Source organism: Uloborus diversus, chromosome 2, assembly GCF_026930045.1.
Source record: "Uloborus diversus isolate 005 chromosome 2, Udiv.v.3.1, whole genome shotgun sequence".
In the NCBI taxonomy this organism is placed as follows: domain Eukaryota; kingdom Metazoa; phylum Arthropoda; class Arachnida; order Araneae; family Uloboridae; genus Uloborus; species Uloborus diversus.
In genome coordinates, this window is record NC_072732.1 from 74,417,859 (window position 1) to 74,562,037 (window position 144,179).

Below are 144,179 nucleotides of genomic sequence, written 5' to 3' on the forward strand. Positions count from 1 at the left end.
TTGTGATGTGTCACAAATTGTGTAATCGATAAGAAAATTAAATTACTTTATGCAACTTAGAAGTACATGAAATACACCGCCAGCTCAGTCATTCCATCCGAGGACTGCAGTTTCGTGCTTATTAGCACTCGTCAGCCCGGAATAGGAAGTGACTGAGCTATAGGTGGAAAAACTCTTTAGGGAGCCAAGATAGCCAAACAAATAGGTAGCTAATATAAAATTAGCACTGACCTGACGAGTGACCGAAACAATGGTTCGGTTCAACTCGAAGATTGAAGGCAAGGCAAGGTCTTACTGAAACCATCTTACTGAAAACAACTTAAAGGTCTCACTCTGAAAACATCTTACTGAAAACAACTTAGAAATGTTTATAGAAAATGCTTAGTTAAACGAGACTAATAGTTAAAATCAGCGTTCCCATTAAAGGAAGAAATGTGGGTGAGAAAATACCCTCCGTGTTGAAGTTAGAGAGAGATTTTTTTTAATCGCGAGATGTATATATTTTTTTAATCTAATTTTTTAATTTAACAGACATGACAAAACCGCGAGAAAACCCCGCATCGAAATATTTTTCGAGTGAGATTTCTTTTGAAAGTGCGCTATCCTCGAGGTCTAACGCACTATTGGGCACCTTGATTAAAATATTTTTGAAAATTTCTCAGATTTTGGCTGGTAAGATTAGATACTTATAAAATCTCTATATGCGTTTCTAACTTTCTTTTAGATGAACGCACCAAATAACGCAATGCATATGAATAAGGCCAACCCCCTATTTTTGTATGTAGGATAGCAAAACATTATCAGAACGTGATTTCATCTTCATGAGAAAGCCTAACTGATGTTAAAGCGTTACAAACAAGCAGATCGCTATAAACAGGCAAAAATGTAGCAATAAATTCCAATAAAAGTGACAGTATTTTTGATTTTTTTAAAAAAAAAGAAAAAAAATATTGTACGTGTGGCTCATAATGTTATTGAAAAACGAATAATGATGGAAATAACTTACAAAATCATCCTAATAAATCTAGTGGAAAAGAAAATATTTTCGTAAAATTTGTACACCAAAATTAGAGGCTCGCAGTTCGTTTCAATTTGTTTTTACTTTCTTCTACATCTAACAAAGAGAAGAAAGTATTGAATTCCCTATTAGTTTTTGGTGCCAGTTCCTCGAAGGGGGGATCAATTGAGGATTTTCTCCGTTATATCTCAGGAAGTACTGCGCGGAATCAAACAAAATTTGGTCCTTAGGTTGACCCTAGAAAGTGAAGGTGCTGATTCAATTTTTGTGCCCATAGCTCAAAAGGGAGTTAAACAATTGAATGTTTTTTGTCGTTACTTGTGAGTGTTAATATCTCAAGAAGTAATGAACGGAATCAAACAAAAATTGATCGACTGGTAGACCTTAGAAGGTAATGTAAGAAGTTTTCTTGTAGGAGCTGATACTTCTACACATGTGAAGTCAGTAATGAAAAAAAATTTACTAAATATCTTTTTAAATAATTTTTTCAGAAGAAAAATAAGTCAAATTAAGAAAAAAAAATGACTCACCCCATTTTTCAACCATGCTCTTTTCTAAAAAAATATTTTTGAAAAATGGGGAAAAAAAAATTCTGCATGTGAAAACACAGAACGTAACACTGATTCGCCAATTTTATTAAAATTTGATCTAAGAAATGTTTATGGAAATAGCAATTGCAGGCATTTTTCGGAACTGTGCTCTTAGAAAGGTGTCTTGATTTTTGATTCGAATCAAAACTAAAAGTCTCCCCCCCCCCCTAAAAAATCAGAAGGGAAATATTTTAAATGCCCGTGGTTATTTACAAGGCCTCAAATATAAAAACGAATGCAATAATTTTATTTCTTAACACGGCAGTAGCCGCTGAAGCCGTGTATGACCAAGCTGAAGTTGCTAGACGCTCAACTGTCCGCGGCTACTTTTTCCCTAACTCGACAATAGAGAAATGCTGAGTTTCTTAAAAAGTCTTTTTATTGATGAATGTTAACACAATTTAAATCGCAACTTAAATAAACTGACGAAAAAAAAAAGTACATAAAATTTTTTTAAGTATTACCTTGGTTAAAAAAAAAGAAACATTTTACTACTAATTTGTATATTAGTAAATATAGGTGCTTGAAAGAATTTTTGATCATTTTGAAGAATAATTTCCTTGAAAGTATACGTTGCCAATCTTCATCACTGAAAATGTTGGCTAGTATGGCATTGTGTTCTACCAGCAGACTTCAGCAGAACGTAAATCCAGCAATTGTAAAAGGGCTTCGCTCACTTTTGTAAAAGGGGAAGCACGGAATGATAAATAAAGCTCACCATTTTCAAAGTACAGTACCTCCCGATCATCCGCAGCCTTTCACAAGCTCAAAAAAACTGTGATGATTAACTGAATGCAAATAAATGCACACATTTTAACTAAAGAAGTGCAAAATCGATTTCTTTCATTCCATTTCCCTTACAATGACATCAAACCAGGGGCGGCTCTAGCACCGGACCACTGTCCCGGGGCGGCATTTAGGTTCGAATGTCTGAAACACATTTTTCATTGGGGACAAACTTGTGCAAAAGTATTTTGCAAATATACTCCCTTTTTTGTTGCTTGGGAATCTGAAAAAAGTACGTGAAGGTTGTAGGCCATTTTGCCTCACCTACGTTTGTTGTACTGCAATTGCTGTTGTCGCCAACGTCAGATGGTTTATGCGTCTAGTTCCGACACGAGACAGAATGGTTGGGGTGCAGTGGCGTAGCTAGTTTATGTCGTTCTTTCATTAAGACATATCTAATACATTAAACCGTCGAAAATTATTAAACAAATTGAAAACTTAATTTAAGGAAAAAAAAAGGGAAACTAATTTAATCTGGATGCTTTCTACAAAAATAAAAGAGAGAGGGGGGAGGGTGGATGGGGATGTTAGACGCCTATCTCGGTGAAATATTCTAATCAAAAATCGCAGTTAAGATTAAAGTTTAGGGGGACGGAGTTCTCTCCCGAATCTTCATCAAAACTGAAGTCAGTTTTAGCTTTTGATGGTGACGTTAGGAAGTCAGGGTCTTTTCTCGAATATTTTCCGAAATTTACGTTTTTAATATTCAATTTAAGTCTGTTTTAGTGGACGTTAAGGGAATGAGGAAAGTTCAGCGGCTCACTAAGGAAATAACTTTGAACACTTAGAAGCGCAGTTGTAGTCACTACAAAACCTTACATTTCGAGGGGGGGGGGGATCTTTGCCTCCAGTAATAGATTTGAAGAGTATGATTCCTTATTATTTTTTTCTACCACATCGAAGGTGCTGAATCGCCACCCCTAAAAATATGCCGCCCGGGTTGAACCGCCCCACCCTTGCTACGCCACTGGTGGGGTGGGGTCCGATTACGATTAGAATCCTCCGCCTGGTTCTGGGTCCAAGGTGAATGTGCTTTACAGCCATACCGCTCTCTTCTCGTCAATTGTTTCGTCGGTTCTGATGCTTTACAAGGGGAGGGGAAAGCGCTATCTTTTGATAGTTGTTTTGGAGGTGTTGTATTACTCTTTTGTACTGGTAAAAAAAGAAATGTGCGTCACTGATACTGCCATCCCTTCCATAAAATGGTATTTTCTCTTTGAGTTGATTACATATTGATATTTAGCTCAAATATTGTTGCCATCAGCGCCATTAAGCAAAAGAAAAATTTTAAGAATATAAATTAAATATATATGCAGTCAGTCTGTACTCAGGGCCTGATCAAGCCAAACCGATGTCCAGGTACGGGTGAAATTTGGAACCTCTTTCAGAAGAAAATGCATGTATTTTCAAATTAGTTGTTTCAGAAAAGGGAAGAAAGAAAGAAATTTACCTTATTTTGAGCCTCTAAAGCTATGATGCTCAGGTACTCTGACGCACGGGACCGCGACTTAATCAGGTAGTGTGTACTTAACCCCATTTTTGACTTAGACTGGAAAACAAAACAAACCAATCGTTCAAAAAGCAAAGCCGTTTCTTTCAATTGCCACATATTACCTGTGGTAATCCGGATTTTGAATCCATGCAGTCACCAAAACTGAAACTGTCTAGATGCTGATCCTAATATTCGAAGCCAACTATCAACAATTAAATCCAATTTATTATATATAAATTTTGCCATAACAACCTCACTTTTCCACTTAATTCGACGATCACTTTTGAATTTTAATCCTTTTGTTACCTATTGATTTCTGTCTGTTCAGCTTGATTTTTGTACTTCAGAATTTGTGAATAAAGTTAAGCATTGTAAACAATCTACCTTTTTAAAAATAGTGATATTTCCCTTTCATTATGAATGGTTAATCTAATTAAATTCAATTTCAACTATCTACAAGTATCTGTAATCTCTTAAAACAGGGATCCGCACTGACCACTGGATCATAAAAGGCGTCCGCAGGTTGAAAAGTTTGGAGAGCCCTATTCTAAACTATTTGTTTCTATTCTATACACTTTCATACTGCATTTCTAAAATAATGTTTCCAACAAATTATGTTTATTTATTGTTCATAAATGCATTCATCATAGTTTTCCTTGAGGAAGGTATGCTTTAAAAAAAGCATTTTGAAAAATATTTTTTCCGCCGATTAATCGGCAAAGTGGCTATTAATCGGTGCATCCCTAGTGTGGACTAGAGATCGAGTTCGGGCTGTAATTTGTAACCGAGCCCAGGTGATCTTGTCTCGGACCAAAATTCGAGCCCGAAGGTATCAAAAACCGAACCTTCTACAATCTGACATGATCTCTCTGTTAATGAAAAATGTTATGTCAAATGTTCTTCATTAACAGAAGTTTCTAAATTTCCCCTAAATGCTTTACTTCAAATGCGTTACTGTATGACAAATTGCAATAATAATCGCAAAAAACACTATAAATAAGCGTTTTTTTTTTTGGGGTATAATTTTCATATTGATTGAATTGATTTAAATGTTCCCTTTCATTTTCTCATAGTAGGAAAATGTTTATTTGCTTTGAATTTGTTTGGAGATTGACGATTGAATATCTTTGCTTGAGTCCGAGCCAGCTCGAACCTATTTTCGGTTCTAGAGCCGAAAGTTCCGAGCCCGGGCTGGGCCCGTCTCATCTATATTGTGCACCCATGCGTTGACTTATCAGATCCAGCATCCAGAACACATTCGGTACACTTTTGAAATACTTTGACGGAGCACATTCAGAACAATGCACTATTCACACATTGGGATCACTTTTCTAAAATAGTGTTTCAAGTGTGTATTTACAGGGCATAAAGTAATGACGTTTCAGAGAGCTGCTGTCAATAAAATGGAGTAAACTAACATTCTCCTTAAAAGCAAGTTATTTTAAGTGTTTTTCTTTCCAATATATTGCAGATAAAATCGAAGCAAAACCGAAAGAAATCACAAGCTGTGAAGCCACAGTATGTACCAGCATTTTATTTTATTTATTTATTTATTTTTGATTTCAACATAAAAGACAGCCAGCAATTTTCTGATTGTTTGGTTGTAATTGATCTTATAAAGAAATGCCTTCAAAGAGGTGGATTTTAACCATTAAGAACACGACGGCTTGAAGTAACATAAGCAGGGTTGGCAAAAACCCGGGTTTTTTAAAAAAAGCCCATGGACCCAATGTTTTTTTAATAAAACCCAACTAAAGTTACGTTTTTTTGTCTTTTTTTAGGGAAAATGTGGGGTACTTGTAGCATAAGTATATAGACAAAGTGCAAAAATTGTCTTGGGGTAAAAAAAGCTAGAAAACTAGTAAAAATTCAGCGATTTCTGAAGAAAAGTATAAAAGACAAAAAAACCCAAGAATGGTGAAGTTTTAGATTTTTTAATTTTCATTATTACCAACAGTTAAGGCAAAGTTACTTCTTGAGTGATAAAATCTATTGTTCGTTTTTAATTACTCCATTTTTTTTTTTTTTTTGCATTTTACTTTATTGTATTTCATTTTGTTATGCAAAACTACTGTAGAACCTCAAGTGGTTTAAAAATCCCTTTTTACTGAATTCCAGCTTAATCAAGACATTTCTTTGAATTTTATGTTGCCTGTTTTTCTATTTCTGTGTACAGAGTAAGAAATATTAAACTTTTTCGTAAGATAATGAAAATACTGTACCTGTCGACCGTTTGAAAAATCTGTTCATTTCTAAAACATGTACCTTGTCTTTATTCGAGATTTGTAATGTGTTGGTTAGCAGAAAATAATTCACATGAGAGCATTTTAACTAGATTAGTTTTCTCTGTACAGTCGACAAATATTGAGAAAATCAGACGTGACAGGACTTGGTCAAGACAATTCGAGTTATTTATTGACCAGTTAAAGAAAAAAGTTAAATATATTTATTTAAAATCTTTGAAGTATTTTTTTAATGACGTTAAGAGTTAAGAAATACTATTAAAGTTCAAAATTCATTTTTTATGTTCATTGCCTGTGGTGAAGAACAAATAAAAAAGAAGTTTAAATTGTAAAAGTATTTAAATGAATTAATTTTTTTAAAAACATCTCAGAAAATTTTAAAAAACCCAAAAGTGGGCTAAATAATGGGTTTTTTCAAAAAAAAACCATTGGGTCCAACCCAATTGGGTCCAATTCGGCCAACCCTGAACATAAAAACAGAGTGGGGTACTCCTTACACCACCCATTTCTTAAAGCGTGACTATCAATTTTAAAGATTTTCTTATTTAATACTATGTCTAGTAATGTTATAGAAGTAGCAGGGGTAGAAGTGGTCGACTTGTAATATATAGGACATTTTCCACGAAAAATATTGGACATGTTTTATGAATGATTTTGATGCGAAAAAATAAACGATACATAGTTTATTTTCTCTAATTATTTTTGCATCAATTATTATCAATGATTTCAATGAATCATACTGCATATAATTTAAAAAACTCAAATAAAAATGATACTTGGAATGAGTTTCCTGTTCCTGAAAGAATAATGTAATAAGAAAATAAGTTTACTTATACGAAAATATTTGAAAACAAATTTAAACAATCTGAAATCTATTTACATTTAATACAAGTATTTACAATCGTCGATTATTTATACTTTTGAAAAGCTTTTGCCTAACATTTTTCTGCATGTCATTTTTTGCCAAGTACATCAAATCCCCATTCCTCAAACATTTTTATATTAATCTCTCTCTTTTTTTAAATCAATAATGGCTGAATCTTCACCACATTTTGTTGTTAGTGAAGATTCATTAACAAAGTGCTTTATCAAAACTTTGGAGAGCTTGTCATCAAATATGGATAACTGAAGCTTTCTCTTAAAACAATTCTTAAATTTTTTCAAAAATACTCGACACTTACAACAAAATTTAAACAGGCGGGTGCCGGCAGATATTTCAAAAAAAAAAATATATATATATATATATATATATATACTTATGTATCTCGTTTTTAAACAGTCTTGAATTATCTTTTGTCAACTTGTGAGAAAAAGTGCAAATCAAGTAACCTAAAGGCTTTTCAATAGTCATTTTCTATAAATCATTGTAACAAACTATGGGAATATAGGACATATAGGACAATTGGCAAAAATATAGGAAATACAGGACACTTTTGATGTTTTTTTTGAAAATATAGGATATATAGGACTACTTCTACCCCCAAAGTAGCAAAGATCTAATTGAATGAACAGACAAACACAATTTAAATAATTAGGATCACAATGCTGTAAAAAATGATGATAATGTTTAATTTTCTAATTTCATGATTATAAAATCGAAAAAAAAAAAAAAAGTATACATATAAACGATATTTTAGTCATTGAGACAATTCGTTGGTATTGGTTGCACAATTATTGCAACTCTCACAATTGTATTTTATCATTTCTATATGCTTTTTGCATACAAAAATGGAATATTCACACGTGGATTCTATAAAAAATAATCAAAATGAAGAAGTAACAAGAAGTTCCGTCTAGAACTAAACGAGCCTACTTTCCCGTATACCCATACTACTTTCTAGTACCTGATCAATATTCTCAAAAATAGCTAAAATCACAAATTGTTTCAAACATATTTTTTTAATATTTTAAGCTGATTTCTAGGAATAAAAGATTCCTTACTCATCTAAAAAAATTAAGATGTGTTTAAAAAAATCAGGAAAACTATAGTTGGGACAAACCTGACCTGATGGCATCATAATGCTGCGATTAGGATCTAAATGCTGCCACGTTAGTTTTGCCCCAACAACAGTTAAATTTTAGCATTTTCTGAAGAAAAGTATGAAAGATGGTGTAACTCAAGAATAGTGATGTCTCACATTGTGTAGTTTCTACAATTACCAACAGTTTAGGCCAAGTTACTTCTCAAGCAATAAAATCTATTACTATTTTTTAATCACATTTTTTTCGCAATTTATTTTAGTATATTTCATTTTGCTAAGCAAAACTACAGTAGAACCTACATAGTCTAAATCTTTTTATCCCAAATTCCATTAGAATCATGATACTTTTTTGAATAAAATGTTACTAGTTTTTCGATTTATTTGTATAGAGTAAGAAACATTAAAAACATTTCTTTAAGATAATAAAAAATGAAGTTCCTTCTATTCTGTTTTCTGTCCCACTGTTACTTTCTAAAAAAATATCTCTTGTTTACATGACATTTGTGACATGAATTGGTTAGAAGAGAATAATAATCATGGAAGATTTTTGGATTGCATAGTTTTCACTATACAATGTACAAACCTGGAGAAAACCAGACATGACAGGACTGAATTATTTCTTGATCAGTTATAGCAAAAAGCAAGTTGTGTTTGTTTAAAATCTTCGAATTTTTTTTTTTCTATTCAGTTGAAAGACTAAGGAAAGTAAGTACATTGGTGCATTTAAATTCCACTAAAAGTAAAGTACACTGCATTTATATTAAAGTAGTACAATCTTACTGCTATTATATATGCAAATGTTACTTTACCACACAAAAACTACCGGATTGAGTTCAACGAAACTTTACAATAATACTAGAGGACCTGACAGACGTTGTTCTGTTCAATTTTTGTAAATTGAAAAGTTAAAAAATTTCAATAAACTATCAAGTCTTTGAACCTTTTTGTTGAAAAAAAAAAGTGAAAAGAAAATGTTTTAAGCTGCTTGGTGTCAGAATGTGTATATTTATTACAACTTGATTTATCTAATGCTCTCTGAGCAGTCATTTTATAAACTATTTTTTCTTGCATACTTGAAAGACCGTCATAGATTGCATGGTTTGTTCCTTCAGCGATATTCAAAGGATGAAAATCGTCCTCAGATATTAAGTGCAAAACTACCATAAAAGAACAAATGGGAAATCCCGCTGCAACGTCCCCTATATGAAAAAGAATAAAACAATCGAAAAGCTATTATTTAAAGAAATGATAAAGGAGTTCCCTGAATAAGCGAAAATCACTCATTCCCCCTCCCGATGTAAAAAAAACATTCTTCAACTAAAATGACTAAACACTCTTTAAAAACCAAAAACAATTCCTTGCAGTTTAAAATATTTTGCCAAGTAAACAAAAAAATACAATAAATTACACTAACAGTAGCTTTAAAATGTAAATGAATAATCCCTCAACTCTGTTGTTTATGACACAAGTCGCCAAGCCACTACGTTACTGTAATCCAGCCGATCAGTGAGCGAAGCGAACTCCGACCGATTAGCGGTCCGATCTTTTGAACGAAAACTTTTAAATCCCGCTCACTCGCTGAGCATTTGTCTCACTATCTTTCCTTGCATACTTAAATGATCTTCACATATACTGCCTAGTTTGTTCTTTCCACCAAAGATAAAAATCTTCCAATGCACTGATCTTTTGTGTACATCTGGACGGAAAAAAAAATGTTTCGTCTTTAAATTCCACCATCTTTTACTTTAATAATGTACTACTTAGTTTGAAAATCTTTAAAGTTTTCTTGGCAAGTTGTTGTACAATGTTGCTAAGTACAGTACTTTCTGACCATTTGGTTTGGAAAACCTGAGGCACCGATCCGATTACATGGTTTAACTACTACGAAAAATATGCGTTTTTCGTGAACCTAGTGAAAGAAACCCGATTTCTTCCAGTACTACTTTACTTTAAAATATATCACTGGATCTAAAATCGTTGCTTTCAAGAAATTAAGGCTTCGCTCTTTCTCTACGTTTTATCTATTCTCAATTGATGTATCACAGTAGGAAATTTCATTACAAAAAGCAGAGCTGGCTTTCTTATTGTCCTTTGGCAACGGGTTAAATATTTAAGTTCTCGCTCAACAATAGGTTAAAATAAATATTAATCATTTGGGCGATATAACCATCCAATGTTTAAATTGATTAATTAATTAACAAAAACGTTTCCGATTCGATCCATCGCGCTTCGAAACCATGCTTGCCACAACTTGATTACACACAAAAAATTTGATCAAAATTGGTCCAGCCGTTTAAAAGCCTTATGGTGACAAACGTCCGCACAGAAGATTTTTATATATTAAGATAGCTTACGCATCAGAATACCACATAGCATACTTTTCATCCCACTATGGGGGAAAACCCGGGGGGGGGGGGGGCAATAAAACACAATTTTCATACAATTTCTTTAATATGGGGGTGAAAAATTTCTTGCATGTATTAATATTATAGGCCCATAGACAGCTCCGGTTTTTCTGCTGAGGATAGCATCTGTTTCAAATTTCCAAGTAGAATAAAAAACGAGTTATAAGCTTTTAACTTCATGTTCCAAGGCCTACCTCAACCCAATTCAGTATTTAGTGCATCACCTGAACTCCATGACGATAGCTACAATTGTTGTAGTGTTGCATATTCTGGCTTTTCATCCAATTGTTCAAGGCTTTTCTTTGTACTTCAATAGCCATACAGAGAAGATATATTTTTAAACAAGTGAAGTTTTATTTCATATTTTCAAAATTCCTCAAATTTGTGTATGATTTAATGTCTTTTTTCGTTTCTAAAAGAATATTATTTTGTTCTTCATACTTATTGCCCTTTTACTTTTATGTGTAAGGAAGAAGCTCTATTTTTATTAAGGTCAAAGCGATGTGTTTTGAGTTCTTTCAGTTAAAACAGAAAACGAATAAAGTTTCTGCTTAATTAATTACTGACCCAGGCAATGCCGAGTATTTTTGCTAGTGCATTTATAAAGGCTTTTAAAGTTCAAAATTCATTTAAATGTTTTTTTGAATGTTGTCTGTTGTGAAGAACAAAATAAATAATGTCTAATATTGCGAATGTATTAAATTGATCATTTTACTTAAAACTATTCAAAATTTTAAAAGGAACCCAAAAGTGGGCTGAATTATGGGTTAAAAAAAACCATAAGGTCAAATCTCGTCAACCCTGCTCAAAAGTGCTTCTCGTTTTTTCTCGAGTCAATTTAGGCACTTAGTGGTTTCTGAATATACATGGGGAAGATGTCTTAGGGGATACTGTTTTTTACATGTTACCTTTTATTGCAGAAAATTACATTTATTTTATTTATTGTTTATGAACTCATTTAGCAGTTTCTAGCTCTGGGCATATTCTATTTAATTTTAGTTAAAAAAATGTTATTGGTCAAAAATAATTCAAATTAAAAGTGATCAATATAAATTTTAAAAAATTACGATTACTGTCCGTAATCGGTTCACCCACAGCACGGGCGCCCATATGGGGGGGGGGGGGGGACAAGGGGTCTCAAGCCTCCCCTTGACCCTTTGAAATTAGAACTCCCTTGCTTTTAGTACTTTTTTCTTTGCAAAAATGTAGAAACATTTCTCCAGCAATTAATGAATAAGTTATTAAAAATGTCAAATTTTAATAACTCTAATCTGTATTGAAATCGGTTTCTATGGAGGAAAATATCCTGCTAAAGAAATGAGGGAAATATCTGAGTCACCTCACTAAAAATTTGCATATGGGCGCCATTGACCCATAGTCCAAAACTCTACTATTCCATGCATTTGTAGTCATTTCAGTTTTTTCTGTTTACACATTGACAGTCCATTAATATAAATTATTGTACCGTTATAAAACATATGAAATGCAAGCATACATTTGGAAAAACTTGTTTTATTTAAAAATATGTCTGCACATGATTGATCTAGTTTTTTTTTTTAAATCAAAAATGAGACTTCAAATTTCCCCACTATGAAGAGAACATAACAAAACTTGCACAGTTCCCAATACAAATATGCATGAAGAGAAAACTTTATAACACACAGATGAAAAAACAAAAACAAATGTAAGATTTGGAAATAATTGATTACAAAAATAAAGGATTTGTAAGCAAAAAGTTTTTAACAAATAAACAGCTTAGAAACAAAACACTAATCTTCTTCAATCACGGGCACCGGAAAGGTTGATGTGCTAGCTTCACAAGCCTCTGAATCTGTTATTTCTTCAATCTGAAAAGAAAAAGAATAATAAAATGAATGAAAATAATACTATTCAAATATTATGAGTAAAAAATTATTTTAGGTAAGTAAAAAAGACCAGATAAAAAGCTGAATGCCTGTTTACAGGGTTGATTCAGGCGTAATTTGGGTTCGCATTGAGGCCCCCATCACAAATTCTGTGCCATTAGAGTGACCATTTCACAACATTTCATATTTCAAAATTAAACCTCTCACAAAATTTCAATTGCAAAAAGTTTCATTTATCACTTTTAAATTCTAATAATTTGTCTGAAAGCAAAACATCAGTAAAAAACCCTCCAGATTCCAAGTCATTTCCAGGAAAGTCCTTTATGCCAAAGGAATTTCAGATTAGATTTGTGACAGCTAAACATGCTGCATACAATACAGTAGGGTTTTTCTCCAAATGTAGTACTGAAAATAAAAACCAGTCTTCATAAGTTACACAATTATTTTTTTATGTTACCAAATTGAAATTAAAATTTCTACATTCACATGATGTTTTGTTTTTTTCAGTATGTATAGAGTATAACCTTGATTTAACAATTGTCAAGGGACTGGAAAAAGTTATCCAAAACCAAGGATATCGTTATATTGAGGAGCATAGACACTTAATACAGACAAATTCAGACTAGTGAACTGTATTATAAAATTGAGGAAATCCTTAAATTGGGTATCGTTAAATCAAAGTTATACTGTAATATTGTGTGTTCCTATTTAACTTGCAAGACCTCTATTTTTGCAACCGTTAGTCCTAGATGTATACTTCCAATTGCAAATTCAGATGCAAAGTTAAGATATTTAAAGTTTGTATTTTTTGACATTTTATTTCTGTTTCAAAGTTTTTATATGGGTCCTAAATCCCTTAATGTATTTGAGGAAATTATCTCCATTGAAAAATAATTCCAACACAAAAAGCTTGACTTTAGTATTAAACTATTCACAGATATGAAACACTGTGTTTTGCGACTTACACCAGTTTACACTGACTGTCAATAGCATCTTTGGGAGGAGGGGGGGGAGGGGGAGGGGCAGTAAGCAACTAACAAGGGCTTAAAGTTATACATGTGCACAGTGCATGCTTTTTCAAACATTACAAGCATTAGTAGGGTGCTTTCTGGTGTCATGGCATAACATTTGCATTATTTCTGAATAGCAATTGAAAAAAATATATTTTTTCTTTGACAACCTGTCATTTTTCTCAAAGGGCATGTTCCAATCTCATCTTGTGCATGGTCTCTTAAAACTTTGATTTTGAATGTCTTTTTGAGTTTTGAAAGCACTAAAGTCAAGTTTTTTGCATTAGTAATATTTTTCAATCGAGATCTTTTCCCTAAACATAAGCATAGCTGCCAACATTTCAACTTTAAAAAAATCTTACAATGTACATGGTGGCTATATTTCTATGCTTTTTGAGTAGTATTAAAATTTAAAGTATTATAATATTTTCAAATCCTTACCTTTACTTGATTTGTGCTTTTGTAAGAAGAAAAAAATAAATTAAAAAATAAGTAAATAAATAAACTTTTATTTCTTTGAACTTAAAAATGTAAAAAGTTGCCGACTTCGCAGCTTTCAAAAATTGCCCATCAAATACTTGTTCAAAATAATAGTTTTTCTGTAAGTTTTAGTTTAAAATGCTCTCTATGCTGGTATCCGATACAGAAATGCGCAGTTCTCGTACAAATCTGCCATAAAATCGTGTAATCATACAAAACGTCCGAAAATTTTACAATGTACAGCTAAATTGTACAAGTTGGCAGCCATGCATAAGTTAGGGACTAAGAGCACGAATTAAAAAGTTAAATTTCGTATTTTTTGACTCTTGTTTTTTTTTTTTTGCTTCAGACTTTGATATCTGAACTCTGCATTTGATTTTGAACATTTTTGGATTGGAAGTATGCTTCTTGGATTAACGGTTGTGAAAATAAGAGGTTTTGCAGTTTAAACAGGAACACAGTGTAAAGTGTATATTATACAAAACATAAGAATGTGATATGATGTTTTCATGCTTTTAATTTCTGTTTTCGCATATGTATTAACTAATTGAATTATACAATTTCTAGCAAACATTTTTTTAAAACAAATGTGACACACAAAACAATACACAGAACATGCGTAATACTTGAATGATTTTGCTTTACAGAGGTCTAAAATTGTCATTTTTTCACTTTGTAAGAGGCTGTAAACTATACAGGTTAGAAAAATGAAATAAGTCACTTTTTCTCAATTGTGATTCTCAGGGATTAGTTTTTGCAGAAGTTCATTTTGTGCATTTGTCCCCTAAAGAGTTAGCAACCATTGAAATTAATAACAATTTAGCATTTGACCTAGAATTTTGGTCAGTTGTGAGTATTTTTATTATTAAGTTACAGCTATATAACTTAGAATGTGATGCTATTATCTTGTGAACTTCCAAAACCAAAATGTAAAGATCTAAAAATCCCACCTTTGACTACAAAAAGGACTGTTGATGATCTCTATTAAAATCAAAGGTATACAGTAGAGGAAAAAAATGGCTTTGAACATCATTTAGGTGTGGCTTTAAGGTTTATGAGCATCAAAAGAAATTAAAATAGTTGAACAGCATTATTCTTAAAATACTCCATAAAATTTACGGATTGACTCAGATTCACGATGATTTTTAGCAAATTCCAACTATACATTGATTTTCCATTTCTAAAATTAATAAATTTTCTTCCTCATGCACTGCTTTTGTTTCCTTCTCTCCTAATTAGGGGGAGCTTTACATAGAAACAAATTAGACAAACAGGAGGCAGAAAGATGGAGAACAGAAATCAGGAAGTTCAGTTAAATCTTCTAATTTTATGGGTTACTCAGGGGTGATAGTAGATTCAAGTAACATTTTTCAGAAACTATGAAGAAGCTCTGCATTTCCTCTATAAATTGTATTTACTTATTTTGCTTATTAAGCTTCACAAAAGGAGGCAATTTGTTTTAAAAAATAAAAATGGTGCAATCTGGTGCAAATTTTCCACCAAAGCAGGTTGTAAACTAATATCATTAGCTTCTTGAGCAAATAGAAGAACACCACCCATCTGAATTTTTTGAAAATTAAATTTAAAAAGAAAAGCGATTTTTCAAGCATTTTTATACATGGCCTGATTGTCATGGAATAATCTGAGGCCTGCTGTTGCTTATGTATCAGCAACTAGACCATTTAGAGACTTCAGGACTACATTAAATGATTTGCTTAATCTTAAGGTATGACTTAAAGCTAAAAAAAATTTGATTCTAAAATAAAATTATTACTTCGGTTAAGATGGAAAACAGCAAATTTTATGCAATTAACCCATTAAATGTTTAAATACAAAACCAATGTTACAAATTTTGTTGCCTTACAAAAGCAATATCAATAGTAATCATAATAAATTTTTGAATCAAGGGTTCGCTGGAGCAAGCATGAAATTTATCCACTATCATTACTTTATCAGGATTTTTATCCTCATCTATGCCAATAATCAAAAACTGGGCTAAGTAAAGACATATATTAGGATCTTTATCACAAGTAATATGTATGTTATGAAATATGAATTAGTTTTGCAAACCTTTTGTATTTAAATGGTTCTAATTCAATTAGCACACAAGCAAATCCTAGAGGGGATCAATTTTTAATGCCAAATGCTTAAAATTTTAGAAATGTATATAGTTTTTTTCTTTTTAGTATGAAGCATTTATATGAAAAAAAGAGGAGAAATTTTGTGATGATAACATTATTCTATTTATGAAATACATTTACACTAAAAAGAATAAAATAACATTTGGGGCGGAGGGGTGGGGGCCACCACATCTTTTTCATCAAAACAATTTAAACTTTAGAGATTTATCCAAGGATTTCCTTGAACCTCTTTCTTTCTTTTTCCATTGAAGGAGGCATTCTAAAATTGCTCTCTGGAACTTCAATTTTGAAATAATTTCAGGGGAATCTTTTAAAATTCCCTTTCTTCCCCTAACACTACCTGAGTTGTTTTTCAAAACATCCTGGGGGAAGACCTTCTAACATCAATAAAGATCATTTGAAATTCCTTTTTTGGATCTTTAATCCCCAAAAAGTTTCAGGAAGGAGGGTCAAGCCCCATTCCATTCCAGAATGTCATCAAGATGGCATGATTTTAATTCAGAAAAATTACCTGTGCAGGGTCCCTCAAAGGAGGGGAGCTCGCCACCCTCCTTGATCAACAATCTAAAGCATTTTATTATCAAAAGTCAAACTTATAAAAAGAATAACTATTACCGTTACAGAATGCCCCGAAAGTAATTTCTTTTTATCACGGCATAAAGGCTGGTGAACTGCACGATGTTTAATCCTACAGTCTTCAGTACAATAGTATGTATTCCAGCAGCAATAGATTTTTCCAACCTCTAGGCATCTTTTACACTGGAAACAAATAAAAAAATCCTTTTAAAACCCAACCTGTACACAGAATAAAATTATATACTATTTACTATATTTCTAAATTTTGGCTAAAATATTTAAAAGTGAGGACAACTAATCGTTAATTTTGAATGTGCTAAATTTGGATTTTATTATTCAAAAAAACTTTTGTGACTTTTGAATGTTCAACCAAACTATGGAAAAGCACAACAAAAACTCCTAGCTTAAGAATAAAGCATTTCAATCTTTATTGCCTGTTAAACATGTCTTCCTTTTTATTTACTTGCAGGGTTCGCCAAACCGGGCCACGGCCATTCTCCCTTCGTTTTGGGCCAGGATTGGCTGACGAACTGTCACTATTTATGTGGGAAGAGCTAGCTCTTCTTTTTTTTTGGGCCAGGATTGGCTGACAAACTGTTTCAGTCAATCCTAGCCCAAAACGAAGGGAGAGCTAGCTTGTCCCACATAAATAGTGATGACACTTCGAAATCTGCATCAGTAGCTAGGAAGTTGCTTCCCTGGAAGCTTTGACCACGTAAACACTGAAGATGATCGCCGCAGATGGCGTCGAAACCTTTGGGGAAACAACACTCAGAACACGGCACAACAGCGCGGAATCTCACAATATTATTAATAATAATTGTTAATTTTGATGCTGTTTTAATTATTATTTTTAACTTCTCGAGTCAATGAATTAAAAAATAACTTCTTCATGTTTACTGCTTATGCTGCCTCTTTATAACTTAGTCATAGGTTGTGAGAACAAACTGCAAAAAATACATTACAGTAGAACCTCGATTATCTGAAGTAATTGGGACCGAACCTACTTCGGATAATCGAAAACTTCAGATATTCGAGAATTCATCTATAATCATCTAGTTTAATATGTAGAGTCGTCGTTCAACTGTTATGGCTATATTTTTACTGTTAAAGAAATTAAAATTATAAATGAAAATTAATTTATTTCTGGAACAAAATTTACAATGGTTTAAATGGAAGTTTCATCTGGTGCAATTTCGCCGTCCTTTGCCGTGCAGCTCTATCCCGAAGTTTTCTTAAAATCATGAGTTCAGAGGAATCATTGTTCCTGTTGTTCCAACCAAGCAAGACCTTTTGCAAAACTCTCAAATGCATCATTGTTACTTATCTTATTTGTTCCAGAATCATTCTCATCTTCATCATCATCATCTTCTTTTGGAGAATTCCGGACTTCTGCTATTAAGTCCTCATCATTGAGCAACTGGAAGCCTGTATCTTCCATGTCACAATTCAACCAATCTGTAATTTCTCTATCACCACAATTTTCAAAGCCTTTCATTGTGCTGAAAACGCTTGAAAACTCAGTAACAATATCTTTCGCAATGTCAGTAGCATTTTCATCTGTGCCACTTGAAAAATTCGGCAAAAGTTTTCTCCAACTTCGTCTTAGTGTCGATTGCGGCAAAGATTCCCACGCGTCACTAATCATATAAATGCAGTCTTTGATGTTAATAGTTTTCCAAAACTCAACTATTGAAACTGCACCAGATTCAGAATCTCCTTCAAAAAGTAATTTTCTGATAAACTGCTTTCGGTAACGTCGTTTTAAAGATTCTAAGACTCCCTGATCCATAGGCTGCAGCAGAGATGTTGTATTGGGGGGCAAAAATAAACACCGGATGTTACCAGATTTTAAAGAGTTATGTTCCGGATGAGCTGGACAGTTGTCGAATAACAGAAGCGCTCCATTCAAATGTTTTTTTTCTTGCCAAGATTTCACTGCAGGCACGAAAATATCAAAAAACCACTTGGAAAACAAATTGGAATCCATCCAAGCATTTTTTTGATTTAAATAGTGTACAGGAAGAGCAGATCTGTTTACATTCTTAAAACATCTCGGATTCTTACTTTTCCCAACAACAGCTAGTTCAAGCTTGTGGGAACCCAATGCGTTGGAGCAGGCTAAAACAGTGACCCTATCTTTAATTCGTTTCCTTCCGGGAGCAGAAGTTTCATTTATCGCAGCTAAAGTTTTTTCAGGAAGGGCCTTCCAATACAGTCCGGTTTCATCGCAGTTGTAAATTTGATCTGGGGATAAATTCTCATCTCTTATCAAATCTTCAATCTTTGCAACAAATGAATCAACTGCTGCGACATTTCCAGACAATTTTTCCCCCTCGATATTGAGTTGCCTTATACCATGGCGAATTTTGAATTTCTCTAACCAGCCACTACTGGCTTTGAAGTCATCAGAACCACCAAGCTTCCAGTTGAGAATCAAAGCTTTTTCTTGAATCATTGGTCCAGATAGGGGTATTCCTTCACATCTTTTCTGCACAAACCATTTGTACAAAGTCGCATCTAAATCTGTATGATCGGCTAATTTCATCGTTTTTCGGAATTTGGCACCTTTCGTGATATCAAACTCAGCAAAACACTTTTTAATTTTTTCCGAGTTTCTTTTCATTTCGCTCACGGTTGACACACCAACGTGAAACTCTTTCGCAAGTTTTGTAACAGCTTCACCAAATTCTAGTCTCGTTACAATATCATATTTTTCCTGTATGGTTAATACGATTCTTTTTCTCTTAATGGAAGCCATCATAAAGAAGAAAACATGAGTTTCAAAAATAAGAAAAACAATGCGTTAGTTCTATCAGATCCCCCGGCAGGTCAAAACTACCAACTTCACTGATAGCACTCAAGAAAATTCTGATCGAAAATGTAGGAGCAGAAAAAGATAACCCACAGATTAGCACGAAATTTCCGGGAAATTTCGAATTCTGGCCAGCTGCCCAGCCCAACGCGACAGAGAACAGCAAACGGGTTTTCCTTCTTTTCCCTTTTCCTGGAATAGGTTCACAAAGGATAAGTGACACAGAGTGACCTCCTCCTTTTCAAATTCTGCTGCGAAGAAAACTTCTCTGCTCTTGAGATTACAAAAGAGGTGATTCTTTGCACTTGCTTACAATCAGACGGTGCAAAAACATTTGATTGTTCTGGGCCTCGGCAGTATGACCTTCCAAATTTCGAAATGACATGTGTTTTTGTTTAGAACAGGAACGCTTGAAAGTAGGGGAGAGTATACTCATACCAAGAATTGAGCTAGTGAGAAGGAATTCCAAACTATTTATCTGCACTCGTAGTTTGGAAAAAACGGCTGACATGCAAAAGAAATGTGGGGAGAAAAATTTAAAAATGGATGTTCGTTTAGAGAAAATTTTAGATCATAATAGGGAAAAAAAAAGAGAATTGAAACCGACTTCGGTTAACGGAGAGTTTCGGTTAATAGAGGTTCGGATAAGAGAGGTTCTACTGTACTACATATTGTATTTTAGGATCATAAATAGCCTTTTTTTCACAATGCTACTCACACAACTTGTGTCTGAGGAGAGATAAATATTTCTTTCCTATTTGGTCCTGTTTAAGAAAAAAATTTTTGATAACATTTCATATAATAATTAAACGGTTTTCAAATTCATATATTTTTTTACTTTAATTTTGACATTGTTACAGTATATGTAAATAAAAATACTTGCATGATTTAAAATTATATTTTGCTCAATCAAAAGTAAAATTATAAGAGCAGCAGTCTGACACAATGATTAAATAGAGATTGAGATTAAAATTACACTTGAATAATCCCAGGTTTTAACATCAAAAATTAAAAAAGTCCAGGTGGGCTGGGCATTTTTAAAAAACTCCAGGTTTTTTAAACCTGTAGTGCTTTTATGCATGATTTCATGTTTTGCATATTTATACACATTACACATATCTTTTTACATACACAACAGCACAGAGTGACAAGTTGCCCGATTGTTATTTTATGATGCCTAGACAAGCTTGTAGCACTTAACAGAGAAATGTTGTCCAAAATTAGAAAATAAAAAAAAAAGTTCTGTACATCAACCTGATTGTAAAATTTTTTCACTTTGAAGCACTTAACATGTATTTACTAATAAGAGAACAACATTTTTTTTTTTTTGACAATTTAAAATTGTATGCAATTCCAATTTTTTAACTTCTACATCAGCATAGATTTTTAATTACCAAACCCTTTCACTTCAAAACACAGCTGCCAAATCACATGGTTTATCTTACTTTTATTTCTTCCTAATATATTTGGAGACAAAAGGTAAAGATTTTCTGCATTCAATTAAATATAATATTTTTCACATCTGAAAATTCCATATTGTTTTATTTCATACAGTAAACATTTCTGAAATTAAAAAAAGAAATTGAAAATAAAACTTTGAATTTAATTGCACACTTTTTGAAAGAGCACAGAATAAGTTGTCACTAAATGACAATCAACATGTGTATATTATTGTGCAATTTAAATAAACACTTATGAATCTGTTTACTTAATCTGTTACTTTTCCAAGTCTAAAACTTTAAAGTATAAAATTGAGATGCAGATTTACCTAATCCATTTTTCACAAATTTGACATTTTTATGTTTGTATTTGTAATTCATACCCAGAATTTAAAGCTTTGTCTTAAAATTTCGATACATTCAAATAAAAAAACCATTAAACGTATATAATATACAAAGTACTTACTTTCTAAAAAAAGTTTTTGTGTTTAAAAGGTAATGATTTGAGCATATTAGACGTACACAAACAATATGTAAAAATCTTTATTTTTCAAGTTCAAATTTTTTTTTTTTTAGAAAGTTCATATCATATTATCATACACAATACATTTGCTCTTTGTTATCAAGGGCAAATATATGCACAAAAATGTCACACCTGTGCAAATGGATTGAGCAAGGTTTTTTATTAAATAAGAACTATTTTCAGATGATCTTTGTCCTTCGTTAACATTAGGAAATATTAATTACTTCATGAAAAATAGTTAAAATCGTTGTTGAAATAAAATATCACGAAATTTTAATGATCTTTGTTGCATCAATTTAGAAAGATATTCATTCTGGATTAAGAAAGATTCTCTCCTTGGCGAGCACTTGTTGGCCAACTCTCCACTCTTTGTTCACCCGCTCATTTCTAACAATACGAATAATACACACAGGGACGCCCTCTGATCTCTCCCCCCCCCCTTTCTCTTTCCTTGACAACACTCACTGCCATCTCGAGTACAAGCACTGGCCATCACTTCAGGCACACACACGGAAAGCCCCAATTTTTCGCAAAAATCTAGTTCCTCCTACAAAACTGATAGCGATATCTGTCCAGAGGGATCCCCACGTGATCACAAACAATTGGTTTCAGAGAAAAAAAAATTCTAGACTGCTATATGATGAATACGAAGGAATGAAACTTGTTACAGAAAGTTTATAGTCCATATAGAATCATTTATTAGCATAAAAGTGAGAAAAAAGCCGAGCGATTAATAAAATAGACATTAATTTCACGTATCCTAACTTATTCGAGTTTTTGACGCCATCTATTAGCACTTTAAGCAACTATAAGATTAGTTGACAGAAATCAAGTAAGTTTCAGAACAGGTGAGCATTAAAAATTTTTTTAATGATATTTACAAAATATTTCAATGCAATGCGTCTACACTGTTTCCATGGTTCAGGAAAAAAAATCTCAAATCTCTGTGTTTAGCTGATTTCTCATGAATGGAGTGTAAGAGAAATATTTCATATTTGACAAAAAGTACTTTTTAATATCATTTTGTGATAAATGTAGGTAACTCAGCACCAATTTACTTCATGCACGTATTTCTCTACACATTCATCTGATGTAGTAAACAGTTTCATTGCAATCCGGAGATTAGATTTTTTTTGTCGCTGTTTCCAAAGAGTCAAGTTTAGCATGGTTTTCTACTGGAACAGCCTTAACACATGCTAAAGAAATGTAAACATCAGCAGCAATGCTATTGCTGCGAAGCATTGGATCAAGTTTGCTCCAAAATGGTGGATGTATTGGCTCCTCCACTATAGGGGCCTTATTGAAATATAATTCGATTTCTTAATGGTAATTTTTCGAAAAACAGGCACAAAGCGAAATGTTATTTTTCGCCGGTTTAAAAGAAAATGAACTGCCTTACTTTCATAGTTTTATGAAGTATGAAAAACACAACGAGCAAGCTCCATTGAGAAATATTATTCATACTAAATTACCATGGTTCCACTTTTCGTCAATAGCCGACACGATAAGCTTTAAAATGATGGGTAAACCATGGAATTTGATAAAGAAATAAGGAAGTAATTGTGTGGGGGTAACCGAAAATACATTACAGAAATAATATTATTAGATTGATTGATATGACAATTAATAAAGCTGTTGGATATGATGATACAGGGTTCAAAAACAAATACTAGAGTCTCTAATGGATCAATTGTATTGTTTGAAAATGCTTTTAAACAGCATGCACTAGTGATTTGCATGTTTTATTTAAGCGAATTGCCTCTCAGGACAGCTGTGACAACCAGCTCAACCAAAAACTTGGGTTTGTGGCTGAGAAAGAGGAGTACAATTGTGGTGTTCAACTTCCTCTCTAAAAATAAATCATCAAGATAAATAAAAACGAAATCAAAAGTTGTTTTGAGTAACATTTTTCAAATTCACTGTTTAACAAAATAAACTGCTGTATTTGTAACATTTTTTATCCAAATGCTATTGGTTGAACTTTTTTTTTTTGTTACTAGGAAAATTTTTCTGACATCATGACCTCCCCCCCCTCCCTCCAAAAAAAGAGACTAATAAACTAATTTAAAATTGAGATAGGATTTATTTGCATGTTTTCTAGAAGTTTACTGATGACCTGGAAAAAGGTAAAACTGTCAATCAAAGGAAATGATAGTTATGGATATTCAATAGAGTAATAAGGTTTCTTAATTGGGTTTGGGGAGATGTTTATAGTTAATGACAAAGATGATTTTTTTTTTAACATTAGGTGCCTTTCTAAAATTTACATTTTAGAAGTTTAAAATAAACATTTTGTCTATAGTCACATAAAATGTTTACTCTATTACTTATTTATAGATTTATTTATTTAAACCCTAACAATCACCACTACTCTGTTTTGTAATAAACTAGTGTTAAATATTACATTGAAATATCAGTGTAATATTTAACATGTATCCTGCCATATATGAATATATAACAGGACATTGTTAATAAACATCGTTAAGTCTAAAACTCCACTTTGAGACACTCGCGATTTAAACTTTCAAATTGCATTGAAAAATAGCAAAAATCATACACCCCTAATTCTTACAGTAAGTTCATTCGTGAAACTTTAAAATTGTATACAGTGAACTTTCTCTATTCTGAACACTCATGGGACCGAACAAAAGTGTCCAGATTATGGGAGTGTTCATTATAGAGGAAGACTGAAGAATGCATATACAGTCGACTCCTGCTAGAAAGCGATCCGACTTACGTGAAATAGCTATGACCCGAGTTTTTCAGGATCAACGAATTTTAGAGCTAAAGTGAATTTTTCGCTCTCAACACGAAAATATTTGGAAAGGAATCGTGATGCTAAGTTTCGGCATTGTTATTGACTACTAAACATTAATTTGTGAATGTACTTTCATCCTTTCAGTATCACTGACTGCGCAAGTTCCCACACACCACACTATAAACATAGCATTGTTAGTGCATATGTATCACCACTCCTTATTTTTCATTTATTTGTTCTAATTATGAAAGGTGATGAAATATTGTGGCACCTAGGCACGCTGTTTGATCTAAAGTTTTAAGACGGAAGCAAGAAGCAAAATTTTGTGATATTTTAAGAAAAGGTAAAGATTCTTGATAAGCTTGAACAACTAGAAAGTAGGTGGAAGGTAGCAGGACAATTAAATATGAGTGAATCTTTCATACGTATAATCAAAAGTCAAGAGAAGGCAATCCGTATAAGTCCAGGGGGGTCCCAGAGGGATGATACCATAGCTGTATATGTTAGAAAAGTAAATGCAAAGCTACTGTATTAAAACATATATTAGAGTGATGATCAGATTTCGCAGGATAAATTGTCATCTTCAATTTTTAAGCTATAAATGTAACTTATTGTATCTACTGTAGAGTACTCTTACAGTGCAGTGCTTTATAATTACTACATACTGTATGCACAGTACTGTTTTATTTTTATGTCTCTCTCTCCCAATGTTCATTGATTTTGTGCATCTTAACAGTATTTTATGCTGAATAATGCAACTTTTTAAAAAATACTGTAAAAATTCAGCTCTTTATGTAAGAAACGGTAATACATAGTTAAAATATGGTCAAAAACAGTTTAAAAGGTTTTTAAATGTCTAAAATGACTGGGTATGTTAATACAAAAATCATATACACAACACTTTTCCACAAAGCGAAATTTTGACTTACGCGAGGAGTCTTGGAACGCATCGCTCTCGTAAGTGGGGATCTGACTGTATATGTATTCTATTGTGTTAGTAGACTATGTTCAGTTCAGTACTTTGCTCGTGTGAGCTATACAAGTCACTGAGACAGAGATGCTGAATTTTGGATTGGTGGCTAGTGTAATGTCTAATTCAACTCTAGAACCCAGGGGCGACAGTAGAATCGGGTAAAATTTTCTAAGGACTGAAATTTTTTGAAACTCTGACAAAGCTTGACCGCCCCCCTCTCCCATTTCATTAAAGTATTTAAAAAAAAAACCTCTTAAATGTTTTTTTCAAACTAATTTTTCAGTTTTATAATGTGTTGTCAGCCCAAAATTTCGGAAACGGCAACCGAAAATGTTCGGGTCACAAACACCCCTGGTAGGACCTAAACTCTTGAATTTATTCATTTCCTTTTTAATTTAAAATGTGTAACGTAACATTCAATAATGAAATATTATAACACAGCTTTCTGTACAATACTTAAAAAAAAAAGTGTTTTTAATCTATTTTTGTATTGTGTGTTCTCAGGCAAGGTACGTGTTGTCATTCATGTGAAAATGTTTCCTTGTGATTTTCAGCCGCATTTTGCTTGAAGGTAATAGACTTTAAAGGTCTTGAATACAACTTGATATTATGGTTGGATTCTAGAAATATAGTTCAGTGGCAGAATTTTCAGGTTCTGCATGTGATGCAGTAATACCTGGGAAAATACTTTTTCTTCTTCCTCTCTCCAATTTTTAATGCCATTCAATCATATTGATAGAATCGTGAATATATTTCAGACTTTCCAATTTGATTCATAGGAATTCTTAGAATACCGATTGTTAACATGTTCATTATATGGAGAGGTAGTAACTTAATGGGGTTAAGAATAGTGTTCATAATACTGGTGTGCTATAGGGTGTAGACAGAGAGGTCAACCTATGTTAAGTCTATTTAGTTTCGCCAGGACCATCAAAATGTGTTCAGAATATCGGGGCACTCACATTAGAGTGTTTAGATAGAGGGAGGGGGGGGGGATAATGAGTTTACATGATGAAATAACCAACTGTTAAGTAATTCATTTCATTGACTTGTCAATATTTTGTAGTGCACTTTTGTGGTTTTTCCCAAAAGATTAACAAAATAATCACTGAAAATAAAATACATTTAAAATACTACTAATATTTAAAGGAATAAAAATTTCAATAATAAATATTTGTAATAAACACTAAGGCACCTAAGGCAGCCCTATTAAAAAGAGAAGAGAAAAAAACATTTCATAAATTGGCATGAAATTGATGTTCAAAAAATGTATACACTTACCCACACTTGAGATTTAATTTCTAAAATTTTATCATTATATTCTTGTTCTAGTTTTATTCGTTCTAAGATTGCTTTTTCTTCATATTTTTTACAATTTTCTTTCGTAAGCCCATCAGTGTTAGTCTTCGTGCTTCTGAGATTTTTATTTAAAGTTCTAATATAATTTGAATGCTCTTTATTGTGAAACAGTAGCACATTTTGCAAATTTTTTATTTCTGTATCCAAACGTTTTTTCTCTCTGTTAAATTTTTCTGCTGTTTTGTCTTCTGCCATCTTCCTTGTTCCTCTAATGATTTGTGCTGAAATTACAAGATAAAACAAAATGTACAAAAAACAGTAACCTACAAAACTCCTCAGTCAGGAGCGTTAACAAGATCAATACATACCATATGTAGGATTAAACCATTCACTTGCTTTTTCCCTTAGTTCTTCTTTTTCCCTTTCTAAATCCCTTATGTCAGAATCAATGCTTTTTATCTTCTTCAAGAATGAACAAATAATTTTATGGCCATTAGCATAGCTTGTAAAATACTGTAGAATTTGATCGCTTGACTGTTTAATGTAACGTCCACCCTTGGAGAAATAAGTGAAACTACAGTAAATAAAACTTGAGACACTATGCAAATTTAGGCACTGAAACATATTTCATTATTAATGCAGAGACAATAATTACCTAGTAAAAATAAAAATTATTAAAGAATACTAATGTCAATGCTTTTGAAAGTTTTAAAAGGCCTTTTTTTAAAGTTTTCTTTAAAAAATTGAATGCTACATATTTACGAGACAAAAAACAATGCTTGCTTATTCACAGAAGAGAAAACAAAAACACTTAATACAAGTGCGATGACCAGCCACAGGTTCTGGGCATATCCTAATCCATTTCTTAGTCCGCAATGAAGATCAATTGCCCTCTTAAAGCGTTATACTCCTTTGCTCATTACAGCCTCGTCTGATGAGCTGTTCCAAGTCTCCACAACCCGGAAGTAGCAATTTTTCCTACTTTCCAGATTATCCTGAGATTGGAATAGCTTATAATAGTGACTCATTCTGCTTAAAGTAAATTTTGTTGAAAAAAAAATTATATGCATATATATATATATATATATATATATATATATATATATATATATATATATATATATATATATATACATATATATATATATATATATAGCTTATAAAAGATTTGAAGATTGAAATAAAATATCTGATCACTAAGAATTACAGGGAGAACAGGAAATTAATTAATAAATAATAGTACTCATCAGAAGTGGAAATTCCATTTATGGTTGAAAAACCAAAAATATTTTAAAATAAACTGAGAGAGGAATGTATAAGTTCCGAATATAGTAACCCTTCATTATATTTCACTTTTTTGGGGACAAAGAAAAAGCGCAATATAACCAAGGTCATTAAAAATAGTTATCCATCCAACATATAAGGGACGTTCAAAAAGTAAGTTACATGTCACAAAACATTAGGTCAAAAAACACTTTATTGAGAAGTATGCTGCAATACAATATGATACAGACACATCACTCTATTTTACTACAAAATCAAAACGACTGGGAAGTCGTTGCAGACATTCATCGAACCGTAGCACTAATCGTTCAATGCCCTGACGACAGAAATCCGCTCCCTGGTTCTTGAGTCAGCTTAGAACAGCTGTCTTAACCTGGTGACTGCTGGTAAATTCTCTTCCACCCAAATGTTCTTTGAGTTTGCCGAACACATAAAAGTCGCAGGGCGCCAGATCGGGACCAGAGTAAGGAACCCATCGTGAACACAATTTGCGATAATTCAGTTGGGGACGGCAATGCAATGAGCACTGTCAACAGATATTCCCAACTCCTGTGCAATGTGTGCTATGCTCACTCTGCAATTGCTGAGAATTATGTCTTCCACCCACTGCACCAAGTCAGACGTGCTCACCGCTGTTGGCCTTCCTTGCCTTTCTGCATTGGTTACGTCTGTGTGACCATCTTCAAACTGTGGGCACCACTTCACAATGGCTGGACGTGACAGTGCACGTGGCCCATACATTGCCGATAAATATTCATTGGTTTTTTATCTTGGATGTTCATTTGATGCATAACTGATTTAACTTTTAGTACCATCTAATGCTTTTGCCAAAAAGTCAACTTACAAAGCGGTTTTTTACAATACTCCAAACCAAAGCTGGTGTATATTAGTGGTCAAAATAGACAGGTGGTCAAGTTACAGAGATTTTCCTTCATTTATATAAGATAGGACTAATTCCGTTCCTGACAAAAGTGGTCAACTTAGACAGGTAGTCAACTTTACAGGTTTTACTGTATACATATATATATATATATATACATATATATATATATATATATATATATATATATATATATATATATATATATATATATATATATATATATCGATTGAATAAAACTACATCAACCTCAGCGAAGCCGCAGGTAAAATCTAGTTTTGAAATAATTTTGGACTAAATTTAAACTAAGACTAAACCGCTAAAAAACTAAGCGGTAGGATAATTGCTACAAGAATAGCAAGTAATCATAAATATTAAGACATATTTACATAAGACAAATTGAAACCTTTTCCCATCCATTCATATAGAGCTATTCTCTTATAAAGAATTCATGTTTTAATGAATGAATGCAGCATTTTAACTATTAAAAGTAATTAAAAAAAATACTTATGTACACAAAGTAACTCAATTTCAAATATTTTCATTATTTAGAGGAAAAAAATCCTAGATTATGTGCGTAACTTAAAACTTTCAAATGAAAAACAAATGTTAATAGGGGGATAAAACATCCTAGGGCGGGGTAACTTACTGCAAAATACCATGCTTTGCCACCAATCTTTGAGTTGAACCGTTCTACTAATGTGGTCACTCATCTGGTGTGCTAATTCTACATTACCCACCAGTTTGTTTGGCTCTCTTGGCTCCCTTAAGAGGTTTTTCGCCTCCAGCTGAGTTACTTCCTATTCCGGTCTGATGACTGCTAAAAAGCATGAAACTGCAGTCCTTGGATGGAATGATTGAGCTGGTGGTGCATTTTATGAATTTCTAACCTAATTTAAAACTTTACATCTTACTCCTATATGGGCTAGTTGGTTGGGTGACTAGAGCAACATGCAGTACCTCATTGAAAGCTTTTTGAAAATCAGTATGAATAATATCTACACAAAAAGAGCATCCATGAATCTTACACAAAAAGAACTTAAAATTATCCTAGACAGTTATGTTTTTTAAGAACAATGTTTATAAAATATCATAAAATGAAAACTTTCATACAATTTTACTTACTTCTAAAAGCATTTTACATATTTCTGGATCCGTCGTCTCAATATTTCCTTTTAAGCCCACTAAAAAATATTTTACAATATAAATTCAAGATTTAGAACACAACAAACATATAAGCTATAAAAAATCTATTACATAATGTGTTATTGTTATTATAACATAAAGTCACATAAAAACCAAAAAAAATGGCTTCCATCCTTACTGACAGTTAAGATAACTAGTCAGCTGTGAATTATTCAACTTTGTCTTCTCTTAAATATCATATACAAAGCTGCCAACTGCTACGAAAAAATTGTAGTTTCTACGAATTACAGCTTTAAACTACAAAGCTATGAAAGTGGGTCCAGAAAATACGATTTTCTGTTTTTTTAATTTATAATCCAAAGAACGCAAAAAGAAAATTTAAAAGTCATAAACTGCATGAAAATCAAATTTCTATACTTGTGCTGCCGGTTTAGTTTTTATGCAGTTTATGGGTTCTTCAGCAAAAAAGCGGGAAAACTACCAAAAGCATTATGATGAACATAAAAGCACTTGGCCATTTCTTATTTCATCTTTAAAGACAGGTTATGCAAGATGTGCTATTTGCAATATCGATTTTTCAGTTGAACACGGTGGTCGAGATGATTGCCGTAAGCGTGTTACTTCAAAAAGACATGCCGAGTGGGTGAAAGGTACAGCTAATTATAATCAAGAATTTATCATCTTAAAATATACTGTATAAAATCTTTTATTCCATATTAATATTTATTATACTACATTTGAAATTTATTAAGTATCATTATTTTGTTCTTTATACTGTTGACAATTCATCATTGTTTGATACTGAAGCAACCCCCCCCCCCCCCTGCAGAATGCTGCTACCATTTTGGATTTTCAAAAGTTGGCAGCTCTGGTTTTATACACATACATACACATCTGCTTTACAGTGGTGGACAAAATTATAAGAAACCTATCTTAATTTTTGACAGATAGTAAAAGAAAAGAATCAGAGTGGGGAATGATGTAAAATAAAACTGCTGTTTCCATTTTTTTTGCTTTTGAAATGTGGCAGCTATTTAGAGAGTATTTGCTACATTTCAAGTTTTTAAATCCATGACTTTCCATGACTTCTGCTATTAATTTCCATGACTTAGGGGATGCAGTATTTTTAGGAAAGATATTTTTCAAAAGAATGGTATAAAATAATATGCACCATATAACTGGCATATTCTATTGTCATCTTAAATGTCTTAACCTTTTTTTTAGCATTATATAAATTCACTCCTGCACATAAATGAGGATTTTTAAGAGGGATATAAGCTTAAATTGATACTTGCAAATGCATTAAAATTTTGAGGTGAACGTGGCAAAAAGACAAGTGCGTAAGTCTTTAATAACAAAATAAACAAACGAGAAAAGCTAAAAATAATGGTAAACCCAAATTCATTAATGTCCATGAGTTAGAATCACATAATGGACATTAAAAAAAGCAGCTAAAATGCTCATATTTTACATTTGTTGGGTAAAATTTGATACTTATGTATGATTTAGCACTTAAATTTCATCATTAATTCCGAGTTTCCATGTTTTTTGAGCATTGTTTGCTGAAAATCTAACTTTCGATGACCCATTTTGATGAGGGTCAAAATTCATAACTTTCTATGATTCCCCAGGCGCAAATAGTGTAAAAAATTACTTTTTGGGCATAAATTTGACAGAATCAAAAAAAAAAAAAAGTTTAGAACAATAAATAAGCTGATGCAGAAGGGAATAAATCAAAAATTAGTTATACATGTTTTTAGAGCCATAATTCAAAAAATGCTAGAAATTTATCAAATATTTGTGATTTGGTTCAAAATTTAAAGTTATTTTATTTCCTCTAATTAGAGAATAACAGGAATAATGAAAAAAATTGAAACATGTAGTAATCAAAAGAGCATATTAAGACACAATTATTTGACCTTGTCCGCAAGTTATCAAATACGTTATGGACCTTAAAGTCTGCCGAAATTTTAAGAAAAGAGCCAAATTCAAAGACTTGGTGAAAACTTATCAAGCAATTTCACAGTCGGCATCCATCGATAAATTGCGAGAAAACATGTCTTTCATTACTTAGTGAAACTGGCTTAACTTGGTGACAATTCTTAAAATTTCGGCAGACTCGAATATCTCATATTTCGATAACAGGGGACGCGAGCAAATAATTTATGAGTGGCAGAAACATGTTTTACAATGTTCTTCTGGTGCTATTGTTTAATTTTTTTGTGGTTCCCTGGTGGGAAGTAATAAACATTGAGAGTTTCAGATACATGTTCCTCTGACAGAAACAATGAATGTATTTTATTGATTTTGAATTTCAGATTCATTATGAAACAAGAAGTTCTGTCTAGAACTAAACGAGCCTACTTTCCTGTATACCCATACTACTTTCTAGTACCTGATCAGTATTCTCAAAAATAGCTAAAATCGCAAATTGTTTCAAACATATTTTTTAAATATTTTAAGCTAATTTCTAGGAATAAAATATTCCTCACTCATCTAAAATATTAGTTGCGTAAAAAAAAGGAACGAATAAAGTAGCAGCACCTTTTAAACAAATCAGCTAATACACTTTTTTCCCATCAAAATTTTTTTTAACAGCTTTCAAAACGGAAGAATAAGAATTAAAATTAATAAGCTCATTAAAATAAATACATCATATCAAAAAAAAAAACTATTTTTCCCTTGTTGACAAAAATAAATTTTTAAATGAATTAATTAATGCACTTACCAAAATCAATAAAAACAATAAAATGTTAACTTTAAGAAATACTTTTCATTGTAAAAAAAATCGTCTGCGCATATCTTTATGTAGAAACATAAATGACTTCGAGTTTATTCGCCAAAAACTGAATACCTAAATTAAAACTTTAGCGTGAAAATAAAAACAAGTCATATTAATAATAAGTATTCCACAGTTAAAACCATAGCTACGGAGTTGGAGTCGGAGTCAATCTCATTTTGAGATAAAGGAGTCGGAGACGAATATCCAAGAATCGGAGTCAGTCATTTGTCCTCCCTGTATAAATTTTTGCCAAAGCTAAGAAATCAGAGTAGAAGTCGGGGAGTCGGAGTCCGATTAATTGTCGGGCATAGGAGTCGGATTCGGAGTCAGGCGCCCCTAAATTCTCGGAGATGGAGTCTGGAGTTTGGCGTCAAGAGCTATTTCCAACAAAATTTGTTTGGAAAAAATCTGCCTTCAAGTACAGAATCTACATTGACTTCAGTTTCCCTGTAGGCACTAATGTTAAGGGATTTGAACTGTTCAAAATTGAATGGAAAATTGTTCAAATCAAAAAGATCTTTTATATACACTTTTTTTATCAAAAGCTTTTTCCTACAAAGTTTGTTTGAAGCAAATTCGCCTCACAGTTCGGAATTGCCTTGAATTTCCCCGTAGGCGCTAATGTTAAGTTTTTCGGAACTGAAAAAGTGAAATATGGGAATGAGGTGTCCTCGCCGAGATCTTTCGAACAAAAATAAGTTTCTCCAAATCGGACTATTTATTCAAAAGTTATTGGGGGGAGGGGGGGGGGGACAGACAGACAGACCGACAGACATTTTTTCCCATCTCAATACCCTACTTCCCAATTTTTAATTTTTCAATATTATTTAATTATTTTACTTATTTTTGACTTTTTTTTGTTTTTCATGAAATTTTTAAGATGCATTAAGCCTTCTTTCATGCTTTTTTCTTCTTTTTCTGACTATTACTGGGAAAGTAGGCTAAAAAAGGAGGGAGGGGAAAGATAAATTACCTGTTATTCCTAAATAATAGAAGAACATAGTTAAAAGCCATATAAAAAGTTCATTTTTACTGCTACTAGGCTGGGTTAAACCATTGGTATTTCTTTTTTCATTAAAAAAAATGTAAAAGATTAAAAAAAAAAAAGGAATCAAGGAGACATCCTCAGCCGACTTAATGAAGTCATTTTGATGCCAGAAAGCAGGAGAGAGCTATTATATTGGCAGTTATCGCTTATTCATATTCCTTTCCTTCTAAGCTATTAGTTATTGAATGTGAATACTGATTTAAAAAAATAAATAAATAAATAAATAAATAAACAAATAAATACCCTATTTGCAATGAAGACTTATTTATTTATTTATTATTTGAACTAAATTCAATTAGCATTTTTTAAAAATATCCATTCAAATTTCAAAAACAAATTATTTTAACATTTATAGGCAATACTAATGTACTTCAGGAAATAAACTAATTCCATTAAAACATAAAATTACATTCTAAAATCACAACATAAAACACACTTACATAATTCTTTTATACTTTCCACCTCATTTCCGAAGAAGTCATTGGCACTCCTCGCACTAAATGGTTCGTCAGCAGAATTTTCATTCACATTGGATGAAAATCCTGAAATGTCATTGATGCGCTCAGAATTAGTGAGTGTTTGCCTTCTTCCACATGAAGTTGGCAGTGTAAATGATTCTGGATGACTTTGCACATTGCTCTGTAGTCCTGAACTACATGCTGGTTGATCACTTAGTTCCTCATGGGATTGTTCTAGCGTACCCACTGACTTGCGAACATTGCCTCTTGCTCCACTGCAAGACTGCAAATTAGCAATGACTGGCTGAGAAGTTGAAAATTTTATCGATGGATTGGCTTGATAATTCATTTTCTGCTGATATTGCAATGTTACGGAATCATCAAGACGATGAAGAGACACCCAAGGACTATATGATATGGAATTAGACACAATATGCCAAGGGTAAGATGACCATGAATTACCAACAGTTTGATAATTGCAAAAACTTTCATTTTGATCAGAATTTGGAGCAGTTTGTGGTTCACAGTTATCCTGAAATGCATCTTCATTGGAAATTCCTGCAATGAAAGAGAAAAACAAAAAATAAAATATTTTATGATATAACTATCTTTAAAATAAAAATCACTTTCCAAGCTTTTTGCAGGGTTTTCACAGTCAAGGAAGTGAAAAGAATAAAATACATAAAACCGAATTAAACACAAGTTATATTGCAAAGAGAAACATGAATTCAACACTTTCAGGGATGTGTTAACTGAAACTCACTTTCAGAGCAATCTTTCAAGCAGGAAAATGGTGAATTTGGAGCAGCAAAATGATGAGTTTGGAGCAGATTGGAGAAGTAGAATTGTGAAAATACAGCAGATTACAGCACTAAAGATCTCAATTTTTGTATCAAGTTGGAGCAACAATATATCTCACACATAAACACCCATATGGGTCATTCTCCAGAATGTAACTTTTGAACAAAAATCTTTTTCAATTTCGAAACTTTGTATACTTTTTCTTTTCTTTTAATTCTTACACAAAAGTGTTACTTACTAGAAGTAACCATAACTAATGGCCCAGCTAACTTCCAATTATTTTACTAAAAAATAAAAAAAAATTAAAAAATGCCTTGTTCACGGAAATTAAAAAAAAAAAAGAAAGAAAAACTTTTAGTGTTTGGAAATTGAGGCCAACTTAATATCAAAGTAGTAATTTTGTTAATTGTGCAGACAATGAGCTATTTTAATGATTAGTGTGAATTGAATATTAAGCTCTCTTAATTAAACCATGGCTTGATTTTTAATTATCCTTTCAGTTCAAATGGGTGTTAAAAATGGTATAATATTAATATATTTCAAAATTAGTAAATTTAAGAAAAATTATTTTTGAATAAAAAACAAACAACTTCAAAAAACTAAGACAAACTAAAAAGTGAAAAATAATTGACTTACATACGATTTCCTACCCAAACCCATAAATCAAATTTATTTTACAATTCCAGTACAAAAATCAACTAAACTAAGCACCCAATTATAAAATAAGCACTGTTTATAATTACTATACTAAAAATTATTTTAATACCTAATTAATTATATTTGATCTCTTATTTTTTAATAACCTTTTGAAGTCAGGGCCCCCTATAAGCTACTTCCTAACGTAACTGAGTAAGTTTAGCTTTAAAAGTTTAGTTAAATTAGTGTTTAACTCAGGATCCAGTGGGTTGTCAGTTACATTAAGTAGTACATAGTTTAGTAATACATAGCAAAAGCTACGAAGAATTTTTGAAAAAGCTATTTATACATTTTTAAACTATCACACGTCATATTATGACTCACACCATTTGCATTGGAGGCAAACATCTCAACAATTCCTGATCAACAATTCATGGAACTTGCTATTTGTTTTTTCGGAAAAGCGTAGCCAAAAACATCTCAACCATCAGGTGCAGTGGTTGGAAAAACTACATTTTTTTGTAGCGAACTACAACTACTTTAAGAAAAATGTAGTTAACTACAACTACTTTTTTCAAAATGTAGCAACTACAAACTACTTTTGAAATGTAGTCGCTACTTCGCTACTTTTAAAAAAATAAATAAATAAAAACATACACATACACACAGTTTGAGGATTGAACAAAAAGAATTCAAAAAGTGGTTTAGACTAATAAATTGGCTCATTTGAACGTGGAATTTACTAAGAATTATTTATTCCTTCCTTCCTAAAATTAGCTAATTTGTTATTCGAAGCATTTTTTACGAATACAGTGAAACCTGTGTAAGTTGGCCACTCGCGGTGCGCTACTTTAGTGGTCAACTTAGAGAGGTTGATTTATATGATAAGGGCTAATTCCGTGCTGAAAAAGAGCGGTGTACTTGAACAGGTGGTCAACTTACAAAGGTGGTCAACTTCACAGGTTTTACTGTATTCGCTTTAGGAAAGGATTAAAAGTTGAAAGAATGGGGTCGTTTCCAAAATTTTAAAAGTATTTTTTTTTTTCTGAAAGAGCTGCTTTTAAACATAGGCTCTGACCTTTTTTTTATAAATTTGTTTACGGTTAACAATTTAAAAAAATTACTTAAATCGCAGCCTTTCATTTTTTACGGCTTCTGCCGATGACATCACAAATGATGAAATGCCATTCACTGTTGCCATTCACAGTGCAAAATATTTAATTCGCATCTGAATTGGCAATGATATGGTTGATAGCAAGCGTAGAGCACAATTTTAATTCACTGCTTGATTATCATAACGTGGTAACGTAGTAGAAAGATGCGGCAAAATGCATCATTTGTGACGTCATCAAGACCATGCCTTGTTTGAAAAATCGGACATTTAAAAAAAATAATTGAAAAAACTGTTGGGAAAATGAAAGTATTTTCTGGGTCCATGTTATTTTTTTTTTGCTCATTCTATCCATTTCAATGGCTTAAAGTAGTACTTTTGACTGAAGGAAACCACCCCATTCAAACTTTAAATTTTTAATCCATTCCTACAGTGAATATTTAATTCAAGAAGTGCAACTTGGCTACTTGAAAATATAAATAGATGCAGTCATAATTTAATTTTAATTTTACACAGACATACATATTCATAAAATTGATTTCAGATGATGAAAACATTTCTTAAACAAAATTTAATTATCATTATAGGAGTTAATTTTATAGGGAACTTATATTTTTTCATTGATTTTGAGCATCAAGTTAGTGGTCCGGGCCTGGACACTATCTCCCTTTTTTTGCCACTGATAAAATGAAATAAAAGCATTTTTCAATTTTACCAAAAGCCTCAAAAACTAAAATATTTAATAATTGACTTTTATTAGGTTAATGTATCAACACACTCAATCAGTAAAAAAAAAAGAAAAAAGAAAGAAATAGAAAAATATCGAAAACGGTACTAGTCTTTATAATCAAAAATTAATAAATATTCGAAATATGAAATGAAAGCTTACTTCTCTTCAACGTATAATTTTAAACTACAGTGAACTCGCGTGGCAACGTGATTCGATTTATGCGGAGTTTTTCTCGAGTAACGAATTTCGGAACTAACGCGAATTTCTTACCCGCAACACACTTAATATTAGTTTCGTGAATAAACTTTCCCTTTAGCAATCACTGCAAGCGGAAGTTCCCCACCCCATACTAGTCGAAACATTGCTTTGTCAGTGTACAAGACGCTCCGCTTCTTTTTCATCCTAAATATGAAGTTAATGATATTAATTCCCATAAGTTTATCTGAAGTTCAAAAATTGAAGGAAAAATAGAAAGTTTCTGACAACTAATGAAATGTTAAGATTTTCTATATGCTTGAACAACTAAAGAGTGTGTAGAATATAATTACTGTATCCACTGTACAGTATTATTGTAATGTTGCATTTTATTATAGCTACATACATGTACAGTACTGTTTCACTTTATGCCATTCTCCTCCATTGAATTTGTGCATCCTAATAGTGCTTTTATTCAATAACACAGCTTATTATTATTATTATTATTTAATACAGCAAGATTTTAGTTTTCTATATTCGGTAATATGAAGTTAAGAAATGGGTTAAAACAGTTTGAGGGACGTTTTTAAATGTCAAAAATTACAGGTATGTTCATGAAATTCGTATAGATACCTTTTTGACCCCCCCCCCCCCCTCCTGTCAGAAAACACAAACGCGGTACTAAATTGGCAGTTATCGCTTTTTCTTTTCTTTCTAATCCATGCTCTATTCAAGGCGAATATTTGGGAAAAGTGAAAATTCCGATGCCAAACAAACTAACAGCGTCAATTGATGGAACGTATGGCACCAAAATAATATGTCTGAGGTCAGCTCGAATTTTTCAGAGTCTTACAAATTTGATTGGTGCAAGTTACACTTGCGTAAAACTTGCACCCGTCAGATTCGCTAGAGATACCGCTTTACTTTACTTTTTTTTTTGAAAATTTATTTAAAAGCAGTTTCCAGAAATCGCTACAAACTACTTTTTTTTGTATTGAACTACTCGCTACTCTACTTTTTTAAGAAAGTAGTGCGCTACACTACAAACTACTAAAAAATGTAGCTATTACAGTAGCGTCACTACTTGTAGCACGCTACTTCCAACCACTGATCAGGTGTGACATCATACCATGACTTTGAAGTTGTCTAAATGTGTAGGAATCAATGTTTGGCTACCCGCTGCCAAGAAACAGGTCATTGAGTGGCAAAAACGTAAAGAAGATAAGTTTCAAAATACAATTCCACATTGCTTGAAACGTGAAATCTTAATGAAACGGACTCCAAGATATCATATAAAGGCTTTTAAGCCCAACACAAACTACAACTTTTAAGAGGTAATGCAAATCCGAAATAAAAAAATCAAATTTTTCAAACTACCCTAATTCACATGTTTTGATTTGTGCTGAATTAACTTACCATTGATGAAAAATATCTCTGTGTGTGTGCATCTATATTTGTGTGACAAACGCTCAGAAATTACTGCATGACATTAAATGAATTTTGGTATGCATTTTCTCAATTAAAAGTATTTTAATTTACTTTTAATTAATGTAGAAGATTTCCAAGAGTCCCAATTGTCCCCTTATAATAATGAAGATTTTCAAGAGTCCCAATTGTCCCCTTTGCAATTCAAACGAAGAAATGGACATTCGTCACCTGCACACTTGCATCCTGCTTTCCAGACGTAGCCTGTGTGACCGTTATTGGGAAGCAAGAGAGCGCATCGGCAGCTAAATATTTCACTCTGTTGTTCCTGTATTGTTCCTTGTTCTGTGTATTGTGTTTGTTTTTGCTATTTTGTTCTTTGTAACCTTTTCTTGCTGCCAGCCATTAGAAATAAAAAAAAAAAAAACTTTCAATTTATGTCTTAATTAAAAGTAACTAAAAAAGCAACAAGGATGGATGATATGTGTGTAGGAATATGCTCAAACTGGTCAGTCTCTCCTGTCACATGGTGGATCAAGATTTTTAGTAGAAAGTGATTTTTTGTTAAGTTTCACCATTCTATAAGGGCATGAGAGCATCAACACAATTTTATTAAACACAAGAAGTTCTGGGAATCCTTGTTGCAATGTTCATTCTGTCAGCAGTACCCTTTGTTTTGTTAAATGAGGCAGTGAGAAGGAAAGGGATGTAGGTGATAAAATTAAAAATTTGGAGACAACCTGTACAAATGGTAGGAAACCTTTCCTCTCTCTTGGGGCATGATATAGCACCAGTAGCTCTGGTAGGTGCTGCTACACAGCATTATTTAGAAAAATACTTTAATGAAAGCCTACCTAGAACCTTATCTTTAAACGTGTTTTGCTCAAAACTTGAAAATGTCTATAGTGCAGCTCTGGTTAGTTGAGCTGAGACCTTGACTATGTTTACCTGTTTCAGAAGAGTTTAGTGAAAAATAGACATGTTATTGGCTGGGATTTCAGTTGGAATATTTTTGAAGAAATACTAAGAAAGTTTCTCAACTCAATTTACCGCCAATTATCCCTCCCTATTTTCCGAAGGTAAACATTGTCAGAGTCAGAGTTCAACTTCTCAAAGCCTCACAATACTTACATCCCTTTGCTTCTCATTGCCTCAAATATGCTTGCATATTTATTTTAGAGTCATCTGGAATGGTATTTGAAGCAGATTTCACTGACTTGACCAATGACAATCCTTTGTTGCAATTAAGATTAAAAAATTACATATGTATTGAAAGAGAAAGCCATCCAGAACACTTTTTAAATTTTAAGGTTTAAATGAAACTATAATGTAAAAATAGATAGTGCTTGGGCTTCTTGGTGCTCTTGAACACTGCAAGCGCTACTTATCTCATCCAGAGGGCATAGGAATTCCGGCCAAATTTCTACAAAATATAGAATCCCGTCATGTATTGTATCTTATATATACTCTCTTTCACAAAAGTGATAGCAAAAGTAAACACAAGAGATTGCTGTTTTATATCTAACATTTGCCACAGCCCTTCATGCTACAAAAAAACAATACATGCAATAAAAAAAACTTTGTTTTTCATTAATCTTTCTGATATAAAAATTCAAAATTAGGTAAGTTTGGAAATTACTTGTTGAAAAAACTACCTTCAGTTCAGTTTTTTTTAAAAAGGTTTTTCGATGCCACAATGTTATGCGTTCCACTGAGGTTGTGCAGTAATCTTTTAACATCCTCTTTCTGTTAACAATACAGTAAAGCACTGTTTATATGTTTTTATCATTTATAAGTTTTTTAAATTGGGCTATGCAGAGACCAATACACATTAACGCATATCTATCATACGTTTTTTCCTTCACACGCTTGTTACATACAGTCCCTTCAAAAACATATAAACGGTGCTTGACTATAATTATTTTTTCTTCTTATAAGTATGCAGTACAAAGCCAACTGAACAAAAGTATAAAATTATTTTTTGTAAAATTATGTATTATTTATATATAATATTATTATTATTTTTTTCATTGGTATTATTTATTTTCGCACATTGCATAACATTAAAAAGCAACATTCGTGGATTATAAGGCACTGCAAATTATCCCCGACTTTTGTTTTAGCATAATAAAGTATACAGTAGACGCTGGTTAATTGAATCAGCTGCTTTATGGAATCAAAACTATTTAGAACAAACGTTATCCATATAAGGGGCAGCCACTGTACTTTCATTCAGATTAATCAAAAATAAAAGAAAATTAGAGCGAACCTTAGCGACACCAGGAAAAATGTGAAACACTGTAAGACTGGAAAGTTTTCACTAATTTTAGTGTGAGTCATAATCTAAAGTCCGTAAAATTCCAAATCTTGGAAAGGTTGTGGTCCCGAGAATTCCAGATTTAGGGTCTCATTACATAAAAACAATTCTGTAACATTTTAAAAAAAAAATTTATGTTTCAAAGAAAAATTATAAAATTGTTAACAACAAATGAAATTTCTACTCACCTCTTATGGATGATATAACAATATTCATTCCAGAATCACCTGAAAGAGTTTTAAAAAACTAAAGTAAAATAATTGTTAACTATAAGACAAATTTCAAATTTGCTTCTTTGCATTGAAATTTACTGATTTTTAAAAACTGAAAAACAAATACAACAAACAAAAAATTAAAAGTTTGATCTCCAGCCCCCCCTGCCAACCTACGAGAAAAAAAATCCGGAAGATATTTTTATCCAGAAGATTTTAATGCAAAATAAAATCAGACCGGACACCTACTCCTTTTACATTTAACAATATATTAGTTACGAATTTCATATCAATTGAACTTACTTTCGTTTAGTAAATATTACTTGTATTGCGTTTTTAAAAGTCTGGAAATAACGTTTTTTCTCGTACTAGTTTAAATCTCGTACTAGTTTACTAATTTTGAAAAAAAAAAAAACGGTACTCTTGTGATGCTCCTGTCCTGCAAGTGATAAATAACTATTACCGCCAAATAAATATGATGCTTGTTTGTTTCTTTGACAGAAATAAAACAGTTGAAAGTTAGTTTGGTTTACAATTTTGCTTATTTGTTTTATGCAGTGGTGTTGTTGTAAACTTCTCTGAAAAAGCGTCAACCTTCTCAGAAAAGGCGTCGTAAACACTTTTCTCCCCACTCATCTATACATATAATAATGATTTATTAAACAATAACATACAGTGAAATGAACTAAGACCAGCATAGGATAGTAGGGGTGGGGGAAAAATTTGATCGCTTCAGATAGGGTTAACAACCTCAAACTTTTCGCCACTTAGTGTCTGGCGGTGCAATGTTTAACTGTCATTTTAGGAGAAAGTTATATGGGCTTGATTTTTCGATGCTAGAAAGGATAAATAACTTTAAATAAACTCTTTTTTAAACAGTTTTTTTCTTTAGATGCCTAAATTTTGAAAGATGCTATCTTTTTACATCCGATATTATGATCATATTTTATTCCTTTTTGAAACTAACTTTGATTTATTAGGATGCAAATCAGGGTTGGCTTTTCAGGGTTCATACACTTGTGGTTAAAAAAAATTCCCTGACTTTTCCAGGTTTTCCAGGTTGTTTTTTAAAAATTTCCAGGTTACTTGCTCCATTCAAAATTAAGTTTAAATAGCAATATTTTCAAAATAATTAAAATTGTTTAAAGTAGCAATGCGGAAGAACTGAAACTTTTCTCCATAGATTTAAAAAAAAAATATTTTTTTTTCTTTCCCAAATTTTAAGTTTTTTTAAACACTTTCAAAATTGTGTTAATTGATTTACTAATCGTTGAAAACAAAGTGCTTCCAACTTATTTTAGCGTTTTCTCGATGTCATGTGTCATGAGCAGTGTCGTTTTGCTGTAGTGGAGCAGCAATCTTTTAGCATTTGCTTTTGATCTTTTGGTTCACAATACTCCTTTTTATTTTCTTATTAGTATGTACCACAAAACATATTGAGCAAAATACAAAGCTAATTTTCAGTATAAATATGATTAACTTGTTGCATCGATCGCCATACCAGAAAATGGGCCAATGCCAATAATCTTTTTTTTCTCTTTAGCTTATTAAAGAATGCTTCCATTCAAATTTTTCTTTTCTAGAAAATAATTAATTTTTAAAAATTCATAATTTGTTGCACATTTTATGTTATTTTAAATAGTTTACATAGAGATAAACATCCAATTCTGTTTTTGGAAGTTTACGTCTACTTCCATCATGCAAACGACCAAATATGGCGACTAAGTGAAAAACTTAAGATAATAAGTAGATTTTTGAATTCGTAGCATAAAAGTAGTTATAAATAATTAATAATCCTTAAAAAACTACAGTTAAGTCAAAATAGTCAGTTTTTAGCACATAAGGGTCTAAAGCAATTAGAATTAAAAAAAATTGTTCTGAAGATAAATTTTCGCATTTTTCAAGAAAATAATTATGAATTATCCGAAAAATAAGGCACATTTTGCGTTGTTTTCAATAGTTTTCATAGCAATTAACATCCAATGCTTTTTTCGGGAACTTCGGCACTTAAAAAAAGTCTTGTGTACTTCCATCTTGGGAATGACCAAATATGGCGGCTGCGCCCAAAACTAAGAAGTAATTTTTTGAATTTATAGCATGAAAACAATTTAAAAATAATAAAACTTCATGAAACTAGAATTCAGTTGAAAAGTTTTTAGCACAAATTGCATCCAATGAAATGAAGATAAAATTAAGTTTTAAGAACAAAATTTTTCATTTCTCAAGAAAATTATTTAAAATAATAATAATAATAAAACAATTTTCAGCACATTTTGTGATACTTTCATTTTTGCAGTTAAAGAAAAAATTCCAATTATGCTTTGTTTTTGGAAACTTTAACATTTAAGGATCGTGTCTACTTCTATCATGTGAGTGACCAAAAATGGCGACTACGTTTCACACGTAGCTTAAAAGACTTTCCGATTTAAAAAAAAAACGATTTTCCCAGATCCCCCCCCCCCACCTCCATTTTTCAGGCTTGTGCTTCCGAAGCAGTAAATTGTCCTCTTCCCTGTTGAGTTTGTGCATAATTCTTATTCACCCCAGGAATTATTTTCTTGAGAACTATTGAGGGTCAAAAATGGCGGCTGCGAAAGTTCTTTTGGGTCGCCACTTTTTTAATTGCCAGTTTCATTTTGCCTCAAAATTTTTACAATTTAGGAAAAATAGATAAAAAGGGAGATTAGATCTCATGAAACAAAGTTCCTGGGAAAAAATTGGAAAAAAAAATTTGGGGGGCAAATTTGATAAATTCCCTGACATTTCCCTGACATTTTTAACTGTTTCATTTTCCCTGACAATTCCAGGTTTTCCCGGTTTTCCCGGAGCGTTCGAACCCTGCTTTTTGCCGGCAGAAACTGGTTTTTGCCCTGCCGGTGGCAGAAACTGGTTATAACCGGTAAAAATCGGTAGAAACTGGCAAAAACTAGAAAACGTTTTTAATAGCTCTAGTAATTACTTAATGACAGGCAATTAAGTAAAATAAAATATATAACTCATTTCGTCATTGCAAAACTTAATATAATAGTTATTTAATAATTAGTGTAAAAATATGTTAAATAACAAGACTGACATTTCTAAAGCAAAGTAAAATTTATCGTAGTTGAAATTGCTATGTGTTAGAAATTTTAGCCTTGTAATGTTGTAAGTAACAAATTTTTCAGTTTGTTTATAATTATTTTGTTTGCTTTTAATATAAAGTGTGATATATCAAATATTTAAATAAATACAGATTTTTTTTATTTCATTAAATTCTAAAATTCAGAAACTTGTCATTTTACACTTAATATAACTGAATAAAGCTATTCTCAAAGAACAAAGAGCTCTCCCCCCCCCCCATTTTGATTTCTATGGAAAGCTAATAATCCAATTATATAAGTACTAACACAGCCTTCAACTTTGCTGTATGTAAGAAACAATATAATTGGTTAGATTCACTGACTCATAAATGTAAAGAGTTTTATTTGTTGAAACTAGGGGTGCAACATGGATGTCGATGTTTTGGAAACATTGATTTTTTTGTTAAAACATCCATGTTTTTAACATCGATGTTTTACTTTCAATGTTTTTGGACTATCAATGTTTTGGTTTTGATGTTTTTTCGATGCTGATGTTTTTGCATTTTAATTGAAAATTATCATAAAATTTTGCTCCAATCTTCTCGCTAGGTAAGTAAGTTTACTTATGGAGTTGCCAAAAAAAAATCATTTTTTGCACCCGTTTTATAAGAACAATTTTTCTGCGTAGAGGATGATTTTTGGGAAGATCACTACAAGATAGTAAAAGATTAACTAGAGAGTAAAAAAGAGATCAAAGCTATTGGAAGAACCTGACACTGGTAGTCTGGTGCCAGAACTTGCAGTCTATTTCAAGGCTCCAGTCCTTAAACTAAAGGAAAATCCTGTACGCATTTGATAGTGATGGAAACTTCTGTTCCATCGAAAGAGATGTTTCTCAGACTGGTGGGATAGTCTGCGAAAAGAGAAATGCCCTTCTGGGGGGACAAAGTAAGGAAACTTCTTTTTCTCCAAACTGTCAACACCAATATTCGGGCTTACTTATCCATTTCCTCCAACAAGTCCTCCGTCTATTACCTTAAATTTGTGTTTAATTATTAACTAACAGTACAACACATATTTCTTACTCTTAAAAATTATTGTTAGAGGTAATTTTGTATTTTTAAAATAATTATCACAACTTTTTCTCATCATTCAACTGACGGTAAGTGCATGATGCATTTTTTCTTAGATTCTTGTTTGATGTAAATTTACTTTTAGTTTAATTCAGTTTGAAAATATTTCCTTATTACTATAACTAGATTGTATTAACCGGTGCTTGTCTTATTATCAATTTTTGCCCAACTATAATACCAAGCTGTTGCGAAATTATTCTTATTAAATTATATTCATGATTTGAGGTTCAGTATTTTCAATATATTCGTCGGATACGTATTCTTTTGTATAGCTTAAATTAGTGTAGTATATTCAAAAATGTATGTTATACATTGATAAAAAGATCGATGTTTTAATTTCTAACATCGATGTTTTGATGGGTTTGAAAGAATCTTCTCAAATTCTTCCTTTGTGCACAACAAATTAAAAAATTGTTTAGGTTTGGAAACAGCGTCAAAACTTGTATTTTGTTACAGGCTGCTGCAGTGTGAAAACAATGTAAAATTTGATTTTGAATGGTGATAGTGTTGTAAATAAATTGTATTTGGGTTAATATTTAATTATTTTTCTTATACATTTTCTATTGTATGTCAGGAATTGCATTTATGTCATTTTTTGAGTTTCTGCCAGTTTCTGCCATAAATGTGGCAGAAAGGGGTTTTTGCCATGCCGGTTTTAACCGGTTTCTACCAGTGGTTTTTACCGCCTTGGCAGAAACCTGCCAACCCTGATGCAAATAGATGAAAAGTCTCTTTATTTTTGTAACAACACCTATTTCAAGTTTTTAAAACAAAATTCAATTTTCTTTTATGAGTCAAAAATTAAGTGCTGAATCGATGGTTTATTTATTTATTCTTATTTTGTTTCAACTGTGTGCAGATATAAATGATATGTTTATCATAGGACTCCAAAATAGTTTTATCAAAAATATTCCTTTTACAAGCCGTTTTTATACTTTTCATGCCTTCATATTGAGGATTGCAATCTCTTTGCATCTGCTATGGGTATCAGATTTTTCGAATTTCCAATAATTAGTATGCTTTGTTAAGAGACAGGGTCCGTAATCTATTTCAGAAATAAAATGAAGGAGTTTCGGAGGAGTTTTGAAAGAGTAAAATGAGATTTTGAAGGAGTACTAATATAGGCTGTCATTAAATGATGTTGCACTTTTTTCAACATATTTGACCGCCTCCTCCCTTTATCACAAAGCCTCAGACTTCACCTAACTCCTCATCTTGTCACATGTCATATTCTTTTTATAAACAGTATTGTTACAATAAATGTGTGATGTCACTTTATGACACCCTCCTCACAATTTCATGAACCCATCTCCCCCTCAAGACATGACATCACTTGTGGATGACCCTTTTTACTACATCATAACTGCGATTTAAGGTTCTCAAGTTGGGTGCCGCGAAGTATCCGGGTTTTTGTGGAAATTCCCTCCAGAGCTAACAGGGCTTGTTAAAGAAAATATTACCAATACAGCATCAACAATGACTTCACTAGAGAAACTATACAAGTTTTATTTCCCAAACATTCAATATGTGAAGCTTTTGCAATGCAGCAGATATCAAAAGTCTTACGGCTAATTCTTCTCTCACTCACTATAACATGTTACGATCAATGGTCGTTCAGTTTCCAATAAGAGGCATCCCCATTATTTACATTTCGGAAACAAAACTTCTACAATTTCATTCTTCAGTAAAATCAGCATTGTTGCTGTATAGGTACTCTATTTGTTTCAAAAAAAAGGCTTCCAAACCCCGGAAAGAATTTTGATATGTGTATATGTTTATAACAGAGATCGACTAGGGTGCCATGAGTGGAGAAAAGTTTGAGAACCTCTCTACAAAACAATTGTTTTTTTAACACAATCACTTATGTATTTTTAAATATTAAGACAACCTGAGGTTTGCTGCTGTGGTGGAAGGAAAAACAATTGTCATAAAACTTGAAAAAATAGCCAAGCACCAGTTAAGCATGCTTTACTTTACTTATGAAATGTCTTAGTCGTCTAATAATATTTTTACCTTCAACTTTTAAGACTTATCTGTGATCAATTTGTAAATCACATCATTAAGAAAAAAATAAATGTACAAAATTTACTACATTGCAATTGCCTTTTTGACGAAGTTAGTTGTTGATCGAAGTATTTTAAGTTACTGTCATAGGGGAAGATTATGTGGTCTTGAACTAAAAAAGAAAGAGTTTTGAAGGAGTTAAAACCAAAATGAAGGAGTTCGAAGGGCCCTTCCAAAAAATTTTCTAAATGAAGGAGTATTGGAGGAGTTTTGAAGGATCGTATGAACCCTGAGAGATAAACAAATAAAATCTTTTATTTTTGTGAAAATCACAAGTTTATAAGTTTTAAACGAAATTCTGTGCTCTATAACAATGTCTTGGGTCAAAAAGTTAGATGAACCCCTGCTTGATTTTTTTTTGTACAATTATTTTAAATACTATACATGTAACATTTCTAGTATAATTTAACAGTTTAGAATGGTAGATAAACATTGATACTTAAGGGGGGGGGCCATCTCTCAGAGAGCGATGCCCCTCCCCCAATACGAGAAAAACACTCAAGAATGATATTCTCAACAGAAAAAAATGGGAAAAAAACGCAACTTTAAGTGTCAATGATACAGTATGCACCATCTCAACATTCTAAAATTTTGTTTTTACAATTTTTTTTCCCCAAAATTATTTTAATTTTTACAAAATTAAAACATTTTTTACAAAATTATTTGATTTTTCACAAAAAACGGACCTTGTGAAAAATTTTGGACAGACCCCTGCTTTATTAGTACCACCATATATTGCAAGGGTTCTCAAACTTTTTGATTTGTGGCACCCTTTGAAGAATTAGAATGTTCTCATGGCACCCCACTCATCTCCACAATGTAAGTAAGTGAGCCAAATAAAGCCCTTGTAAGGTTCATAACCAAAGATCTCACATATTTAAATTGAATTGGCTCCAGTTTTGCATATTCATCAAACCACTTATAAAAAATGAGAAAATGAAATAAAACCAAGTGAGTACAGTTGACTGTTTAACGACTCTCAAGGGACCACAAAAAATCGTTCTTAAGTAGAATGCATCCTTAAATAGAATGCTTCTAAAAATAAAGCGGAGCATCTATGTCGGTGAAATTAAATAGAGAAAATTGTTAAATAGAGCGTCGTTAAACAGAGAGACAACTGTATTTAAGTTTCAACTAACGTTTTTCAGCAATTTTGACAATGAAAGGCGACTTGATCTTATTAGAAACATGGGTCCATAATAAGGCCAACCCTGGGGAAGGATTTCTTCATGCAGAGTTGAAGAGGAAAACGCTAAAAAATTCTATCAAATAAAAAAAATATATAGAGAGAAATTCTTTAATATCAATATAAAACCACATTTAATTGTTTGTATTGTTTTTGTTTGTTTTGATAACCGAAAAATTCCATGTTTACTTCCATGGAAAAGAGAAAGATCAATCATCACATTTGGGGCAACTGAAACTTTGTAATTTTCTGGGAGTTTTTTTTTGTTTTTGAAGCTCCTGCGCATGGTACATGCACATATGTACAGCACTGTATCATATTCTCCATCTGATACTCCAGTGTCAGGGATAAGGACACTGTTGTTGGAGAAAAAATGACGGTACACAGCAACATTTTTCTTTTTCAACTCCTCAACATGATGCATTAGGCTTCAAGAAAAATTAACAACTTTTTTTATACCATTAAACTAACATTGAATTATGAAGGAACAAAATTTACTGTAAAATATGATTCAGGTAATTTCAACATCATTCTTCTGGATAACTTTTGCTTTATTCAGGGTTGCCACGGAAGTTCAAAAATGAAATTCCCTGACATTTCCAGGTTTTCCAGGTGGTTTTGAGAAAAATTCCAGGTTATCGATCTCCACCTTCATTTTGCAACATTAATATATGCATCTCAAACTTTGATAAAACTTACCTCATTTTCAAACTTTACAAACAATGGTTACCAAATTTAATTTACTCAAGCTGAAATAATCAAAAATATGTACCAAGGGTGGTTCAATTTTTTTTTTCTCAGCTCGAGTACAAGACACCCGTTATCTTTTTTAAACTTACTAATAGTTTTGTGCTGTAAAAATTTTAGCTTCTTACTCAAATTTTAAGAGGTTGCTCAATGACCCCTTAATTTAACATTAGCCATAGAATAGAAAAGTCACAAATTTAGAAACATTTAATTTCCCCAGCTGTGTTTTTTTTTTAAATGTAAGTAATTATTTTATTGCAATGTATATGCATATAACTCGTGTATATAATAGTAACATTGTTTTTTCAGTTCAATGTATTTTTTTAGCCCCCTCCCCATACTTATGAAGTTTGGAGAGGGGGTCGAGCACCCTCTTTCAGTTGGAATAGGAAGTTAAAATTCTTCCAGTATTTTACTATCCACAAGTTTAAAAACATTGAGTGGTGTCCTGTTTTCTAGGAGAAGCCTTTTTTTTAAGTGTATTTTTGAACTACCCTAATGTACTAACACATGTGAAGCAAATCACTAATAGAGAATTAATGTAAATGTAGCATAATCTAATTTTCAATAGCGAGGAGCCACTGCTTTACATCAAGTGAAAGAACTGCGAAATTAACAATTGTGACATCTGTATCACAAAAATAAAGTTAATTTCTAATATAATCTGAACTAAAAACTTATGAAACCTAAACTTTTTCAATTATTGCCTTCCATCCCTCCAATCCATTGAATTCACAGCGCTTTTAGACTTTGGCCTGTAAAAAAATCATGCATCTTTTAGATCCACATATTTCCCCTGTTTGTTGTTCATAAAGCAGGGGTGCTCCCCCCCAATATTTCTGAACGCCTAAGCACATTTTTTTATTTTTAACCCTCTTTTTTTATTGTTATTTTTTACCTATTTATTTATTTTTAATAATTATTGTTTTGAAAGAAAAATGTGCTTGCTCCGCAATAAAATACACACACACAGATGAAAATAATAAAGTAAAATAAAATAAATAATTTTAATAAAAATAAAGTAAAATAATTTTAAAAAATCCCCCCCCCCCCCCAATTTTGATGGAGCAACTTGCACCATAATCTTCTGTGCATGAGCGCCCATATGCAAAATTGTAAGGGGGGGGGAGGTCTGATATTTTAACCATGATTTAGCAGGATATTTTCCCCGTGGAAACTGATTTCAGGACAGATTAGAGTCGGTAGAATTTGACATTTTTAACACCTTATTCATTAATGACTGGAGAAGAAATGTTTTTACATTTTTGCAAAGAAAGAAGTACTAAAAGCAAGGAAGTTTTAATTTCAAAGGGAGGGGTGCTCAAGCCCCCCCCCCCCCTTGCTCCCCTATATGGGCACCCTGTCATAAAGTTAAATTTTAAGCAATGATCAGAAACTTCTCTGATGTGCAGATTTTTTTTTTAATCGGATTACTTTTATTTTGAAAGAAAGAAGAGCATTGAAAGTCTTTAAAGATCACTACCAAAATACTAAAAGATTAGCGATACTTCTGTAAAAAAGAAACTTTCTAAGTTCAAAATTGTCTAATGAACTAAATTTACAGAACAAAATTGTCTAGAAGAATACGATTTCAGAAAATAATTTAAAGAAATAATACAAAATTTGAAAAGATTATTGCAGCTCATTAAGTACGTCAGTCGCACTCGCAGACAAAACAATGTGCTGTGTATCATAACAACTTCAGAATTGCTGATGTAAACAAGCAGCATTTAAACAGAGCTCGCTCAAACTAGGAAGAAAAGAAGTACCTTCTGCGCATGTGCGCCAATGGCAGAGTTGATAAAAAGAACAGCAGGGGGAAGAAAGAGGGGACAAAAGGACAATGGGAATGGTGCGAATGGTGCCGGGGGGGGGGGAAACAAGGCTGAAAGTTTTTTTTTTTTTTTTTTGAGGTCATAGACTGCGGGACTGCGCAAAGAACAATCAAGAACGATCCCAAAATAAAAGAAATTCCCCAGACATTTCGAGAAAAATATGCAGTTTTTCATTTTCCCTGACATTTTCCTGATTTTCGGCCATTTTCATTTTCCCTGACAATTCCAGGTTTTCCTGATTTTCCCGGTGCGTGGCAACCCTGTTTATTGCTGTCTGAATTAAAACTTTTTGATGATGCTTTATCATCAATTAGGCTTTCTGATGAAGTCTCAATCTAGCGAATTTTTTCATGTTACATCAAAAAAATAGGCACCGGATGGTCTTCCTGGTCTAGATAGCCTTATTTGGCGCACAAAGATTTCTTGTATATTAATATCATAACAACTTAGTGGCACCCCTCACCTCTTTTTACGGCATCCAGTTTGAGCACCCATGAGAGATTAAATACATGTTATAAGAATTGAGCTTTTGATAATTATGTGGAGGCAGGAGAAAGTTTCTCTTTTTTTTCACTCGGATCAATAACAACATGTTTAAACGAAGCTCACTATTCTCAGCTATTTAAATTTTGAAAATGAAAAAAAGTCAGTGTGGGGGAGAAGTGGAAGCTCGTACTTATGTACGATGTGCATCAGAAAACATCTATGGCAGCAGAAAGGGCAACTTGTTTAACAGTACAAATTTACTCATTTTTGGGCCAAAAGAAAAACAATTTCAAAGACAAAAAAAGGGCACAAAACAATCCCAGTAGTTCAGTAGGCAATTAAAATTTATAATTTTCAAAAAAAAAAAAAAAGAATTGGGCAACAATCTATTCCAACAAGCAATAAAATTGAAAAACTTGAACACAAACCTCCAGTATTATGATCAGTCTCTCCATTTACAGTAGCTCTTTTTCCATGGGTAGATTTTCTAACATGTTTTCGTTTTGGAGAGGGTGACTGAAACTATTTGAAATTTCTTTGTATACTTGAAAGCCACAAAACATTTTATGAACTCAAAACTTTAAATTGGAAACAGGAACATGCTTATTTGTAAGAGAAAATTTAACTTCGTCATAGATGTAATTTGATAAAACAAAACAATAACTAATTTTTAAAAATGATATTCCTCACTGTATGACTAAAAAAATAACAAGTGCAAACAAAATGATATTTAAGTTACTAACACAATATGATTTCCAAAAAAAAAAAAAACATTTATTTCACTAGTTAACTGCATTCAAATTATTTTCATTATGAAAATTTTATGAAAACTAGAATAAACAACAATCAATTCTAATGCTGAAAGAAAAACAAATAAGACCTCTTAATGTAGCCTATTTAAGCCATTAAAAGCGCAATATGCATTATCAAGTTTACTATACACCCAAACCTGTTTTTATGCGGTGGATAGGGACCACATACAAAAAAATTGTTTGCAACTTCATGAGTAGCTTTAAAATGTTATTTTCGCAACAGAGTTTAAAAGAAAAAAAAAGTCTTACATAGTCTTACAAGTTGCATAAAAAGTCTTACATAGAAAATAACCCAAAAACTTACAAAATTCCAATATTTAAAAATAAAAAAAAAAACAAGTGATGACAATTTTTTCCAAGTAGTTGGAGAAAATTTCCCGAATAAAGAAATTTTTGGGAGGTCACAGTAACATCCCCTCAGGGTGCCTATGTCGTCACTTGAAAATACAACCTTACACTCGTTTTAAAAATAATTTTGTCAATTGAATCCCAATCTGATTGAAATTTCAATATACCACACAGAAAAAAAATGCATTAAAAAATCGCAAAAAAAAAAAAAAAAAGCATAAAAAAGACAGCATAAAAACAGGTTTGGGTGTATAGCAAAGAGTATATGGACACTTTCAATTAGCAACTATTCTCTTTTCCAGTTTCTAGAGTTTTCCTGACAAGTTGTTCCGTAACTTTTGTCATGCTAAGAACACGTTCTTTCCTGTAGAAATTCGAACCGGCATGCATTTAGAGTTCCAACAACAAATTTTAAAGTTAAAAGTTCTTCTGCTCAACCTGCATTATTAAAAGGTAGGAATAAGCTGTAAATTTCTAACTAGTTTCATTTGCTAAGTGCAAAAAGTTTATAAATTTTTATAAAATATCACTTATATTCATGAGAATACAAAAGCAACATAACGAAATTTAAAATAAAATACTAATATCTTCATAAAAAAATCTATAACATCTTAAGGAGTTATTTTTTTACTATGAGTGCATGAAAAATAGCAAATCACAAATTTTACAATTTCATAGCCAGATATGTGCGCCAAACGTAAAAATCATGTCATCACAAATAGGTTAAAAATATAAAAGATATTAATGATCCAGTGAGTTGTATGTCAATGATTCCCAGATGGGCAATGAATCCTAAAGGATTGTTTAACTCTTCACAAGTCAGTAGGGTAACGGCGCCAGTAACAGACATGCTCAAGACATCACTCTCAGGTTAACTCTATTTTCTGAGCCTTTTAAAATGTATTCTTTTTAAACTATTTTTCTCTCATGCAACTGCATCTCATCTAAAGTTTGACTGCTTCTGGATCCTTAGATTTAGTTCTATTTTTATTTACTCAAGGTACAACTACGAGCCACCTCATTTTAATCTAGAAAACACACTGAAAACTAGATCTGGCCTATTGTTGTCTGAGGCTACAAGTTGCCCTCTGGTTGAAAATTTTTTGTAGCACTGTATAATTCAAGAGAGGAAGCAAGCATGGCAATAGTCAACTTAATCTTTCTCAAATTTTAGCAACAATGTTTAAATTACTATTTAGTTCAACAATCATAAGCGTGCACACGGGGATCACCAGGGGTACCGTGGTACCCCCGTTAGCACATAGAAATGAAAGTTAATGTAAAAGTGGTTAAAATTTTATATTTTTAGGCACATTAATTTCTTGCCTCATACGCTTTAAAAATGCTTTTTTACTCAAAATATTTAAAATTTTTCCTTAAGCGAACAAGTGTGGAAGCTTTTACAAATGCAATTTCAACTTCTTGGTACAGTGGTACCCCCATTTCTGAAGCCCTCCGCACGCCTATGTCAACAATACTTAGTCTTATCCAGCATGTCCCCCCCAATAATTGCATTATTACGAGTAGGGGACTGCAACGCTCTAGAAACCAAATCTGTCTTTTCTAATTAGTAAGCATAATCCAAGGTTTTTTATTTCATGTTTAAAAAAAGTAACTGCAGCACTATTTCTTTAAAGATACCATTAAGGAAACTTGAATTTAATTTTTAACCCGAGATGAAGCACACTGAGGCATATAAAAAGATATGAGAATGTGTAACATTTTAGCATTTTGCAAAAACTTTTCTCTCAATTTTAGCTTTTATGTTAAAAAACTTTTGAATGCCCACCTTAAACACTGAAAACTAGCTGTGACTCAACAGTTCATTAACGACAGAAAAACAAAATAATAAAATTGAAGAATGGTAATAATAGTTTGTTGGATATTGTGGGAAAAATTTAAATGAATTATTCTTTAAAAGTCACTTTTGTAAGGAAAAAAAATCCCAGAACAATTTTTTCAGCTTTTTTAAGAAACTTCTTAGGAAAAACCTAAAGTTATAGGTTTTTTGAAAAAGTCCTAATGCCATGGGTACAACTCAGTCAGTCCTGGGTGGAAGTGTCTGGTTTGAGGAACGTACAAAAATGAATTTAAGGGCCAGAATACTGTTGTGAAAACTAAAATTTTCAACTTTAGAAATAATGCATTAATACCTGAGGCTTTTCCTTTACCCAATGCCATTTATCAGTTGGAAGAAATTGTACTTTATCCTCAGCATAACAATATGGTCCATACTTTCGTGCATAGTTTTGGGTATAAAAATCTAAGTCAGTAATGGAAGAATAATATGTCTTTTGTCCAACATATTTAGGATTTGGATGGTTTCTAGACAGCAAATAGCAGGTATTAGCTTCAACGCAGTTCCTGAAATAAAGATTTTTTATTGGTAAATTGAGATGATTGGGAAAAACAAGAGATTAAAAGACAAACTGTGAAAAAAATACTAACACATTTCTTTCTTTTTTCGATTATTTTAATTCACTTACTGTTAAAACTTGCATTAAAAACAAGCTCTCTATTTAACCTCTCTATTGAATATCTTCCTGTTGTCTTGAATTAATAATTTAAATATAGATGATTATTTCTGAACTGACAAGTTCTTTACAAAACTTTCTAAAAATCATTCAACAATTTTTAAGAGCAAAGACTTTATTTATTTCTACTTGAATATCCACATAGTTTTTGAGTTCACATGCTTATGTTGAAGCAATTTTGACGAAATTTGGAAGCTGAAAAGCGTAAGCTTAATGGTTTCTGTTAAAAAAAATGGCTGACAACTAGATTTTTCAAGTCAACAAATTATTACATGCAGAGTTCATAATTATGGAAACTTAATCATTGTTATGTTTTTATTAACTTGCTTAGGTATAGATCTTTTCGGGAGGAGTCTTGCAATAGATTTGTAACTGAAATCCTGATGAGCTGACTTGAAATTTTGAAATAGTTCAGAATCAGATTACAATGCATGAAAATGAGTTAGGAATTTTATTTTCAAGCCATAAAATTGCATAAAAACCTTAGTCTTTATGAATAAAATACTGTATTGTTTCGTGTTTGAAATCATTGGAAAGCTCGTAAAAAATTACTCCAGATGATGTTAATTCAAAATACATAAAACAGAACGTGGAGTAGCTATTTTAAAGTTATTCTTAAGTAAAATTATTTGAAGACTATACTTCGTTCAATACAATATATTGTACTGAGTAATTGTCACCAACAAGGAGTTTTTAATTAAGCAAAAGTATCACTTATTTTAAAGAAAGATTTCTTCATTTTATTTGGCGAAGTAAATCTGTTTTAACGAGCTTGGCACTAAGGGGCAAGCTTGGCAGTCCAAGGAAAAAAATGTCGAAAACCAATTTGAAACAATATCAAATTAGCATATGAAAGACATATTACAGATTGGCGAACTTTTAATGTAAATGCTGTATCATAACAAAATGTAAATAAAAGGCTAGGTTGAGTTGCATCTTTTTTCGCAGACATGTGTTTTTATTTTTGGAAGGTTCATCTCTGGTATATTTTCATAATCAGCTATACTTGCTTGCAACTTAAGTTGACAATGATGTGACGACATGAGGAAGAATAACCGAGTTAACAGACAAAACGTCACATTTATTAGCTACACCTAACCTATCTACTTTGTGAATAATAGGAGATCGCTATCTGTCTATGAGCTGCTATTGGCTGACGCGTTTGATTCAAATGGATAAAATTCTCAGAGGATGAATTTACTGCATCGCTCGTAAAATAGAAAATATTTAATGATTGACAGAAATTATGACAAAAAAAGTTACACATGCTCAGGTTTAACTAATCCGATTTCTAAAGTGAAGAGCATAATTTCACCAGAATATCGGACAAGGCGCTAGGAACTATTTCCTTCGCTTGGCCTCAACATATTTGTCCATTTTCAAGTAAACTAGCATTCGAGTATACACTGGTGTGCAAAAATTAAGGACGAGACGGTTTTTTCAATATAACTTTGTACAAAACCTTTCCAAATCAACACATTTAATACCATAAGATTCCTAATACGTAAGGACATGTGTAACGTAAGCAACACTTACTAAAAAAGAAATCAGAGGGATAAAAAGAAGCTTTATTGAAAAAGTAGCATAGAGCGCAATGCGACTGAAGGCTGAAACATCCCTGTGATGGGTGTCCAGCAAGAAACATCCGGACTTTAGTAGGGGATATGATCTCCCCCAACTGCTAGGCAGGTTTCACAGCGTCTGCCCATGCTGAGAATGAGGGTGCAGAGTGGCGACAGGAACTAGAAAAAAAGTTCCCTGACTTTTCCTTGATTTCCCTGGTTAAGTTCACCGAATTTCCCTGATTTACGTTACCAATGATAATGGTTTTCTTTCTTTGCCCTACCTGAAAAGCATTGCATATTAAATAAAATGCAGTGTTTAAAACGGTTTAAGCAGTAAATTAACATATATATGTATTGAAAAGATGCTCCTTTTTTTGGTAAAAACAGTACATTAAATTTTCAACACAGAAATCTTAAAGGAAACCTAAAGCAAATACTTTACTTCCAGGAACCAGTTAACATAAGAATTTTAAGAAATTATCAAAACCACTCTTACAGACATATATCTAATCATGATGCAACTAAAAAAATTAAATGAAAATAATCTTGAACTGATTTTTTAAGCAGTATAATTGTTGCTGCAAGAATGATAAGTGATAGTTAAAGTATAGAAGTAATGTAGTTTTACTTAGGTAAATCATTAATAGACATATTTATGTAAACACATAATCTTACAACAACTAGTCATATTGAGCTATTCTCTAATCAAGAACTTAGGTTTTAAAGATTGAATAGGGCATTTTAACTGTTAAAAAAATAAAAATATTTATTTAATTTACACAACTCAATTTCAAATGGTTTTATTAGTTGTCGAAAAAAAAACTTAGATTAATTTAGTGATGAACAACATTGAAATGCAAAAACAATAATTAATTTCAAAATATATATGTATATGGTTTTAAAATAAGAGTTTTAAAGTCTGAAAAAAAAACCTTCGTGTAATCTGAAGTGACAGCGAATAATGCCATAGCAAAAAAAAAAAAAAAAATTCATTTTCAGTCAAAATTTAATTTTAGCTACCAAATTAAAATGCTAAGTGATAGCATTTAAGATTTTATCAGCCCTTTTTAAAAAATAAACATTTGATCTTGAAATTGTGATAACAGTATGCTAAATACTTCAAGACAATGAGTAAAGGCAAGGGAGCAAAGTCAAAAATGACGGCTTCCTCTTTGCCTGTTGGGTTGTTTATTTTACATAGCATGGAATGCCGAGAAGGAAAATTCAAGCTAGCTAAAATGAACAACTTTACAGACACAGAAGCAATCTTAGGAAGCTCATCCTGATTGAATACTTTGACCTTGAGGAAAAAAGATGCACAAATACGGGGCAGGTTATAATCATACCGCATTAATTTTACTTTTTTAAAACAAATAATTAGTGAAAAACTCGTAGGGAATAAAAATACTGCATTTTGAAAAGAATATTTTTTTTTCTTCTTTTCATCAATTGTCCCTGAATTTTTGTTATTTTTTCAAAATTCCCTGATATTTCCCTGAGTGATAAAGTTCCCTGACTTTTCCCTGATCTCCCTGATCTGTCGCCACCCTGAGGGTGTCAATGAGTTGTTGAGGCACTGCTGCCCATTGGTCTTGCAGCGCCAATCGAAGCTCCCGAATCGTTACTAGTGGTAAGGTACGAGCTGCCAAGCGTCTGCCCAGAAAATCCCATACATGCTCGATGGGATTGAGATTCGGAGATCGTGCCGGCCAATCCAAACGTTCAATATCCTCACTCTCTAAGAGCTGTTCGGTAGCTACTGTGCGATGACATGGTGCATTATCGTCCATGAAAAGGAACTGCGGACCCATAGCGCCTCTAAAAAGATGCACATATGGAAGAAGAATCTCGTTACAATAACGGGTCCCGTTGACTGAACCTGAGTCGAAGATGTGAAGGTCTGTACGACAACCAAGCATGATGCCTCCCCAAACGAGAACACCGCGACCTCCATACCTGTCCCTTTCAATGATGTTCGAGGGATGATTGCGGCTTCCCCGCTCACTCCAGATGAGTATGCGATGAGAGTCGCCACTCAGACTGAATCTGCTCTCATCTGTAAAGAGTACTAGTCCCCCTTTATTGTCTCTCCAATTCCGGTGTTCCCGGCACCAGAGAACGCCTTCTCCGATGGGCAGGCGTTAAAGGTACACACCGTATAGTGCATTGTGCAAACAGACCACCACCGTGCAGTCTTCTGGCCACGGTAAAACGTGATATCGGTCGTCCAGTCGCGTGTCTAGCGATTTCTCCCGCTGTCTGCCGCCTGTTTCTTCTTTCCTGTCAGACAATATACCGGTCATCTGCGGGTGTGGTTCCTCGTGAACGACCACTACTGAACCCCCGGATAGCTGTTCCTGTAGTTTGAAATTGTCTCCAAAGTCGTGAAACGATGCTGTGAGCAATTTCGAACTCTGCAGCCACACTTGTCACATTGCGGCCTTCCTCCAACTTCCCAATGATTCGACCTCGGGTAAAAGCATCCAGATGTCGTCTAACAGATTGATTATTCACCATTTCTCACTGAGGCAGCAACTCGGTGTGATTTTAACTGCTATACGGCGTGCAATCTCTTTGCCAGAAATACTGATCTTACACTGACAACATGTTTTATACTACTCAGATACTCCCCCATTACGTCTGCCTGCATATCTGCACATGTGCTACCGTACATCACCTTACTTAATCTCCTGATTGGTCTTTCTGTCCGCTCTGCTTCTTCGTTCAGCTGATATGCTAATTTTTCGACTTCGTCCTTAATTTTTGCACACCAGTGTATGTGTTTCCAGTTTGTTTGCAGAGAAAAATATGTATTACCACATTGAAAATATTCTGCTTGCATTCAACTAATGCTGTACATAGAAATGTAAATGAAGCTAAATGTTTTTCAGTGTTACAATGTTATTTATTATGCAGTTTATTGTTTATTGTGCAAGCTAATTTTATTGATTAAATACATTTACCAAACTCTGTCATTGTCTGATATAAGCAATTAAAATTGATTGAATCATTTCAAACACACAAACCTAAAAAGCAGAAAATAATTAATGAAATAAAAAAAGTACCATGTTTTTAAAATGAACAAAAAAGTATACAATATTTTCTCTAAGCTGCATGTAGATTTAAAGCCCCATACAGTTTCAGAATTTCTTACAGATAGTCTTGATAATTTGTGATTGTGAATTTTTAATAGCTATCAGAACACATGTAAGAGTTTAAAAGGAAAACATTCTCAAAACATCTAACAAAAGGGAAACCATAAAAGTGGAATTCCGTGAATCTGTGATTAAAAGTCACGGAATTCCGCCAATTAGCGGAAAAACCACATGCCTGGGTACATATATAAATCAGTGTAATAACATTAGCATACTAAGTGCTTGGATGTAAAGTTAGAGGGAATTATATTTAGATTTTAAAGGAACAACATTTTGAAGCAAGAATTACAAAACCACCTACTTGTCATGTGTTCCGAAAAACTGGATTTGCGCCTTACCATCGATAACTTTTAAACACTAAAATATACAGACATGTAATGAAATTAAGTTAGTATCAAAAACATTAAAAGATATCAATAGAGGAAATTTCATAACTTAATAAAATGAAGCAATAAACATTTCGGAAAAACTTCAAGAGTTATTTTTTATTGAACTGAAAGAGATGCAAATCATATTCTAAATTTTGCTTCTGACATTATTGTTCGTGGATGTTGGGTGCACGTATGCAGGGTTCGCCGATATATATCATGATATATATCTGATATTTATTTTTTCAACTACCGTATCTTCAATATAAAAATTATATTAATCAAAGTAATATTGCTCATTTATAATTAAAAACAACCAAAAAGTTATGTACTATGTTTTTATAATGTATTAATACATCATTAATATAACAAAGTAATATAATATTCCTTTTCTATTTGCATTTTATATTTATAAAATTATGAGTAATGTTACAATTTTAATTTACATTAAAAGTGCCTAATTAAATATTAAATGTTGGTCAGATCTAAAGAAAATGTCTTATGACTGTGTACCGACTAATGTATATGTTTTATTTCTGAATCATATAACTGTAAAAGTAGCTAACAGAAGAAAAATGAGTCAAACAGCAAATGCTAAATTAACTCCATTAAAATTGATCAAAATGTAAAATGAAATATTAGATGTAAATAATAAAAGAAACTTTTATTTTAAGTTCATACATTGTACTATTATAAGAAAATAAAGAGTGAGATTTGAGGATGTATTTACTATTTTGAAGGCTAGTTTGTGCTGATTGAACAGGGGTCTGTTCAGGATTTTTCACAGGCTCCGTTTTTTGTGAAAAATCAAATAATTTTGTAAAAAATCAATTTTGAGAAAAATTAATTAATTTTGCAAATTTTTTTTAAACGAAATTTTAGAATCTTGAGATGGTGGAAACTGCATCATTGACACTTAAAGTTGAGTATTTTCCCTCTTTTCTGTTGAAAATATCATTCTTGAGTGCTTTTCTAGTATTCGGTGGGGAGGGGGGGGGGAGGCATCGCTCACTGGGAGATGGGCACCCCTCAAGTATCAATATTTGCCTACCATTCTACATCATGTTAAACTATATTAGAAATGTTATTTGTATAGTATTTAAAATAACTGTAAGAAATAAAAATTAACATTTTGATCCAAGACACTGTTTGAGAGGACAGAGTTTCGTTTATAACTTAAAAAATCCGTTATTTTTACAAAAATAAAAAAAGATTTTATTTGTTTACCTCTTAAAGCGTACTAAACATCGAAAATTCAAAAAATCCGATTCCCATAACGGATGCATGGAGACTGCAATCCTGGAAGTCAAGGTATCAAAAATAGAAAAATGGCTTGTAAAAGAAATATTTTTGATAAAATTATTTTTGAATTGCATTTCAGAGTCCTATGTTTTAAATTATTTTAGATTTGCTTTTTAGAGTCCTATGTTTAAAATTATTTTAGAATTGCATTTTAGAGTCTTATGATAAACATATCATTAATATCTGGATACAGTTGAAGCCAAAAAAACAACCCCATCAATTCAGCATTTTAATTTTTGACTCATAAAAAAGGAAAATAGAATTTCGCATTTAAACAGTTGAAAAAAGCCTTGTTACAAAAATAAAGGAACTTTTAATTTATTTGCATCCTAATAAAGCAAGTAAGCTTGAAAAAAGAATAAAATATGATTCTCATATTGGATGTAAAAAGATTGCATCTTTCAAAATGTAGGCATCTAAAGAAAAAAAACTGTAAATAAAAGTTTATTTAAAGTTATTTATCCTTTTTAGCATCGCAAATTCAAACCCATATAACTTTCTCCCAAAATAACAGTTAAACATAGCACTCCTAGACGCTAAAAGGCCATAAGTTTGAAGTTGGTAACTCTATCTGAAGCGATCACACCCCCCCCCCCCCTTCTACTATCATTTGCAGTTCTAAGTTCATTTCGCTGTACATTACTGTTTATTAAATCATGAGCGGGAAGAAAATTGCTTATGACGCTTTTCAGAGAAGGTTGACACTTTTTCAGAGAAGTTTATAACAATACCGCTACATAAAACAAACAAGCAAAATTATAAATTAAACTGACTTTTAGCTGTTAATTTCTTTCAAAGAAACGAACAACAAGCATTATATTTATTTGGCCAAAGTAGTTATTTATCGCTTATAAGAGTGCCGATTTTTTTTGCAAAATTAGCAGGTTTTGTATAAGCTGATATTAACTTTATAAAAGGTTCCAAAAATGATCGTTTTTATACATGGAAATATACGTTATTTTGATTTGAGATTTGCTCTTTCAATAAACAATTTGTGAAAGATCCGTTTTTGTTTATCAGAATTTTGTGAAGGGTCCATTTTGGTTTGATTGGGATTTTGTGAAAGGTCCGTTTCGATTGATCGGATTTTTGTGAAGGTTCCGTTAACGAACCTAAATTTCCTCTGGCCAGACCCCTGTTGAAAATACTGGATATATATCAAAATAACATATTTTCGAACCCTGAATACAGGTACCCCATACTAGAAGATACTGCTATATTGAGTGACATTATCCTATGTCGTATGTTACAGTAATATAAATACACTCAATAACAGAGGGGAAATTATTCTGAACAAACAACTTTCTTTGTTTTTTTAAAAATTGGCTGTGATTAAAGACAGAAATTAGAACTAATTAATAGTCTGAATCATTTGTAAAATATAAAATAAAGCTTATTACATTGTCATCTACAAATTCTCAAACCTAACAAACCTGCTGAAAATATGAAGTATAATCATCCAACCTCTCCAACAAACATGATTTGTAAATTAACTGAGACTGATTGCTAATCGATTGCCGTTTGCTCTAGACAAATTAACAGGGGTAATTTCTGGCGGAGATAAGGGAAGGGTCATGGGGTTCATGACCCCCCCCCCCCAAACTGTCGACAAAATAATCACTCCATATCAGGGTTTGCCGATTTTATATCACGATATATTAATATTTTTGATATTTATTTTTTTAACAACAATTCATATATTTTCAATATAAAAATTATATTAATCATAATAATATTGCTCATTTATTATTAAAAATACCCAAAATGTTATGCACTATATTTTTACAATGTATTACTACATCATTTATATAATGAAGTAAGATATTATTCCTTTTTCATTTTATATTCATAAAATTATTGGTAAGAATTTTAATTCATATTGAAAGTTCCTCATTAAGTATTAAACGTTGATCAGGAAAAAAAAACGTCTCATGACTAAGCACCAACTGCTGCATATTTTTTTACTTCTGAATCATAAAACTGTGCAAAAGTAGCTAATAGAAGGAAAATGAGTAAAATAGCTAATTCTGAATTAACTCCATTGAAATTGATAGAAATATAAAATGAAATATAACACAAAAAATAATGAAAGAAACCTTAATTTTGAGTCTACATATTGTAATAATAATATAAGGGTCATTCTTCAAAAAGTGTAACTTTTCTGTCACACACCTTTTACAGTAAAAACTTTGAGGAACAATTCATTTAACAATGGTTTTTAATTTCATCAAAAATATATCGACTCAAACCTGTCAACAATTTTTTAATAATAATTTTTATTTCAGTATATGTTTGGTTCACAACATGTGGATTCTCACCTCCGTGGCATGTCACACACCTTATGTGGCTGTTTATGTTGCTTAATAACTTGTTTAATTAAAAGTATATTCTTATTTATTTATTATTCCTTTCACAAGTGTCTCATACTAATTCTTTAAGTATATTTAATTTTTTAATATTGTGCTTTAGTTCCTTTTAGAGGGACAAGGAGTCATGTCACATGATAAATTCTCACCTCTGTTACCTTAACACAAAATGCCATTTCCCTCATTCACATGTGGCAGAATTGACATCGAATTTTATTTTTCATGAAACAATGGAGCCCCCTTGTTTATATTCAGCCATAGTTGAAGTTGTGCGAGGTTTATAAAAAAACAAGATAGATTTTGCTTTCAACTGAGTTTGGTTATTCTGACTTCTAACCTCCATGAACTTGAATTTCAGGGATATAAATTAATGTAAAAAAAGAAGTGAACTTGTTTCCATATGCTTAACATGTGCAGATTGTAGCAACGAAGAAAAAACAAATTTTCCATGAAAATTGTATCTATTAGGCCTATATTAATGGAAAGATCCTCACCTCCATGACAGACCTTATCAATGTCATTATTTCTGAGGTGAAAATAACTGACCGAAGGGAAATACATCAATAATAGGCATTCTACCAAAATTATAAATTGCCTATATGTCCTCAAATTTACTAAATACTAGTCTTTAACATGCATTTAAAATTACTAACTAAGCAGTACTTTAATTAAGAGCAGGGGCGGCATTTCAGCATTTCATTTGGGGGGTCGAGTTTCTTAAATATGTATTACCACAGTGCGGTAACAAACACACATTAGCTAACAGTAGGCTTGTCAGACGTCCCGGTTTGACCGGGATAGTCCCGGTTTTCAGACAAAATTCCGGCGTCCTGACCGGTTTACTTCACGTCCCGTAAAAAGACAAATTTTTAAAAATTTTATTTTTATAATTTATTTTTAAAAATAATTAACTGTGAAGGAATATTTAGGATAATTACTTTATCATTTGTAACAGTCACTTGAAAATTGATACCGGATTAGCTTGTGAGGATTTTTACAAGATTGAAACCAGAAAAGACTAAAAAAGCCCTATAAAATGAAAAGTATATCTAAATATAGTTCATTTTTTTTGTTCCTCATTCAAAGTGTTTTTAAATTGAAATAAAATGTAAATATTTACATCTTATTTCAGTTTTAAAAAAATATTTACATTAAATATTTACATCTTAGAAAGTGAAATATTCAAATCTTATCCACTTATGTCATTTTTCATAACTCCTGTTTTAAGTTTATAATTAGTAACCATTTATTCATAACATTAAAAATAAACTGCCCTTTAAAACACCAAAAATCAGCCACAGGTGGGTACCTTTTGAACACTAGCGACGTTTGTGGGGGGGGGGGGATACATCCTGGTGTCCCGGTTGAACATTTCAGAAGTCTGGCAAGCCTAGCTGACAGGAAGTGGTCATGAAATCGATTTAATATAAATAAAAATTAGTGCTTAGAAGCAATTAAAATTTTGATTCATTTTCTAATAAGTTTTCATGTAAAAAATTTCGATACTGAAGTTTTTATACCTTTTGGAAATGTTTTAATGCATGATTTTTGGAATTTGGAAGAACAGGGAAGTGTTACTATCAGTGCCCATTGTCATGCTGTTTTGTTAGTACAGCTAAAGAGAAAAGGTTTTTTCGTTTTTTTTTTTGCCCATTGTGCTTCGAAAATCTTTCTCTAACCTAACAAAAATCTTTCTCTACCAGCTGAGCTGATTGGAATAGTTAAAAAATAATTGAAGATTGAAGTAGCAAAGTTATGTATGAAAACACTTTTTATATCTTGCTCTTCAAAATCACACCGGCAACTTCAAAAATTGTGAGGGGCTTAATTTTTCATCATTGAATAATCTAGTCTCGTCAGCGCTCTCAGCTTCAATGAGATGTCATCTGCCACCAGCTCTGTTATTCACTATTCCAGGCTGAAGAGTCCATAACAAGGACAGAACTGCAGTCTCTGGATGTGATAACCGGTCTGACGGTATATTGCTTGTAATTTTTCTTGCCTAGTGCTAAAAACTTTACTCATAATTGAAACATTTTATTTTTCGTTTTCAGAAAATCCATTCCAGGTAATATAGAGCCAACCATGCAGAAAAATAATTATCATCAAATCTTGTGTTAATTTTATTCGAAAAACAATCTATTACTTCATACAAAGTATTAAAAAATCAGTGTTTGACTTCACATCGTCATGTGGAATTTTTTATTTTTTTCAGCTCCTTTTTAAAATTGGCTCGGAGGAAGAATTTTTTTGAAAAAGTTTCACGATTGATTGAAATATACATCTATGTAAAATCTATTTTCAATTTCAATTGCAGATTCAACTATGATAGTATGAACACACAGATCAATTGTAGATTGAACTGTGGCTTGAATAGTCCGAAAATTAAGGGTAACCGATTGAAGATGTTTTGATGGAGTAAAGCATTTTTAAAACACTTTCCTCAATACAAACAAATTGAATACAAATTCAAACGAAGTCATACATACTGAAAAGCATGAGCTTTTTCACCATTGAAAGAATCGTTTTGCAATGATTCTCACAGTCGTGAAATCACTGATTTGAAGTTATAGAGAAAGATTTTTATGGTTTTAACTCTTGAAGACCATCTTGTGTCACTCTGAGATTGCATGACTATAGACCATATAAAAGGTATTTGTTGATATGTTTTTTTTTAATTCAATAAGCACATGCATTTTTAAGAAGTTTCTATGAAAGCAGATAATGCATTTAGCAGCTGAAACGTGTTTCTAGCAAAAGAAAGAGATGAACACTCGTCAAATAAATATACACTTGAAAAATGAGCGTAGAAGTGAATGTAAAATATCAATGAATTTTCTTGAGAAAACCATGTAGCCACACCACTTTGCACAAGCCTCTCATATTGGACATACCATCGTTACACTGGGCACACAAGTATGAAATATTTAGTCATGAATTTCCAAGTCATCATTCAAATAACGAAAAACACTTTTTCTAGTCTGGGAATGTGTCCAGTTTCATCAAATAGTTACTGAGAACCAGCGAGATTTTTTTAATGAACATTGATTTCCGGCTTACATAAATTGAATTCACCCATTTTCTATCATTCTGCTCAAAAAATTTGGGGGTACGAACGCCCCCTCTTGACCCCCCTTTTTGCCGCCCCTGATTAAGAGAGCTTAATATTATATTCCCACTAATCATTAAAATAGCTGATTGTTTGCACAATTAACAAAATTACTACTTTGATATTAAATTGACTTCGCTTTTTAAATATTAAAGGTTTTTTCTTTTTTTTTATTTCTGTGAACAAGGCATTATTTTATTTTTTTAATTTATGAGTAAAATAATTGGAACTTAGCTGGGTCATTGTTTGTGTTTACTTCTAATAAAAAACACTTTTATTGTAAGAATACAAAAAAAGAAAACAAAAGGTTTTGAAATTGAAAAATATTTGCGTTCATGTTCAAAAGTTACGTTTTTTGGAGAATGACCCATAAGAAAATAAAGAATGATTTGAGGATGCATTTATTATTTTGAAGACTTCAGTTTATGCTGATTGAAAACATCGGATATATATCAAAATATCCGATATTTTTAATATTTTCAAACCCTGGTCCACATTGTGTTCAAGCACTTGATGAATAAAATATGAACAATTTCAAATCATTACTTTTTTTAAGTACATTTTTGAAATACTGCTTCTGAAATTAAGTAGAAACGTCTAATGCTCTACTAAGTGCCTTATTCTGATTTGATGCTTTTTATTGACACCCAAGCAGTTTCAGAAATTTTTTATTACCAAAACTGTAGTACTTACATAAGGGTGGGAGTTCTTCAGTACGAACCCCCCCCCCCCCCCCCAATGGTAGTCTGTATCTGCCCATCCAATAGATGCACTGCTGAACGAATTGTTAACTTATCTAAAGAGATAAATGTGATTTTCTTGACTTAGAGAGTGTACTTTAACAGGCCTTAAATGCCCTTAGTACCTGAACTTATCAAAACAATATGGTCCTAAATACTAATAAGACAATTGTTTTTCCTCTACAAAAAACTGCTGGAGTATTCAAGTTCTTTCAGTATTAGCTGTTCTGTTAGGAAACATTGCAACAATTTTGATGGAGGGATAGTGGCTATTTCAATCGTAATTGATTAACTAAAAACCAGTCCTGAGGACAATAATAGGTTTCTTGTCGATATACAAGCATCTACTTAGTTGCTTACAAATTCAAAGTACAATGAAACTGCATTTGTCCATTCCTGTAGAATGAAACTTTTTGAAAAGAAAACTAGGCAAAACCTTGCCATCCAAAGGGACCAACTTTTGGTAATGAGCATGCAAATTAAACTTCTTAAGACTAGATCTCTTGTTACACTACCTGATTCTCCTCTGCTTCCATATAATATTAAAAGAAATGTTTATAATAAATTTAAAAATACATATCCCCTAATCAGCAAAACTTATAACACCCCTAGTAGCTTGCCTAGGTCTGTTGGAGTGGCTTCCTTTAGTTTACTCATAGGAAACAACTATCTAAAAAAAAACATTTGCACCAAATTTGACTGAGAGGTATTCAGCTTGGAGCTCTCTGTGTTGCCTGGCTGATATGGATGGTGATCATCTCATGAACTGCAATGTCATTTTTAAATTTTTGAACAACTTCTACAGATGCCAAAATGTATTCTCTCTTTTATGCATTTTCATTTTCCTACTGGATTGCTCATCAATTAATGGCGGAAGTACTGCAGATGGGCATGGGAATAATAATGGGCCATTCCACAAAAAAAGTAGTCACTTTGTCCTGCATGTGACTGAGGCAGTGGTGTAGCTAGGGAGGGGCGGAGGGGCGGTCCGCCCCGGGCGGCACTTTTTGGGGGGGGCGGCAATTTTACACCTTTATTGCGAAAAAATTTAACACGTTTTCCCAATAAGGAAATCATGCTTTTGATCTATTACTGGAAGCAAAGAAAAAAAGAACACCGAACTGTAAGGACGACTATGGGACGATTTAGTACGACTATGATAATACAATTACTTTAATGCAAAACATGTGTTTTTATTGTGGACATCTCAGCACTGTTGTTTGTTTTTTCTCTTCCTTCGTCCGAACTTTCAGACTGAGGGAGGTGGTAGTGTGAAGTCAAGGGACCATGTTTTTTTTTTTTTTTTTTTGCTGTTAACTTTAATTGCTGGAAGAAATAATAAATTTCATAACCTTTCGTTACATGAGAAGCAATCACTTGATTTTAAGTAAGTTAAGAGGAAACCACCGTATTAAAGAAGAAAAAAAGCAATTTTTTTTATAGGAAAGTGACAACAAGAGTAAAAGGATAGAGTTCTCAAATGTTGGGGGATTTCCTGCTCATTTTCAGGACAGCACTATCTGTTTCAACAATTGCTTTGATTGGTCATTGATTACAAAATTTTCACTAAGACATAATGAATTTTATGTTCATTTTACAAAAACAATTATTCAAAACTCGAATAATAATTGCTTGTATTACTGCATTATATCAACTAATTCCTTTATTAAATGCATTTCACATTTAGTTACTCATTTTAAGGAAATATTTTTAATTAGTAAAATGATCTCTGGGCAAGGCCTTTCATATTTCGACCTCTATTAGTGAAAAAGAATCATCCCAAATTTGATCACGAAACATTTCTAAGGGATAACGCCCACCCTATCTCTTCACATCTCATCTTTTAGATTAATACTGATTATTGAGTTTTTACAACTTCAATATAAACAAATTGCTGAGGGCGGTCAAGCCCTGACCCTTCCAATATAATGATTAAAGACAGTTTAAAGTGTGTATTTATGACATTAACTTCAAACTTTAAAATCCCCATCTCACCCTATGTCTCATAAAATGATTTAAAGTTGGGTTTTTGAAACTTAAATTTCAGAAAAACTCTAAGGTTGGGAACCCAGATGTGTACGAAATCACATAACGTCATCACAGTTGGCACAAAACTTCGTCTTTAGAAATTTCTGAGGGAAGACCGCAAATGCTTTTTTTCTCAGTGGTGAAGAGCTTAAAATGAGCAAACAGTTTCAATAAAGATTTCGGGCAAGAAACCCCCCTCCGAGTTGGATGCTCCTCTCTTCATGATATTCATAATTGTGATGATTTCCAGGCCCTAACACAATTTGAAGCCACTTCATTGTTATACTGGACAGCAAGACGCCTTATGTTTGAAAGAACGATGGTGGGCGTAATTTAAAAAAAAAAAAAACTTTATAAATACTGTTTAAAAAGTAAGATAATTCATAATCATCTAAGTTTAAATGAGTCAGTCCTTGTCATTATTGAAATCTAAATAATTGAGTCATCAAAAGTTTTGGAAAATATTGCTGAAATTTTATAAAAGTCTATAAAAACCTAACAAAGATTGGTAAAATAGTAAAAATCCTTTAACCATAAAAACTGACGAATTTTCGTAAAAATTACAAAAAAAAAAAATCGAGCAAAAATCTGCGAGAGTGAATTACAAACGGGGCCGAATTTGCCTATAAGATAAACAAGCTATTGCTTAGGGCCTCTGCTTTTCCCTAACTCCCTAAAAAATTCGTGATTCGTTCCTTAAAAAATGAAAATTGTTCGAAAAAACAAATTCCATTTTTAAGTGCTTGAAAACCTTGAATATTTGGAAACGTGTGGCTACAAACCTTAAATTTAAAAATTTTTAACAAATGGTAGAGGGAGAGGAATGCCAGAATATGTCAAATTCAGCTCCTTGCCACATCCTCTATTAAAAATGTAAAAATCATGGTTCTCTCGTTGTTAACATATTATTTGAAATAAATTTTTGTGACTCACATATTTCGTATCTTGCTATTTATTCAATCCCGAATGCAGTATTTTGGAAATTCTTTTGTATTGATTGCTTTTATCTTACTTCTTCTGCATATTGTCTATCTGTTTAGCACGGAAAAAAATACACACTACTTCTATTTCTATTCATTTTCTGCTCCACTTGCAACTGAAGAAAAGTTGTTGTCATGAGAAATCTAGGGTTTCTTTTTTCTTTTAAATTTAAAATAGCTATTTCTCACTAAGTTAGAACTGGACTGTAAAAATTTACAATCAAGTACTAAAATATCAGAGACTGGGAAGTACAAATGAAGTGCGTTAAATAATTTAATTTATTCTAGAGTCCTTGTAAATAATTAGATAAGTCTTTGAAAATCCTAAGCAAAGTGGGCTCCAATGACTTCTACTGCATACAGGGGCGGCATTTCACCATTTCATTTGCGGGGTCGAGTTTCTTAAATATGTATAACCTTAAAGCGAAACCAAACACACATTAGCTAACAAGAAATTGTCATAAAATCGTTTTAATATGAATAAAATTAGTGTTTAGAGACAATTAAAATTTTGATTCATTGACTAAAAAGTTGTCATACAAAACATCTCGCTACTAAAGTTTTTATACTTTTTGGAAAAGTTATAATGCATTATTTTTGGAATTCGGAAGAGCAGGGAATCGTGTTGGTAATCTATCAGTGCTCAATGTGGTGCTGTTTTGCCAGTTCAGCTAAATGGAAAAGTTTTCTTTCCCCCCCTTTGTGTGCTTCGAAACTATTTCTCTAACCTCCTGAGACATAAAAAAAATCTTTCTCTACTAGCTGAGCTGATTGTAATAGTTAAAAAATAATTGAAGTAACAGAAAGTTATATATGAAAACACTTTTTATATCTTGCTCTTCGAAATCACCCTGGCTACTTCAAAAACTGTGAGGGGCTTAAACTTTTCCTCATTGAATAATCTAGTCCTGTCGGCGCTCTCAGCTTCAATGAGCTATCATCTGCCTCCAGTTCACCATTGATTGAAATATACATCTATAAAAAATCTATTTCCAGTTTCAATTGTAGATTAAACTGCGGTAATATGGTGCACAGATCAATTGTAGATTGAACTCTGGTTTGAATAGTCGAGTAGCGGATTGAAGATATAAATTTTGATAGAGTAAAGCATTTTTAAAAAACCTATTCCCGATGCAAACAAATTTGGATAAAAATTCAAACGAAGTCATACATGCTAAAGGGCATGAGTTTTTTCACCATTGAAAGAATCGTTTTGCAATAATTCTTCCAGTCGTCAAATCACTGTTTTGTTGTTATAGAGAAATGTTTTTATCGTTTTAACTCTTGAAGATTATCTTGTGTCACTTCGCGATTGCATAATTATAGAGCCCTATAAAAAGTTATTTGATTGATATATATTTTTTTTATTCAATAATCACATGCATTTTTAAGAAGTTTCTATGAAAGCATTATAATGTATTGAGCAGCTAAAACGTGTTTCTATCAGAAGAAAGCGATGAACACTCATTAAATAAATATACATTTAACTAGTATGCTGTGGCCATCACGAAACTTTCTTCTATATTTTTCTTTTTTTTTTCTGATCCCTCCCCATGCTTGACGAGGAAGCAATATTCCCAACAAAAACAAAATTACACATGCAAAAACTTGACGACCATCCCAATGTCTGAATTATTGCAAAAGCAAAGCAAAGAGCGAAAATTGAAAGTTATTTTAAAAGCCTTGCTTGAATTAATTACAAATATTTTATTTGTTAACAGACATAAGATGGCAACAGTTAAAAATTTTAAATCATTAAGATAATATTTCCGATCATTTCCATACAATTAAAATCACGAGAAATACGCAGACGACAATCTATTACGATTTATATTTCTTATTGTTGCATTAATAAAGCTATTTCTATTCGCAAAAAAAAAAAAAAAATCAACACCTCTTGGAGCGATTGGCGTCAAAATTAAACCAAAGCCTGTTTACGTATGGATTCACATATATTCCAAATTTCAACCAGAACGTAGCATTACTTCTTGAGATAGGGTACTCACAATGGAAAAAAAGAACGGGCGATTGCGCTACCCCCCTTTTTAGCTGTTGACACCAAAATAAAATCAGCTCTTATACCCACTAAGGGCTACTTGCCGATAAATTTTTCTTTCATTCCGTTCATTATTTCTTGAGATACAGCAGTCACAATTGACGACGAAAAAACGTTCTATAGCTCAACCCCCGTTTGAGTTATTGACACCAAAATTGAATCAGCACCTGTTCCTGTAAATGGCAACATATGGACCAAATTTTGTTTGATTCCGCCAGTTACTTCCTGAGGAATAGCAAGCACGCGTAACTCAAAAAACGTCCCATTGCTCCACCCCCCTTCGAGGAATTCGCGCCAAAAACCAATGGGCACAAGTTCACATACGGGCACATATGTGTACCAAATTTCGTTCGATTTCATGCGGTAGTTTTTGCTGTAGAGCGGCCACAAAAAACTGGTCACACACAGACGTGACACACATACATACACACACACACACATACATACATACACACACATACATACACACACACACACAGACAGACAGACATTTTCCAAAAATAGTCGAAATGAACTCAGCACACCTCAAAACGTTCGAATCCTTCAAAATTCTAAAATTTGCACGAATCCAATACTTTCTTCTATATATTAGATATAGAAGAAAGTAAAAAATGAGTGTAAAAGTGAATGTAAAATATCAAGGAATTTTCTTGTGAAAACCATGCAGATACACCACTTTTCACGAGCCTCTCATATTGAACATACCATCGTTACACTGGGCACACAAGTGTGAAATATTTAGCATATATGAGGCAATGTCTTCTTTAGTTAAAATTAACCATGGTTCTCTATCAGTTTTTTATGTTTTGAAAAAGTCGAAAATGCTTCATGAATTTCTGAGTCATCATCCAAATAACGAAAAACACTTTTTCTAGTCTGAGAATGTGTCCTTTAATGAACATTGATTTCCGACTTACATAAATTGAATTCACCCATTTTCTATCTTTCTGCTCAAAAAATTTGGGGGTGCGACCGCCCCCTCTTGACCCCCCCCTATTTGCCGCCCCTGACTGCATATTGTTAAGCTGATTAGCCAGGAAAAAAATGATACACTACCTCTATTCCTTTTCGTTTTCTGCACTACTTATAATTAAAAAAAAAGGTTGTTGTAATGAGAAATCTATAGTTTTTTTTTTTCCAAACATAAAATGGCTGTTTCTTACAAAGTTTGAACAATACTGTACAACTGTATAATGTAGTTATCAATTTCTATGTCTATCCAATTAACCTTTATAAGGCTTCAAAATGCAGAATTTTATATCCATTTTACAAAATTTTCTCCGGGGGAGAAACCCCCGCCCCCCTAAAATTGTTGATATTCTATTTCCTACGTAAAAGTGAGCCCTGCGTCACCCTTTTGATACTAGCTCCCTCTCTTAAGGTCAATTCAAAAAGGACAGCATGAAAACACACATTAATGAAAACGACACACAAAAAAGTAAAGCCTGAACTTATGCATCACAGGAAACAGACAAAAATATGGGAGTGGGGGGCAATAAAAATGTTGCAAAAAAAAAAAAAAAATCCTGCCCCCCAGGAACTCAGTCCTAAATCCGCCTATGCAGAAACTTTCTCCCCCCCCCCCCCCATCTTCATACTTTAGATGAAACAGCGCACAAAGGTGCCATTATATTTGATCAACTTTAATGTTTAGAAAGAAACAAAAGCAAATAAGATGCTGAGCGGTTATTTCATGCATTAACAACGCTATCCGTAGACTAGTTTGAAGAGGGAACTTTTGCTGTCAGTGATGCTAAAGGGATGTAAAACCATTCACGAAATCAATATTTATTTGTAAATAATGAAGCCGATACTTAATTTCGAAAAAATTTGTGTTGTGGACAATTTGCGTCAGCTCTAAAATTTGTTACTCATGAAAAATTCGCGTTATAGCCATTTTGCATAAGTTGAATTGCGTTGTAGCAGGAGTCTACTGTAATGTAGTTATTCTTATATATCTAATTGACATATTTATGCAAAACAGATGAAAAAATTTGGCATCCATTCATAGTGAGCTTTTTCCTAATCAAGCACATAGTTTTTAATGAATGAATCCAGCATTTTAACAATAAAAAAATAAAGATATATACCTAAGTACACAAATTAACTCCATTTCAAATGATTTCAGAATGTAACAAAAAAAATCTTAGATTGCTTTTGTAATAAACTTTAAAATGCAAGAAAAAAAACCCAGAAAAAAAGCAATTAGTTAATTTTAAAATATTTAAAAGAAGAATACAACTTGGTTATAAAATAAAAGAATCATTTAAGTCTGATGAAAAGCAAACCTTTATAATCTGCGGCGACAGCAAATAGTATAACGGCCAAAAAAACAATGTTTTTTTAAAATTAAAAGTTCAATTTTAGCAATTAAATTAAAAATGCAAAGAAGTAATAACTTTTAAGCTTTTATCAGTATTAATTCAAAAACCGAAGATTTCTTCTTGAAATTGTGATTACAGTACGCTAACATAGCTGCCAACATATCAACTTTAAAAATCTCACAAGGCATGTTGTGGGTGTATTTGTATACTTTTTTAACCAACACACAACAAACAATTAAAACTAAAAGCATTATATTTTCAAATCTTTACTGGTAATTAATCAGCACAGAAAAAAAAAACGAAAAAAAAAACTGGATTCACAAAAGAGAAACAAAGGATTACAACAAGCAGTTACTTTCAAAAAGGCAGGCCTGTAAATTTAAAAATTTAAGAACAAGTGTGCACTTTTAAAATACTGTCTAATATTTTTTGGTAAGATGTATCATTTAATATTCATCTTTAAAATAAAAAAATTTCATTTCAATAATTTATTTGAAACAATAGTTTTTTTTTTTTTTTTTGTAAGTTTGTAGTGATTAAAATGTTATCCAGGTTATTATCAGACAGAACTGCACAGCTCTGTCCTCGCCTTTCTGACACTACTGAATATCCTTTCACACACTGCATTGCTATGAGGTAGGGCTAGAATGGAAAGCATAGAAAAGGAGAGCCTCTCATATTTCAATGAACAACTAACAACGAATTTCTTCAAAGCAGCCTATTTTTTATCCATCCTCTCCCTTTTTAGCACAACATCGGGCAAATCATCTATTTGTACAGAGCGAAATTCACTTTGGAGCTTATCTTAGGCTCTTCATATGCAATTTCTCTATTCTTCTGAAGCAACATAACAGGAAACTCAAAAAAAAAAGCAATACCAGATATCTAAAACCTAATTATCTTACAATTATGCCATAAGAACTTACAAACTTACAATACCTCCAAAAATCTTACAATGTAAGGCTAAATATTACAAGTTGGCAGCCATGCGCTAATCACTTCGAGACAATAGAATAAAGGCAAAGGAGCTAAGGCATTAATGAAGACTTCTTCTTTGCCTGTACGGTTGTTAATTTTACGTCACATTGAAAGCGTGAAAGGAAATTTCAAGTTAGGTAAAATAAACAACCTAACAGACACAGAAGCAATCTTAGGAAGTTCATCTTGTGGTTAATAAGTAAGATTCAATACTTTGAAGTTGAGGAAAAAAATATGCACAAATATGCGGCAGTGTATGATCATACCTCGTTAATTTTACTTTATTTTTGAACAGATAATTGCGGAAAATGCGCAGGGAATTAGAATACTTAATTTTGTAAAGCAAAAAAAAAAATTCTTCGTAAAATCAATTTTCCCTGATTTTGTGTTATTTTTTCGAAATTCCCTGATATTTCCCCTGATCAATAAAGTTCCTTGACTTTTCCCTGATTTCCCTGATCTGTTGCTATCCTGTCAGGGAATGACCCAGTAATAATAACAATAATAAAGCAATGTCATATCAGTTTCATATTGTGAAAGTTACTAAAAGCAAATCTTTGTTATGACAGAAATGCTGTTATATTCACTACACATATCAATACACATTAGCCATAACTAACATAAAACAAAACATTATACACTGTTATGCATTTTATTGTATTAAGCACAGGAATAACAATGATCCAGTAAATATTAAGAATTTCAAAATTTTTACCTTAGATGGCCAAAAAGGATGACCTTTTAATTTTGCCCATATTAGTACATGAGGGTCAGTCTGAAAAAAAAAAAAAAAAAAAAAAAACAGACAATCAACTACATAGCTAAATCAGTATTTTAACTTGATAATTTTCAACTTTTTGAATAACGGTTTTTGGCTATTAGAAAAGATCACAAAGTTCTTCATAATAACAGAAATTTAAAAAAATAAAATAAATAAATAAACAAATAAAACTCTTTAACTTAAACGTTTTTTTATTATTTCTTTAATTCCATTTTGGAGATAAATACGCTAAAGCTACATTAAAAACATATTAACCCCTTAACATATAATAAAGTCTCAGAGACATCAAAAAGTTTTTAATGGCACATAAAATGAATGACATCGCAGAGGACATCTGTACCATGGCACGTAGAATGAATGACATCTCCCTTATGCCATCACATGTCAAGAGGTTAGCGCTACTGTTAGGTTGTCGTAACAGCAAGTGATTTTATTGGATTGAAAGTGTTTTAGTGAAGTATTACTTGAAATATTATGTTATGTAATTTTTGAAGACATGAAGTTCACATTCATAAACCTAAATTAACAACTGAAGTTTTTCCAAGTCTCTTTTTAAAAATCCATAAAATTTGATTTAAATGATAAAATCTGATTTTTTCCACACTTCCAAAAGATATCATTTTCACATCCTGACTATATTTAATTTCTTAAAATTTCCTGTCCCAGTGTTAGTGTTTGAACTCTTCCAAAACGGCTCAACTGATTTTCATGAATTTTTTTTATGTGTATGGTAGGCATGAAAATAGGGACATAAAGTATATTTCATATCGCTTGGTAATCAGGGTGTCCTATTCGGAATTTTTTCTTTTTCTTTTCGAAAATCATTGTAAAAAACCATTGTTGAAAATCATTGACAAAACCATTGTTCAAAATCATTGTAAAAAACTATTGTTGAAAATCATCATAAAATCTTGCTTAAATTAATCATAAACATTTCATTTGTAGACAAACCGAAGATGGCAACAAAATTTTTTTTTAATCTTATACAATTAAAAACTGAGCGTGTGTATCTATGTATGTATGTATCTTTGTCCTACTTCCCCCGAACACCAATGAACTGACCATTGAACCAGGTATCCATCAATTCGTATTTTTCCCATCTTTATGTTTGGCTATTTAAAATCATCCTCTGATAATAATTAGTGGATTATTATATATAATAATTAGTGGTTTACTCTACAGTCACTTTTGCTTTATGCGAGGGATATACGGCCCAATCTGATTCGAGAGTTTGAGCACATGCAGTTCTTTAAAATTAACATTATCACTGAACAAAAGATAATGAATGAAGATAATTCATAATCTACTTATTCTAGGACTATTTTAGGTAAAACTGATTACTTAAAATTTTTTTGAACAACTGCCCTTAGAATTTCAGTTTCAGGTTTTCTTCATACTTGGATTATTGTTAGCAGTACTCAACTCCAAGCTACATCTTGCCATGCTTAAAGAATAATTAAAGCACATTAAAATTAAAAATAGGATGCTTACACATATCATCGAAAATGGGTCACAATCATAGGCCTCAATCTCATTATAATTCCTATAGTAGCACTCGTAGCAAGCTTCTATATCCAGAAGTTCATTCTTCACAGCTTTCACTATTTTATTAGCTGCTTTTGTGATTTCAGACTGAGCTAAAAGATCAAGAAGTAGAAATAATTTTAATCTTAAAATATAAATTCAGTTAAAAGAGCTACAAAATAATGAACGATGGAAGTAACAGAAAAAGTTAATGCAAATGCTAACCCGAGGGAAGAAACAAGCCTACATGGTGATATTGTTACAGAACAAGAGAACTTTGTGCAGAAAGATTTTGTTGCGATTGGGAGAATAAAAACTCAAGGAAAAAAATTGATAAAAAGCCAGCAATAAAACCAATCAGCAAAACAGTACTGTATGAAAGATTATTGCATTATGGAACAATCCTCCCTCTTTTGGCCAATCAGGCTGCCAGCACACGTAAAGGGCATAAAGTAGGATAGGCAGTCAAAGATGACAAATTTTCTGTGGAAATTCTGCTGAATTCATGTAGATTACTTCAGATTAGCAAATTACACTAATTCAGGTCAAACCTTGACATTTTATGACAAAAACAATTATTTGATATGCATACAAAGTTGCTCATACTTCAAGTTTTGGCAATATCCTTGAATTATAAGCAATTTCGTATAACCATCACATAATTTTTTTCGAACAAAAATGTTGAATTTTGTAAGCCTTTTTTTCTTTCAGTGATAAAATAATAATGCATTTTCAGAAATCAACAAATAACATACAGCATGTTAGCACTACTACTTCAAACCTGGCAGTTGGATCAAATAGGAATCATAACTTGAAATTTTTGTTAGAATGAAGCTAAAATTGATCAATGAAGAAAAACACCATAAGTTTTTAATGCATCAAAAGATGTACGTGAATTTTTTTCAATGGAAAATTTTCTGCAAAAATGTAGAACGTATTTCTCTACAAGTTTTTTCCGGCTCACATCACTAATCAAGTCTCACAATTCTGAAATTTGCAACAAACATAAATAGGTTTAAAAAAAAATATTACTTCTTCTCCAAAATGATTCTGAAAGAAAATATTCAATTGCAGTATAAGTAATTCATTGGCAGCAATCAGGGCTAGAAAAATCTTTAAAATTTTACATGCCCTGCCGGGCATGTTTGTCTAAGAACATGTCCAATTACAATTTTCGCATGCCTGTTTTTTATTGTATAATAATAAAAATATTTGAACTTGTCCTAAAGCATTAAGCAGAAGAAAAAATTAATTTAACACTTTGTTATCTGAATCAAGAATCATTTCAAAAAAAAAATTAAATAAATAGTATATAATGAGTTGTCATTAAAAGTACCAATACTTAATTTAAAAACTATACTAATTTCATGCCCAGCCGGGCATGCAAGGGTAAAAGATTCATGCCCCGCAATATAATTTTCGAGCCCTAACATCCATGTCTTGTCAGAAAGGTTTTGAAGAAAGCAGTTCTGAGAAAGGTTCTTGCCACTTATTGTTCAAATATACAACACTATATGATATTTAACATTATTTTCATTGCTATAAATATTAGATTTAAACATATTTTTGCTTAACCAACCTAAATTTGTCAAGCTAGGTCCAAATAAGGAAACCAGTGAAAAATATGGGATCAAAGAACATATGAAAACAAAATGCATCCTTATGACACAATGTTAGCATTCATCACCTACTATTTTTTTCAATCTCTAAGGAAAAATGCACATATCAATTATGTGATCTCTCCTCCAAAAAGCTTTGTGCTGTCATCAAGTGAGAAGCTGCTTTTAATATGTGAGTAATAATGGCTGAAGACTGTTAGTCAGAGGCCAATTCAGAATTTATTTCTCATTGCCTATTTTTGAAAGTGTTGTATCAACATTTTATTTTTTGAAAAAGTTTTTTTATCAGTATTGTTTTTGTGATTTTTTAGAGGCACATTCTAAATTTTGCAAAAGAAAACTAGAGTAACTTAAATTCTAGTTCAAAAAGTGCAAATGTCATCTACTAATATTTCTAGCGAGGTTATTTTTGGAAGTGGGAAGAGGGTTAAAAAGCAAAAAGGTATGAAAAATACTATCTCACCATATTTCAACTCAGTAGGATTTTTACTGTGTACAATTCAGAAAATTATTAGAACCCCCCTTCCCCCTTCTTTAAAAAAAAGTTTGATTCCGCTCATACAATTGTTGATGGAAACAAACATAGTTGTTCTGCCCTCGCAAAACATTCAATTTTGCCAAAATACTCTCATAAGCAGGTTCTTACTCCACCAACCAAGTTTTAGTTGTTTAAGTCCAAGCAAACAAAAAAGAGGATGGGAGTGGGCATTTAATGTTGATCATTGAAACATAGGATGAAAGCAAAGTGCAACAATATATATTAAAACTGAAGACAGTTGATAGCAAAAGTATTTATAATAAATCTTAAACTCTTCATAAAAACTGGTAATTTTACACATACCTCCAAAGAATTTGTAAGAATTGTGGTAAATCCACTGCACATCAGAAAATAATTCTACAGTTCTGGAGTAGGAACCACCATTTTTAATAGCCTAAAAATATCATAAAACTTAGGACAGAAAAAATTTAAAATATTTTGGCTCAAATTTTAATAACATTATTTATTTATTTATTTTAAAGACTTGATTAGAGCACAAAATTTTTTTTTTTTTTTTTTACATCTATAGGGAAGGGCAGGGCTAAAAGTTCCGCAGGTAAGTTGTTCCCTTTGAAATAACTCAATGAAGAAAAAAAAGATGAATGTATTGTGTAAGTACCTGGTAAAATGGAATGTTTCAGCGCACCGATGGCAGCCATATTAGCCAGGCTAGTGGCCTCCGGTATATTACAAGCTGAGCAATATATGAATCAAAATACCTTTCATACTTTCACATGAAAACATGAAATTCTCAAAATTTGTTGATTGCACCACCTTGCAGTGATTTAAAAAAATTAGCCAAAGAGGTAAAACATAACAAAATTGCTCAAACAAGGCAGATGTCTCATTAAACAGATCATATCCTATGCAAGTGGATCTGTCTAGGCTTTACTTGTTTGGCCGTCATGATAGCCAAAGACTGCAGCTGCTTTTTTGTGAGTTTAGCCTAATCAAATTTGTGTAGGACTCTCATTATCAGGGGCGTAAATTTAAAAAAAAGTAAGTGTAAAGCAGTAGAATTTTTTCTAGCAAAACTGGCTCGGTCACTCATTTACAGGCATATGGAGTGTAAATGAAAAAAATCGGGTTTCAACTAGTCAGGTTTCGGTGACCGAGGAGAGTTTGATCTCTTTGGGGAAAAGGGGAAAAAAGAAATCGGAATGTCTAAAAATAGATCATGCACATGTTAAGTTAAAATGAGTATTTTCTATATTCAGAAATTTATAAACACAAAAATAAATAAATAAATAAAAAAAACATAAATAAATACATCCACAATAACAATATTCACATGCAAGTAATTAGTTCATTGTTATTATTTGCACTAACCTTGTTTATCGATCGTCTGCAAAGTATCATAAAAATTGAACAGAAAACCATTCCCCTCCTCCCTCATCACAGTTACAACTGCCCTCTTGCACCACTTTCAAGGTTGGCAACATCCAAATTCGTTTTCTTTACGCAAATACCTTTCAGAAAAACTTACTTTCATAATTGTATCACAAAAATCGCACGGGAAAGCATTTTCTCCCAGACTAACTTGTGCAGCGCATCAGCGCTTTAATGGTGGCACATGAAAGACTGATGCCTTGCTGGGGAGCACACTAGGTCTGATAAAGGCCAAATGGCTTTTTAGACAGTCCCACTGGCCACAAAGTGCATATACACTTAGCATAAAATTGTGAAAAACATGGCAACATAACAAGTATGTTTTTTTCCCTTCTTTCTGACATTTCTAATACCAGTATTCCGGTATCACATTTTGAAAAACACCAAATACAGTAAAACCTGTCTACAACGATACTGTTGGGACCTAAAAAAAAATATTGTAATAGACAGATTATCATTATAGACAGTGTGATTACTCATGCTGACATTTTGCTGGGGCCAAAAAAAAATATTGTTATAGACAGGTTATTGTTATAGACAGTATCGTTATACACAGGTTTCACTGTATTGATATTGCATTATTGCTCTAATATTACAATTACAACTGGTAGTCGCAGTAAGATATAAAAGTATTTTTGCACATAGTTCAAAACTATCTGCAGGAATGAAAATCAACATGCAGTTGGTAGGTAAAATATGTAGTAAGAAAATGCCTTTTGCTTTCAACCATGTATTGGCGAAAGCAATAATGAACATTTTTCATTAATTTATCTCCAAATTTTGAAGATAATCAATGTTGAATATGAATAGCATTAACAATTTTCAGCCAATGCACATATCTAAAGCAAATGCATCTATACAGTATCAAATGTATGCATGCACGTGTGCTTCTATATTATTGGAGTGGGTAGGTAACCTATCAGCAGAAAGTAAATCCCAGAAAATGCTAAACACAAACTTGAGCCAAAAAAGAAACACTTTCATTCTTCTTAATGGAGAATTTTTTGCTTCCTCATCTACCAAGAAACACATTGATGAAAAAAAAAATTGCAAGCAAACTGTAATTGAAAATTAATAGTTAGAATATAAATTATATTAGAGTCAATTTTCACATAATCCAAAATGATGGAAAATATTTTTAAAAAATTTACAAGTCCATCAAAATTATGTAATCTTACCAGAATATTAGAATTCTCAGACCTAGTTTTTGAGTTGTTTCTGTTACCAGACTAACTCCTTTCTATCCTTTTTGACTACTCACATGGATAAAATTGATTTTGAACTGCAAATCTAACATCAAATTCTTGATGTGACTCTGACAAAAACAATATCAAGGTTATCAAGGTATCTACAAGGTTATCAAGGTTAATCTGAGACACATACAAGATTTGAGCGAATTGTCACTACTTATTTACATCAAACCTATGAATACACCCATGTACTCAGATAATAAACTTTTGAGAAACTTACTTCTATTAGCAGTCCTAGATCCACAGGTTTACATGTTTTATACTTTTGTTGTGGCCACTTCATGAGTTCCTGTAACATGAAAATAAAAATAATAATGAAATACAATAGTTTTGATATCAGGGGTAATTCAGTCAAAATTTGCAGCAGTTTTTGGAACAGGATTTAAAAATTACACCCCCGCCCCTCCTTTTGACAGAGGGGAGATGTTAAGGGAAAAGTTACAAAAATTAAGAAACAAAAAAGAAATCTGAAGAAGTTACAGTTTGATACAGATTGAAACTCAACTCTGGAGAAAAAATTCTCCATGTCCCCCCTGTATAAATATGAAGCGTTATAAACAGCGAGCAAACACTAATAGTGGTATAAGAACATTAATATTTTGATAGTTTTATTGCAGAAAAATAAATTAAAATAAGAGGAAGTAAAAAATTCATTCAAACTGAAATAATAGTATGGTGATGAAATACTTTCTTTGTGTTTGTTTGTACCTTAACGCTTTCTTTTTACTTGTGTTTAATTTCTGAAAAGATACATTAAATCAAATATGCAAAAGTAGGGCAGAACCAAAAATATGACTAGTCTCACGCTCTATAAATTAAATTTTCAAATATTTAAAGAAGCATGTCATGTAAAATATTAAATAATCGTTCTTTTATGATTGACATTTTGATGTTTACTAACAAAAAAAAAAAAAAAAACTCTAGAGTAAAATTAACACATTATTTTCTTTTCTTTTTGGTAGTTTGTATTATTTGTAGGGATGCACCGGATATCCAGTAACTATACGGTATCCGGTCTATCCGGCAGATTTTTTAACTATCCGGAACTATTGAGGTATCCGATCCGGCAAGCCACTCTGGATCCGGATATCCGACAGTTTTTTGCAGGATATCCGGGCAGTTATCCGGTAAAAATGTGAGAGATATCTGGGGGTGATGAGGGGTTATCCGGTACGAAATGAGGGTTTAATTTTGAATTTACTTTTGCAAAAATTCCAGTTAAAGCTTTCACTGTTTCATAAACTTTTTGATGATGCTCTCTTTTAATTGCTGCTTCAAAAACGACCATTCCTCTTCAAACCTAGCTTCTGGCATTCCCCCACGTCCCCCCCCCCTCTCCTTCGCGAATCTGCTGACGGTATGTTGCCAATAATTTCTCCCTCCCTCTCTCACTCTCTCTCCTTTAACAGGCTGAAGTGAAAAGTCGACCATGAAATGGTTCATATTAAAGCGCTTGAAGTTGGAGGAGCGGCCGTGTTGAAAATTAAAATACGGTCAAGTTCCGACTTGCGGGAGGAATGCATTCCACTACTCCTCTCGTGTAAGTTGAAATTTAGCATAGTAGAAAAATGTATGAATTCAGATTTTTAGAAACACACTAAAAAAATTTAGGCATTTGTAAACACCTCTCACACTATTTGAACCATTTCTTAACTATATATTACCGTTTCTTGCATAAAAAAAGCTCTATTATTCAACATAAAACTCTGTTACGATGTACAAAATTAATGGTCAATGGGAGAGAGACATGTAAATAAAACAATAATATAGTTAGTGTATTAATAATTAATGCACGCTTTGGTGCCATTATATCTCATGAACATTAAAACAAAGAATGAATGAAACTAATGAAAAATGTGGAATAGTTGCACTGAAACAAAGCAATGTTTAGAGTACTACGGTGTGGAAACTTCCGTTTTCAGTGATACTAAAAGGATGAAGAATCATCAAGAAACCAATATGTAGTGACCAATGAAGTAGTCGGTGCTTGCACCCAGCGCGCGCAGTTGTACAAACGAACTATTTTCAAAATTATATTTGCTTGTATATTTCTACACATGCTAAAATCCTTTCATTGCATTCATTTATATCCAAAATTTTGTGTTGAGTTTTTTCCATTTTTAGTTATCCATAAAAGTTTTCTCCCGAGAGTTTGCGGAAAGTTTGTCTCTTTTGAAAAAATCTGTCGAAATAAAACAATATTTTAATGTTTCATTTTATATATAGCACAATTCCTAAATTAAAATATAGAGGCTCTAAAAAAGTACATTTGAATGTGCTTAACATGTTTTTAAAGAAATGATATGTGGAACAAGTTTGATTTATTGTTTTGAAACGGCGTTGTAGAAAAATATGCGAACATGCAATGCAATCAAAATGCCGGATATCCGTCGGATAGCCGGCCCAGATATCCGAATCCGGCAGGTAAGGGGTATCAGATATCCAGTATCCGGCAAAATCACTATCCGGTGCATCCCTAATTATTTGTGCTAAAAGCATCAATAATTTTTTAACTTTACAGTGAGAAGTTTCCTTTTTTTTTTTTTTTTTTGCATCAAATGGATTACAAATAATGTTCAATGCTGATTAAAAGGTCCTTATGTCATTGATATCTTTTACATTAAAGACACCACACATCTTCTTCTGAACCAACAAAACTTGTACATTATTAAATTTTGATTTAATGATATTACAATAGTAAATTTAAATTATCTGAGAAAACATTTGCTCACATTTTGATAAAGTAACTTAACTCTCAGTAATTAAGTAAAATTACTGTTCAAAAGATTTTTTTTTAAACAACCAATAATACCGCCTGCCTCCTCTTCCATCTTCTACCAAAGACTTTTTTAATTTTTCCATTTTCTACCCCCCCCCCTTCCGCCCCTATTGCCATGTCTACCAATGCACAATATAAATTAGAGCAACAGGTGTGTGTGTGAATTTTTTGTCAACAAACTTTCTTCATAATGACCCCCCCCCCCCTCCAAATCTTGGCTGTCAAAATCCTGGCTATATATAGCCTTGAGGTTAAGCAAAGAATTAGAAATACTTTTGGCCAGTTCTCAAAAGGTGGGAGCAAACACAGACCTCAACTTTGAAGCTTCAACACCAAATAACTTTCATTTTAATTAACTCAAATAATTTTTGAGTTAAACTATAATACTGTATAGAGACAAGAATTGACATAAATTATGGAAAAAATGCTCTTCAAATGTCCTTAAAAAAATATTTTCTTTGCTAAAAAGCACAATTTTGGGCATACCAAAACGTTAACTGAACAAATGTACAATTAAAAAAAAATTTTTTTTAATTATTTCCATACGTTTGAAAAAAAAAAATTAATGGTACGAATCTTACACTGAATAACTTTTTGTTAATATTTTACACAAATAACAAAAGTGAAGATAGATTACTTACTTTGTAAACGATTTTAAAAAAACGTAAGTTTGAAATTTGATGTATGTCCAAAAGTTACGATCTTTACAATGTTATTATTTGAGAACTAAGTATATGATGTTTTCGTTTCAAAGGTATTTATCGATCCTCAGAATCAATTTTTAATTGTTTAAAAGTGTTTTCATAAGCTTTTATGCAGTATCTTAGAAGAAAAATGATTTTTCTTAAACATACATGTGAGATGTCCAAATGGCGTTACGATCTTGACGCCGATAATTCTGTCCCTTTATTCATAATTTTTGATGATCCACTGTCTTCTAACCTCAATAAAAAAGGTTATTATAATGTTACCTTCTTTAATCCATTGGTATTTTGCATAATTAATACGTTACACATTGAACAATACATAAATTACAGTAGAAACATGGCTGGTTATGTTTGTAACAAAAGCCATTTTGCGCTAAAATCGCCAAGCAAACTTCCATTGGCGACAACACAGTATACGATAAGCTAAAGGTTACCAGAGGGGAATTCCACTTTGACAAATGTAGTTTATCGTCAGCTGCACCAGTTTTGGCGACATTAACACCTGTGCTAGCAATTTTTTATTTTTAATTTTTTAGAGTTAAAAATAAATCGTCTGCAGTTGATTTGTAAACAAATATCAGTTGGTAATTTTCATTCTATCTTGAGATTTGAGAGATAGTAAGCCTTTTGAATTAACAACTTGTTTTGAAAAAGTGCTTTAAACAATTTAATTAAGTTCTTTTATGGAATTTGTGTTGTATTTATATGCTTTTTGAAGTCATTATTGATATTTAATACCTATTTGCAAAAGGATTTATTGCAAAGTTTAATGCTCACACGAGATTATGTCTCCTAGAAGTAGAACAAAAAGTGAGGTTCTGGTAGAAGTACATTCTAAGTTTGGAATATATCTGCAGAAATGAAAGTTAATAATCCAGAGAAATACAAATGTTATTTAATAAAAGAAGCTACGAGTTTGTATAGTTATCTCCATGAAGCTTTTTTTTTACCTTTCATCAACTTCTTCAAAATCATTCCAAAACTTTATTATATGTAAAGAGCAGTATGTATAGCCATTCAAGTACTTTATTAATATCCTCTTTATTATTAAATTTCAAAATTCAAAAAGGAGTAAATAAAATTTTCATTGGAAAAGTTAAAAATCAGATTAACAATTGTCAAAAATGGTGAAACTTACATTATTTTGATGTCCAAAATCCGTTACCTACAGGACAACAATGTACAAAATCTGTTACCTACAGACTGCTGATTTGATTTGCTAATTAACAATTTTTACAAATACCTGCTGTCTTTTCATGTTCATATATTGTGTTCTAGGTATGCATGCTGTAGAATAAAAGCAACATTGATGTCAAATTTGAAAATTTTTGAAATTGCTCAAAGTTAACTTTTTTGTTCCCACCTTTTGAGAACTGCCCTTTTTCTCTAATAACGTAAACCTATTCTCCTCAGCTGCATTGTTATGTAACACCACTTCCCAAAGTTCTTGATACTCTTTCGACGTCTAAACTTTATGGATAAAAGTTGTTCTTTGAATTCGGTCTGAAATTTCACAAGAGCACTTCAAATTGAACTTTTGTGTGCATTTCCAATATGAGAAGAGATAAGCGGGTACTTCCACATCAAATGAACCAATGGCCAAAACCTCACGTCTTTGGATTTTGCTAATTTTCGGCTTAAATGGAGTATTAGCACAACAGGGAAAATATACAACCAAGTTTTCGATTTTTTCAACCATTCGTTGGTGAGTTATAAATTTTTTAAGTTTTGACGAAGTAACAAATTTTGCATTACTGAGTAATCTTAAAAAGGTCATAATTATAAATCTGTTTGACTTAAAGAGCTGAAACTGGTACTGTTTTGTTCATTATTTAATGAGTTTTATAAAATATGTCATATGACCTAGCTACTCTTCCTTTTTTTTTTAATTTTTTTTACAAAATATTTTAAAATTTCAAAAAAACTCAAACTTTTTATTTAGTCTTATATTAGCAACATTTATGCAAAATTTCATGATGGCATTCTTGTGGTATCATACAGGAAAAAAATATTTCCTCATTTAACCTCTTCATTCACATAACAATTCATACTAGCTTTCCCAGATTGATCACCCAAGTGGGCGGGGGGGGGGGGGGGCATGGTGAATAATGTGCCATGAAGATATTTAAGCGAGGCATTTTTTTTAATGGAGTCTTTTGTTCTCTGTGAATGGGGCTTCATTACGTGGAGGGGGAAATGGGATCGGCACCCCAGAGTAACTTTATGTATTATTATTAATTTTGTAATTTGTAAAGTTTATTCATTCATTTTTTAAGCAGTTGAGAATTATCAGAATTAAGACATGATTAACTGTAGTTGACCAGGAATGAAAAATTGTGAAATATTTTTTTCATTCTTAAGCATAATTTGTGTACATGGAAATGATTTTGCAGTATCTACAAATGAATTGCAAGTCAGATAGATATTAAATACCATAAAACCAAAAGATGAAGAAATATTTTGTTAAAGGCTAAATTAAGTTGCAGATCATGTAATAATTACGTTAGGTATCAATGACAACACTCATACTAATAGGAAGAATAGGTTTTAAGAAAATCATTATGTGGTTCATTGCAGACATTATTTCTCCTGGTTTCATACATTTGGCAAAATAATTTCTTTTTTAAACTATTTAAAAAATATTTTGGTGAAAGTCTCAAACGAAAAGAGTTGGAAAAGTTCTAAAGTCTTTTCCAACACTAATTTTTTTCCTTCTTTCCTTTTTTTTTGACTGGCACAGTAGCGTAGGAGCCAGGAGAGCTAGGGGAGCTTGAGCTCCCCCTGAAATATTTCAGACCGGCTCAACTCCCCCGGAAAAATTCTTGCGCTTCAGTCTTTTGCCGCACATTGTCTTCCTCATATCCGATTTCAAAAATGTGATCTGCCTTTTCTAGGAATTTTCACCCAAAAGCAGGGGACAAACGGAGTGATCAGTGCACTTGAGTTCGCCTCCACCCTTTTTCTCATTTTGTTTACACTTTTCTCGATTCTCAAAAGAAAGAGAAAATATTTTAAGAAAAGTTATCCTGTTGGCTGCAGTAAAGCAGAATCATAGAAGAGCTGGTCCTGGCAGTAAAGTGGGCTCTGCCCGCGACTTGCGAAAATCAGTACCAATATCCATAGGGAGTGTTTCCGCCCTCCCCACCTTGAGCTCGTCTTTCGGGAGCAGCATCGCAATTCGGTTCACATTCTTACTAGTTTTGCATGTCGTTCTTATGTTGCGCGATCACAGAAAGAAGATAATAGTGAGTCAGTTCAGCATTTAAATATGAATAATATGGAACTGGTTGATTAAAATGAACTTACGATTTTTAAAACCTGTCACAAATGACATTACGCCCCCCCTCCATATTGTTTACCCCTATGTCTCTACATATATTTCGCCCCTCATTTTTATAATTTCGTGCCCACTTCAAGATGGATCTGGGCCATGAGTGCCCATGTACAATATTTTAAGAAGGGAGGGGGGGGGGGGCTCAGATATTTTCAAATGGTTTAGCGGGATATTTTCCCCATAGAAACCAATTTCAGCACAGCTAAAAATAATCTTCAGAAAATCTGCAGAAAAAAAATTTTTTTTGAAGTATTTTTCAAGATTTCTGCAGATTTTTAAACGACAAGCAAAATCTGCTTTTTGTCTTCAAAATAATCTGCAGAAAATCCACACAAAAAAGTTTTCTTTTTAGTCTTCTTTTAATATTCTGCAGATTTTTTAAAGGTAAAAAAAATCTGCAAATTTTCTTCAATTAGATCTACAGAAAATCTACACAAAAAATTATCTTACAGTTTTCTCTAAATAGTTCGCACGTTTGTAGATATTTTATGGTCACCAGAAAGAAATCTGTATTTCAATTCAAATTATTTCTTAAAGTTTTATTACAGCATAAAAGTTTTTCACACTTTAAATTTTTTTATATATTTTTTTCAGTTTTTAGAAAATTAAGCACATTTCTTTGTTTCTCTTATTAAAATCAGTAATAAATTACTTAAACTTTTCCCCCAAGAACTTTGATTTATATTTTGATAACTTAAATTGAAATTTAAAAGCATTTCAACACGTTTGAAACATTTACCAAATAAAAAATGTCTGTTTATTGTATTAATCAAACAAAATTAATATCATTTAATTATCAAACCAAATAAAAGTGAAATTACAATACATCATTTTTTTTTTGAAAACAAAACGATATTGAATAACGCAAGTTATTACATGGTTTGAAAGGGCTTTCGAAAATGTCATTTTCAAGAAGGATACGGATTAGAACAGAGTCAAATTTGTCTCACTTGGAGAAAAATTAGGAAATTGAAATTAAATAAGAACAAATATGACTTGAAATAATGTTCTCGAACGGCGCGCCGTTCGAGTACAAACGCACCGAACGCCAAGCCTCTTACCGTCCACGGAGGCCTCGCTCCGTCCCGCAATATTCAGGTGCCACAAGCACAAGGCTACGAGAGTAGATTACCCCTCGACCAGGTGACGCGTATTGTTTTTTTGCTCCGTCACGGAAACAAATAATTAGGGAAATTTTAAGTTCCATCATTGGAAACCCATGAAAACACATTGGATTCATGCCACGGTTCACAAAAAGGTAAGACACTTTAATATTCACCAATTATTATTTGATTAAATTAACTTTTATTTAATAAGTGTATAGTATATTAGGGTTAGTTTGAAATGTTATACCTAATCGGAGGTTCTTAATTTTTGAAATTTTTTCTTTTTCACCGATTGACATAAAATTTTGAGCGAACATTTACGTTGTCAATATTTATTAATAAAAAATAATGTGTTACGATGTCTCAATAATAACCAGCCTAATTAACTTAATTACTTTCCACCACGTGGTCGATTTGGAGGAATTTTTCGAAATTTTTAATTTTTACAAATTGTTCTATTTATTATTTCGTCTTGAAACTTTATACTAATTTTACAATCATAGCGATGTATTTTTGTGACAAATTTGGTTCAATTATTTCAATTTGCATAAGCTTCAATTCAATAAAATTTAAAATTTCATTTTGGATGCGTAGTTCAAGTTTTAATTATATGTTTTGTTAAACGAACATAAAACACCACTCTGCAGTGAATTTACTCATTTTTATTAAAGAAATGTCGAAACTTAAAATTAAAAATGTTTTCGGATTTTTATTGCATTAATTTCATTTGTTATTAATTGTTATCTACTATTTTTAATTTGCTGGGTACATTTTTTGCAGTTTATCTACAGATTTTCTGCAGAATATTTAAGTATATTTGAAACATGCTTTCTTCACAAAATCTGCAGAAAAAAATCCGCAGAAAAAATCTGCAGAAAATTTGAGCATATTTGGAACACGCTTTCTGCAAAAAATCTACAGATAAAATCTGCAGATTTTCTTTAGAAAGCATGTTCCAAATATGCTTAAATTTTCTGCAGATTTTTTTAAAAGATTTTCTGCAGATTTTTTTAGCTGGGAGTACAGATTAGAGTTATTAAAATTTGACATTTTTAATAACTTATTCATTAACGGGTGGGGTAGAAATGGTTTTACATTTTTGCAAAGAAAAAAGAACTAAAAGCAAGGAAGTGCTTATTTCTACGGGGGGGGGGGGGACTGGCATTAGTCCCCATATGGGTGCCCTTGATCTGGACCAACATGTGTCCCTTCTCGCCCTTGTGCTCACCCCTGTAGGGAGGGGGAGGGGGAGCCCCATTTACAAACAAATTTATTTTGCTTTTTCTACACATAATTTCTTTCTCTCTTTTATCATTTTCATTTCTTCACAAAAAATTCTTTAGAGATTTCCCAAAAGTTTAGTAATGTAACAACAAATAGTCCTTAACTAATTTTCGAGGAATTGTGAACATATGTTTTGAGTTTTAAAATTTATGCTTCCATCAAAACGTACGACTAGGTCGAGAAATGATCACTGTTTGATGATTTGTCGAAACCGAAAGTAGTCTGGTGCCAGGTAGAGAGCTTGAACAATTTTTTAGAGCTCTAGAAAACTTAAATTTGTTATTTTAGATGATAAAAGTTGTCAAAAGAAACAACTTGAATCAGTAGCATACCCAGAAATTACTTTTGGGAGCGTATATCATCCCAAGGTGAAAATTAAAGAAAAAAACTTTGTATCCATTATTTTGTTCTATTTTAAACCATCAGGGATAGATATATTTTTATATGAAGTTATAAAACTGCAAAGATAAATATTATTCATAGAATACTAAAGGTACTACTAGAACAAAAAAAATCATATTAATCAAAATCGGTGAAATATTCATTAGAATATTCATTAAAGTCTTTCAATAATTGTAAAAACAGCTACCATTTTTAAAAGGTGCGAATTTATTGAAATGAAAATTTTTTAACATATACTTTACGAAGTTATATTTAATATTCCTGTTTTTTTGCTTTCTCAAAATTAAGATTTTTTTTTTTTTTTTTTGTCACTTACAGATAGATGCTAGAATAGAATTGTTACTTTTTATTTACTACTGCAAAAAAAAAAAAAAAAAAAAGCTCCAACAATATTAAGTACTCTATCAAGTACTTTTACTAAAATAACCAAATTTACCTGAGCAATATAATACAGAACAAACTTTTTCATCAATTCCCTTTTTTCTAGTTCTCAGAAAAAAAGAAAAGCTTCTAAATGCTTACGCTGCCGAAGCCCTCCTTTCCTTCAAAATTATTACAGAGTGCCTCAAATTTGTTTTCAGGGCTCGATTTTTCGAAAGTTTCCGGAAGAGAGTCCCTGATGAATGCCCCTCCAGCAACATGGGAGATCAAATATTCCGCTTTTGGGGATTCAATTTCAAAAAATTGCTAGGGCTCTTAAAGTTCACAAATATGATCCACAATCGATTTTTTTAGACTACAATTTCAAAAAATTGAAGGGGAAGGAATCTCTGAACCTCTACTGATAACTTCATTGCAGACGCTCTTTGAAAATTTTTCAGAGGAAAGCCCTAAACATACTCCCCCCTCCCCCCATCCTTCTTCTCATAACATCAGTGAAAATTGTATACGCGTTTATGGAACTTCAAATTCAGAAAAAAATAATTCCTCCTTCCGAAATATTCGGAAAGAGATGTAAATCGATTCAAAAAATCGTTCGAGGACAATCCCTGAAGTCATAACGTTTTCACTAACGTCAGCAACTATGGTATATAATCGCATTTTTAAGACATCACAATTTAAAAAATTTTCAAGGAGGATACTCGAACCTTTTCTCCCCTTAACGATACTAAATATCGGCTAAAACTACGTTTAAGAACTGGAATTTCAAAAAATTTCCCCGGACCCCCTATCTCTACGTGCTTATCAGCGAATATTGACCAAACCCCTACTTTTCTCATCTTATTTCCTCCATATACAATGTATGTATTAAATATGATTTAAAAAATTTCTGGGAAAGAAAGAGAGAGAGAGAGAGAGATGAGGAGGGGGGGCATGAGCACCAAAGCTAATTTCATCGGAGAAAAGATGTGACCCAGCTCCCTCTACTTTTAAAAAGTTCCTACGCCTCTGGACTGGCATTAAATTTTACTTTTAAGCGCACAGAGTTTCATGCATATTTTATGCTTCAAAATTTGAGGCTTCTTTTTTTCCCTTGTTCTGATTGTATTGTTGATGAAGCATAGTAATGCCGACAAGTGTGAGGGTGTTAGAGCCATTTAAGCCTTCAAAGTACTCTTGGGCTTTAGTTTTTTTTTTTTTTTTCTCATTGTTTAGAAATTATTTAGAGTTAAAGTTCATATACACTAACAATCCGTGATGCATGATGTATCTCTATAAATTTTAAGTAACCAAACAAGCAAATTAAGTAGTAAGATGAAGTTTTGGCTGAAATATGCTTTTGGGGCTATTTTTAAATGTAAAAGAGGGGGGAGGGGGAATAATGACAGTGATCTAGTTGGGTTTTGCTCCATGTAATTTTTAAAAACTTAGTTTGTCTGCTTTGTGCATTTATGTGCCTAAGTTGCATTAATTGGAAACATGAGGAGGGGAGGGAATTGGAATACTTACAGCACATTAAAAAAATAATAGTTTTGCATTTTTTTTTTAAATCTGGTCTTTATCTCTAAAGCTTTGCTGGTAACTTTGCATGAATTGAATTTTATATTTTACAATAAAATGAAAACATTTGGGGGGGAGGGGGGCTGCACAAAAAAACAGCATTTTGGTTTAAACCAAATAACCCTGTGTATGTATAATATATATATTGGATAAGAGCACAGTAAATTTTCTACTAAAATAGTGCTTCAGTAAATTATTTTTTTAAATAAAAAATTTCAAATTTAATTATTTTTTCAATTGTAAATTTTTTACCAAAAAAAAATTGCTTGTACTTGTTGTTGTAAATGCTTGTAATTGCTAAGTACTTGTTTTTTCATGCAATAGCTATGGTTTATACTTGAATTACTCTTTAACAGATAAGGTGTTTTTTACAACTAGAATTAAAGCAGCTGTTGAAAGAGGAAATATTTTTTTTTCCATGATACCAAAAGAATGCCATCTTGAAATTTTGAATTGACAAAAAACTAAGTAACATTTTTTTTTTCAAGAAAATTAAAAATTTCAATTTTGAATTTTTAAATTAAAAAATAACTTTTTTATTAAAAAAATTAAATTTTTTTTAGCAACTAGGCTTTGTTCTATATTTTTGAAAACCTCATAAAGGAATGAACAAAACAGCACCAATTGTAGACTTCTAAGTCAAATAGTACTCTAATAACAGCTCTCTTAAGATTTTAATCAAATGCAAAATTTAGGATTCCTTCAATATTTAAAAAACGCATAACTTTGCAAAGAAAGAATTGTTGAAAAAATTCAAAACTTCAGCTTTTTCATCCTGAAGGTAAGTATGATAAACAGTCAAAAAATCATGACAATCCAAAACATTGACCTTCAAAATTTTTTATTGGTTGATTTGATATGGAATGACCCAAGAATCTTCAGTAAAAGTTGCAAATAACATTGTTTCATTTTCAGAGCTGTGACTTTGATCTTCTTTCAAAGCCAAAAAAGCCCCCTCCCACCCTTTTCCCCCCTCCAAAATAGGCAGTAACCTGCTTTAGATCTCGCAATAAGTAACACGAAGCAGTAAGCAATTATTAATTAGAACTTGAACAGTTGCTGAATATGACCAATTTAATTTTAAAAAGTTTTAACTGCGTGAGCTACATTCAAGTTTGAAAAATTTATACTAAATATACACTTAATATACAAAAATTTAAAAAAAAGAATATATTGAAAAAAGCAAACTTACTGGCAGCTTTGTAGGTACTTTGTCATTCAGCTTGCTGAATCTCCCCTTTGACTGAGTATTAATACCAAATGATTTCTATAAGAATAAAACACAAAAATCAGCTCAGTCAAAAATAAAACAAAATAATTAATCAAAACTTTATATAAATTTTAAAGCAGCCAAAATATTTGTAAATACTACTAAAGTGAAAAATAGACTTATAGACTTAATGTAAACTTAAGCATGCTTTTACTTTTTTAAGTTATTAAGTATGTTAAGACAATAATTGTGCAGGTTCAGATTCACTGAGCTGTATTTCAAGATTGAAAATACTCATATAAGAAGAAGGAAAACATTATGATGAAAGTGTATAATTTGGAAGCAAATGCAGTCAAACCTTGATACCTCGAATCTCCTGTGTTTTTTCCGTAGTTACTTTCAAAAACCTTGATGTGTCGAAATTTTTGCACAGAAGTTAGCTTCAACTATTGATTTTCCTAGCCAAACTTTGTTGTAAAACCAGTTCCAGAGACCATTGCTGGAATTTTTTTTATTCCTTTTCTTAGAAATTTTGAGAATAGAGGATTAATGCCAGATAATAGGAAAGTGTGGAAATGAGGGGGGGGAGATAATTTTTATCTCAGAGTTTTACCCAGAGTTTAGATTGTTTGTGCATTTGTTTGGAACATGGTTTAAATTTTGAAGATAGGAGGATTTTTTGTTAGTTTTCTAACAAAAGCAGAAATTGCATTCCTTATCATTCTGCACTCTTACAAGATGGGGAAGGAAAAGTTTTTGAATGTGGGGTTTATAGGTTAAAGATAAACTTAGAATTTTAAAGTTTTCAGATGAAAAAACAAAATTGAAATTGCTGTTCAATTCAAAATCTTTTTCCTTACACTTTCAATTGATTATTTCAGAAAGGGCATAAGTCCAACCAAAGAGACAAAAATAATAAGTAAAGTTCATCTTCATAAATTCATTAACTTAAGAAAATACATTGTGTATTTTCCTCTTTCTCTCGTCTTGTTTTAGTGAAATAATAAAGTTTGGTGTAAAAAAATGAAAAAAAAAAAAAAAAAAATTTGAATTTTGACCTCTTGAATTCAAAATTATGTTTTTCGCAATCACGAGTGTGTGTGTATGTAGGCGTGTGGGGGGTATGTGTGTTTGTGTGTAGGGGGTATGCATATGTGTGTACGCATGTGTGTTTATGTCTGTGTACAGGTATGAGTGTGTGTGTAGTGTATATGAGTGTTTGCGTGTGGGGGGGGGGAATGTGTATGTGTGTGTAGGCATATGTGTTTGTGTCTGTGTGCAGGCATGATTGTGTGGGTAGTTGTGTGTGTATGTGTAGCTGTCTGTATGTATGCGTGTGCAGGGTTCGCGTTTACGCGCTATAGCGGGTTTTTTACGCAAATTCGCGGGAAAGGGACGCAACTTCCGCGAAAATTCAGGTCCTAGGGACCCAGAACACCCAAAAGATAAAAACCAGAAAAAAATTGTGGAAAATGCTGAAGATCTATCTAGTGAATGCTTTTAAGCTTCAATGACCAGGAGAATCAACAGAAATGGATTAAAATGACCCTATCTCTTTATCAGCTATTCAAACACACCCCTACTGTTGACCAGTCAATGGAATTTTAGTGATAAGACTGGAGCTTACAGTGACCTCCTGGGCAGAGCTCAAGGAGCAAAATATTGCAAGTTCATAAATAGCCCATTGTACTGTATTCTAAGAATAAGTTCTCCCTCAACTTTTACCTTGGGGAAATTCCTGAAAACAACAATAAAGATCAAAAGTAAGAGTGGTTTCAATGCAATCTTCAGGATTGATACAGGACAACTGAGTAGTAAAAGCTTATCTATTTTGCATTCACCTAACCAGAATTACTTTTGAAAATTATTATCTTGCATCCTCAATAAAAGGATGGGTGAAAAAAAAATGGCGAACATTTTCCCGATCGCGCAAAACACAAAGTTCTGAACTTAACATTTTTCTTGTTAAATTACTTATGAATATGAATTTTATACAAAAGCACTTTAACCTTGTTCATTTTCTAGTAATTCACCTATTTCTGAGGGGCTATTTTTATTTGGACTTGCAAAAGTCACGTATTAATCGATCGCGCCATTTTGAAAATGGCAAAATTTTTAAAGTAGCACCAAAGCCAACACAGATATTTTAAAAGAGTCAAAATGAAGTCAAATTTTCTAATTTAAGATTGCAAATGAGCAATTTTCATACTCATGTGAGAAAATGTTTCGTTTTTGCGATCGCGATTTTTGCGTTGGATTAATTCGCTTGCGATTTTTTTCCATTTCTATGAAATTGCCATTGATAATTGATGGAGGGGGGGGGGGCTGTTTGCTTTTTTTCACCTAGAAAAATGTTCATGAAAGCAAAGGTTAAGGGAGTGCTTTCTGCTTGATCAATCAAAGGCATTTATTTTTTATTCCATGGTAAAATCCAACTTTAAAGTAAATTTTGAGTTTACCTCATTGTAACTGACTAAATAGTTTCTCAAATAACTAAATCTTGCAAGTGTATTATTTGAACATATGATAATCACAGAAAAAAGGGCAAAATTAACCAATTTAGTTTATTTCATACCTTTTTCAAATAACTATGTGGATAGTTTCTTTTCCCTAAGTATAAATAGTTGTATATTATTCAATTATGTGCTAAGATTTTCTGTTTAAAATTTAAGGGACTCATTTTTTCCGCCAAAGGACCCAAATCTATTTCATTAATGGGTCCTAGGGACCCAAGTTACGGATAATTGAGCGCGAACACTGGTGTGTATGGGTTTGTGTATGTGTTTGTGTCTGTAGGTGTATGTGTTTGTGTGTACGTGCGTGTATGTATGCGTGTAAGTGTAGGATATTGACGCAACCTGGAGACGGTTTTCGCTAAAGGAGCAGCATCGTGAGGAGCCGGTCGACAGTGATGTTGCAGAGGGTGCTGGCGGGAAAATAAAATGATAGGATGCCAAAAACAGTCAAATGGTCAAATGAAATCAATAAGCAATCGTGATTGCTCAGAAAATACAAAAACTAACAAACTGAGATAAAAAGCAAAAGTTTTACATGAGTATAAAACTATATTCATACTCATATTCATCAAATGCATCCCCCTTGGAAATCTTTTTTTCTATCCTTCTCTTGTCTAGTTTTGTGTTCCAAGTTCGATGTACATATTAGTATGACTATGTTCAAATTGAAATGAATAATCAACTTGATATTTGTTATTTCTTCCAACAATATGAAATTTTTCCTTTTATATTCAATATTGGCAAAGGTAGTTCAGCCGACAAGCATTACTTTGCAATATTCTCTCGAAAACTGTCTATAAAATGCTAGACTGAAACCGTTTCTTTGATGTTCTATCGAATATTTAAACATGAATGTTGATAATTGAAAACATTTGTCACCCAGTAGAATCTTTTTCCAAAATCTCAATTTGAGAGATAAGTCCTCTTAAAAAATGAAGGGCACCTGTTTTAGCAGTTACAGATTTTATTGTTTTCAACAGATTTGACAGTGAATCTTGATGTAATTTCAGGATTTCCCTTTAATAAGAGACTGAATTTCACATGGTTATAATCTGTCATATCTGTTTAACATTCGTATTGCTGTTCCATAATCCCCAGACAAACGAATGTCCTCTCAGAAGAAAGTCGTAAGTAATCTTGTTAAATTTCTTCAGTGTTATTTCTAATAAAAGTGTCCTGCAGTGTTCTTATTTTGACCAGTGTGTATCACACTGAAAGCATAGTTTTTTCATAGTTCCTATAGTGATGTTAATAAAACTCCTGAGGAATTAGCAAATTTTATTCCGATTCCACGATTTCAAATCCCCTTTAACCCCTGAACTGACAAACCTGCCATTACCAAAATTATGCTAAGTCAAAGGAGTTATTTGTTTTAACTTCATTACATCAAAAAATCTAGTTCTTCTATGATCTTACCGTTGCGTCTTACTACTTCTTCCCTTGCATTTAGTTCAGAAAGGGCATAAGAATGGGGCTTATGCCCTTTCTGCACTAAATGAAAAATGTGACCCCAAAATAAAGTGCTTTGTTGTACAAAGATCGATTCCCCTGCTACACCAGTCGATGTCTCTACATACAAATATGGGAAAACTACAGCTAACTCAATTTTGAAAAAAATTAGACCTATGCCCTTTCTGCAATAATCGATTCAATTATAAAAAACCATCAGGTTAATAAGAAAAACTATGATTTAAGAAATTGTTAAAAAATGAAAGTTCAGAGGTCTGCTTATTCAGAAGCAGCTAACAATGCAACTGAACAATAACTAATAACAATATCTCGGAGCCAGTTAAAATTTGAATACTAGATACTGTTACATCGAAACAGAGAAGTAAGTAAATTTTGCATGAAGTAAAATGTTGAATAATTGTTAATCGTAATTCAACGTGGTCCCATAGTTATATATATAAATGTATATAGTGGATGTGTGTGCAATTGTGAGAGTGACTCGTGTAATTTTTTCACAATCTTAATAACTCAGAAACTCGATATCCCAAATTTTTTTGTCCCGAGGGATTCCAGATATTGAGGTTGTACTGTATAGTCTTTTGAATATTTGAATTAGACTTTAAAATTATGAAAGACAATCTCCCCTCCATCCCCCCCCCCAAAAAAAAAGAAATTACCTTGTTGCATACATAGCTCTATTGATCATGATGCATATTAATTGCAAACATTAAAAAATATGTATATAAACAAAAAGCAAAAATTAGTTATTAAAATTAAAATTAAATACACAGGTCAAAAAAACTTCCTCTTATTAAACAAGATGCAAAAGGATTGAAATCAGCACAGGTAGGACTTTTATACGTATGTGTTAATTGTTGCCATGTTTCCAAAAATCAAGTTATGTTTAATTAAAAAATGAAGCATAAAATAGGCTAATCTAAGGTAGTTTTTGTCAAAACAACTGCCAATTGTAAAAAATATTAAAATACAGTCAATTCGCCATAACTTGAATATTACTATAACTCAAAGTTTTTATCAAGTCCCGATCCCTTTGTCTTTGATTTAATGCTAATTATGCTCAATATCTTGAAGTTAACTTCCTTTAACTTGAAGTTTTTTCAAAGATGACTTGAAATTTATTTCAAAAGACCAAAAAAAAAAAAAAAAAAAGAAAATATAAAATTCAAGAGACTATTAGAGAAAATTCATCCACTTTCAATTCCTGCCCATTAGACCTCTAAATCAAGGAAAACACCTGTTGAGCTAACGTGCTATAAAGAAGTTACACGTGTGGAAATGAGTATAGCTTGTTTTCTTTTGTTGTACTGTACACTTAAAACATGTTGCTGGATCACGAATCTGCTTTCAAGCTGTCAAGTCAACTGATTGTACCTTTATTCAAAGGCTGACCTAAGTTAAGATGTATCGATCATTTGCTGATAAGTTCAGAAGAGAGAGTTTTTTTTACTATTAAAAATGTCTAAGCGAAAGCTAAAAACATTTGATTTAGAAAATAAAATAAATCTTATTTATGACACTAAAAGGAATCCAAAAAGAAAGATATTGCATTGAAATATAGAATAAATCCATACTCTGTCAACAATATTAAAAGAAAAAGAGAATCTTCAAAAGTGGTATGAATCGATGAATCCGAATTTGAAATGAATGAAGATGTGCACCTTTCCTGAAATAGAATTAGCTCTTCAAAAGTGGTTTCATTAATATTGAAATCAAGACCATGCCTTTCCTATAGTAGGTCTTCGCTGTGTGAGGAAGCAACAAATTTTGCTATGTTACTGAACATAGAAAATTAAGAAGCCAGTGCTGGATGGCTGGAGAAGTTCAAGACCAGACACAACTTCATCTTTAGAACTCTTCTAAGAGAAACTGCAAACAGGGTGAAAAACTTTTAAGTTATTTAATTTTGCCTGTTATGTGTACATATTAATTAAAATATCAATGGCTTTTAATATTAAAATGTCAAAAACCGAAACTAACGGTAAGTCGAATTTCTGATAAGTCAAAGTTTTTCGTTGGTCCCTTTAGATTCAAACTATCCAGAATTGACTGTGTTCACAAGACACAAAAGAACTGAAACCCCAAACACTGGTCATTTACTGAACATAAGGGGTAAATTACTAACAGAATTTCCTCTAACTATTATTGATAATAATTTCAATTATAGTAAACAGAAAAATAATACACATAGAAAAAATTATATGACTTTATTGTGAAAATTAAATAGAAGTTGTTGAAATTTGGCAAATTACTGGCAGTTCATCCTACATAAATGGAAAACAAAATTAAAAAGCACTTTATGCAATGTTATTACTTTACTAGAAAAATACATAATGCCTTACTGATGTTGTGGCAGGCAATAGCCGTCGTATTAGACACACTAATACTTTGTCCATCATATCTGCAGTTAAACCTTCAGAAGGCTTTGTCCCATCCACACTTGGTAATTGGCATTCAGGACAAACATCTTGTTCAGTGAATTTACCAGCTTTAATTAAGCAGGTATTATGGTAAACTCTGGGACAAGTTGAACATATTTTATCATATCCTTGTTTGTGACATTTCCAGCAAAAGGTATCTACCTGTTAAGAAAAGTTTATGTAAGAAATTGCACATACAATACAAAATTTTAATAAACATATCATAGTGAAATGAAAAGAACTGCTCTCTTAAAATCTAAATCATTAAAAAATATCTACTCTACTTTAAAACAAAAAAAATAGCTGAAGTAACTACTTTAAATGCCTTGAAAAGTAAAATTTGTAAAAATATTGGCAATAGGTATTCAAAGAATTTGATATGTACCGGGCTGTCACTGAGTTTGGTCCCCAAAGTAATCCTTTCAGTAGCTTCTTAAATGAAAAATAGTTGCCAAATAAGGAAAATAGTATGTAAAATAATCTCCCCTTATTTTTTTTAATAGTATTAAAAGTAATGCTGCATACTTTGATGAAAAGACGTTTCTCAACTAGATGGTATATAAGCAGGATCACTTGGACAAGCAGAACTCTCTTCAGTTACACACAAATGTGGTTTCCGACATGGTTTCCTACCAATCTTATTTCCACGAAAATAACGTGAAACTTATACATATATTAGAGATATGTATAAAACAATGAAAACATTACAGCGGGTAGTTACTTTTTGCAGTGTTGCAAAACATAAAAGTTGGAAAAAAAGTCCTTTAAGTACTAATCGACCACTTTTCTGTCTTAGATGAAGTAACTTAGCCTGCTTACTATTTTGTATACCCATTAAATAATAATCTGTTAAGAAACCATCTGTTGTCAACCCTATGTCAATTGCAGTTAAACACTTTTCTGTTTTAAAGCATTGCCAACTTGCATTAGTTATTTTATAATGTACAACAGACTTTTAAATTAAAAAAAAAAAAAATCACTAAACAGTGTTATTAAATTCAGTCACTTACGCACACAAAGCAATCAAAAGCTTTTATTTATATTTACACATTAAAGTTTTATTTAGATTCAGTGAAATGAAAATAATACTGAATGGTGTAAGTTTTATTAAATAACACAAGGAAGGTTAAAATATTAGCACTCATATATGGGTGCTACAATGGTTATTGTAGCCATGTTGTTGAAAAAATTTAACAATTTATCCCCCAAAACTTTTCATTGTAAATATGGTTTAAATGTACTTACAAAACTGAAACAGGTTAGATATTACAGAAGTATTGATAACACACTGTAGTATTTTATATGGCACATCAAGTTTTTGAATCACAAACAAACGCTTAACAGTGTTGTTAAATTCACTATCACTTTTGCAGATAAAACAATCATAAGCTTTTTTATGTTTACATATCTCAGTTACATTTACAGAAAAATGCAAAAAATTAATAATAAAAAGGCAAAATGCTCTATGTTTACTAAATAACATTGTCAGAATATTGCAGCTGCAGAGAACATCAGGCAGAGAAAAATGGCAGAGTTGCCAGAAGTTCCAGAATAGAGAGTAACCAAAAATGCCTAAAAAAGTCCCTTTGTCACCCCTTAAACTTTGCTTTGCTATCGAACCAGCACTTTTTGAAATGAAATTAAGGCATTTGTTTGTGAAATTAAAACTACTCATTTCCATACCAGGAAGTAAAGGTACAAGACTGTTTTACTTATGCTTGATGGTAAATAAGGCCATGCTAGCCTATTTGATGATTTTAAGCTGAATTTTTTTTTTTTCATTTCCATTTTTTTTTTCATCTATTATGTTTTTTTACATTTTAGTTGCTTTTTAACTGAAATAGCAATTTTTACAAAATAGTTGTTTTTGTCTTAATTTAGACTAAAATAGTTATCATAGTTGCAAAATTTTCCAAATAGTTTCTTTTTTAGTCGCCAGTGGCAGCCTTGTATGCATCACGAATGTTCTCATTCAAATTAGCCTTAAATTATTCTTATAAATCTGGCTGTGCAAGTCATAATCCTATCGAATGTGCTAATTATTTATTAAACAACATTTATTAAGTTCAAATCTAATATTCATAAACAAAAATCTCAATATAGCAAGAATTTTTCAAAGGTATGCATAAGAGATGAGTTCGGGCTCATTTTTGGAAGCCCGAGCCCGGGGACATAGTCTTGTGTCAAAATCCGAGCCCGCCCGAGCCCGAGTAAAAAACTCTCAAAACCAAACCCACTACAGTCAAACATGGTTTCTCGGCTGTTGTTTAAGGTAGACTAAACGTATTGGATTTGGCAGTTGCGCTGATGGATATGGATTCCTAGAACAAGAGGTGAGATGGGGCAGTATTCTCCCCCTCCCACTATTCTGCAAGAGTTTCCCAAACGAGGTGTGGGATTAAAGCTGCCGCATAGTGGAAATAAAACACTTGCAACCACTTGATTTTATACCAGCAACTGTAATCTTGCCCTGCAGCTCAGGGGGTCGCTAAGGGAAAGGAAATTCATTAAAATACTGCTGCTTGCCCTTCACAGTTTGGGTGATGATGGGAGCCGAAAGTGCTCTATTAGAAAAACAATAATCTGACAGTTTTCGTGCTCAACTATATGTAACCTGGGTCCCAGGGACCCATTAATGAAACAGATTTGGGTCCTTTGGTGGAAAAAATGAGTCCCATAAATTTTAAACAGAAAATCTTACTGTATAAATAAATAATATAAAAATATTTATACTTGGGGGGAAAAACTATCTACGAGTACATAGTGACTGAAAAAAATTATAAAATAAACATTTAGTATTTTTCATAACTTTTTTAAATCACTAGTCATTGATTAATTTTGCCATTATTTTTTCTGATTATCATTGTAAAATTATTTTCAAATAATACACTTGCAAGACTTAGTTATGTGAGAAACTATTTGGTCAGTTACAATGAGATTATAACACTTAAAATTTACTTTTATATATAGGTTATATTTCACCATACTAAACAAGTGCCTCTGATTGATAAGCAGAAAGACCCTTAACCTTTGTTTTCCTAGAATTTTTTCTAGGTAAAAACACGGACCCCCCCCCCCCCCCCAATCTACCATGAATTATAAATTATCATTGGCAATTACATAGAATAGAAGAAAGAAATCACACGCAAATGAACCCAACGCAAAATTCGCGATTGCAAAAACGAAACAATTCTCTCACATCGGTGTGAAAATTTCTCGTTTGCAACAAGGTTAAAGTGCTTTCGTATAAATTTCAAGTATTTGTAAGCAATTTAACAAGAAAAATATGTGAAGTTAGCATTATCCCGAAAATATTCCCCATTTTTTTCTCCCATTCTTTAATTGCAGATGCCAAATAATGATTTTCAAAAGTAATTACATGAATGCAAAATAGATATTCTTTTACTGTACAGTTGTCTTGTATTGATTCTGAAAGTTGCATTGAAACCATTCTTTATTGCTGTTTTCAGGAATTCCCCCCCAAGATAAAAGTTGAGCTTATTCTTAGAAAATAGTACAATGGGCTTTTTATACTGCAATAGTTTGCTCCTTGAGCTCTGCCCAGGAGATCACTGTAAACTCTAGTCTTATCACTAAAACTCCATTGACTAGTCAACAATAGGGGTACCTTTGAATAGCTGGTAAAAAGATTAAGTCATTTTAATTCCTTTCTGTTGGTTCTCCTGGTCATTGAAGCTTAAAAGCAATTACTATAGATATTCAGCACTTTTCCCATTTTTTTTTCTGGTTCTTATCTTTTAGGTTTTCTGGGTCCTCAATACCCAAATTTTCACGGAAGTTGCGTCCCCATCCTGCGAATTTGCGTAAAGTAGCACTGTAAATGTGAACCCTGTCCGATTTTTTAAAAATAATGGTAGAGTAAAAATAAGGACTTATAAGGACTTGGGTCATTAAAAGAAGGACATTTAAACACTTATAAAGCAAAATATAAAAGTAAGGACTTGTAAGGTCGCGTATGAACCCTGTCAAGCATTTTATTTCGTACACACTTGGAATTGCTGGCTGTTTCATTCCCAAAAAAAAAAGGGGGGGGGGGGTTACAATGTGAAAAGGCTTGGGAACCAATGATTTAAACAGAAAGTATAATAAGAGCACATTTACCACTCTGCCATCTTTGGTCTTCTTTGTAGATCTTCTTGCTCCAGAACCCTGTTCTTCTTTTGACACTGATCGTTTTCTTTTCTCTAGTTAAAATGAAAATTCAAAACAATTTAAAAAGCAATTCATACATGGTACAAACAAATTTATTATTAGAGAAGTAATTGATATCTCACGATGAAAATTAATTCAGAATTTTATTATTACAAGCAACAGAATTAGTGCAAACTATAAAATGAAACCACCTTCTACAAGCAATGTTCGTTAAAAGCTAAAAATTTGGATGTTAAGAAACGCCATTTCATTGAAAGTTTCTGTAAAAACTAGATAAGGACACCTTAATGTTTCCAGACTAAAAATTTTGACAATCATCATTCACACAGTAGCACTCATCTCCCAAGAGCAGTTTTATAGTCTCTCCCAAATACTATAAAGATCACCAAAAAGAAAAATACCCCTAAAAAACCATCTAACAAAAAAAATCAGCAGATGGATTTTATCACATTAGTTTAGTACAGCCTGCATCGGGCCCTGTAGTTAATAGATGATTTTTGGATAAACGTTAGTTACGACATACCAAATTATCACAAAAAGATTCCAGAAAGGGAACGGACCTCTGTTGCGGCTTGAGCTATAATTTAACATTCAATTTCAGCACAGTATACTAAAATACAGAGCTTACCCTAGGATTAAAAAAGGGCAGGGTGCTGTTTTTTAAAAAAGGGCATTTCCTTGAAACTAAAAGGCATGTTATCGCTTCAAAGCATTAGTGGATATAGTCGTATACTGTTTACCAGGGTTCAAATGTCGTACTGCCGCAACATTAAAAACCTCTAAACATTCATGAATTACTTTAAATTAAAACACATGTCAATTGGACAAAGAAACACTTTCCTTGTCATGAAGTGATAAGGAGGAAGGATGACAGCCAGTATTTTTCACTGAAAATTAGTGTAAACAGGACCCTACTATTGAATAAAAGAGGATGCAAGAAATGAGGTAATTAGTACGGAAGTGATTTCTGGAATTCAGCAGTGGCTAATCAGTAGTGTTCCCAACGTGAAAGGCTTTTGGAAGAACATTGTTTAGTCTCTACAATGCCTAGGTCACTTTTTATCCCTTGTGGTAACTGATAATATAAGGCATGCTTTCCTCACAGTCAGCTCAATGGCAATCCAAGACGGGAGGAGAGGGGGAGGGACGGATATTTCCTATTTTCTCTTAGAAGATAGATATTGAAGAAAAAAAGGGGGAGAGGACACTGGCTCCCTTCCTTTTCCTAGTACGAATCTTAAATCGAAAAGGTGCCAGTTCATGAACAAAAAGGCAATCAGGGAGCCGTTTTACTGATAAAATGACAAGTTGGGCACGTTCTAAGAATCAAATGGCAAGTTGGGCACGGCGCCCTCCTGCACAAGCTCGGGGGAGAGTGAAAATATATAGTTCATGTTTTCAAATGATAGATAAAGTTAAATATTTTGCAGGGTTTAAGCTGAGTTCAAAAGTTCTTTAGCATGAAATGTATGATTGTGGGAAAAGTTTTAGCAAAATGCTGAAAGGTTACATGTTGTTTATCTCTCTAAAGGCCTTAGTGTGCTTAATCTCCAGTTGAAAATTAAATTCAAGTTTCCTTTATAATATCTATAAATAAGTAAAAATAGTAGCTGTTTTTATTAAATGTAAAATAAAAAATCTTGGATTATGCTTACCATTAAGGAAACACATGCTTGATTTTCAAGACGTTGCAAGCCCCCTCCTCCCAATAACACACTTAAGAGGGACATACTGTCGGCCCCTCTTAATCAAATATCGGCGGTTAATTGATCAAGGGGGGAATTCTTATGTACCTTTCTAAATTGACAACATTTGTCTTAAAACGTAATACTAATAATAAACTGATAGAGCTATATAAAGGAAATAATTCATGTTATTGCTAAAAAGATTTTGAAATAAGCTAAATAAACAACAAAATAGTTCAATAATTAGTAATACATTACAAGTAGGAAGTATAGAAATTATGAAAAGTAACCAGGGGTCTGTCCAGGATTTTTCACAGGGTCCGTTTTTTGTGAAAAATAAAATAATTTTGTGAAAAATCAATTATTTTTGTGAAAAATCAAATAATTTAAAAAAAAAAAATTTCTTGTAAAAACGAAAGTTTCGACTCTTGAGATGGTGGAAACTGCATCATTGACACTTAAAGTTGAGTGTTTTCTCTCTTTTCTGTTGAGAATATCATTCTTGAGTGTTTTTCTAGTATTTGAAGAGAGGGGGGAGGCATCGCTCCCTGGGAGATGGGAACCCCTCAAGTATCAATATTTATCTACTATTCTACATCATGTTAAATTATACTAGAAATGTTTTTTGTATAGTATTTAAAATAACTGTAAGAAAAAAAATAGGCAGGGGTTCAGCATTTAACTTTTTAACCCAAGACACTGCTTAAGAGCACAGAGTTTCGTTCAAACCTTATAAACTCCGTGATTTTCACAAAAATAAAAAAATATTTTATTTGTTTACCTCTTAACTAAGCGTACTAAACATCGAAAATTCAAAAAATCAGATTTCCACAGCGGATGCAAAGAGATTGCAATCCTCAAAGTGAAGGAATCAAAAGTATAAAAACGGCTTGTAAAATAAATATTTTTGATAAAATTACTTTTGAATTGCATTTTAGAGTCCTATGATAAACATATCATTAATAACTGGACAGAGTTGAAGCAAAAATAAATAAATAAATAAATAAAAAAAAATAAACCATCGATTCAGCATTTTAATTATTGACTCATAAAAGAAAATGGAATTCCCCTTTAAAAACTTGAAATAAGCTTTGTTACAAAAATAAAGAGACTTTTCATTTCTTTGCATCCTAATAAAGTGAAGTTAGCTTGAAAAAAAGAATAAAATATGATTCTCTATTGGATGTAAAAAGATTGCGTTTTTCAAAATGTAGACATCTATAGAAAAAAATAACAGTAAATAAAAGTTTATTTAAAGTTAATTATCCTTTTAAGTATCGAAAAACCAAACCCATATAACTTTCTCCCAAAATAACAGTTTAACATCGCACCACCAGACACTAAGTGGCGATAAGTTTACATTTTGTAACCCTATCTGAAGCGATCACATCCGTCCCACCCAAACTATCCTTTGCAGTTCTAAATTCATTTTCGCTGTATATTATTGATGATTAAATCATGAGGGGGGGGAGGAAAAGTGCTTACTACGCCTATTCAGAGAATGTTGCACGCTTTTCCAAAGAAGTTTACAACAACACAGCTTGCATAAAACAAACAAGCAAAATTATAAACCAAACTGACTTTCAGCTGTTAATTTCTTTCAAAGAAACCAATAACAGGCATTATATTTATTTGGCGGGTAGTAGTTATTTATGGCTTGCAGGAGCATCACAAGAGTGCCGAATTTTTTTTCTTTTGCGAAATTAGCTGATTTTGTATAAGTTGATTCCTCTAATTTAACTTTAAATATGCTGTATTATTTTTAATTTGAGATTTGCTCTTTTAATAAACAATTTGTGAAAGATCCGTTTTTGTTTACCAGAATTTTGTGAAGGGTCCGTTTTGGTTGATCGGATTTTTGTGAAGGGTCCGTTAACGGACCCAAATTTGCTCTGGCCAGACCCCTGGTAACCTACAACTTGAGTTATGAAATCTTTGTTTTGGCACTGTTTTTCAGTACGTTATTTTTTGAAAAATTCCATAATAGGGAATTGCTTGCTCAAGGTCTCTTGGGAACACTTTTCCGACTCCCTTTTTCCCCTCCTCGTCTACCGTACCTTACATTTAATATTTTATCAATTTCTCATCGTCTAAAATGTGTATTTGTAATGACAGATGCAAAAGAAATTTAAAAGAACAGTGGAAATGTTTTGATGGAATATGAAATGTTTTTTCTCGCTTTCAACGACAATAACTGTTCTTACTTAATTTCTTTTTGAATTTATTCAAAAATTTTCTCAACAAAAATATTTGCTGAAGCTGATTAATATTATTCAATTATCCAGGGAAATTATTTGATTAAGCAGGGATCTTTAAAAATTGCGTCAATGAGGAAAATATTCGGTTCCAAGAGGTTTTATTTGTATAAGCGGGGTATTCGTATTACCCCGACCAAGCGGGGCTGACAGTAATGTCCATTGAGACTATGAGGCATTGTTTAGCCTTAATAGTAATTTAAACATCTTTTAAACTTTAAAAAGGTAACATTGACTATTGTCATGCTTGCTTCCTATCTTGGATCACGCAGTGTTTCTTTTTTTATTATTAATTTACTTTTTATTTTCAGCAAAAAAACGAAAATGCTTTACTTTACTTTCATAATTAAGATAATATTTTTGCATTTTGAGAAAAATAGGACCCTAGAAGAAACTCTGGTATTTTGTTAATTTTGAAGTTCAAGTTGGCATATTGATGGAATTGCCTTACCTCAATTTCAGAGGAAAACTTAATAAATCTTTAAAATATTAATGTTCTTTTTTTTTTTAATCTTTTAATTTTGCTGACTTTTTCCAAGACATTTGAACTAAATTATGGTTTAAACGAAATTCAAATGGTAAATTAATGGTAATTAAAAAATTCAAATAAAGAAAATAAACTTTTTTTTTTTCAAAAACCAATTAAGTATATAAAAATTACCATTTTCATTATCAGTAGCATTTTCATCTTTTTTTCTCCTTGTCTGCCCCTGAAAAGTGTGAAAGCAAAAAATTTATCTCCATGTACATAAATCAAAGAAAGCACATCCATTAAAAAATGACATTTTAAAACACTTTATAATGTATAAAAATGTTGCATAAAAAACATTGCACCATTTAAAAAAAACATACAGCAGCACAACATCTAGCAGCAACATTAATTTGAATTTCAACATTTTTAAATTCAAATCATGGCCTTTGCAATCACGAACTGCTCAATAAGACCCTACTTGTTGGGTTTCTTGTTTTTACAAACGGCTCCAATCGCAATCACAAGAAACAATTTGAATTTAAGACAATGAACAAAGCAATGTCAAGGGATGGATATTTTTAGGATCATCGCTTCTTCCAGATCTACATACTCAAAATTGTATCATAAAAAACTGTTTTTGCTTTGAATTCATTTGAAATATGTGTCTCACTGTTAGTTTATTAACTTGAGGACTGCTTGCTCGATTCAAGGTCAAGCACATTTACATATAACAAAGATGCCCCAACTTTTTTCACCAGAAGGTCACATATCATATTAAAATGAATTTTGCATGCCAGAACCCATGTAATAATTAAAAGATATTTTGTTAAATTTCTATATAACATTGGAAAACATAGAAAAAGTTAACTAAATTACGAACTAAGAATTGTTCATGTCACTATTTAATGCTTATTGTCTAGATAAGGAGCTTAAAATCAATTTTCAGAAACCAAATTCAGAATATTTGGGCTCCAGATTTGTAACGTTGTGACTATCGGCCGGCATCTCGGAACAAGGAAAGTTCAGTATTAAAGAGAAGTCATTTGTTTGTTGAGCTTGGTGGAGGCATCTTGGATGGTTTTAGCGTAGTTTCTAACTCGAAACGTTAAAAAGAAGCCTCTTCGGTCAGTTTTTAGGGCCTGATAGGGTCCACAGGCCGTAGGTTGGGGCACCATTTACAAATAATATTTAATTTTACTAAAAACTTTAAAAACATACCTTGATAAACGATTACTTTTGCGAGTGAGCATTTTTTCTTGTATGAAAATTGTTTCAGTGAAGAAACCAACTCTCTAAAAGGAGAAAAAAAAAACTTAGCATTTATTACTTTTGATTAACAGATTTTTTCTTTGACAATTATTTCAAAAATACAAATGTTCTTTTACTAAATTAGGTATGGGCTTCAATAGCTAGTTTGTAACAAGATGGCTAGAGCTTTTTCTTTGATCTACCAGAAAATCTTTGGAAAATTTCACCTTGGAGGGGGAGGGGGGTCAGGGTTCATAATTAATTTTTAACTTGAAAGGCACAAGGGGGCTTTAAAACTCTTTTCAGGAATCGTTTCAAAAAAAAAAAAAAAATCAAGCACCAACAAAAAGTGCATAACGAGTTGAAAAATAGAAATTATATTTAAAACTCTGCAACGTTGCATGCTTTGAACTAGTGGTAGTTTTAATGTAATCATTTAAAAACACTAAAAATCTGCAGCTTAAAACCACAATGGGAAGAAAATGATTGAAATCAAATAACATTTTTTTTTTTCTGAAATTTTTCTGTTAAAACCTACCTTTTTATGCTGTTTCCAAATATTTCAGTGAGATTAGCAGTCATTAGGCTTGTGATCAAAAATTTTATTTTCATGACCCAAATTTAGAACCATAGGTGCCAAATTTGACACTCAATGATTTGGATTGCATGGAACCCTTTTCGTCCCCTCACGCAGTCTATTCAAATGGTGCAACAAATAGTAACAAAATAAATAGAAGTATTTTTGCAATCTTAACTATCTATTTAACAGATTTTTTATAACCCCACTTGCTTGTTTAGTTCATCAAAAATGATTTAGTTTAATCACTTTGACGAGCAGAACTTGTAAATCAGAAGCCATTCTGACACCTAGTGCTCATTTCTAACCCTGCTTTAATGTTAACTTTATTGCAGATTAGACACTTTAAATTTACAAATCCAGAGTTTCCAAACCTTAGAGAAATACTTTGAGGAGCATCTGAGCTGATTTGAGCAATTTTGAATTTTGAAGAGCAAGCCCAGTATATTATATAAAAAGCAATAAAAAAAAACTAAACCCATTTATCTAAAATTGTTTTTGAGCTTTGATTATCATTTTAAGCACTAGCAGAAAAATAAAAAAATTAAATTAGTAAAACAGCTTTAAACACTATGTCATGCCTTTGAATATTAGTATCTTTACTTTCCCTACCAGTCTGTCATAATAAAATAGCAATATAAAATTGAAATAAATTTCATTTTATTAAAATCTTCATGAAGTATATCTTTGGCAACCCAGATCAGAATAATGACTAAATTTGACAAATGGTGATGACTTAAATTAACTCGGATGGAGCTGAATTTAATATCTTTGAATGGGTATGGCAGTCTTCAGCAAAAAATTAAACATAAAAAAGGGTTAAAAATAATGATCTAGAAAAACGTATGAGTGTCTAAGCTGTAGAATGGCCACAGCAAACAAAAATCAGAGAGTGTTACAGAAGCGGATGTAATTGGAACCCCCCGAACTTCCTATATATGAGAGAACTATTACACTTATGCAATCTTGTAATTACACCCTTCTAAACCAGAAGCAGAAATCTTTCGCTCTCTCTCACTCTCTGTTAAAATTTGAGAGGCTGACAGACATATTTTCCCCAAGTTCTTGACCTTACGACGGGACTGCATTTGTTTTATTTCTCCCTCCATTGAAAAAAAAAACCCTTAAGTTTGCAAAATTGTGTACATGGGGAGGGGGTGGGGTGAGGATTTATCCCATGAGCTAAGGGCCGGTTTTGTGTAATCACCTGGGCTGTTTTAACAGCCCAGTCTGGCCCTGATCAGATTAAAATTATGAGAGCTAAAAATGGCCAAAAAAATTATCACACGAAAAATAGTAACAAAAATACATAAGATAAATGCATGAATTAATGATAAAATACTTAAATAACTGAAAAATACCCAAAAGTTTTCTATGAAATTTCATCCGAGAAAAACTACCCATGATTTTTTATCCAAAAGCTCATAATAACTTGTCTGCAGTAATCTGCTAATTTTATGAGAAAAAATTTTGTTTCTTATTGAACTTTTCAAGTATCATCAAGTTATGTTCAAATCTTGAAACAAACTACAGTTGAGGCAGTGAGAAGCAAAGGGATGTAAGTGGCAAAATTAAAAATTTGGAGAAAACCAGTACAAATGGAAGGTGAACCTCTCTTCTGTCTTGGGACAAGAGATAGTTACTAGTAGCCCTGGTATGTGCTACTGAACAGCATGATTTAGAAGAAAAAAAAATCAATGGACGCCTACCTAGGAAGTTGTCTTTATACGCGTTTTGCTCAAAACTTGAAGATGTCCACTTACATCCCTTTGCTTCTCACTGTCTCAGTTAGACACTACAAAATTGAAAAGAGAAATTTCAAGTTGCACATTAAAAGGAAATAGAAACACATTGGACTATTAATGCAATTTCTATGTTGCCATGAAACTGCAGACACGTTTTCCGGCTGCAGTTTGCAGCAAATTTATGCACATTAATGACTAATGCCTTTTAATATCCGCGCATTTTACACCACTAGTCACAAAATACTAAGAGCCATTTATTACTTCAATACAGGTAAGGAGACTCTCAGAAAACAAAAGAATACAGACACAGAATGAATACTTACGGCTTTTTACAAAAATGTAAGCATCAAGCATAAAAAATCCACAAAAAGGCAACGAAACAAAGACAAACCAAATCAATTAAATTAAAAAAACAAACATTATTATTACTTCACTTCATAAAATCGGATTCATAAAAGTTTAAATTTTAAATACTCTTCTTTACTTCATTTCACTTCAAAAATAATCATTCAGAAATATAGGCATGTTAAACCCTACAAAGTTCAATAACATTCCAAAACTATTGAGGAATAATATATTCTATCGGAAACACTATCGTTTCGAATTTCGTGTCTAAAAGGATGCTTATCCCTATAGAATTGCTATATGAAAACGTCGTAGGGACTTCAGTTCCCGTTTGCCTCTAACTTTTTAAAAAAATGCTTGATAAACATTGTGTTTTTACAATATTTTTCAAAATTTCAGCATTCCAGGGTTAATTAATTAAATGATATTTGCTTTTTTTACGACCACTTTTTTTTACATTTGTTATATCTGTTTGAATTGTATTGTACTGCTAATGTCCCAAACATGAAAAAGTAGTACTTAAACAATTCCTTTTAAACATATTTAATTTTGTGCATGTTTAAATTTCCAAAGCAGTACTAACTATGTTTTTCTACATTTTATCCTTCCATGAACGCGCGAATCTAAAAGTAAACGGGCAAAAACGGAACCACTGAGAGCAACGCTGTTTGGTGCGATGTTACTATCCCTACTAGCAAAATTTCTTGCATCAACCTTGACAGATCTTGATATTATACTGACGGCGTCAATATTGACGTGTTTCATACTGCATAAAGCTTGCATAAAGATTAAAAAGCAATATTACTATAACAACACGTATGCAACATTGCATTCATCTTAAAATATCAATATTGATATTACCTTAAAATAACAACATTGCATACATGTTGATGCCGTCAAGATGATATTGATTTCATGCTGTCGCCGTCAAGGTAATTAGTACACAATAGAGCAGGTGGACCTTCGTTGATACTTGCGCATGCGCACAGTTCTTTCTACCCAGCGTCCCTCGCATTGCTGGCACATTGATTCAGTCGGTTCAGAGGAGTTGCACGTGGCTTTGCATTTTTTAGGCTTTGTTAAGTTGGTTGCTTAGTTATTAGTGTGGAATAGTATTGTTTTAGGAATAACTTATGAATAACTGATATTTGCATTTGTTTATTAATATAGTACTAAACAAGTCATATCGCAGACGATGTGCGATCAATGTTAGAAATGGCCGAAAATAACAAAGGACATGAAGTCCAGAATTTCGTATTATCACTTCAATCTTACAAGTAAGATTAATTTTATTCAATGGTTATTTATGTTATTCTTTGAGATAAATTCATATGTTTTGTCCATGGGATATTTTCAATGCTGACATCCATTTGAAAATGTACTTAATTGTATTTATTTATTATTTTGCTACCTTTACTCTTAAATGTGCTATAAAAACTTCCGCAATTATTTCTAAATAGGCATTTTATGTCTTTATAATACAATTAGAAGCAAGAATTTAAAAAATAAGTCAAGTATTACGCAAAACGAAGAAACTTTCATTTTTTTAAATTAAATTGCGAGTACTATTAATATCTTTATATGAATTTCCGATCAGATGTCAGCTTTAAAAAAATATTCTCAGACTAGAAAACTATCTTGAAGAATAACAGAAATAATTAAAAGAATGAAATTTAATTCTCGAGTTTGAAGTGAAAATAATACAAATAAATAAATGGATGAAACACCTTGCAAACGTGCTGATTTCATACTGTCATGTCAATGTATCCTGATATTTTCCTGTCATACCAATACGTATGCAATATTACAAAAGCAAGATCATCTTGCCTAGACCTTGATTTCATGCTGTCATGACAACATCTTGATATTATCCTGTCATATCAATACGTATGCAAGATTACAAAAGCAAGATCATCTTGCCTAGACCTTGATTTCATGCTGTTATGACAACATCTTGATATTATCCTGTCATATCAATACGCATGCAATGTTACAAAAGCAGCCTACCTTGATATTTTCCTGATATTATGCTGCATACACCTTGTCAGTCAATATTGTGGCAGCCTGCTGACAGCATAAAGGGAGTAACATAACAACATTGAGGCAGTATTAATGCAAGATGATTTTTCTTGCATGTCAACCTTTATGCAATACTGAGGCAAGATATTTTGCTTACTGGGATAGTGCCTAGAAGGCCTAGTTCTAGGCACTATAATGTTACGTAAAAAGGTCCCGAAGGGAGGGGGGTGAGAAAATCTCTCCCATTCTTACGTAATATTTCCAAAGAATGAACAGTGTCGCATACAATAAAATAATCGCACTTTGAAAGGAATGTTTTATTTTTAATTAGAATCTCATATCATGTACAAAAAAAAAAAAAAAAAAAAAAGTCGAAAAAACATTCAATCTAGATAATCTGAATTTGGTTGTTTCCTTTAGTCAAAAATACTACTTTTAGTCACTGAAATTGATAGAATAAGCAAATAAAAAAAAAATAAATAAATAGCATGGAGCGAGAAAAACTTTCCTTTTCCCAACGCTTAATTTTTAATTATTTTTTAGATGACCAATTTGGAAAATAGGCCAGGTCTTTATGACATCACAGTGATGTACTTTCCGTATCGAATTAAATATTGCGCTCTACGCTTACAATCAAGCATATCCTTGCCAGTATACGTGAGTAACGTTGAGAATTAAATATTCCGCTCTGCGCTAATGGCATCAGTAACTGGCATTTCATCATTTGTGATGTCATGTACAGATGCATAAAAAATGAAATTGCACCGTTTGAAATAATTGTTAAAAAAAATTCAAACTTTGTCAGAATATTTACAAAATAGTAAAATCCTATGTTTTTAAGCATGCACTTTCAACTGTTGAAATTTCGAAAACAACCCCATTGATCTTGTTTTAACTGTTTTAATTTATTTTCTCTGAAATTAATTAAAAACTAGTCGATCGTTACTTTAAAATTGTTATTATAGTTTGTAAATTCTTTAACTGATTTATGTTTAAGATTACTTAAAAACTTTCTTTTAACAACTAATAAAGGGTATTCCAAAGCCTATATATTTATCTAATCTTACATACTTAAAAACTGAGCGTATGAACCTATCTACTTATCTATCGATATATTCTATGCCAGAGTTACTTCTCCCGAACGCCAATGAACCAATGACCATCGAACCAGGTATCGATAGACTCGTAATCTTCCCGTTATGTTTGTCTGTTTAACATAATCCTTCGATAATAATTAGCGGAGAGATCAGTTAAAACCTATTAATTATAATACTTAGGTTTCGACTGAAAATCCGTATTTTTCTAAGACTTTCCTCCATTCAAATTGTTATTCAGTGCTTCAAACTCAACTTTCCGTAACAATCTTCCATAATTAAAAACTGAGCGCATGTACCTATTTACGTATCTATCTATATATGTCCGAGTTACTTCTTCCGAACGCCATTGAACTGACCATCGAACCAGATATCGATAGATTCGTAATTTTCCCGGCTTGATGTTTGGCTTTTTAACATAATCCTCCGTTAATAATTAGCGGAAATATTAATTAAAAACTATTAATTACGATACTCGGATTTCGACATCAAATCCCTATTTTTCGAAGGCGAAATCCGCTCAAATTAAAATGCTTCATCTCAACTTTCCCGCAATTTGCCTTAAAGTTGTACTGTTTTTTTTTTTTTTTTTTTTTTTTTTTTTTTTTTTTTTTTTTTTTAAATCTCGGGACAAAAATAGGCAAACATACTCTTTTGCAAATTACGATAATACACAGTAAAAATTGTTTTGGGGTCGACAAATCAATGACAACAGTCCTCACTGAGAAAAAGCAAGGGAGAACAGATGATTATGCATAGTTATTTGCTTACAACGGCTGTCAGTACAATTCAATTAGTTTTTGATCACTCTTCCAACCCACCCATAAATACAACAATGAATTAAATCCAAAATGATAAATAGTAAAAAGTGCTGTAAATGAAATTGTGTACAGATTTCGAAAATATGTAACAAAAGAGTAACATGCTGCCCATTTGGACAATTCATAATTCTTATCAAGTAATTATCACTTGATAAGAAGTAAAAAATGCGTTTTAATTTTCGAATCTTTAATTAGCGATATTCACATGTTTAGCCATCATATTGAAGAAAATTCGTCATGTCGGTAGCAACGAAGTAGAAACTATTTGTTACCAAACTGATTTTAATTAAATTTTGTTGATTTTAAGATGTTTGCAATACATTTCTAGGATTCTAGGCCCTTCTATGAATAATTATGAGTTGTTTTGAATGTCGACTCTTGAATTATGCATATTATTTCTGAATTAACCTTTGTTAATTTTCAGATTTGGTGTATAGTTTTTTAAATATTTTTTTCTGTACTTAAATATGTTTGACTGTAACGCGAACAATTTGTTCCTTTCTGTTTAGCTTTAAGGATTCGAATACTCTTTCATCTTTATCTTATTACCCAGTTTTCGGATTATACGAAAGGATTTTTTGTCTCTCTCAATTCAGTTTTCAAGCAGCCTATCAATCAATTTTCTAGCCTAATAAAAATATGTATAAATAATTTAAACTTCTTTTCAGTATTTCTTTTTGCACTCCCCCTCCTCTCCCGCTTTTTTTTCCTGTACAAAGTTTGTTTTATCATTATTGTTTCCTCATTCCTCAAAAAGATAAAATCTTTTTTCTTTACTTATTGCTGCAGAATATTAATTACAATTGCTAAAACTGAGATTTAAGATATATAGAAACAACTTTTAACAAAAGAAAAATGAAACCAAAAATACATTTAAAAAATGATTGGACTGCTTCATTTTATGTAATTACTTGCCTGAAGTACCGAAAAGTATTAAACTAAAAATTGAATTGAAATAGTATTACTGAATTTCAAATGAAGAAATTAATCTGATAAAAAATACTTTTTCAGCACTGCTTGTGATGTAACTCAATAGTTGGGGTAAACTTAATCTCATCAAAAACAACCCTGTTTTTAAAATTTCCCCGCCAAGAAAACCTTCAACTTTTCCGCCCAGAAAAGAAAGCCTTCATCCTAAACCCAAAAACCCTCAGCCTTAAAAAGTTATGATATCTGGTGTGTCCGTCAAGTATATGCCAAACTATCATCCTCCCTCTTCTCCTCTTTCATCACACCTACTTCCATTAGAACCTCCTCCAACCTTCAACTCTTCAGAAATACGGATAGATCCTTTAAATTGTTTATCCTCTTTGGCGGGTAGCTTTTAAAAGTGAAGTGGCTTCTTGGTGAGCAAAAAGCTTCCCGCCAACAAGATAAACAATTTAAAGGATATTTCTGAGCAGCATTGTGAAGGCTAAGTAGATACTTTCTATCCGTAGCATTATGATGCTGCTAGGTTAGGTTTGCCCCAACTACAGTTAGTGTGTCAACGTGTCAAAACCTTTTGTGATCAAAGTATATTTTCGTTTTCTTAACTTCAAGTTTTAGACCTCGTGTCACTTTTTATTACAGCATTTTGAATCTCTTTCTTTTTTTCTTCAATATGAAATTCAAATATCTGTGAACCAACCACATGTTTTTTACATTCAATATTGCTGCGGTTTTTGAAATAGCATCGAATAGATTATTTATTCTTTTGCAAATGCTAGCAATCTTTTCAAAGTATTAAATTTATTTTAACGGTTATTATTTTTGAATAGTAAAGATTCTAATAGCTTCGTGTAATGTATTCAAAGTTTGTTTTCCTTCTTTATAAGCCTGTTTAAAATGCACATCTTGGTGACTCCAAGTGCGGAAAATTATTATTTATTTAAAATTCGCTATTCTCAGATGATATTTTTGAGTGTCTGATTTTCCTTATATTTTTGCTGAAATATAACAAACATATTTTCACATTAAATATTTTGAGTGTGTTAGTTTGAAAAAAGTTTTTTCAATTTCATTAGCACGCACAATGGTGTTTGCCAGTATACAGATCCCGGCCTGGTCTAGTGATTACCGTTTCTGTTTTAAATCGTGTGTTACAGTTTTGATCTTTTTAAATTCATTTAAAATGAAAAAAAATCACAGGTTCTTTGGTTTTCCTAACTTTTCAATGAAAAGAACTATAACATCGTAAGATAAATAAATACCTTTGTACTGAACAGTATAGTAAGAAAAAACAACGTCAGAAAAGAACAAATTCACAGATTACCGCAAACACGTGTTTCGGCGATACAGGGAACGCCTTTTTCAATGCAAAAAGTAATGAGCTTATGGATGAAAAGACATCCGACAAAAGCCAAGAGCAGATAAGCATACAGCTTAAAAGATAAAAATAGCGGATTAGCCAAACACCAATGAGAAAATTTTAAATCAATAAGGAACCAATAGGAATGCAGACAAAGGTCAAGAGCTCTCTCTGAGGTATAGTAAAACCGAAAGAAAGAATCCAATTGGACAAAAATTAAGCCAAAGCTTAAACAAATAGAAAATGTCTATAACCCTGAACCGCAAGAAAGGAAAAGCTGAATGGAAGAGAAAAAAACCAAGAAATTAAAGAAACAAAAACAAAAAGTTTCGGAAAAGGGAAAAAAAAAGATAAATAGAAAAAAAGGGGGAGGGGAGGGAATGTCAACCAAGACAAAAAATTTAAAAATAAACAAAGCAAGATAAATAAAAATGAATGGAAAAAAATGGACGGGGAAAGGACAATTATAAAGATATGGGAGCCAGACATTGGAAAAATACGGAACAGCTTTAAGATCATTAACTGAGTTAGAACCGTTCCTCAAAATATGGAAAGATTCCCAAAAGTCAAGAGCTGATGAATCGGGGCATTTTTGGATAATCTGATAAAAGTTAAAATCAAAAGTGATTCGAATCCCAACAATGTTGAGCAATACTAGGCTTATTTAATTGTTGTTTTTTCACATAATTTTGATGCTCTTTCAAGCGAAATTTTAAAGCACGCTGAGTCTGTCAAATATAGGCAAGTTTACAACTACATTTACTTTTATAAATTCCACAAAAATTAAGAGGGTGAATAGGATCTTTAAGAGAAGAGAATTAAAGTTTATTAATAGGAGAGAACACCACCTGGTATTGGAAAAGTTTCAGAATCTTAGCAACCTTTTAGCTTACAGATGGAAAGAATGGCAAAACAAACAAATTCTTTCGGTTCGGTTACGAACATTAGTTTGGGATTTATTTGAAAATTTTTTATAAATGGAATCAATCAAAGTTGGCGGATAGTCTCTATCAATTGCCACAGCTTTAAAATAATTAAGTTCCACTTTAAGAAGTTCCGATGAGGAACAAATATTAATTGCGCGATACACAAAAAACTTGAAAGCAGAATATTTTTGATTTGGAGGATGAGACGATAGTCTATAAGGAGGTAAAGAAACAGCAAAAGGTTTGCGATAAACAGTAGTTTCAAAACCAATTTTAGTACGAGAAACAAGTACATCAAGAAATGAAATGCAATAATTCCGTTCTTTCTCACAAGAAAATTGAATATGAGGATCAATGGCGTTTGAAATAGATAAAATCTCATCACTCTCAAACTGGTTCTGGTGCATTAGAACAAAACAATCAGCAACATACTGAACATAAAATTGAAACTGCAGTTTTTGGAACAGCTTAACCTCAAAATAATGCATGTTAATATCACTAAGAATGGCGCTAAGTGGGTTTCCCATAGCTAGATCATCTAACGTAATATAAAATTTCCCATCAAAAACAAAAGAACATTGCTTAAGACAGGTACGAGTCAGGAAAATTAAATCCTCCATTTCCGTATTTTTGAAATGAAATTCAGAAAGTCTTCTACGAAGGCATAACAATGAACCCTCGACGGGAACGTTCGTAAATAAAGAGTTAAACGTCAAAGGAAGTCATAAAAGAATTATTTGGAACGAAACTATGAATTTTTTTAAAAAATCAACAGAATTTTAAGTAGTAAATAAAATGTCACCCCTAACAGGAGAAAACACAGAGACTAAATATTTTGCAAGTTTATACGAAGAAGTACCAATATTGGAAACAATCGACCTGAAAGCAATACTAGCTTTATACACCTTAGGTAAAGCATAAAATCTAGCATAATTAGCAATAGATGGAACATGAGAGCGTTAACATTTAAAGAAATAGACTGAACAGACTTCACAGCAGATGAAATAGTTTTTAACTCTTTATCACTAGGATCTTTAGAAATTTCGACGCATGAACCAGAAGAAATCAAATCATTATCGACATAAGATGATTTATCAAGAACAACAATTTGGCTACCCTTGTCAGCTTTGGTAACAACCAGATCAGAATTAGAAACTAAGTCTTTAACAGAACGGCCAACAGTATTAACAAATACAGGTTTAGAAATTTTCGAGTTAAAGTCAATATTAGAAGCTATAAGATGCCGAACCGAATCTTTTTGAGAGGAAGTTAAGGCACTAAATTTAAAAGCTTTTCCAACAGAGCAATAAGTTTTGAAAAAGAAGGTTTAACATTCACAGCAAAATTATCATTGCATTTTAGAGCCTTAATTTGAGAATTGAATCAGCTCTTGAGTTTTGGGAATCTTTCCATATTCTGAGGAACAGTTCTAACTTAGTTAATGATCTAAAGCAGTTCCGTATTTTTCCAATGTCTGGCTCCCATATCTTTAACATTGTCCATTCCCCATCCATTTTTTACCATTCATTTTTTATTTATCTTGCTTTGTTTATTTCTAACTTTTTTGTCTTGGTTGGCATTCCCCCCTCTTTTCTTTTATTTTTCTTTTTTTTTTCCTTTTTCGAAAGTTTTTGTTTTTGTTTATTTCTTTTCTTGGTGTTTTTTCTTCCATTCAGCTTTTCCTTTCTTGCGGTTCACGGTTATTGACATTTTCTTTTTGTTTAAGATTTGGCTTAATCTTTGTCCAATTGTATTCTTTCTTTCGGTTTTACTGTACCTCAGAGAGAGCTCTTGGCCTTTGTCTGGATTCCTATCTGTCCCTTGTCGGTTTATAAGTTCCTCATTGGTGTTTGGCTAGTTCGCTATTTTTATCTTTTAAGCTGTATGCTTATTAGGGTGGAACGAAAAAAACGAAGTTTTAATTTTCGAATCGTAATAGTGCGGAAAAGTTGCGATTGGTGAAGACTTACAAAACAAAACAAAGATTTTTAAAATCGGATAATATCTTCCGATCCCGCAACGAGCCTGAATATTTGAAAAAATGGAAAATTTCGTGTTTTCTTAGTGATTTTTCAAAAATTTTGTTTTATGTTTCTTTTTAAGGCTCTAATATGGAAAAGTTACGATTGGTGAAACCTTCAGAAATAAAAAAAAAATTTGAAATCGAATAATACCTTCAGATCCAGAACCAAGCCTAAAAAATCGAAAAAGTTGAGAATTTCAGGATTTTTCCGAATTTTTAACATTTTTGGATCAATGTACTTTTTCAGGCTACAGAACGGAGAAGTTACGTTTAGTGAAGACTTCAAAGTGGAAAAAAAAAATCTTTTTGAAATAAAACAATATCTTCCGATCGCGCAACGAACCTACACGTTTGAAAAAATGTAAACTTTAAGCCCTTTTTTCAGCTTTTTTTTTTCTTTTAGTTTAACGATCCTCATAAGTTCGGTATAAAATACTAATAGAAGAACGTTTGTTTATAAAACAAATGTGATATTTTAGTACTAGAGCCTGCCTGTAAATTGTCCACATGGCCCTTTAATCCCGCGATACTCATATTTGTTTATGCCGCTTAGTACAGTGTATGCATCTAATACGCCCCATTAGCGAAATAAAGAACCACAAAAATTTCACAGACGGTGCCATTCATGTTTACAAAACAATTCAAACCTGTCGATATTTACCTGAGAATCTAAAACAAGTTGTTTACTAGGGTGGAACGAAAAAAACAAAGTTTTTGTTTTCGAATTGTAATAGAGCAGAAAAGTTGCGATTGGTGAAGACTTACAAAACAAAACAAAAATTTTTAAAATTGGATAATATCTTCCGATCCCACAACAAGCCTAAAAATTTGAAAAAAATGGAAAATTTCATGTGTTCTTAGAGATTTTTTAAAAAATTTTGCTCCAACGTTTCTTTTTAATACTCTAAGACGGAAAAGTTACGATGGTGAAGCCTTCAGAAATTAAAAAAAAACATATTGAAATCAAATAATACCTTCTGATCCAGGAACAAGCATGAAAAGTAAAAAAATTGAGAATTTTATCTTTTCTTAGTGATTAAAAATAAAATTGTTCTTGTTGTTTTTTTCCCCGGTGTTATAGGGAAAAGCCTTTAAAAAAAACCCTATATTACACATAAACATTAATTTATTTCTTGACTTTTAAGGTATCTTCGAAACATGCGAAACAACCATTCTTTACAACAATGAAACATTTTCAAATAATAAAAAGTTATAAAATATTTACCAAATTTACAATCCAGTATACAATTCTTATTGTTTTAAGTGTTAGTTGTTGAAGTTAATTTATAATCAGATTTTTTGGAAAATTCGGGCATAATTGATCTGGATTTCAATGTTGCTCTTATGTAGCCATCTTTTGATTTAAATCCACACACTTTGAGTGAAGCCTCCGTCATAAGCTTCACACATCTTTCGACAGCTTGCGTATGGCAGGGGAATAGTTTCATATCCCAGTCGGGTATAGTGCCTGTTGCAATAAGATTTTCAATGTCTTTGTTAGGAACTTTACGAAGAAAAGGTGGAGAAGATAGCTTTGTCGTGTTCCAATTAATAATCTCTGTGTAACCTTCTGCTTTGAAATTTAGAGATGGAATGAAAAAGTTTCTAATCTTTTGCCTTTAGAAACAGATTCTCTGGCTTTTAAGACGTTTTTAAATGCTAGTTCTCTTATGTGCCCCCTTTCATTAAACACCATTGCCATTAATAAGTTTTCGGGATGCGCAAAGAAAGAGTTTCTTACAATGACAGGGTAATCAACTTGTTTTAGATTGTCAGGTAAGTATCGACAGATTTGAATTGTTCAGTAACTATGAATGGCATCGTCTGTGAAATTTTTGCGGTTCTTTATTTCGCTAATGGGGCTTATTAGATGCATACACTGTACTGAGCGGCATAAACAAATATAAGTATCGCGGGATTAAAGGGCCATGTGGACAATTTACAGGCAGGCTCTAGTACTGAAATATCACATTTGTTTTATAAACAAACGTTCTTCCTTTAGTATTTCATACCGAACTTATGAGGATCGTTAAACTAAAAGAAAAAAAAAGCTGAAAAAAGGGCTTAAAGTTTACATTTTTTCAAACATGTAGGTTCGTTGCGCGATCGGAAGATATTGTTTTATTTCAAAAAGATATTTTTTTTTCACTTTGAAGTCTTCACTAAACGTAACTTCTCCGTTCTGTAGCCTGAAAAAGTACATTGATCCAAAAATGTTAAAAATTCGGAAAAATCCTGAAATTCTCAACTTTTTCGATTTTTTAGGCTTGGTTCTAGATCAGAAGGTATTATTCGATTTCAAATTTTTTTTTTTAATTTCTGAAGGTTTCACCAATCGTAACTTTTCCATCTTAGAGCTTTAAAAAGAAACATAAAACGAAATTTTTGAAAAATCACTAAGAAAACAGGAAATTTTCCATTTTTTCAAATATTCAGGCTCGTTGCGGGATCGGAAGATATTATCCGATTTTAAAAATATTTGTTTTGTTTTGTAAGTCTTCACCAATCGCAACTTTTCCGCACTATTACGATTCGAAAATAAAAACTTTGTTTTTTTCGTTCCACCCTAATGCTTATCTGTTCTTAGCTTTTGTCGGATGTCTTTTCATCCATAAGCTCATTACTTTTTGCATTGAAAAAGGTGTTCCCTGTAACGCCGAAACACGTGTTTGCAGTAATCTACGAATTTGTGCTTTTCTGACGTTGTTTTTTTTTTACTTTACTATAACATCACTGCTGTTAATGCTGACGCAGCATTAGAAAACAAAAGTCTAAACTACAGCAACCGATAAGCCAGTTCGACACTACAATAAACAATGGGAACAAAAGTACAAGTGGCTGCAATACAGTGAAGAAAAAGGTGGCGCATTTTGAAAATTATGGCAAATCTTCATGCAAAATGATGCACAAGTTCTGCAAAAGACAGGTGGAGTTTTTATATCTGTACCATTTCTATCTTACAAAAATGCGCTAGGAAAAAATGGAAAATTAGAAAAACATGAACATTTTTCAGCTCATACTTTCAGTGTGGAAAAGAAAAATCTTAGGCTGCAAGCCATGAAAAAGCCCATTCATACTCAAATTCTTCATCAAAGTGAAAGTAAAAGAGACTTAAATCGAAAATGTCTAAAGTTTCTTTTGAGGGTTTATATTTTTCAGTAAAAGAAGAAGTAGCTCATGCCACAAAGTATGAGAGTTTGATCGAAAATATTCTTGACAATCTGAATGTGGATTTTAAGATGTGGAGGGAAAATAAGAGTGAACTATCAAACTATTCTAGCAAAGATACTGCTTGTGAGTTGCTGGAATCTATCAGTGAGGTACTGAGAGATGAGTTGAAAGAAACATTAAAAAACAAGTGTTTCTCCCTTTTGGCAGATGAAAGCACCTCTTTGAGAAATGAATCAGAGTTACGTATAAGGGTTAGAACCATGGAAGATAATGTTCCAGTAGAAAAATTTATAACAAAAGTTCAAATACCTAATGCATTCGCTGAAACAATTTCAGACGTTATTCACAAGGAGCTGATTGCATTTGATTTAAATTATGGCAACCCTATTGCCTTCGGATTTGATGGCACTTCTAATATGGCAGAAAACGTTGGAGGTGTGAGGAAAAAACTGTCAGAAAAAGCTGATCGAAAGATTTTTTATATGCAATGTAAGGCACATATATTGTCTCTCGTGCAGCAGCTTCCTGTAGAAATAAAAACAAAAAGGTTAAAAGATTTTTTCACATATTACAGGATATTTATAAGTTATTCAGAAAACGCCCAAAGCGGGAAAATATTTTGCATGAAATCCAAGCCATTATAAATGATCCGGTTTTGAAAATTCCAGAATGCATTGAAGTAAGATGGTTGTCGCATTACCGAATAATTAATGCTGTATTTAAGAGCTACAAATCCATATTGATGACTTGTGAACATATTCACAAAGAAGGGGGCGATCTTTCATCACTGGCAGGGAGAATCCTACTTGAAATCCGAAATCAAAGTTTTTTCATCACTTGCTGTGTGATGAATGAGCACACATTGCAAACATTGCACTACATTGCAAAATAAGAACTTGCATTTGTCTCAAGTAATCCCTTTAATTGCTTCAACAAAATTGCATTTGCTGCATATTGCGCAGCAGTGAGGAGATGCAAGTAGGAGACTTACAAAAGTATGTACAGCATGAAATTGCTACATTCCTTGCATCTGAATTGCTTCTAATAGGTGATGAAAAAATAGAGAACGCTTTCACGGAACTAAAAAAATGCTGTGAAAATGTGGTCGACGAACTTGAGATGAGGTTTAACGACAAGTCAATAAATATCATGAAATTTTCTAGTCACTTCGAAAATTTTCTCAATTTGCTTAACTTACAAGATAATATGACAAGACGGATAAATAGTCAGTCAATGAACACATTGTAGCGTGCGTGGAATATGCGATAATTTTTGACATCAGAATATTGTTAGGGGTAGTTAGTAAGTAAACATGCTAAAAGTCCCCGTCCCTGGGGGGTGAGCTAAAGGTGGGAGGGAGGGGGGAAGAAAATTTTGGGTTTTTCGAGAAAATGTCGGAAACGGTGGAAAAAATGCATTTAAAATAAAAATTCAAGTTAAATAAAGCTACTATGAAACCGTTTCTACACATATTTGTCAAATTTCCAATAATTTTCTGGGTATATGTTATGGAAAATCGATGATTTTCGGAAAAACTCTCTCTTTTTGTCAAACATTTGCTCCTAGTGCGTCCCGAAATCAGTACTCATGAAAATTGTCAATGACAAAGTTGTAGAGCTTTAAATTTCCTTCAATTAGATATGCTATTTTGCTATATTTTATTCAACCAATCAAAAGTTACAGAATTTCAAACACGAACTTTCATGGCAAAAAATGGAACACTTGCCACTCAAATTTCAAACCGACTCGAAAGGATCGCGCACTTCCTCTTTCTTCAATGAATTTGACAATCCTTATGGACAATAAAGTATTTGTGGATTACTACAACACAAATGATGTTTAAATGTGAGGAGGGAGGGGAGATGGTAAGTGAAATGTGACATCAAGCATTTTTTAATACGAATATGTTTATGAAAAGTAGCTTGGAAAACGAGATTTTTGTGACAAAGAGAAGGGGGAGGGGGGGGTAGAGGGTTAAAAATGTTGAAAAAAGTGACATTATTTATGGACAGCCCTTTACCACGGAATAGGACGAAGATTTGCAAAATTACGTATATGCAGTATGAATTGGTGAACTGCAGACGTGCAGAAAGTCAGCACTATACATACTGTTTAAGGAAATTGATAACGACATTGGTTTAATTAAATTTGAATTTGTTGTTATTGAGGATACCTAGTACACAAAGGACTTAGGAAAAAGAGACGACTGAATAAACCATATGGACATCAACGTCAGTTAGAAAATTGAAACGACGGTCAAGCAAGAAGGTTTCTGTCCAACTTTCATAATAACAGTCAGCTGACAAATCCGCTAATGATGAAGCTGCTGAAAAACGAGACAAATTCGCTCCGAGCTAGAGCCGCTTACAGTCCCTTTTTCATATAGGGACTCTAGAGCCGCTATAAAGATAGTGGCCTTGTATATATATATACGTGGCCTTACTCCGAGCTTCATGTGATGTTGACATTGATATTGCGAAGACGGCTATCATCAGATGGCAAAATTCTTCGGTAGCTATCATTTGAGATGAAGTCTTCCTGGTTGTTCATTTGATAAGGTATATATCAACAGTTCTTCTTAACCCTGAATCCATTGAGGCTGCTGGGGTCATAGGTATTTCTCTTGGTATGGTGCTCTAGCCACAGAAAAGTCCGAGTTCCGTTACAGATCATTTATCAAGGTAGCTGCCAACACAAGACTGATCTCTAACTTTGTCGTACCACCAAGTTAACCTGTAGCTAGGAATTTAATGGTGAAGTACCGGATTGGGGGTTTTGGAAAGGAGGAATGACTAAACTCGTGCTGAAACTCTCGGAATCGGATGTTGCTACTGACGGAATCTGGAAGATGATTTTGACAGATAGCTTTTCTACAAGTGACCAGGAGGTCACTTGTTGAAAATCATCGTAAGACTACTCTGTCGCAAGCTCTCAAGGGCAGTTGCAATAACGGAATCAAAATATTTATAAAGGACGAAGGGGACGACGATGACATCAATACTGTACCAATTTCTAACAAAAACTTTTCAACTGCTGGTGACATGACCCTTCTGCCTCAGAATAGAACCAAGATGTCACCCTAAAGATGATATTTTCATTTTCCAGTTACTGTCAGTCCATACTCTATTATATAAACACTTTCAAAATATGATTAATAATAACGTAATAAAAACTATATTTACAAAAAGGTGCTGCCGGTCAGCTACATGTACCTTATTTCTATTATTAAAATTTTCATTATCCTGCTATAGCGTCACATATTCATTTCAATAAGAGTAACGAAATTGAGTATATGCTAGAACTTTATAGTTTTTGATTGCTTGTCAGCTGGGTGTCGCTGTGATTGAGCATAGGCTTCGTATTTCTTTGGTATCAGGTTTGAATCTGCAGTTCAAGTGTTCAGCCGGTGGATTTTCGAGACACATAAACCTTGTCAGGGTAAATGTCACATGATTGCTGCACAAGATCCCATAAGCGTCTGCTTGGCACAGACACTCTGAGACAAAAAGAACGAGATAATTTTTTTCCCGAAAAGTATTGGTTTTCAAGAACGCATACCTAAAATAACACTGAAAATGTGACATGTATGTATGAAAACAATTTCACAATAAATTTAGTTAACTTTTCCTTTTATTCGGAACACATTTTTCCTGCTGTTTCCGAGATGTAATCGAAAACCACCAAAATTTGGTTCCACCTTCCCACCTTTTACTCCCCTCCCCCCTCAGCGTCGGGGACCTTCAGTATATTTACTTATTAATTACTTCTAACAAATTTCTTACTGAGGAAATGCTGGATTTCTGCATTTCCACAGTTCACTTTCGTTAAATAATGCAATGGGTATGGAGCTAATTCATGCTGCATAAACGCAGTTGAGCCATTCCATTTCAAAACAGGCAGGCAGGTATGAAAAGTGTCATATGATCATCACCGATTTTTTTGAAAAAAATACAGTTGTTACAGCTAAGGGACATATGAAATATCCCAAAAGGATTTTGCAAGAAAAAAATTTTTTCTTCAGTTACAGCCTATTAAAATTCTGCACAAAACCCGCAATTTTGGAAAAAACCGGAAAAACACTCCATTTGAAATGGACACTATTTCAAAAGTATTTAACCTATTTGAATAATTCTTTTTTCCAAAAATAAAGAAGGACCCATATATCCTCTAGACATCGTTTTTGAAAGTTTAGTTAGGTTTTTTGATAAAGAAAAAAAATACATTTTTGCCTCGAAAAAACTGCATTTTTACCGATTTTATGATTTTTTTTCTCCATGAAAAAAAAGTTTTTTTACGAAACGGAGATAGCAGTCTAAAGCCCTTACATGATAGTTTCATAACATATTTTATTATAATCCTTGGATGCATACAACCTCGGAAATAAAATTTGAAATTTTGAAAATTTTCAAAAATTAGCGATTTTTGAAGTGATTTTACTCAGAAAACCCATTTCTTAAAAATCTAAAAATTGGCTCATTTGAGCCCCATATAATGCTTAACGAAAAGATTGATACCGCATCCCGTATTTTTTCCCATAAAATGTTTTATGATTTTTTGAAAGTGACCTTATCGCCCATGGCATGCATGTAAAATAAAAATTTCTAATAATTTCAGTCACTGAAAATCTGATTATATTAATGCCTAATAGCTACTATAATGGTGCACTTTATCAGCAGCAAATAAAATTTTACTGACTTTTAATAATATAGCAGAATCAAACCGCTTCTGATGACCCAGTCAATTCGTCTTTTTGTGCTTCGTTATCTTACTAATATTATATATGCGAAAGTTTGTCTGTATGGATGTATGGATGTATGGATGTATGGATGTTTGTTACTCTTTCACGCAAAAACTACTGAACGGATTTTGATGAAACTTTACAATAATATAGCTTATGCATCAGAATAACACATAGGGTAGTTTTCGTCCCGTTATGGGGGGCTAAACCCCCTTAGGGGGCAATAAAACACAATTTTTGTATAAATTCTCTAATATTGGGATGAAAAAAAACTTGCACATATTTACATTATATGTCCATCGAAAGCTCTGATTTTTCTGCTGAAGATGGCACCTGTTCGAAATTTCTAAGTAGAATAAAAACGAGTTATGAGCTCGAAAAAAATTTCAAATTTTATTTCCGAGGCTGTATGCATCCAAGGATTATAATAAAATATGTTATGAAACTATCATATAAGGGCTTTAGACTGCCATCTCCGTTTAGTAAAAAAAACTTTTTTTCCTTGGAGAAAAAAATCATAAAATCGGTAAAAATGCAGTTTTTTTGTCGCAAAAATGATTTTTTTTTTCTTTATCAAAAAACCTAACTAAACTTTCAAAAACGATGTCTAGAGGATATATGAGTCCTTATTTATTTTTAGAAAAAATAATAATTCAAGTAGGTTAAATACTTTTGAAATAGTGTCCCTTTCAAATGAAGTGTTTTGCCGGTTTTTTCCAAAATGGCGGATTTTGTTCAGAATTTTAATAGGCTGTAACTGAAGGAAAAAAATTTTTCTTGCAAAATCCTTTTGGGATATTTCATATGTCCCTTAGTTGTAACTACTGTAATTTTTTCAGAAAAATCGGGGATGGTCATGTGACAGACCCTGCCTGATCTGAAATGGAATGGCTCAGTTCTGCAAATCATCCGATTTCTCGGTAAGGGGCTGTTCATAAATGATGTTACACTTTTTCTCAACATTTTGACCCCCTCCCCATTTGTCACAAAGTACCTTTTATAAAGATATTCGTATTAAAAAATGCTTGATGTCACATTTCTTTCTCTTTCCCTCCTCCTTATCACAATGTCACAATTTTGCGACCCCCCTCCCCAACCCTCAAACATCATTTGAGTTGTAGTAATCCACAAATACTTCTTTATTGTCCATCTGGATTGTCGAATTTATTGAAGAAAGAGGAAGTGCGCAATCCTTTCGAGTCAGTTTGAAATTTGTAAATGGCAAGTGTTCCATTTTTGGCCATGAAAGTGCGTGTTTGAAATTCTGTAACTTTTCATAGGTTGAATAAAATATAACAAAGTAGCATAACAAATTGTAGGAAATTTAAAGCTCTACTACTATGTCATTGACAATTATCATAAATACTGATCCTGGGAGGCACTAGGAGCAAATGTTTGACAAAAAGAGAGAGTTTTTCCGAAAATCATCGATTTTTCATAACATATACCCAGAAAATTATTGGAAATTTGACAAATATGTGTAGAAACAGTTTCATAGTAGCTTTATTTAACTTGAATTTTTATTTTAAATGCATTTTTTCCACCGTTTCCGACATTTTCTCGAAAAACCCAAATTTTTCTTCCCCCCTCCCTCCCACCTTTAGCTCACCCCCCAGGGACGGGGACTTTTAACATGTTTACTTACTAACTACCCCTAACAATATTCTGATGTCAAAAATTATCGCATATTCCATGCACGCTACACCCCTGTTTTGAGCACTCATTGACTGGACTATAAAAGGCAGTTTTGTGGCTATTTTCTAACACTTAATGTGGAAGCTGTACTCGCCGACTGTAAATCATTCAGATTTTTTATGAAGTCGAAGCTTGATCGCAACAAGTATAAAGGGAAGGGTAGTCCACTTGAGAAAATTTTAATTGCTGACATAGGATATTGTGAGTTGCGAAAGTTATGCGAAATATTGCTCGTGATTCCTGTCACAACCGCTTCGGTGGAAAAATCTTTCAGCACAATGAACAGAGTCATGAATAAAATTAGAAATAGAATGCATCAAGAGACATTAATTCACTACATGATGATATTGAACGGCCTGAAAGTCCATCTGAGGGTTTTTTTTAAACAAAGTGGTAGATCTGTACGCGACGAAAAAAAAAGACGTATTCGACTTCTTTGATCATACCACTTTTGGAATTTTTTTTTTTTATTGAGTAATATTTAATTCAATCAAATATTTGTTATTATTAATGCGCGGATTATATGCAAATGCATATGTTCATGTGTAGTCGCTTATTTTGGCCCCTTTTGACGTTTAGTGCACATTAATGCATAAAACTGGTACTTTTTAAAAATAAATGCACATTACTGTGTGTTTCACAAGATTTTTCTTCACTTTTTTCTTTACTAAGATTTAGAAAAAAAAAAGAGCATATATATTATCTTCTTTTTTAGCTCATATTTTCTAGTCGCCGTCAATATGAAACTTGATAATATTTTTTTCGCTTAGAGTGATTTTGTTTATATTTTAATGCTTAAGAAATATTTCCATCCCCCCCCTTTTTTTTTGCATTTCCCAATAAAAAGTTTTGTTTTTCATAACATTGCAGCACAGTCTTTTGATCTGTTACATTTTTATGGGAACGATATAATGAACCTGGAGTGTTTTTAAAACTCATATCGTAACGCCCGTGAACACATACAAGGATTTATTTGAGGAGGGACGGGCAAGTCAAACTAACTGCACAAATTGAAGTTGTAAAGTTATTTAGAGTAGGTAATTTTTAATTTTTTTTTCTTGGAGGGGGGAGAGGATTGCGCGTCTTTTTCCTTAAATACGCCTTTGACCCTTCCGAACTCTTAAAGTGCCGTGACCCCTTGAATACGGCCCTTGCCCCCCCCGAACTTTCGAACTGCCCCCCCCCCCCGGAGCAAAAGGTCTGAAAGAAACACTGTCAGACAATATTTTCACTTATATTCTTGCCCTAATCGTTTTCAGTTCAAAATAGAAATTTTTGACGCATTTTCAGCAACCCAGTGATAGCTTTACTACTTGGCTACGTTCGCCGACCTTGACCGGTAGCCTCCCGTAGGTTGATCACATTAGAGCCGATATATAGACAGATATCAGACGAATAACACGCAGTGAAAAAATACTTAGTATCGGTCATAAATGTCACGTGCTCAATCGACCAATCAACAGATTAAATTGTGGTCGTCGGCACTGCGGTTAGGCGACCAGTCGAGTTCGGCGAACGCAGCCCTTGTAATATAGTGTATGCAGCTCCAACCCCCCACTCCATCGGAAAAGGAAATTCGCTATGCTCTTCATTTTCAATTCTAAACTATTCAAAAAAAGAAAAAAAAATCATGATTTTTTTTCTTTTATGTTTTCGGAGGTGTATTGTTACTGCGAATTAAGTCCTCCCAAGACTGGGGGGGGGGGGAATTTCCCCTCTCGCCCCCCCTTTAAATCCGCCCATGTACTTTTATTAAAATTTGTAGCGTGAAGAAAATCATTGAGACGAAAGATCTGTTGCCAGTTTTTTTCTCAAATATGAGCAAATAAAATTCTGGTTTTGAGGCTTTTTCCTGTAATCAAGGGATCTAAAATGTTTCTTTTTTGGTTATTTTTCCGCAAATCTGCCGCAAAATTGTACTGATTTTTTTTTAAAAATTCAAGCCTGATTGTTGAACACGCGGAGGGGGGGAATGTCAAAAATTGCCAAAATCATCCTTACGTAATTAATGAATGACACCTTTGCATGTGCTTATCGGACGCTTGCCCGTATCTACGGAATAGACAAAACAGAAAGAAACTTAACAGTGGGACTGCAGAGTCGGAAGCGTAATCAGAAACAATTGTGTAAACGTATTTAAGACGATTTCTCGCTGTCTGTTGTTCTTTTCCTATTCGGTTCAGTAGTTTTGGTTTGAATTCGGTAGTCTCCTTCAAATGCTTTTCTCTGATGCCCATGCCTTTGATTTTAAGTATTTTTTAGTCTTTCTGTGTGGTACTACCCTCTTAGGGTCAAGGACGCAGTTAGCTGCAGATCATCAGTGTTTAATCCTCCTAAGAAATCATGATACTCCGAAAGTGTTAAGTCTTCATGAACATGCATAGCGCTTATGCAGACAGGAGTCTCTATGAACTCTAGTCTATATAAGCGCTGACTAATATACAAACTAATAAGAGAAGGGAAAAATAAAAAAGAGAATGTCATTTTTCACCTTTTTTTGTATGAAGAGCAAGATTAAGGAGGCCCAAAATCAGGAAAATATATATAAATAAAACATATGTGCATGTGTGTACGTAATATACATGTGTGTATCTGTGTATGTATAGTTACCCAGATTTTCTTGATTCAGGACTCATTCGAAAGCCCGCAAAAAATACCCTTGAAATTGAATTAATTCCTTCGAATTTCAAAAAAAAAAAAAAAAAAAAAGGCTGTAAAATCACCGGGAAAAAAGTTAAAAGCATTTTTAAGGTAATGTAACTCCAATATCAAATCAGAAATTTATCGTTTGCCAACCAGCTCAGTTTAAATTATCATGAATAAAATAATTTTTTATCTGTTGCCACTTTTTCTCGACTGGGAACAAATTCTTGCCTTCAAAATAAAATTCTCGACTTTTGCTTTGAAGTAAAACTTTTCCTTTTGATTATTATTTGGCCATTTCTCTTTTGTTTTAGGACTGTCAGCAGATGATAATCAAGGATTTTAGTTGCAATAATGGAGGGTTGCGTTTAACTTGTTCTGAACGTTTAGATTTGCCGTTAACGAAATTTAAGAATCATTATTTTGATGGGAAATTTGCAGTATTTTTGTTTTTCTTTCTCTAATTGAAGCCCAACTGTTGAACACGCGTCACTTGACATAACTTTTATTTTCGAGGTAGACCGTGCAAAGCCGTGCGACGCAGCTAGTACGATAATAAAGAGAGTACAATTCGTATTAAATGAAATCTTCATCATTCTTTTACCTCATTTCTAATTAAAAACTTTCAAAAATCTCTTTTTTAAATAAAAATAAGATTTTTAAGCAGAAAAAAATGTATGGTAACTGGGAATCGTTCTGTTTTTAAACATTTATGTAATTTAATAGTAACACCATATGCATTTAAAATTTCTTACGTCGAAAAATCCTTATTATTCTACAAAATGACACATGTAAAAAAACGGTTATCTAGCATAGTAAAAGTGCGAGGGAGTAACGCAGGAAGCAAATACTAGGGACACAAGATATTCTCTCCGAAAATGAAAACAAATTTAAAATTCTACTTTAAAACTATTTCAGAAAAATATTATGTTTACAAGAAGGTGAAAAGAAAATAAACGTAATTTTTAAATACACGAAAAAAAAAAAAATTGGAAATAAAAAAAAAACTGCTGCTGGGACCATAGTTTTTTTACAAGACACTATTACAACCACCACACTTTAAATAAGAAGTGTACTTTTTGTAAAGTTTTAGGGCGTGTATTAAAGAAAAATATGTCTGAGCTATCATTTTAAATGTTAACATTTAATTTTAGATTAGTATTACAACGTTTAGTCTCAGACACCAAATGTTGTATTAATTTTGGAATGAGCCTTATTTATTTTATTTTATTTTATTTTTTTTTTTTGCTCAAATGAGTTATTTATCTATTTTTTTTTCTTTATTGATGTTCATATGAAAAAAAATAATCATACTATTATAAGTAACAGCTCAGCCAGAAATTACCTTCTGGACGGAGTTTTTGGTCAAATTGCCCTTATTTGAATAAAAAGTTTCCTATCAGAATTGGAAATATGTGTTAAAATTGAGAGTTCTAGAGTAGGAAGTTTGACCCCAAAACCACCCTCTTGGCTACGTAACTGATACTACTTTCTAGTAAAATGCATTCTTACGATTTTAAACTAGTACAATCAACACGATTAATTGCACTCTTCACTGCCGACTGTCCAAAAGAGATTTTTCTTCCTTGGTATACAGTCGACTGTATGTTATGGATAAATGTGAAAAATAATTCTCCATGCATTATTTTTTATAACTTATCACAAAATATCGTCAAAGACTGCTGATTTATTATTGTAGTATTTTTTGCTTGACTCTATGCTATTCTGATATGTGCAGTGGTGTTCCCATAAGGTATACTCCATATTCGCCGTATACTCTCAAATATTTTTTAGTCATATAGCATATGCCTTCAAGCTACAAAAATTTCCATATTATGACATATTATGCATATGATCGCATATTGTGAGCAACGTATTACTGGGAGTATACCCTCAGAAAAATTGGTGGGAACATCACTGGATATGTGGAAAGAAAATTTGGTTTAGTGTTTTTTAATTGTCCATGGGGATTGAATGAGTAAATTTTGTTGTTCTGGTCTTAAAATTAGTAAGCTTATTTGACTTTAAATATTTACAGCTATTGCAGCGTTTCCTATGCAAACCATGTAGTACCGAAGTTTCACAATAAAGTGCTCAATTTTTGTTAATATCGACGGCTATTTTTACCATTTTAGAAAAATTGATCTTCACAAATCATTAACATAAAGTTGCTTCAAATAAAATAGCTAGCAGCGATGCATATTCTTCTGAATCTCTCTTTCTCTATTTACTCTCCAAATGATTTTGAATGTATTAACATTTTTATATTTTCCAGTGAAATATTTAAATGAGGATAGACTGGTAGAGACGACGTAGAAAATACTTAAGTTTTCCGAGAGCAAATTTAACTGGTAAGTATACTCTCCATTGTGTATGGCAGTGCTTGTGAAGTTTAAGCGAATGAAATATTCATTACTCTGTGTAGGATGAATAGCGCCTTCGTTTGTTTAACATTTTAGTAAAAAGCAAATGGAATATTCATTGATTTTAATTTCAGGGACTCTGGCTTAAAGTTTGCACAAACATCATTTTAAAAACGATAAAATTATGTTTGATGGTATAGGCATATCGTCAGTGAAATCAAGAAATTTTGGGGCTATGCACAGCATCAAGGCGAGCAAGAAAAAGCAAGGGGAGAGCGTTTTGAAAGTGATCGTACTAAGTGGTAAGGGAAGCGCATCCATTTTTTTCTTCCCCATTATAGTCTATGGGCCGAGCGCAAATATCGTTCAAGTTCGTTTACCAATCTTAGGGACTATGTGAACTTGCTTCAAATCTATTATAAATGATGAACTCAATAAAAAAATACAATGTTCACACGCTGGAATTGTCTCATTAAGTTTTAATTAGTAATTGAAATAATAACTATGTTCCGCGGACTGTTAGCACTTACACAAAAAAATTTGTCTCTAGATGGCGCTATTAAACACAATATTTATAATCTAAAAATTTAATAAACAGTTTTTCAACCGAAATTTTACTGTTTTGCTCAATTTTTCGTTGCAAAATATATTAATACGTTTTAAATTACTTACTTTTGCTTAGTAATTTTGTAACTAAAAGGAAATCAAAAATTGTATCAATCGGCAGCTCTGAATGATCTTCATCTCAAGATTTCGTTTATTATACTAGAGCCAGCGCACATAGACATTGTTAAGTACAAAAAATTAGAAGGCACTTTACTTCACAAAAAAGATATTAATGAATCACCGAATAGCAATAATTGACCAACATAATCTTAAGAACATAAACAACTGTAACAGATGCCATTAGATGTTTAAAAATATTACAAAATTAAACATTAGCAGACGATAAATTAAAAATTAAAATGTATATTTCATATTCGCAACTCCAACGAACTATAGGGGGTACTGCAGTCACTGTCTAATGGCGGACGAAAAAACTAAAACAAACGCACATGGTAACGAAGAAAATGCTAAAAGTGTTGTGATTTTTGTTCGTATGTATGATTTTTTTGTTTTATCATTTTTAAATCAATATTTTAAGTCCTGAGGATATTTTGACCCACGTAGAAAGAGATTAGAATTCAAGAAGCATTACTAAACGTCCAAAATACGTAGCTTGTAGTTCTAAGCAGCCATTTCCACGATATTGAATTCGATATTTATCAATTTTTGATAAAACTAAATAATAATTGTAGCCTGACAAGAATAACAACTAATGCTAAAAAATTTAATATGACATTACGAATTATTATCAAAAGAAGATAATACTTCTTTGCCTTGCTTGGCTAGCGCATTTGTAGCTGAGTTATTTCTCTCAAATTCCCGAATCGGTTATTTTAAAACTTCTCTGTTTCGATGTTTCTAATTTCTGAGTTATGATTTAATTATGTCATGTTATGCAAATCATCAACAAAACTCTCACGGATATATGGTGGCACTTTTTTTTTTTCAGTTTGATCTACCATTATTTCTTTTTACTTATTGAATTCTGTAATCTTACTACCATTTTATTCCACTCATGATAAAAATTAAAAATGGTGGTATGGTAAACATGCGGAATCACGCCAAGGCTACTTTGCTCGCACAATACTAAAACTATAACCCTAAACAAATTTGGCGAAACCTTTCAGTTGAGAATAAAAGCAATAAAGTAAATTCTTTCTCGGTTAAACATTTTTCATTTTGTTCTACGATAATATATTCAAGAAAATATTTTGCCTACTGTCCATTCCAACTAAATGGTGGTGTAAAATATGGTTACTTAAATTAATTTAAGATTAAAAAAAAAAAAAACCATATTCTTACAAATTCAAACAAAACAATAAAAATTTTTACCTGGTATAACGTTATCCAAGTTTGTTGATCCAGAGTTTTCTTGTGTTAAGGAAAACTAACATTATTTTGAGAAGCTCGAGAATACTACTAAGGGACGAAACAATATTCATGTAGCTGAAAGCAATCTAAGACACATCGATTGCGTTAATAAATATTCAGAACAAACTGCCTGTGTTTACGTCAACAGACACACGTGGGTCGCCATGTGGCAATGTTTTAGTTTTCCCGGCAGTTTTATAAATCACCGCAAGGTAGCGTATTCGAGCGCTGGAGTTCCGAATCGCGAAGTTTTATCTTTTCCTTTTTTAATAATATTGCTTTTTGATTACAGACGATATTTTGAGTTCATTTTTAGCCTAATTTCTCGTCAAAGTAATATAAAAATTAATTTGAATTTTGACATCTTGAATTCAAATTATATTTTCGCAATCACGAGTGTGTGTATGTAGGCATGTGTGTTTGTGTGTGGGGGGGGGGGGTGTTTGTGTGTACGGGTTATGTGTATGTGTGTTTGTGTCTGTGTGCTGGCATAAGTGTGTGGGTAGTTGTGTGTATGAATGTGTGTGTAGGGGGGTATGTGTATGTGTGTGTGGGGGGCATGTGTATGTGTGTAGGCATATGTGTTTGTGTCTGTGTGCATGTAGGAATGTGTGGGTAGTTGTGTGTATGTGTGTGTATGTGCGCGTGTGTGTGTGTAGTTGTGTATGTATGCGCGTGTGTGTAGGACATGGATGCAACCTGGAGACGGCTTTCGTTATAGGAGCAGCATCGTGAGGAGCCAGCCGGTCCACGGTGATGGTGCGAAGGGTGGCGGTGGGAAAATAAAATGATAGGACATCAAAAACAGTCAAATGAAAGCAATAAGCAATCGTGATTGCTCAAAAATAAATAAGGACATAAAAGGTGGTTTACCTGTGCTAAGGTTAATGTATCGTAAAAATATTGCTTAGTACAAAAAAAAAGTCAAAAAAATAGATAAAATAATTAAATAAATATCAAATTCGAAAGTAAGGGTTTGAGATGGGGAAAATATGTGCCTGTCGGTTGACCTATGTGCTCTCCCTCCCCCCCTAAAAAAACAAATCGTTCGATTCAAACAAATTTTTCTACTTCCTTTTATGAAAAAGGAAGTATTGTATTCACAAAAAAAATTTCACTCAAAAATCGACCTCAATTTCCATTTTGCTCACCCCCTAATGAATGTTGAGTTTTTTTTTTTTTTTTTTTCGACTCGACCACACGTGGTTAAGTGTCTACGAACGTATAGACACGTGAAATATCCATTTTGACGATTCCCGAGTTTATTACAACGAGTTTTCTCGTGACGTCCGTATGTACGTATGTATGTCGCATAACTCAAGAACGGTATGTCCTAGAAAGTTGTACTTTGCTACGTAGACTCCTAGTGCGGTCCAGTTGTGCACCTCCCGTTTCGGTTACATTCGGATGTTTCTAAAAAGGTCTTTTGCCCTTTTTGAGAGGAAATCATTGTTAATTACGATGTACACTCAAGTGGTGTTATAATTAGGCGGACATTAGGCGATATATCGCCAATCTTTTTATCACCAAGTTTTGTCGCCTACTTGGCGACAAATTTGGCGATTGTTTTTTAATTTTTAATCTTGTTTCTTTTAGGGCTCGACCGATGGCATTTTTTGGCCGATGGGCCGATGCCGATTGTTGGCCGACTGTTCAAAGATGGCCGATGGCCGATGGCCGATTGTTTTCCTTCAAATGGCCGATTGCCGATGGCCGATGGCCGATGCTTTTGGCCGATGGCAAAAAAAAAAGAAAAAAAAATCTAACAGAAATAAATTGATAAGATTGTCAAGGATTTAAAGGATCATTGATTCATTTCACTTTACTTCCTTTCTAGGAATAAGGAATTGTAATCCCCCCCCCCCAAAAAAAAATCAGATTTCGACCTAAATTTTTATTTTACTATCATCCAATTTAAACTTTACAAGTTTTTTCAGCGCATATGTACCTAAGAACGTATAGATGACCGAAATATCCATTTTGAACGCCTCCTTAGTTAATTATCGCAAATTCTCTTGTGATGTCTTCATGCGCGTAAACTTACGTTACACAAAAACGTTATGAAATAGAAAGTTGAAAACTCATACGTAAGTAGTATGATCTAAAAGTTCAAGGACAAGTTGTATAAAAATATCGTGAATAGTTCACATTACCGAAGTACATCTACAGTGGCTCCCAAAAGTGTTCGTACACTTTGAAATTTTGTAGTAAAACCAAAATAACGCAAAACTGAATTCGAATATGAAGACCATTTTTTTTACACTATTCCTATGCCATTCTGAATAAAACCCAGTAGTTTTTCTCAAAATATTGCCAAATTTCATTTCTGAAATTTGTCAAAAAACAATGAGACAGAGAAAAAATATGCCACAAAAGTCATCGTACACTGAAATATTTTCGAATAAATTCATGATTAAAATTATTATATGTGGTTTTTTTTATTGCTTTTACATTGTAATGACACTGTAAAGTCATTTGCCTTTAATTTTCTGTTTATTTATTCCCTAAGCTTCTGCTTATTATTTTTAAATGGCAGGTATGCGCAGAAAACAACAAACACGATTCGAAATTTGATTTTTTTCCCTCACAGTAGCCATAAATTGGTTTGAAATGTCTCGAAATTAGTTAATTTATACCATTCTATAGTGAAGTGCTTGATAAAATGCTTTAAAGACAAGAATCGGATCGAAAACAAGGTAACAAAAGGTCAACTGGCAAAGTTAACAAAGAGTGATCGGAGGTTTACAGTTAAAAAAAATTATTAAAAATACACATTTGAGCGCTGAAAAAGTTTCTACAGAATGGAATGAAACATTTTACGTTTAATTTTCACCTAAAATTGTTCGCCAAGTTCTCTGATTAGCTGGATTAAAGGGGACCCCTTCCCGCAGAAAATTTCTTGTTCGCGCGAAAAGCAGTAAACTTACGCTTTCCGTCGTAAAATAAATGATAAATAAGCTCAAAACGTTTTGAAACAACGTCTTACTTATAGATAAAAATAAATTCAATATTTTGGGTTAAAATAGTGCATAATTGTCAACAGAAGAAAAAATGAGG

The 144,179-nt window shown here is 32.4% G+C and overlaps 1 protein-coding gene across 1 annotated transcript; it reads right to left on the reverse strand.

Moving 5' to 3' along the window:
* Nucleotides 1–12,021: 12,021 nt before the first annotated feature.
* Nucleotides 12,022–112,168, reverse strand: LOC129216368 (uncharacterized). The gene is made up of 19 exons (XM_054850582.1): nt 112,118–112,168; nt 111,637–111,685; nt 106,985–107,067; nt 102,785–103,024; nt 96,442–96,516; nt 83,917–83,985; nt 81,361–81,451; nt 78,868–79,013; nt 77,311–77,370; nt 60,646–60,701; nt 55,244–55,454; nt 52,359–52,452; nt 41,397–41,435; nt 33,976–34,551; nt 29,685–29,743; nt 26,764–26,950; nt 26,378–26,676; nt 16,628–16,771; nt 12,022–12,363 (listed from the first exon to the last, which is right to left on the reverse strand). Exons 1-19 carry the CDS (start codon nt 112,166–112,168, stop codon nt 12,286–12,288), a joined length of 2,607 nt encoding a protein of 868 aa, XP_054706557.1. The 3' UTR covers nt 12,022–12,285.
* Between the last annotated feature and the right edge of the window lie 32,011 nt (nt 112,169–144,179).

Excerpts from the sequence above, each read along its gene's own strand:
- LOC129216368 (XM_054850582.1), bottom strand. The coding sequence starts at position 112,168 with ATGTGCTTGACCTTGAATCGAGCAAGCAGTCCTCAAGTTAATAAACTA. Across the intron at positions 111,686-112,117 it reads CTCAAGTTAATAAACTAACA|GGGCAGACAAGGAGAAAAAA; the intron begins GTGAGACACATA and ends CACACTTTTCAG. Across the intron at positions 26,677-26,763 it reads ATGGTTTAATCCTACATATG|CACAAATCATTAGAGGAACA; the intron begins GTATGTATTGAT and ends TTGTAATTTCAG.